Source organism: Acomys minous, assembly GCF_964271855.1.
Source record: "Acomys minous genome assembly, chromosome: 6".
NCBI classification, from domain to species: Eukaryota; Metazoa; Chordata; class Mammalia; order Rodentia; family Muridae; genus Acomys; species Acomys minous.
In genome coordinates, this window is record NC_140487.1 from 60956146 (window position 1) to 61071081 (window position 114936).

At 45.3% G+C, this 114936-nt stretch overlaps 2 protein-coding genes across 16 annotated transcripts; both read left to right on the plus strand.

Annotated features, from left to right (window-relative positions):
• Positions 1–47962: 47962 nt before the first annotated feature.
• LOC311599448 (large ribosomal subunit protein eL37-like) lies at positions 47963–48382 on the plus strand. The gene has a single exon (XM_084785360.1). It carries the CDS (start codon positions 48016–48018, stop codon positions 48307–48309), a length of 294 nt encoding a protein of 97 aa, XP_084641486.1. The 5' UTR covers positions 47963–48015; the 3' UTR covers positions 48310–48382.
• A 2868-nt stretch (positions 48383–51250) lies between these two features.
• EZH2 (enhancer of zeste 2 polycomb repressive complex 2 subunit) lies at positions 51251–114705 on the plus strand. 15 transcript variants are annotated; one of them, XM_084786128.1, is made up of 20 exons: positions 51251–51413; positions 69850–69973; positions 70827–70955; positions 87499–87615; positions 89609–89728; positions 90857–91019; positions 92714–92816; positions 93293–93471; positions 99827–99918; positions 101326–101566; positions 102453–102622; positions 103014–103108; positions 104125–104165; positions 104574–104699; positions 105661–105839; positions 110280–110375; positions 111176–111257; positions 112928–113008; positions 113172–113256; positions 114384–114705. In XM_084786128.1, the coding sequence occupies exons 2-20, from the start codon at positions 69857–69859 to the stop codon at positions 114442–114444; spliced, it is 2277 nt and encodes a 758-aa protein (XP_084642254.1). In that variant the 5' UTR covers positions 51251–51413; positions 69850–69856; the 3' UTR covers positions 114445–114705. The 15 variants fall into 15 exon arrangements, with proteins under 15 accessions (XP_084642254.1, XP_084642255.1, XP_084642249.1 ...); XM_084786129.1 differs by lacking the exon at positions 51251–51413 and adding an exon at positions 55958–56110; XM_084786123.1 differs by lacking the exon at positions 51251–51413 and adding an exon at positions 64309–64485.
• Positions 114706–114936: the final 231 nt, after the last annotated feature.

Consider the following 114936-nt stretch of genomic DNA (forward strand, 5'->3'; position numbering starts at 1 on the left):
TTGCCGCTTCCTCGCTAGCTTGGTGTGGTTGGTTGAGTGGAGGCTTGCTGACTTGGTTGGTGGGTGGAAATCATGTCCTTGCAAATAAAGAGGCCTTGGCTGATAGTCCCTGGTTATTTTCCAAGTGAGCCGGTCACCGACATACCTTCCCAGTGCTGACATGCACTGCCGTGGACCAAGGAGCCTGTTGTGTGTGGGCTGCTCTGCAGCAGCCTGACCCAGCTGTGCTCCCCTCCTCTTGGGCTTTGCTCCTTTCCTGCATGGCCTTGAGGTCTCAGAGCAGTGGGAGGCAGGCAGGGAGGTTCAAGCCCTGCAGGAGCAGCCATTTCCCACACCTTGTCTGCTCCAGGTCCTTTCCTGCATTTGGGCCATGGGTGTGTCCTCCTGTCCCCATTGTCTATGCTGCACCAGGGAGGGACACCTGGCTTCAACTTTCTCTTCCAGCATGCATTTTCTAGCTGGGAAGCTGCCACGCCCCCTGGTGTTGCTGTTGCTGCTGCTGCTGCTGCTGCTGCTGCTGCACCTGCTCCTGCTCCTGCTCCTGCTCCCTCCTGCTCCTGCTTCTCCTCTGCCACCGCCTTGCTCTACCTGCCTTTGACCCTGTCTGTCTGTCTGTCTGTCTGTCTGTCTGTCTGTCTTTCCTTGCTGCCCGAATGGGGATGCCAACACGTCCAGGGTGTCCTCAGTCAAAGTCCGTGGTCGAGCGTCAACTGAAACGAACAGAGGGGCTGTTCAGCAAAGAAAAGCATGTCGCCAGGGATGCGCGGGCTAGAATAAGGCACTCCGGGTGTGCTCCTGTGGATCCAGATTGGATCGCGGTGGTGAAGGTCCCTGCCTGACTTGGGCCTGGGGTCATGTGCCTTGTCCTGTCAGGTGGCCTTTCCCCTCTCGGGTCTTCCACGCCCAAGCCCTCACCTCCTGCCCACCTGGCCGGGGACATCTAGCGGGAAGAGGGTGCTCCAGAAGGAGCTGCAGGTGGGGGAGCGGGGAGAGTGAGTGGCGTCGTGGGGTGCTTGCTCACCTGGCATCCCCTAGCAGCCAGGAGTCCAAGGACCGGGGCGCGTCTGTCCCGACCGGCACCCCAGCACTCAGACAGCCACGCAGCCACTGTCTGAGCCACGGGTGGCCAGGGAACCTACAGGTGGGGAAAGGAGGAGTGTTTCCACTGGGTCTCCAGGCTGCTCGCCGGAAGGAGGTGAGGAGACCTGTCCTCCTGTCGGGGAGAGAGCTTGAGCTGGCGCGGAGGGCCGCTGGCGGAGAAGCCAGGAGTGCTTTGAGTTCAGAGTTTGAAGTTTTGGTCCTCCCTGGCGGGCGGTGAGGGGGGTGGGGTGGGGGGTGGGCTGGTGATGGTGATGGTGGTGGTGGGGTGGGGTGGAGAGGTGGCTCGGTCAGTGGCCAGTGAGGAAGGGGCAAGGTAGCCCGTGCCGTGCAGGCAGCGTTCTTGCTGCGGGGCGGGAGCTTCTTCTGGTGAGCATCCCCGAAAGTGGGCGGGCAAGTGGGTACGGAGGGCAGGGGGCACAGCAGGGCCGGGCCAGGAGGAGCAGGCAGTAGAGAGGAGACAGGCGATGGGCGTGTGGGCTGAGCGTCAGGCAGAGAGAGGGCTGTGGCAGGAGGCCAGGGTGAGGGCGTGGTCGTGGTGGTGGGCTTGGGGGAGGCCCCGAGGGGCGTCTGGGGTGGGTGTGGGTCTCCGGTTCAGGCAGTGTGAGTTCCCGTCCCGACCGCCAGGGGTCGGGCGCGAGGGGAGCCCGGGAAGGCAGGGAGCGGACGGAGAAGGGGTGCAGGTGTGGAGAGGGCTAGAGAAGGCGAAGGCAGCTGAGCCCTGGCAGGCTGGCAGGAAGGGCTGGAGGGAGGGCTGGGTGGAGCCTTGCAGGCAGGCGTGCCAGCGGCTGCGTGGCACGTCATCGCGGATCAGCTTCGAGTAGCGTCCGATCAGGCGGCGCTGCTGCCGGTTGTGGTGGCGCACACCGGTAGGATTTGCTGAAGGAGGCAGAGGCAGGAGGATCACGAGTTCGAGGCCAGCCTGGACTACACATTTTTTGACCGAAGCCTCTTCCAAACTCACCTCCAGCCGCTCCTTTTCTCGACAGGCTACCTCTTCTGCCTCTTCTTCCCTCCCTCCTCCACCTCCTCCTCCACCTCCACCTCCACCTCTTCCCTCTCCTCCTCCTCCTCCTCACCGTCCTCCTCCTCCTCCCACCCCATCTTTTTCTTCCCCTTCCGGCCCAAAAATCTCTCCCCACTACCCCTACCCCACCCCCACCCCCCACTCCCGCACACTGACACCTGGACACTGCACCCCAGTGCAGGCTCACTCCCACTGCTTCTCCACAACTCCCATGCCCAGCAACCTTCTCTTCCCTCCCTCCCTCACTCCTTTCCTCCTTTTCTTTCTCTCAACTTCCTGACCTCACCCTGACCGACACACTCCCACCATGCCTTGCTCTGCTGCCTTCCTCTTGCCTCCTTCCCTTTGCAAACTGCCAGACACAAGCCTGCCCATGCCTTCTCCTCTCACAGGCAGCTCTGGCCCCTTTTGCCCACATGGCCTTCTGGACAGCTCCCCTGCTGCTACTTTGACCAAAGTGACAAGAGGGAACACCCCCACCACACCACACACACACACACACACACACACACACCCCGCGCTCAACAGACCAACCTTCTCTTGAGTCTTGACTTGCATGTTGTTCCCGTGTACCCCTACCCAGCCCCGACCTGCCCTCCCCCCCCCCCCTGCCAACCCCCACCACACACTTGGTCCTCTTTAGGCGCTCCTCTGGGCTCTGGAATTTGGGCTCTTTGGGGTTTCCCGGTTAACCCTTGCTGCCTGGAGCGTCTAGTCAACAGGAGAGCACCAGCCTCAGTTTCCTTCCTCCTCCGTCCCTCCCTTCTATTTGAACACTCGCGATCCCAGTTGGTAGCAACGGGGTACATTTCTTTCACGTTGTCTCGTCAGCATGACATCTGACAAGGGTCACAGCAACCAGACACAGGTAGTTGGTAGAATGAGCGATCCTAGGCACCAGGGAACTCACTGGCCTCAGCAGAACCTGAGTCTGACTCCATCCATCGCAGTAGCAGGGATCGAGGTAGGGTGCCAACCTAGAGAAAACCTTTGCTAGCCTCTCAACGGAAAGCTCAAGACTGAGGGCTTCGAGCTGCCTCGTTGGTTGATTTGTGCTTGCTTCCTTGCCGCTTCCTCGCTAGCTTGGTGTGTTGGTTGAGTGGAGGCTTGCTGACTTGGTTGGTGGGTGAAATCATGTCCTTGCAAATAAAGAGGCCTTGGCTGATAGTCCCTGGTTATTTTCCAAGTGAGCCGGTCACCGACATACCTTCCCAGTGCTGACATGCACTGCCGTGGACCAAGGAGCCTGTTGTGTGTGGGCTGCTCTGCAGCAGCCTGACCCAGCTGTGCTCCCCTCCTCTTGGGCTTTGCTCCTTTCCTGCATGGCCTTGAGGTCTCAGAGCAGTGGGAGGCAGGCAGGGAGGTTCAAGCCCTGCAGGAGCAGCCATTTCCCACACCTTGTCTGCTCCAGGTCCTTTCCTGCATTTGGGCCATGGGTGTGTCCTCCTGTCCCCATTGTCTATGCTGCACCAGGGAGGGACACCTGGCTTCAACTTTCTCTTCCAGCATGCATTTCTAGCTGGGAAGCTGCCACGCCCCTGGTGTTGCTGTTGCTGCTGCTGCTGCTGCTGCTGCTGCTGCACCTGCTCCTGCTCCTGCTCCTGCTCCCTCCTGCTCCTGCTTCTCCTCTGCCACCGCCTTGCTCTACCTGCCCTTTGACCCTGTCTGTCTGTCTGTCTGTCTGTCTGTCTGTCTGTCTTTCCTTGCTGCCCGAATGGGGATGCCAACACGTCCAGGGTGTCCTCAGTCAAAGTCCGTGGTCGAGCGTCAACTGAAACGAACAGAGGTGCTGTTCAGCAAAGAAAAGCATGTCGCCAGGGATGCGCGGGCTAGAATAAGGCACTCCGGGTGTGCTCCTGTGGATCCAGATTGGATCGCGGTGGTGAAGGTCCCTGCCTGACTTGGCCCTGGGGTCTTGTGCCTTGTCCTGTCAGGTGGCCTTCCCCCTCTCTCGGGTCTTCCACGCCCAAGCCCTCACCTCCTGCCCACCTGGCCCTGGCCGGGGACATCTAGCGGGAAGAGGGTGCTCCAGAAGGAGCTGCAGGTGGGGGAGCGGGGGGAGAGTGAGTGGCGTCGTGGGGTGCTTGCTCACCTGGCATCCCCTAGCAGCCAGGAGTCCAAGGACCGGGGCGCGTCTGTCCCGACCGGCACCCCAGCACTCAGACAGCCACGCAGCCACTGTCTGAGCCACGGGTGGCCAGGGAACCTACAGGTGGGGAAAGGAGGAGTGTTTCCACTGGGTCTCCAGGCTGCTCGCCGGAAGGAGGTGAGGAGACCTGTCTTCCTGTCGGGGAGAGAGCTTGAGCTGGCGCGGAGGGCCGCTGGCGGAGAAGCCAGGAGTGCTTTGGGTTCAGAGTTTGAAGTTTTGGTCCTCCTGGCGGGCGGTGAGGGGGGTGGGGTGGGGGGTGGGCTGGTGATGGTGATGGTGGTGGTGGGGTGGGGTGGAGAGGTGGCTCGGTCAGTGGCCAGTGAGGAAGGGGCAAGGTAGCCCGTGCCGTGCAGGCAGCGTTCTTGCTGCGGGGCGGGAGCTTCTTCTGGTGAGCATCCCCGAAAGTGGGCGGGCAAGTGGGTACGGAGGGCAGGGGGCACAGCAGGGCCGGGCCAGGAGGAGCAGGCAGTAGAGAGGAGACAGGCGATGGGCGTGTGGGGCTGAGCGTCAGGCAGAGAGAGGGCTGTGGCAGGAGGCCAGGGTGAGGGCGTGGTCGTGGTGGTGGGCTTGGGGGAGGGCCCCGAGGGGCGTCTGGGGTGGGTGTGGGTCTCCGGTTCAGGCAGTGGTGAGTTCCCGTCCCGACCGCCAGGGGTCGGGCGCGAGGGGAGCCCGGAGAAGGCAGGGAGCGGACGGAGAAGGGGTGCAGGTGTGGAGAGGGCTAGAGAAGGCGAAGGCAGCTGAGCCCTGGCAGGCTGGCAGGAAGGGCTGGAGGGAGGGCTGGGTGGAGCCTTGCAGGCAGGCGTGCCAGCGGCTGCGTGGCACGTCATCGCGGATCAGCTTCGAGTAGCGTCCCGATCAGGCGGCGCTGCTGCCGGTTGTGGTGGCGCACACCGGTAGGATTTGCTGAAGGAGGCAGAGGCAGGAGGATCACGAGTTCGAGGCCAGCCTGGACTACACATTTTTTGACCGAAGCCTCTTCCAAACTCACCTCCAGCCGCTCCTTTTCTCGACAGGCTACCTCTTCTGCCTCTTCTTCCCTCCTCCTCCACCTCCTCCTCCACCTCCACCTCCACCTCTTCCCTCTCCTCCTCCTCCTCCTCACCGTCCTCCTCCTCCTCCCACCCCATCTTTTTCTTCCCCTTCCGCCCAAAATCTCTCCCCACTACCCCTACCCCACCCCCACCCCCCACTCCCGCACACTGACACCTGGACACTGCACCCCAGTGCAGGCTCACTCCCACTGCTTCTCCACAACTCCCATGCCCAGCAACCTTCTCTTCCCTCCCTCCCTCACTCCTTTCCTCCTTTTCTTTCTCTCAACTTCCTGACCTCACCCTGACCGACACACTCCCCACCATGCCTTGCTCTGCTGCCTTCCTCTTGCCTCCTTCCCTTTGCAAACTGCCAGACACAAGCCTGCCCATGCCTTCTCCTCTCACAGGCAGCTCTGGCCCCTTTTGCCCACATGGCCTTCTGGACAGCTCCCCTGCTGCTACTTTGACCAAAGTGACAAGAGGGAACACCCCCACACCACACACACACACACACACACACACACACACACACCCGCTCAACAGACCAACCTTCTCTTGAGTCTTGACTTGCATGTTGTTCCCGTGTACCCCTACCCAGCCCCGACCTGCCCTCCCCCCCCCCCTGCCAACCCCCCACCACACACTTGGTCCTCTTTAGGCGCTCCTCTGGGCTCTGGATTTGGGCTCTTTGGGGTTTCCCGGTTAACCCTTGCTGCCTGGAGCTTTTAGTCAACAGGAGAGCACCAGCCTCAGTTTCCTTCCTCCTCCGTCCCTCCCTTCTATTTGAACACTCTCGTTCCCAGTTGGTAGCAACGGGTACATTCTTTCACGTTGCCTCGTCAGCATGACATCTGACAAGGGTCACAGCAACCAGACACAGGTAGTTGGTAGAATGAGCGATCCTAGGCACCAGGGAACTCACTGGCCTCAGCAGAACCTGAGTCTGACTCCATCCATCGCAGTAGCAGGGATCGAGGTAGGGTGCCAACCTAGAGAAAACCTTTGCTAGCCTCTCAACGGAAAGCTCAAGACTGAGGGCTTCGAGCTGCCTCGTTGGTTGATTTGTGCTTGCTTCCTTGCCGCTTCCTCGCTAGCTTGGTGTGTTGGTTGAGTGGAGGCTTGCTGACTTGGTTGGTGGGTGGAAATCATGTCCTTGCAAATAAAGAGGCCTTGGCTGATAGTCCCTGGTTATTTTCCAAGTGAGCCGGTCACCGACATACCTTCCCAGTGCTGACATGCACTGCCGTGGACCAAGGAGCCTGTTGTGTGTGGGCTGCTCTGCAGCAGCCTGACCCAGCTGTGCTCCCCTCCTCTTGGGCTTTGCTCCTTTCCTGCATGGCCTTGAGGTCTCAGAGCAGTGGGAGGCAGGCAGGGAGGTTCAAGCCCTGCAGGAGCAGCCATTTCCCACACCTTGTCTGCTCCAGGGTCTTTCCTGCATTTGGGCCATGGGTGTGTCCTCCTGTCCCCATTGTCTATGCTGCACCAGGGAGGGACACCTGGCTTCAACTTTCTCTTCCAGCATGCATTTTCTAGCTGGGAAGCTGCCACGCCCCCTGGTGTTGCTGTTGCTGCTGCTGCTGCTGCTGCTGCTGCTGCTGCTGCTGCTGCAGCAGCTCCTGCTCCTGCTCCCTCCTGCTCCTGCTTCTCCTCTGCCACCGCCTTGCTCTACCTGCCTTTGACCCTGTCTGTCTGTCTGTCTGTCTGTCTGTCTGTCTGTCTTTCCTTGCTGCCCGAATGGGGATGCCAACACGTCCAGGGTGTCCTCAGTCAAAGTCCGTGGTCGAGCGTCAACTGAAACGAACAGAGGGGCTGTTCAGCAAAGAAAAGCATGTCGCCAGGGATGCGCGGGCTAGAATAAGGCACTCCGGGTGTGCTCCTGTGGATCCAGATTGGATCGCGGTGGTGAAGGTCCCTGCCTGACTTGGGCCTGGGGTCATGTGCCTTGTCCTGTCAGGTGGCCTTTCCCCTCTCGGGTCTTCCACGCCCAAGCCCTCACCTCCTGCCCACCTGGCCGGGGACATCTAGCGGGAAGAGGGTGCTCCAGAAGGAGCTGCAGGTGGGGAGCGGGGGAGAGTGAGTGGCGTCGTGGGGTGCTTGCTCACCTGGCATCCCCTAGCAGCCAGGAGTCCAAGGACCGGGGCGCGTCTCTCCCGACCGGCACCCCAGCACTCAGACAGCCACGCAGCCACTGTCTGAGCCACGGGGTGGCCAGGGAAACCTACAGGTGGGGGAAAGGAGGAGTGTTTCCACTGGGTCTCCAGGCTGCTCGCCGGAAGGAGGTGAGGAGACCTGTCCTCCTGTCGGGGAGAGAGCTTGAGCTGGCGCGGAGGGCCGCTGGCGGAGAAGCCAGGAGTGCTTTGAGTTCAGAGTTTGAAGTTTTGGTCCTCCTGGCGGGCGATGAGGGGGGTGGGGTGGGGGGTGGGCTGGTGATGGTGATGGTGGTGGTGGGGTGGGGTGGAGAGGTGGCTCGGTCAGTGGCCAGTGAGGAAGGGGCAAGGTAGCCCGTGCCGTGCAGGCAGCGTTCTTGCTGCGGGGCGGGAGCTTCTTCTGGTGAGCATCCCCGAAAGTGGGCGGGCAAGTGGGTACGGAGGGCAGGGGGCACAGCAGGGCCGGGCCAGGAGGAGCAGGCAGTAGAGAGGAGACAGGCGATGGGCGTGTGGGCTGAGCGTCAGGCAGAGAGAGGGCTGTGGCAGGAGGCCAGGGTGAGGGCCGTGGTCGTGGTGGTGGGCTTGGGGGAGGCCCCGAGGGGCGTCTGGGGTGGGTGTGGGTCTCCGGTTCAGGCAGTGTGAGTTCCCGTCCCGACCGCCAGGGGTCGGGCGCGAGGGAGCCCGGAGAAGGCAGGGAGCGGACGGAGAAGGGGTGCAGGTGTGGAGAGGGCTAGAGAAGGCGAAGGCAGCTGAGCCCTGGCAGGCTGGCAGGAAGGGCTGGAGGGAGGGCTGGGTGGAGCCTTGCAGGCAGGCGTGCCAGCGGCTGCGTGGCACGTCATCGCGGATCAGCTTCGAGTAGCGTCCGATCAGGCGGCGCTGCTGCCGGTTGTGGTGGCGCACACCGGTAGGATTTGCTGAAGGAGGCAGAGGCAGGAGGATCACGAGTTCGAGGCCAGCCTGGACTACACATTTTTTGACCGAAGCCTCTTCCAAACTCACCTCCAGCCGCTCCTTTTCTCGACAGGCTACCTCTTCTGCCTCTTCTTCCCTCCTCCTCCACCTCCACCTCCACCTCCTCCTCTTCCCTCTCCTCCTCCTCCTCCTCACCGTCCACCTCCACCTCCTCCTCCTCCTCCTCCCACCCCATCTTTTTCTTCCCCTTCCGGCCCAAAAATCTCTCCCCACTACCCCTACCCCACCCCCACCCCCCACTCCCGCACACTGACACCTGGACACTGCACCCCAGTGCAGGCTCACTCCCACTGCTTCTCCACAACTCCCATGCCCAGCAACCTTCTCTTCCCTCCCTCCCTCACTCCTTTCCTCCTTTTCTTTCTCTCAACTTCCTGACCTCACCCTGACCGACACACTCCCCACCATGCCTTGCTCTGCTGCCTTCCTCTTGCCTCCTTCCCTTTGCAAACTGCCAGACACAAGCCTGCCCATGCCTTCTCCTCTCACAGGCAGCTCTGGCCCCTTTTGCCCACATGGCCTTCTGGACAGCTCCCCTGCTGCTCCTTTGACCAAAGTGACAAGAGGGAACACACCCACCACACCACCACACCCCCACCTACCCCCCCGCGCCCCTCCCCCCCCCCCCCCCGCTCAACAGACCAACCTTCTCTTGAGTCTTGACTTGCATGTTGTTCCCGTGTACCCCTACCCAGCCCCGACGTGCCCTCCCCCCCCCCAACCCCCACCACACACTTGGTCCTCTTTAGGCGCTCCTCTGGGCTCTGGATTTGGGCTCTTTGGGGTTTCCCGGTTAACCCTTGCTGCCTGGAGCTTTTAGTCAACAGGAGAGCACCAGCCTCAGTTTCCTTCCTCCTCCGTCCCTCCCTTCTATTTGAACACTCTCGTTCCCAGTTGGTAGCAACGGGGTACATTTCTTTCACGTTGCCTCGTCAGCATGACATCTGACAAGGGTCACAGCAACCAGACACAGGTAGTTGGTAGAATGAGCGATCCTAGGCACCAGGGAACTCACTGGCCTCAGCAGAACCTGAGTCTGACTCCATCCATCGCAGTAGCAGGGATCGAGGTAGGGTGCCAACCTAGAGAAAACCTTTGCTAGCCTCTCAACGGAAAGCTCAAGACTGAGGGCTTCGAGCTGCCTCGTTGGTTGATTTGTGCTTGCTTCCTTGCCGCTTCCTCGATAGCTTGGTGTGTTGGTTGAGTGGAGGCTTGCTGACTTGGTTGGTGGGTGGAAATCATGTCCTTGCAAATAAAGAGGCCTTGGCTGATAGTCCCTGGTTATTTTCCAAGTGAGCCAGTCACCGACATACCTTCCCAGTGCTGACATGCACTGCCGTGGACCAAGGAGCCTGTTGTGTGTGGGCTGCTCTGCAGCAGCCTGACCCAGCTGTGCTCCCCTCCTCTTGGGCTTTGCTCCTTTCCTGCATGGCCTTGAGGTCTCAGAGCAGTGGGAGGCAGGCAGGGAGGTTCAAGCCCTGCAGGAGCAGCCATTTCCCACACCTTGTCGGCTCCAGGTCCTTTCCTGCATTTGGGCCATGGGTGTGTCCTCCTGTCCCCATTGTCTATGCTGCACCAGGGAGGGACACCTGGCTTCAACTTTCTCTTCCAGCATGCATTTTCTAGCTGGGAAGCTGCCACGCCCCCTGGTGTTGCTGTTGCTGCTGCTGCTGCTGCTGCACCTGCTGCTGCACCTGCTCCTGCTCCTGCTCCCTCCTGCTCCTGCTTCTCCTCTGCCACCGCCTTGCTCTACCTGCCTTTGACCCAGTCTGTCTGTCTGTCTGTCTGTCTGTCTGTCTGTCTTTCCTTGCTGCCCGAATGGGGATGCCAACACGTCCAGGGTGTCCTCAGTCAAAGTCCGTGGTCGAGCGTCAACTGAAACGAACAGAGGTGCTGTTCAGCAAAGAAAAGCATGTCGCCAGGGATGCGCGGGCTAGAATAAGGCACTCCGGGTGTGCTCCTGTGGATCCAGATTGGATCGCGGTGGTGAAGGTCCCTGCCTGACTTGGCCCTGGGGTCTTGTGCCTTGTCCTGTCAGGTGGCCTTCCCCCTCTCTCGGGTCTTCCACGCCCAAGCCCTCACCTCCTGCCCACCTGGCCCTGGCCGGGGACATCTAGCGGGAAGAGGGTGCTCCAGAAGGAGCTGCAGGTGGGGGAGCGGGGGAGAGTGAGTGGCGTCGTGGGGTGCTTGCTCACCTGGCATCCCCTAGCAGCCAGGAGTCCAAGGACCGGGGCGCGTCTGTCCCGACCGGCACCCCAGCACTCAGACAGCCACGCAGCCACTGTCTGAGCCACGGGTGGCCAGGGAACCTACAGGTGGGGGAAAGGAGGAGTGTTTCCACTGGGTCTCCAGGCTGCTCGCCGGAAGGAGGTGAGGAGACCTGTCTTCCTGTCGGGGAGAGAGCTTGAGCTGGCGCGGAGGGCCGCTGGCGGAGAAGCCAGGAGTGCTTTGGGTTCAGAGTTTGAAGTTTTGGTCCTCCTGGCGGGCGGTGAGGGGGGTGGGGTGGGGGGTGGGCTGGTGATGGTGATGGTGGTGGTGGGGTGGGGTGGAGAGGTGGCTCGGTCAGTGGCCAGTGAGGAAGGGGCAAGGTAGCCCGTGCCGTGCAGGCAGCGTTCTTGCTGCGGGGCGGGAGCTTCTTCTGGTGAGCATCCCCGAAAGTGGGCGGGCAAGTGGGTACGGAGGGCAGGGGGCACAGCAGGGCCGGGCCAGGAGGAGCAGGCAGTAGAGAGGAGACAGGCGATGGGCGTGTGGGCTGAGCGTCAGGCAGAGAGAGGGCTGTGGCAGGAGGCCAGGGTGAGGGCGTGGTCGTGGTGGTGGGCTTGGGGGAGGCCCCGAGGGGCGTCTGGGGTGGGTGTGGGTCTCCGGTTCAGGCAGTGTGAGTTCCCGTCCCGACCGCCAGGGGTCGGGCGCGAGGGGAGTCCGGAGAAGGCAGGGAGCGGACGGAGAAGGGGTGCAGGTGTGGAGAGGGCTAGAGAAGGCGAAGGCAGCTGAGCCCTGGCAGGCTGGCAGGAAGGGCTGGAGGGAGGGCTGGGTGGAGCCTTGCAGGCAGGCGTGCCAGCGGCTGCGTGGCACGTCATCGCGGATCAGCTTCGAGTAGCGTCCGATCAGGCGGCGCTGCTGCCGGTTGTGGTGGCGCACACCGGTAGGATTTGCTGAAGGAGGCAGAGGCAGGAGGATCACGAGTTCGAGGCCAGCCTGGACTACACATTTTTTGACCGAAGCCTCTTCCAAACTCACCTCCAGCCGCTCCTTTTCTCGACAGGCTACCTCTTCTGCCTCTTCTTCCCTCCTCCTCCACCTCCTCCTCCACCTCCTCCTCTTCCCTCTCCTCCTCCTCCTCCTCACCGTCCACCTCCACCTCCTCCTCCTCCTCCTCCCACCCCATCTTTTTCTTCCCCTTCCGGCCCAAAAATCTCTCCCCACTACCCCTACCCCACCCCCACCCCCCACCCCCGCACACTGACACCTGGACACTGCACCCCAGTGCAGGCTCACTCCCACTGCTTCTCCACAACTCCCATGCCCAGCAACCTTCTCTTCCCTCCCTCCCTCACTCCTTTCCTCCTTTTCTTTCTCTCAACTTCCTGACCTCACCCTGACCGACACACTCCCCACCATGCCTTGCTCTGCTGCCTTCCTCTTGCCTCCTTCCCTTTGCAAACTGCCAGACACAAGCCTGCCCATGCCTTCTCCTCTCACAGGCAGCTCTGGCCCCTTTTGCCCACATGGCCTTCTGGACAGCTCCCCTGCTGCTACTTTGACCAAAGTGACAAGAGGGAACACACCCACCACACCACACACACACACACACACACACACACACACACACACACACCCGCGCTCAACAGACCAACCTTCTCTTGAGTCTTGACTTGCATGTTGTTCCCGTGTACCCCTACCCAGCCCCGACCTGCCCTCCCCCCCCCCCCTGCCAACCCCCACCACACACTTGGTCCTCTTTAGGCGCTCCTCTGGGCTCTGGATTTGGGCTCTTTGGGGTTTCCCGGTTAACCCTTGCTGCCTGGAGCTTTTAGTCAACAGGAGAGCACCAGCCTCAGTTTCCTTCCTCCTCCGTCCCTCCCTTCTATTTGAACACTCTCGTTCCCAGTTGGTAGCAACGGGGTACATTTCTTTCACGTTGCCTCGTCAGCATGACATCTGACAAGGGTCACAGCAACCAGACACAGGTAGTTGGTAGAATGAGCGATCCTAGGCACCAGGGAACTCACTGGCCTCAGCAGAACCTGAGTCTGACTCCATCCATCGCAGTAGCAGGGGATCGAGGTAGGGTGCCAACCTAGAGAAAACCTTTGCTAGCCTCTCAACGGAAAGCTCAAGACTGAGGGCTTCGAGCTGCCTCGTTGGTTGATTTGTGCTTGCTTCCTTGCCGCTTCCTCGATAGCTTGGTGTGTTGGTTGAGTGGAGGCTTGCTGACTTGGTTGGTGGGTGGAAATCATGTCCTTGCAAATAAAGAGGCCTTGGCTGATAGTCCCTGGTTATTTTCCAAGTGAGCCAGTCACCGACATACCTTCCCAGTGCTGACATGCACTGCCGTGGACCAAGGAGCCTGTTGTGTGTGGGCTGCTCTGCAGCAGCCTGACCCAGCTGTGCTCCCCTCCTCTTGGGCTTTGCTCCTTTCCTGCATGGCCTTGAGGTCTCAGAGCAGTGGGAGGCAGGCAGGGAGGTTCAAGCCCTGCAGGAGCAGCCATTTCCCACACCTTGTCGGCTCCAGGTCCTTTCCTGCATTTGGGCCATGGGTGTGTCCTCCTGTCCCCATTGTCTATGCTGCACCAGGGAGGGACACCTGGCTTCAACTTTCTCTTCCAGCATGCATTTTCTAGCTGGGAAGCTGCCACGCCCCCTGGTGTTGCTGTTGCTGCTGCTGCTGCTGCTGCTGCTGCTGCTGCTGCACCTGCTCCTGCTCCTGCTCCCTCCTGCTCCTGCTTCTCCTCTGCCACCGCCTTGCTCTACCTGCCTTTGACCCTGTCTGTCTGTCTGTCTGTCTGTCTGTCTGTCTGTCTTTCCTTGCTGCCCGAATGGGGATGCCAACACGTCCAGGGTGTCCTCAGTCAAAGTCCGTGGTCGAGCGTCAACTGAAACGAACAGAGGTGCTGTTCAGCAAAGAAAAGCATGTCGCCAGGGATGCGCGGGCTAGAATAAGGCACTCCGGGTGTGCTCCTGTGGATCCAGATTGGATCGCGGTGGTGAAGGTCCCTGCCTGACTTGGCCCTGGGGTCTTGTGCCTTGTCCTGTCAGGTGGCCTTCCCCCTCTCTCGGGTCTTCCACGCCCAAGCCCTCACCTCCTGCCCACCTGGCCCTGGCCGGGGACATCTAGCGGGAAGAGGGTGCTCCAGAAGGAGCTGCAGGTGGGGGAGCGGGGGAGAGTGAGTGGCGTCGTGGGGTGCTTGCTCACCTGGCATCCCCTAGCAGCCAGGAGTCCAAGGACCGGGGCGCGTCTGTCCCGACCGGCACCCCAGCACTCAGACAGCCACGCAGCCACTGTCTGAGCCACGGGTGGCCAGGGAACCTACAGGTGGGGGAAAGGAGGAGTGTTTCCACTGGGTCTCCAGGCTGCTCGCCGGAAGGAGGTGAGGAGACCTGTCTTCCTGTCGGGGAGAGAGCTTGAGCTGGCGCGGAGGGCCGCTGGCGGAGAAGCCAGGAGTGCTTTGGGTTCAGAGTTTGAAGTTTTGGTCCTCCTGGCGGGCGGTGAGGGGGGTGGGGTGGGGGGTGGGCTGGTGATGGTGATGGTGGTGGTGGGGTGGGGTGGAGAGGTGGCTCGGTCAGTGGCCAGTGAGGAAGGGGCAAGGTAGCCCGTGCCGTGCAGGCAGCGTTCTTGCTGCGGGGCGGGAGCTTCTTCTGGTGAGCATCCCCGAAAGTGGGCGGGCAAGTGGGTACGGAGGGCAGGGGGCACAGCAGGGCCGGGCCAGGAGGAGCAGGCAGTAGAGAGGAGACAGGCGATGGGCGTGTGGGCTGAGCGTCAGGCAGAGAGAGGGCTGTGGCAGGAGGCCAGGGTGAGGGCGTGGTCGTGGTGGTGGGCTTGGGGGAGGCCCCGAGGGGCGTCTGGGGTGGGTGTGGGTCTCCGGTTCAGGCAGTGTGAGTTCCCGTCCCGACCGCCAGGGGTCGGGCGCGAGGGGAGTCCGGAGAAGGCAGGGAGCGGACGGAGAAGGGGTGCAGGTGTGGAGAGGGCTAGAGAAGGCGAAGGCAGCTGAGCCCTGGCAGGCTGGCAGGAAGGGCTGGAGGGAGGGCTGGGTGGAGCCTTGCAGGCAGGCGTGCCAGCGGCTGCGTGGCACGTCATCGCGGATCAGCTTCGAGTAGCGTCCGATCAGGCGGCGCTGCTGCCGGTTGTGGTGGCGCACACCGGTAGGATTTGCTGAAGGAGGCAGAGGCAGGAGGATCACGAGTTCGAGGCCAGCCTGGACTACACATTTTTTGACCGAAGCCTCTTCCAAACTCACCTCCAGCCGCTCCTTTTCTCGACAGGCTACCTCTTCTGCCTCTTCTTCCCTCCTCCTCCACCTCCACCTCCACCTCCTCCTCTTCCCTCTCCTCCTCCTCCTCCTCACCGTCCACCTCCACCTCCTCCTCCTCCTCCTCCCACCCCATCTTTTTCTTCCCCTTCCGGCCCAAAAATCTCTCCCCACTACCCCTACCCCACCCCCACCCCCCACTCCCGCACACTGACACCTGGACACTGCACCCCAGTGCAGGCTCACTCCCACTGCTTCTCCACAACTCCCATGCCCAGCAACCTTCTCTTCCCTCCCTCCCTCACTCCTTTCCTCCTTTTCTTTCTCTCAACTTCCTGACCTCACCCTGACCGACACACTCCCCACCATGCCTTGCTCTGCTGCCTTCCTCTTGCCTCCTTCCCTTTGCAAACTGCCAGACACAAGCCTGCCCATGCCTTCTCCTCTCACAGGTACCTCAGGTTAGAAAAATTCTCAGCAAAATCTGTCTGGCAGCCATAGGCAAGAGGATCTCTCAGTTCAAGCCCAGCCTGGACTACATTGTTAGGTCAGGTCTGCCTGGGTTACAGAGATAAACCTCATTTTTAAAAACCCTGAAAACTCCAAAGAGTATCTGCCAAAGTTCTGCTAGGATGGGTGAGTGCGGAGGTGTTTGAGGAGGCAACAGTAAATTGATAATAAAGGTGCATGAAAGGGTACAGCCATAGTGTCAAATGAAGGTCTCAGTGAAGAAAGCCCATGGATTGAATATGAGCGAAACCAAATAGGTTCAGGTGTTGACAATGCTCAACTGAAAGACTGAAGGAAAAGCTGCTAAGCACTGCTGTAGAACTTAATAAGACAGCAAATTTCTTTCCTATCTGGTTACAAAGTTAATACTGGCTGATTCTGGGTTACAGACCTTATGCTTTACCTGTGAAACATACAAATAAATATTCCCAAAATTTAGGAGTCGAATACAGGAAGATCAAAAGTTCAAGGCTGTTCATTGGCTATGTAATAAGATCAAATCCAGTTTTGGCTATTGGAGACTCTGTCTCCACACACAAACAACCACAACGAAAACACTATCTTTCCATTCACAAGCACTTATACAATTACTGAATTTTTAGCAACATACTTTTTAATACTTATTGTAGCAACCAGGCCCGACTGGGCTGCCTGCCTGTCTGGTTGTTTCATGACTTGTTTCTAGCCATTTCCTTGTCTGTGTTTATGTTGGTTAGCTAGTCATGTTAACTGCTCTGAGAATGCACCCCTCCCCTCCTTGTGACTTTCCCTCTTGTGTGCAATCACCTCTTGAGGGATTTCACCTGCAAGTTGCATTTCTGTTTTGCTGCCTTTAAAAAGGACCTTTGGACACTGAATAAAAGCTGCAGGTGCTTCTGCTGCTCCTCCTTGTGCTTTCTTAGCAGGAAGGACCTGCTGTTTTAGTGTGTGTGTGTGTGTGTGTGTGTGTGTGTGTGTGTGTGTGTCAAATCCGCAGCCCCTTACCCTTGACTCAGTACCGCGGTGGTGCGGAAGCCACACTTATTTTATGTGTTAGTGTTTTTCCCACATGACTATATGTGCACCCTTGCATCCCTGGGGCCCATGGAGGTCAGAAGTGAGCTATGGCATAGGTGCTGGAAACTGGACTCAGGTCCTCTACAAGAGCAGCCAGTACTCTTAACCTCTGAGCCATCACTAAGCCTACATTAGCTTTAAAAAAGCCATATTTAGTGCCTATTTAAATGTGAGAGTAAACTGAGAAAGCACTTGCCACTAAGCCTGATGACTTGAGTTCTATTCATATGGTGGAAACAGAGAACCAGCCCTTGCAAGTGTCCTCTGTCTATACTCCAGCAATAACACGTGTACATCTACAGAGATACACACAAGCGCACTAAATAAATAAATGTAATTTTTAAAATCTAGGGGCCATCGCGATGACTCTGTGTTGCAGCGAGGTGTTTAGCAGACAAAGGCAAGAGGATCTTTTCGAGTTGAAAGGTTAGTTTGGTCTACATAGTGAGTTCCAGGATAGCCAGCGTTACACTATGAGACCTTGTCTCAAAACAAAACAACAACAACAACCACAACAACAACAAAAGAGTAGTTGCTGGGCATGGTGGTACAGGTCTGCCATCCTAGCACTTGGGAGGCATAGGTAGGAGGCGTTCTGTGAGTTCAGCCTGGTCTACAGATTGAGTTCCAGGACAGTCAGGATTACATAGAAAAACCCTGTCTCAAAACAAAACAAAACAAAACAAAAACAAAAAACAAACAAACAAAAAGAATACGTGTTGCTTCTGCAGAAGACTATAGTTCAGTTCCACTTTGGACAGTTCACAGCTGCCTGTAAGACCAGCTCCCAGGGAAGAATTGGATGCCTTCCTCCGGCTTGTGTAGACACACCCTTCCATCTCATCCCCTCCCCTAGGACTACTACCACATACAAAAGAGGGAGAGGGAAAGCATTCTTTATTCTTTTTCTTTTCTATTCTTTTCTTTTCTTTCTTTCTTTCTTTTTTTTTTTTTCTTTTTGAGACAGAGTTTCTCTGTGTAGCCTTGGCTATACTGGAACCCTGGAACTCACAGAGATCCACCTGCCTCTGCCTCCCAAGTGCTGGGATTACAGGTGTGTGCCACCATGCCCAGCGCGAGAGAGCGTTCTTAAATGGTTAGGAATCTCATTCCTGCGGAGTTACATAAACACTGTCAATAATTTCATGTATTATCTTCAATATTTCCCCATCCATACACAATTATACAAATAGAAGTATTTTTTTAAGGAGGCAGGGGGTAAATGCTTATTCAGGGAATTTAAGGTCAGCCTAGGTTGTGTAAGGTCTGTCTTATAAATCCAAACTGGAGCAAACCAAACCAAGATGGTGCATCAGGCACATAAACTCATGCTAACAGAATGTGGGAAATGTGGCTTCTCTAAGGCTGCCTCTCTTCATAATTGCTTACCATGGAAACTCCTTGCTGTTTATCAGCGATCAATATACTCTTTAGTAAGTTGAAAGCTAATTAAAACACAATAATTATTTTTTGCATACTTTTTTTTCTCTTTTCAGACACTTTGAAGGTAAATACATGTGTGTCACTAAAAGGTTAATGTTACCAAAATACTTGTAACAAGTAGTCTCTTTTAAAAGGTTTGTATTGGTACCATAGACTAAAAGCCTTCTTGAGTGTTCCCAATTGTTATTCGCAAAAGCACAAGCTAGTCAAGTACGGGTGTGGGGGGGGACAACATTAAACAATGATAACCCACAACCTTCGGACCAACTAGGTAGTAGTGCCAGCCTCTGACTATTTATACTTCCTGTCTAGGGTGTTTTCTAAGTAAGGAGACTTTTTTAAAGGGGGGCCTATACTATAACCATTAAAAATAAAACATAAATCACCACACCAAATGAGATGAAAATGAAACAAAAGTACACTCTTAACTTTGAGAATTAGGCTAACCACCTAGCTTTTTGCATTTCATTTTTATTTACAAATGCATTGTGGGTAGAGTCTAACTAAATATGAAAGTAAACCCGGAAGACTGTGTGTGGTCATGAAGGCTGAAAGAATCCTGCTGGAAACTCTTTGCCCTGCCCCAAAATAGGTAGGGTAAAATGAAGAAACTGAGCCAAGAGCCTGCTCTGATGAAAATGGTGTGTGTGTGGCGGGGTGGGGTGGGACGGACAGGAAGGACCACTGAGAACTAGAGGTGTCCAGGCGTCTCTCTGAGAGCCTGGCCTTTGGGGGCGGGGCTTGGAATGTGGTGTGTGAGGTCGGTTCAAGCGGGCTTGGAGAGAAAGAATCAGATCAGCAGGTGTCGCCAGCAAGGCTCTGAGCTTTTTCTTAGTAACTTCACAAGCTTTCCGCGAGGTTCTGTGAGTGTAAATCCTCTTCTTGTTAAATCAGCCCCCATACTTTTCATAGCTTCTCCACACAGTGTGTAACTGAAACAGTGACTTTTCAAAAATCTAAATATTTATAACGAGAGTTAGGACAGAGGGAGAGATTACCGATACTTAAGTGTTATTCACATAAGAACTGCCAATATAACACGAAGTTATATTCCATAAGAGAAGATATTTCCCCTGAAGATGTGAGTTGAATCTTGGTGTTTTGTCAGGCATAAATTAAGCCTGAAACTAAAATGTGAAACAGAGCTCACACATAAACTTTTGAGGCTGTCAACATTATCTAAATTCTTTCTCAGGATTTTTTTTTTGGGGGGGTGGCTTAGTTTGTTTGCTTGCTTAATTGTTTTAGAATTGTGAGGCTGGGAAAGTGGTTCAGAGGTAGGGTGCTTGCTAGCATATATGAGTCCCTAGTTAACACACACACACCCTGTGGGGAAATTTTGATAGAGTTCTTCCACTGATTCAAAATAAAGCAGGTTATTGAAAGTATTTCTTAGGGTTTTCCTAGTGGGTTGATGTTCTTCCTGTGAAGGCAAAACCAGTGAATTATCAGAAACAGGCCCAGATGGTTTCCTCAGCCTCGACTGTAAATGCTTAGGGGAATTCCGGAAATGGGTCATTAGAGTTGAGTTGGGAATTTCAGGTATGTGAATGAAACTCTAAATTTAAATTAACTTTAAAAAGTTATCCTAAACCGGGCGTGGTGGTGCGTGCCTTTAACCGCAGCACTTGAGAAGCAGAGGCAGGCGGATCGCTTTGAGTTCGAGGCCAGTCTGGTCTACAAAGCAAGTCCAAGATAGTCAAGGCTAATATAGAGACCCTGCCTCGAAAAACCAAAACCAAACCAACCAACCAACCAACCAAACAAACAAACAAAAAACCAAAAAACAAAAAGAAAGAAAGAAAAGAAAAGGAAAAAAAAGAAAAGTCATCCTAAACCAGGCGGGGTGGCACACACTCAGCACTCAGGGAGGCAGAGGCAGGTGGATCTCTCTGAGTTTGAGGCCTTTCTGATCTACAAAGCGAGTCCAGGATAGCCAAGGCTATTACACAGAAACTCTCTCGAAACAACAACAGCAAAAGTTATCCTAAATAAAATGGTGGTACAGGGGCTACAGACATGATGGCTCAGTCATTGCGGTTGCTGGCTGCTCTTGCAGAGGATCAGAGTTCAATTCCCATCAGGCAGCTTATAACTACTTGTAACACCATCTCCAGAGGACCTGACACCCTCTTCTGGACCCCAAAGATGCCCATCCCCACTTTGCGCGCGCGCGCACACGCGCGCACGCACACGCACACAGAGGAAAAATAAAACCACTGGCAGTTCTTGCCAGAGAGCCAGATTCGATTCCCAGTACGACGCTCACAATTGTCTCTTCAGACAACTTCAGTTCTGGGAGATCTAACGCCCTCTTCTGGCTGCCTCAGGCTTTGCATACATATAGTACCCAGACATTAAGCAGGCAAAACACCCATACACACAAAAGGATAACAAACATTTAAAGTCTCTAAGGGGCATTGAAGACAAGATAGTATAGTTTTACAACCAAGCTTAGTTGGTTAGGGGACAAGATCGTTTTAATCAAGATAAAGAAGTTAAACTATTAGAGTTGAGATAGGATAGATATTGAATCTCATTCGGAAATGTAGACCCAATAAGACAGGAAAGACACTTACTTCAAATTGGATGAACGAAGATGGCCAATTCACTATGAATGTAACAAGTATAGAACTCATTATTCTCATGATTGTCACATGATTCTCCCTGCTGTATGTAGTTTGTTTTATAAGTGTGTAATAAAATAAAAGTAAAAAATAAAATAAAATGTATTTTTAAAGAAAAAAAGTAAATGGTGGTGCCAAAAGCGTAGGGATTTCTGAAGACTAAGCTACTCAGTGATTTTTAAAAACTTCCATATAAACTGGGCAGTGGTGGTGCACACCTTTAATCCCCACACTTGGGAGGCAGAGGCAGGTGGCTCTCTGTGAGTTTGAGGCCAGCCTGATCTACAAAGTGAGTCCAGGACAGCTAAGGCTACACAGAGAAAAAAAAGTTCCATATAATTTAGTAAAGATATTATGGATGTTGTCAAATGCTGTGTCTTAATTTCTTTTTTTTTTCAATTTCTTTAAAAAAAAGATTTGTTTTATTTATGCGTGTATGAGTGGGTGTATGAGCCTTTGGATGTAGAGGCTATAAGAGGACATCAGATCCCTCAGAACTAGAGTTCGTCTGGCTTTCTGTGGGTCCTGGGATCCAAACTCTGGCTCTCTTGAGTATAATCACAGAGCCCTCTCACCAGCCGCCAGATGGTGTATTTTAGAGATGGCTAATTAGAATTGATGACAGCTTTATAACTGTGGGGATTTTTGTCATCTAACTAAAATGAGAAGTTAAGACTAGTTATTAGTTTTTATTCACCTGATGTAATTGTTGTCTCCGAGGCTTAGTGCCTCTGGCTGCTAACCTACATCTAGGCCTGGAAGTTCCTAGCCTTCATACAATCTAATGTAGGCCTAGAATGCTTTCAAGCCTCTGGACTTATGGCTGAATAAGCTCCCCCTTTCTAGCTCTATCTAACTCTGGTTGGCTGGTTCAACTCAGCTGCTCTGGCTCAAACTCCTATCCAAGCCGACTGATTCACTCTGGCTTCTCCCCATTTCTCACTGAATTGCTCTGCTTGGCCTCAAACTAACTCTAGCAATCTATTCTAATCTTCTGGCTCCTTCTCTGCTCATTCTGTTTTCACCTGTGTCTAACTTGTTCTCTCTTCAACCTGTCTCTGTAAAAATGCTCCTGGTAAAACTGCCTCTGAATTCCACGAACTGAACTGCCATAAACTCAACTCCACTGCCCCACTTCAACCGACGTGTCTGAACAGAACTGACTAGAACTTAGACATCTGCATGCCTCTGTCTCCTGAGTGCTGGCATTAAAGATGTGTACCACTACATCTGGACCTAAGCTTTTCTTTACCTGCAACTTGCTCTGTACCAGGCTCACCTTGAACTCAGAGGTGTGCTTGCCTCTCTCTCCTGGGATTAAAGACATGTCTGTATTCCAGCCAGATCACACAGATGCAGAAGGTCTTTGGATGTGATCTCTTGCCAGAGTAGCCATGTACTGAATTAAAATTCCTCTACAATTTGCCTAATAACTGATACATTTCTCCATGTTATCTCTGTAAGTTCCAGGTCAGAATCACCACACCACAGATTCACTATTGTGTGGCCTTGAAATCTCTACCATAAAATATTAACTTTTTTTAAACATTGTGTGTATTTGTGTGTGTGTGTGTGTGTGTGTGTGTGTGTGTGTGTGTGTGCGTGTGTGTGTTTTGCCTGCATGTCACAAGTCTGGTGACTACAGAGACCATAAGGTGGCTTTTGATCTCATGAAACTGGAGTCACAGATATGTGTGAACTGCCTTATGAGTGCTGGGAATTGAACCTGGGTCTTCTGGAAGAACAATCAGTGCTCTTAACCGCTGAGCCATCTCTCCAGTTCCTTCTACATTACTTTTTCTCTTTTTCCTCCCCCTGCCCATCCCCGCCCCCATTTGTTTTATGACAGGGTTTCTCTGTGTAGTTCTGGCTGTCCTGGATTCACTTTGTAGACCAGGCTGGCCTCAAACTCTCAGAGGTCTGACTGCCTCTGTCTCACAAGTGCTGGGAGTAAAGGTGTGTGCCACCATACCAAGCCCTACATTACTTTTTAATTTAGTCTCAGGCAAGCTCTTAGGACAACAGCAGAAGGCATCTAAGTTCTTTGTTACAATATTACAGGGATGGCCTCAATAGTGTTCCCCTCCAAAGTCTCTTGAACTGGACTTCCATATTCTGCATAGTCCAAACACTACTGTCGTTCAAGCTGCTATTAGGATGGCCCTTTAAGCTCAGCTTAATGTTCCGTTAAATTGCTTTTTCTAGTCTGAAGTTCAAAAGTCTTCCACCACATCCCAAACAAACAAACAATCCATGGTCAGGTTCTTCACAATAACACCCCACTCCTGGTACCAACATCTGTATTAGTTACTACTGTTGCTGTCATAAAATACTTTACTAATGCAACCTATAGAATAGTTTATTCAGGTTGGCATTTCCAGAGTAATCATAGTCCACCACACTGGAGAAGCATGGCAGAAGGAGCAGGAAGCCAAGAGCTTACAAACAAACAAACAACAAAACAACCAAAATAAAGCAGCTGCAAAACCCAACAAACATAAAAACAATAAATAATGTAAACCAAAAAAAAATTTTTTTTTTACAGTTTTTATTTTATGTGTATGACTGCTGGCCCCTGTGTATGTCTGTGCACCACATGTGTGCCTGGTGCCTTTGGAGGCCAGAAGAAGGTGACAGGTCCCCTGGAACTGAAGTTACAGATGATTACGAGCTGCCATATGGGTGCTGGGAATTGAATCCAGATCAAGAGCAGCAAGTGCTCTTAACTGCTGAGCCATCTCTCTAGTTCATAATTTCTGCAGCTTTTGTCGTTGAGGGCAATCGTGGATCATGAGACTAAGGGGTTCCCCAACTTCCTCTTCAAGGATAACTGCTTCTGGATTTCATCTCATCCTGTATGAAAATACATTAAGAAGTTATAGGGGGCAGGATGGCATTGGGGACCTGGTATAGCTGGTTAGGAAGTAATTTTGGGCCTGGCATGGTGGCGCACGCCTTTAATCCCAGCACTCAGGAGACAGAGGCAGGTGGATTGCTGTGAGTTTGAGGCCAGCCCCATCTACAGAGGGAATCCAGGACAGCCAAGGCTACACAGAGAAACCCTGTCTTGAAAAACCAAAACCAGAGGGCTGGAGAGAAGGCTTAGAGGTTAAGAGCACTGGCTGTTCTTCCAAAGGTCCTGAGTTCAATTCCCAGCAACCACATGGTGGCTCATAACCATTTGTAATGAGATCTGGTGCCCTCTGAATACTGTATAAATAATGAATAAATAAATATTTTTTTTTTAAAAAAAGGAAAGAAAAACCAAAAAAAAAAAAAAAAAGTAATTCTGAAGGCTGGAGGAAAAAGTTGGGACCTTTGGACCTTTGGTTCTCTGCATCACTTACAGCCCTGGGACTTAATGACCAAACAAAATTTATCACATTACATATTCTAGCAGTGGCTTGCAGAAACACTCTGACGGGAGTACTGATGGCTCTGTAAGTGTATACTTTTAGAGGAACATACACAATTTGCTTTTTAGCCCAAAGCCCTTAAAGTAATTAGGCAAGAGTTCAGGGAAGTGCTAAAAGGCAGCTTCTGGTGAATCCAAGCAGCTTGAAAAAAAAAAATCAATTTTGTTCTCATCCAAGGAGGGCTTGTCTTTAGATTCTTCCTGGTTTATTAAACAGTAAAGCAAATGACCTCATCAGTACTAAAAGTAAACAAGGCGAAAATTCAGTGCAGCCTCCAAAGTCAAATCAAGTACAACAAAATTAGGAGAAAATGTTTTGGAATGTTCGAGTGAGCAATGTGACCCTGCCTTTTTGAGTTTTTGTTCGGTCTGATTGGCAGCTCTAACATATATCAGGCTGTCTGCTTCGTCTAGGGCCTCTTCTGCTTTGGCCTCTTTTGTCCCTGTCCAGCTGTCTGGCTGCCTTTCCTGGGACCCGAGAAGGACTTTCTTTCCCAAGTGTGTGCCAGGGTTCGGTTCTGTCCACACATGGAAAGGAGAGCGCATTTAAGAAAGAGAGGGGCTAAGGAAGCAAAGGCTCGGCAGAGTGTTTACACGCCTTTAATCCCTGCGTTCAGAAGGCAGAGGCAGGTGGAGCTCTGTGAGTTTACAAGCAGCCTAGTCTATTTGAGGCCAGCCTTGACAGAGAGAGACAGAGAAAGATTAGTCACACACACACACACACACACACACACACACACACACACACACAGAGAGAGAGAGAGAGAGAGAGAGAGAGAGAGAGAGAGAGAGAGAGAGAGAGAGAGAAACTAGATGTAGCTGCACAGTCTTACTGGGGATCTGAAGCAAGAGTGTCAGTTGAAATCTAGCTTGACCTACATAGAGAAACCCTGTCTCCAAAAATAAAAAAGAAAGAAAAGTACAACAAAGAAGAGGGTAGATACCATTCATAATCTCATTTTTCAGAGTCATGGTCTGTTGTTTCCTTTCTTGTGATGGAGTGTGATCCGTTGCAGGATATTTGACCCTTTTGTGAACCCCGAGATTGTGAACTGTAAAACTCTGCTTCTTGTTTGATGTAGTTGAGCCCTAAAACACACCTTTAATCCAAGAACTATCTATTTATTGCAAATAGGTGGTTAAGGTTCAGCCAGCCCTAGCACACATCTTTAATCCAAGAGCCTTCTGCACATAGGATCTAGTAAAGTTAACCCTAGATCAAGACTCAGGAGCCAGGTGCTGGGGTGAGAACCTGCTAGCTCAGAGAGGCAGAGCAAGAAACCAGCTGACAAGGGGATTGAAGAGTAGGAGGGAATTGGAGTTGAAGGGCATTTAAGACAGCATGGATAAGAAGGGGCTTTTGAGCTTTGAGCTAGCAAGCTCTTTGGCTTTTCTTTGGGGCTGTCAGCTGAGCTAGTGAACTTTTTAGTTTTTCCTCTGGGATATGAGCTGAATAGGAAGGTCAACTGGGTGCTTTCCCTGCCTCTCAGAGCTAGCAGGTTTTCACCCAAGTATCTGGCTCCTGAGTTTTTAATTAGTAATATTGAATGATTGGAACTTTTAAAATTTTGTTTTATTTTTTGAGACAGGGTTTCACTGTGTAGCTTTGGCTATCCTAGACTCACTTTGTAGACCAGGTTGGCCCTCGAACTCACAGAGATCCACCTGCCTCTGCCTCCCGAGTGCTGGGATTAAGGGCGTGTGCCACCACACTTGGCAACTGGGACTTTTTTACTTTTTTAAAACAGTAATCCTAGAGACAGGAGGAGAAAGACCACCGGTTCAAGTCATTATGGCCAAATTAATTAAAGCAAGCAATTAATAAAAGTAAGCTTTTTTATTCTCGGTCAGGTGCTGCCTCCTCCTAAGATGGGATTTGAGAGATCAGCATTGGATGTGAGAAAAACAAATGCTTTATAGCTCAGGGGTAGGGGCTTTCTAAATTGGGGGGGGGGGATAGGCGGAGTTACAGGAGCAGAACATAGGCAGAACAAGTTAGTCCCTCCTGACATGTTTGCAAGGTGGGTGAAGCAAGGTAGTCATATAGCCCTTTGAAACAAAGAAATGGTTGCCAGATGGTTATAAACAACTTTTGAAAACAAAGACATGGTTTCCCACTCCTGGAATGTGCATGACCCGGCCTGCCGGGGTTCGACTAACACTCGGGAGGAGAATTCTCCTGTATAGGGACAGAACACAAGACACGAAGAAGGAGAGCAAGTCTTTGATCAAGCTCTCAAATTTTATTTTTCAGGTAGAAGGTATTATAAGGCAGGGGGCAGGGAAGCATATTGCTATGGCAACCCAGCTGCAGGCTATCTCAAGACGTGAGGAATTCCAAGCAGGTCACAACGTTCTGCCACACCGGATATTTTGCTATCTTTATCTAATCTAACTGCTAAACTACAACAGGGTGGCTCCGTCTAAATCTTATCTTTAGTCTAACTGCCGAACCAGGACAGGGTCAGCTGGTTTCTGGTAAATGACAGACTGTTGGAGAAATAGGAGCCTAAAGGTGTAGGCTCTGACAAGATGGCTGAAACTTGGCCATATGGCCTACCGTCTCTAACACGTGCAGTACAGAACCATTTGTGGCTAAGGTTGCAGGTGGGGCATAGCCCAATCTTTGAGAAACAGAAGCTTAATCATAAACAGAAAGAGCCTAGTTTGCCTTTACTATAAGATAGTTTTTAAGCCTAAGATGGAGGCAGGCTGCTTTAGGAGAATGATTTAAACGCTATCCTTAGGAACAGTCACAGGACAATGGGAGCTTACACTATGGCAGGGAAGAACCATGGCAGGAAGACCACTCAGGAAGTTGTCATGACCAGTGTGAGACATGTACTGCTCTTCCAGAAGTCCTGGGTCCGTTCCAAGCATTCATTCCAAGTGGTTCACATCCTTATGTAGCTCCAGCTCCGGAGGGTATGCGATGCCTCTGACCTCCACAGACAAACACACAGAAATGCATAATTGAAAGTAATAAATGAAGCCACATGTGGTGGCGCTCGCCTGTAATCCCTGCATGCAGGGAGGCAGAGGCAGGCTGATCTCTATGAGTTTAAGGCCAGCCTGGTTTACAAAGAGAGTCTAGAACAGCCAAAGCTACACAGAGAAGCCCTGTCTCAAAAAGCCAAATATAACAACAACAACAATAATAATAATTTTTAAAAAGAAGGCTGGAGAGATGGCTCAGTGGGAAGAGTACTGGCTGCTCTTTCAGAGGAGCCATGTTTGATGCTCACCTCAGCACCCACATGGTGGCTCACAATCATCTGTAACTCGAGTTCCTGCAGATCTGACACCCTCTCCTGACCTCTGGAGGCCCCAAGGATGTACAGGGTGCAGACAAACATGCAAGCAAAAACACCTATACACATAAAATCTTTAAAATAAATAAATGAGAAAAAACTATGTGTGAAGCAACTGGAAATGAACAGTCAGTAAATTTTTAAAAAAGATTTATTTATTATGTATACAACGTTTTGCCTGCATGTGTGCCTGCCCACCAGAAGAGGGCATCAGATTTCCTTATAGATGGTTGTGCGCCACTATGTGGTTGCTGGTAATTAAATTCAGGACTGCTCGAAGAGTAGATAGTGCTCTTAACCTCTGAGCCATCTCTCCAATCAGTAAGTCTTTGAGTTTAGATGTGGGAGGAAGAAATGAAATGGAAAATTAGCAGTGATGTAGAGTGATGAATGACAGGAGGATACATTCATGCCGCCGCCGTTTATTGACAACCTACTATCCTGGTGGAGCTTAGGGACTAGCCAGGGGAGGCAAACTAAAAAAAATATAAAAAATAAAAAAATCATTGTCTGTTAGGTGGCTCAATGTTGCAGGGAAAATTCAAGTGTGTCTGTGTGTCTGTGTTGTGCTAAGGGGTTGAACCATAGACTTTGTGCTATTTTGTTTGTTTGTTTATGAGACAGGGTTTCTCTGTATAGCCTTGGCTGTGCTGGACCTGCTTTGTAGACCAGGCTGGCCTTGAACTTACAGCTATCCACCTGCCTCTGTCTCCCACCTTGCCCAGCAACTTTGTGCTTTAGTCTAGAGTTCTCACACAAAATTGCAGCCCTGGGAGGAAGTCTTTTACATTATTTGTTTGTAGTTTTGGTTGTGAGCCTGGCCTTTAATGGCTGAGCCACCTCTCCAGACCTATTTGTTTGCTTTAGGCAGTAACACACAGGGATTTAGAGGAGAAATTTAAAATAAGGAAATGGCCTGGCATAATGGCTCAAACCTTAGGCAAGTGGATCTCTGTGAGCTCAAGGCCAACCTGGTCTACACAGAGCGTTCCCGGACAGCCAAGACTGCATAGAGAGAGCTTAACCAAAAAACAAAACAAAAAGAACAAAAGTAATAATAAGCAGATGAAAAAATAAGTGCAGGTGGTAGTAGTGCACACCTTTAATCCCAGCACTTGGGAGGCAGAGGCAGGTGGGTCTCTGAGTTAAAAAAGACAGCCTGATCTACGGAATGAGTTTCAGGACAACCAAGGCTACACAGAGAAATCCTGCCTCAAACAACAAGTCTCCTAAATAAATAAGAAAACGGAGAGGGCACAGGAATGGTCTGATGGTCACTTTGTGGGTGGGGTCATGCCTTAAGTGTCCCACGGAGGAAGACGGTTGGGCACTAATTAGCATGACAAAGTGCTGCTCCCAATACTGCTGGTGCTGCTGGTGCTGGTGCTGCTGCTGCTGCTGCTGCTGCTTCTCCTGGTTTACAAAGCGAATCTAGAACAGTCTCAGCTTCGCAGAGACTGAGGCGGGTGAAAGTGAAGCAGAAAGGACTAGTGCTTCTGTAGAGTAGAAAAGGGTGTTCATTTCCTGGCAGCTGTAGCAAATTAGCACTAACTGTGTGGGTTAAGAGAGCACAAGTTTACGCTTTTACAGTTCTGAGGCTGTCAGTCTGAAATCAAGGTGTGGACACGCAAGTTTCTTCCAGAGGGCCTGAAGACAGATTTATTCCAGGCCTCTCTCCTGGCGTCTATCTGGTAGCAACCAACATTTTTTTGTGTCCTTCATCTTGCATGTTTTTCACCCAATCTCTGCCACCTTTCTCAAGCCACTTATGCTTGAGATGCATTGAAATGCATTTTTCTTTCTTTTAAGGGTGCTAACAGACTTAAGGTTCATTCTGATTCAAATGACTTTACCCCGGAGCCTTCCTTAAGTCTGAAAAGAGCCCTTTCCCAAATAAGGTCTCAACATTCATCCCATCTGAGGAGCTCCGAATGAGCTGGTGTGTGGAGAAAGGTGGCGTGAAGCCGACGTCTGAAAACCTCTGGTCACTCTCCAGGGTTTCACAGGCAGGTGCCATCACCACCTCACTCTCTACAGACCTGTGAGATGCATTCAAAGCAACCTCACTAGAAATCCAGCATGGTAACTTTGCACCAACACTAAGACGTTTCCTCAGAAGAGAGAGAGCTACAGTGGATGATCTACCCCGATAGAAAAATCTATTGGTCCGGTTGCTATTTTCTCTAAAATAGGCTTTATTTGAGTGAATAAATGGTTAGATGGATGAGTGTTTGATTTAAATCTAATCCGAGCTCAGTGCTATAATTCAGAAGACATCTCACTACTTGCCTCTGGAGCTGGATATGGTGGCACTTGCCTGTAATCCCGGCCCTAAAGAAGTAGAGGCAGCTGTGATTGGCCAAGAACTCATATGTAGACCAGCTGGCCTCCAACTCACAGAAAGCCAGCTGCCTCTGCCTCCCAAGAGCTGAGATTAAAGGTGTACACCGTCATTTACTGTCTCTTCTTTTTTAAAAATGTGTTTATGTGCTTGCCTGCTTATTTGTATGTGTAGCACATGAGTGCCAGGGCCCACTAAAGCTAGGAGAGGGAGACAAATCTGGAGTCACAAGCAGTTGTGAGCCGCCTTAATATGGGTGCTGGGAACCAAACCCTGGCCGTCTGCTAGAGCAGCGAATTCTCCCAACCATTGAGGCATCTTTCTGGACCCACATGATTGTTTTGTTTTGTTTTGTTTTGTTTTAAGGTTGAAATGTATTAGAACAAATGAAAGACCGGGCAAGAGGCTTTCACCAGTGGAGAGTGGGAGACCTTGGCAATAGGGTAAAGGGAAGAGCCCTTCCACTTTTTCTGCTGCGTATTCCGATATTATTCAAATCTTTTAAATGAAAATGCATTTAAAAATTACCTGTGAAGAGCCGGGCTTGGTGGCGCACGCCTTTAATCCCAGCACTTGGGAGGCAGAGGCAGGCGGATTGCTGTGAGTTCGAGGCCAGCCTGGTCTACAAAGTGAGTCCAGGACAGCCAAGGCTACACAGAGAAACCCTGTCTCAAAACAACAACAACAACAACAACAACAACAACAACAACAACAACAAATTACCAGTGAAGAGCAAAGCCAAACAAAGTTGGAGGAAGGAGAACGTTAATGCCAAAGTGACTGGCACCATCAGATCAATCCAAAGATACCTGGACCTTCTAGAAAACTTATCAGTTTGATTATCTTCTAAGGAACATGGTCAATAGACTTAATTTTTGGTTATCTTGGATGAAGTTTGTTTTTGTCTCATTTGCCATTATAAAAGGAAAATAACCTACTGCTTTCCTAAATTAGCTGATGCTAGCGCTGAGGCCATGTCAGGGGTGAGCTGGCTGACTCTCTTGCGGGCCATGGAATGTTCTGCAGGGTGTGAGCCATAGGGCTTTCAATCTGTTGTTATTCTCAGAGTGCATATGGACTTGTCCCTAGAGGGAACTACTAAATGCTCAATAACAGTTAATTATCATTGTGTCCTTCCTTAGCTTGTTTTTATACTAAGACCAAAGAGACACAATGTAGGCTCAGAGTTGGGTATGCATGCATGCTCTGTAAGCATTTAAGGGGCAGCTGTCTTCTTTCTTCCTCAAAGACAGCAACACTAATGTGATTCCTATTGGATTCAGATGACCTTATGTGAATTAAGTCCATCTGCAAAGGCCCTAAATGCATTATAAGCGCAGGGCTGGGCTTGAGGCTTTCAGTTGTTTTCAGAGGCACATCCATTCCACAGCAACAAGGCAAGTTATTCATCTCCTGCTCAGCAAGCCAGACTTAACAAGGATTGACTTCCTACCTCTTCCACTTTAAAAAAAAAAAAATGTGTAGACCTTGGTAAGTAATACTAATTTGTGTACCAGAAAAGCTCTGAGAAGGGACGGTCTGGTGGAAGGATCTGGTAACCTACTGGGGACCAGTGCTGAACAAGTGTTAGTATTTGTTAAGTGACATCCCACTGTTTGGACAAGGTTAAAGTCTGCAGATTTTGCCAGCCCACAGAATTGCTCATGCTGTGGTTAACTTCATTTGAAATTCTATAGCATGGAGATCTCAAAAAATGGGGTAACTTCACGGGACAAAGTCATATGGCTACACACTGGTAGATTTTCTCAATTCTACAGTGTGGAAACAGGCATTACTACTTGTTTTTTGCTCCCCCACTCCCCCCACCCCCCCACCCCACCCCCCACCCCCCCACCCCACCCCCCACCCCAGATAGGGTTTTTCTGTAGAGCTCTGGCTGTCCTGGACTCACTTTGTAGACCAGGCTGGCCTTGAACTCACAGCGATCCACCTGCCTCTGCTGAGATTAAAGGCATGTGCCACCATGCCCGGCTCATACTTTACAAAGAGATTCTTTTTTTATTATTCTTGCATCAATATCAGAAGCCTTCGCTAGGCATTTTGCACCTCACTGTCACTTTTCATATCTAAGGATGATAGCTGTAGGATAGAATATATAGTAGGATGCCACTTAGTCGTAGAAAATCCACACATGTGCACATAAACCTCTGACAGATTAAACACAAGACTTCCTAGCAGAACCAGGGCATAGTGAGATTAGAGGGCTTTTTTTGTTTGTTTGTTTTAACCTGTGGAGTTGCATTTCCTGTGTTATTTGAGTTTTTACAATAAGCATAAATTGCTTTTGTAATAAAAAGGATATGTTAATATTCAGAACTGAAGTTGATGACACTGACAAGAGAAACAGTATTTCAATGTACAGGAGGGCAATCTAGTGACTGAGTCATCCATCACAGATGATTCCTGCTGGCGCATGTGGGGCTGTGCCCTGTAGCATTGTTGGAGTGGGAAAAGATCTGCTACCTCTTGAAAGGCCATCACTAGTGAGAGAAGGCGTGGCTGAGGGGTGTTGGTGTAGATGAGGAAAATCTTATAGAAGATACGTGTTGCTGCGGACCGTCCCCTCCCCCACCCCCACCAAGAATGATAGGACGGGACCCCTGAAAGCTGGGAGCGGAGCTGCCATTCTTCTCCCCAGGAATCGAAGATGACAATCTAAGGGGGGAAGGAGAGTGAAGCAGGGGAGCTGGGGAGACTCCTCTGTCAGGGACAGCAAGCCTTTTGTTAGTTCATAGCCAGAGGGGACCCTGTGGATGGCATGTGTACACACCAGTACTGAAGAAGCACTCCATCGCCTCACAAAACTCTTTCTTGAGATGACTTCCCTTTCTTTCCTCATTGGTACGTGTGAGTCATGATCGTGATCTCCCCGAGGGGACCCTGAGTGATTCTGAAATTCTGAGGCCAACCGTGAGAGGCCACCTGTACTTGCGTTCTGAGTTAGTGGCAGGTGCCAGGGAGCCAGCTGCCCAGGGGCTAAGGACCAAAGAGCGTTACCAGGTAATACAGAGGCTGGAAAGTTCCCGAGCCCAAGAGAGGTGTGACTGGGGAAGGGGATGTATAAATAATGCACTGCTTGGCTGCTGGGAGCTGCCCGAGGGGAGGACTCTGCTCTAATTCAGCATGATTTCACCTCCCCTTCCTGTGTGCGTCACTCCAGCATCTTTACTGCTGCCAGCTGAAGGTCTGGACAGAGACTGACTGGCCATTGGTCACTGGTCACCTTCTGTACCTGAGGCATGGGCAGACCCCAGGTAAGTGAAGAGAACGAAAACAACTTCTCTCCTACAGACTCACAGCCAAGATGGTCAGATAAACTATAAGCAAAAAATTCCCACAGCTGGGGCCAAAAGCTATTAAAAAAAGGGGAGGGGGGGGGCTGGAGAGATGGCTCAGTGGTTAGGAGCGCTGTCTGCTCTTCCAAAGGTCCTGAGTTCAATTCCCAGCAATCACATGGTGGCTCGCCACCACCTATACTGAGATCTGGTGCCTTCTTCTGGCGTGCAAGCTCACATGAATGCAGAACACTGTATAAATAAATAAATAAATAAACAAACAAATAAATAAATCTTTTTAAAAAAAAGCTTTTATCAAGCACATGGGAACAGAGAATGAAGTTGCTACTTCTGCCTGGGAGCAAAGACATGGTCTTTAGTTTGCTGTGGGCTCCTGATACAGATACGCCAAGACGGGTACTCAGCATTCAGAGCCACAGTGGTTACTATCAGGCCCTGATCAGGTGGCAAACACATTCTCAGTTTTGTCTTTTTGCCTTTATTCATATTTTCTGGTTACTACTGTGTCAGACTGTATGGTTTTAACCATGGGCCTTAAGCGAAGTTTTCTCACAATACACTATAAAAATACTTTGTTGCCCAGTGACTGCTTTTTGCCACTACCTAACTTGTATCTTATAAATGTGTCTTTCATTTCTTGAAGTAATTCATTCACATAAATGTTTCTGCCATCATTAAAGCTTCATGATAAATATATATGTGTGTATATATATATATATATATATATATATATATATATATATATATATATTTTTTTTTTTTTAAGTTTTTTAAGACAGGGTTTCTCTGTGTAGCCTTGGCTGTCCTGGACTCGCTTTGTAGACCAGGCTGGCCTTGAACTCACAGTGATCCACCTGCCTCTGCCTCCTGACTGCTAGGATTAAAGGCGTGTATCACCACACGTGGCTACGCTAGACATATTTTGGGGACAAGTCCAGCATAAAAATCCAGGTTTTTTTTATTTGTTTTATTTTTTTGAGCCAGGGTTTCTCTGTGTAGCCTTATCTGTCCTGGACTCACTTTGTAGACCAGGCTGGCCTCAAACTCACAGAGATCCATCTGCCCATGCTTCCTGAGGGCTGGGACTAAAGGTGTGTGTCACCACATCCAGCTACAAACCCGGTTTCAAACAAAAATATCTAACCCTTATCTGTAACGTTTGAAATTTCTTCCAATATTCAAAAAAAATTATGTATGATCAACACTTGCCTCCCCAGGTACTCCTCCCTACCCCCATATTAGTCTTACTTTTTTCCTTCTTAAATCTGACTACAAACTAGGAGTGCACACCTGTAATCCCAGCTACCTAGGGACTAAAGCAGAAAAATGACAAATACAAGGCCAGCCTGGTCAGTAACTGTCTGTAACTCCTGTTCCAGGGTATCAGACTCCCTCACACATGCAGGCAAAATACCAGTGCACACAAAATAAAAAATAAATAAATTAAAATAAAAAGTAAGAAGAGGAGCTGAGCATGGTGGAGCACACCTGTAATCCCAGCACTCAGGAGGCAGAGACAGACAGATCACTGTGAGTTCAAGGCCAGCCTGGTCTACAAGGTGAGTCCAGGACAGCCAAGGCTACAGAGAGAAACCCTGTCTCAAAAAAACCAAAAATAAATAAATAAATAAATTAATTAATTAATTAATTAAAAAAGGGGGAGTGGATGCCACTTTGTGGCAATTTATTTGCCTAGTATGTTCAAGGCCTTGGGTTCAAGATCTACTTCTGAGGAAAAGAAAGAAAGAAAAAACTATCTCTTTTTTCTCTCTCTCTCATTAGATTCTTTGCAAAAGAACTCTGTGACTCAGATTTGCCTGACTAGATATTTTGGGGACTTGTAAAGTTATGCATTGGTAAAGGCTAGTCAAACAGGGTCCTTACAGTCATACAGCTACAAGTACTACTGAGAGAGTTTACCCTTTGATGGTTAGGGCAATCTTTCTATTCACTGGCTTCATTGCACAGAAGCATCAATGTGAAGAAAACGTAGGTGACGTGATCTCGCAGTCAATATTTCTGGGTCTCAGAAATGCATTAAGGTTAACCAAAAGCAGCATTTTCTTTGATTCAGAATGAAAAAAAAATTATAAATTATAGCTTTTGAATCACTATCAGTTTAATTCTTTGGGGAAAAAAAAAACCCTAGAAAAAAAGTATTCTAAAGCCATTGCATCATTTTATAGACAAATGTGGTCAGAATGCAATTGGTTTATGACAGGGCAGGCCCTTTAAGCACCCAGGACTCAGCTACCTCAGCTATAAAAAGGTGTTCTGGAGGCAGGGGTGGTGGCCCACGCCTTTAATCCCAGCACTTGGGGGAAGGAAGAGGCAAGTGGATCTCTGTGAGTTCAAGGCCAGCCTGGTCTACAAAAATGAGTCCAGGACAGCCAAGGCTACAGAGAGAAACCCTGTCTTGAAAAAAAACAGAAGGAAAAAAAAAAGGTATACTGGGATGTGTGGACATGTGAATCCTTTTCTTTCCCAAATATTCTTTAAGAGTCTAATAAATATTTCTAAACGAGTAGATGTTCTCGTCTGATTCGCCAGGAGTCACACACATAGCAACTCAAAAATCGTTATTCTAAACCTATTGTCTATGAGTTAAAAAGAGAGAGAGAGATTAATGAACAAAATACCTAAAGAAAAAAAAACTTGCGTATTAAAACCAAGCCAAACTTTTTTTTTTCAAACCAAACTTCTAAGCAGTACATTTCATTTTATTTATAAATGTATTTATTTGGCATGGTTGGTGTGTATGTGTGTGTGTATGTAGTGTGTGTGTGTGTGTGTGTGTGTGTGTGTGTGTGTACCTGCAAGTGCAAGAGTAAGAGTGCGCTCAATAGTGGCTATGTAGATAGAGGTCAGTGAATAAGTTGTGGGTGTAAGTTTTCTCCTACCATATCGTGTTGGAGGTTGGTCTGGTCTGCCCAAGTGAGCAGACTCATGTACCCCATGTACCCTGCCTAAGAGCTCATCCCTGTTTCACCAATAAAAAGCCATCACACCTCTGAGACAAGAACATTGCTGAAGGCGTGAGGAGGCCGTTCTGAGCAACATAGTAACAGACCAAGCAGGGCTACATAGTTAGACCCTGTCTCAAAACACCCCCCCCCAAACTTAACAACAATAGCAAACAAAAGCAGCAACCATTCATTGTTACCTCATTCTATGGATGGAATATGTTCTCTAGACAGCACATTGAAGTTCTAATCTCCAGTATCTATGAATGAGATTTTAGTCAGAGAGGAAGTCTTTGTGCATATAATCAGGCTAACGTGATAATCATTAAGTTAGACACTAATCCAGTGTGTCTGGTGTCCTCATAAAGAGAGATCTGAACACACACACACACACACACACACACACACACACACACAGAGAGAGATAAGAATGCCACATGAAGACATATTGAAATATGTTACAATTCTATAAGCTGAGGAACACTTGAGGTGATCGGTATCTGAGAGGACAGGAAGGGTGCTCCCGGAGAGGTGTCAGAGAGATCATGATCCTGGCAGGGCCTCGGCTTCACCCTTCTTGTCTCTAGAGCTGTGAGAGAATAAACTTTGTTTCAATCCACACAAGTCTGTGATACTGTTTTTGCTGGTTTGGGTTTATTTGGTTTGATCGGTTTTACTTTTGTTTTTGAGACAGGGTCTCAAAATTATGTAGTCCTGAATGACCTGGAATACGCTGTGTGGACCAGGCTGGTGTTGAAGTTGTAGCAATGCTCCTGCCTCCGCCTTCTGAGTGCTGGGGTTATAGACATGCAGTACCATTCTTGGCCACACTGTGGTTCTTTATTACAGCAAAATTAACCCAGTGCTCATGTTCCTGATTGTCTGGGTTTCACTGAGTTATTTTTCACTCCGAATAGCTCAGATGAAGGTGTAGTCTAAAGTCTGGACTGGATGCTGAAGACTTGCACTGTGGTAACACACAATGCTGTAGTTGGCTGGGATATCCTGTAGTTCTGCCCAGAAGGTCTGGTTTGCCAGAAATCACACACATGGTCAGCTACCGCTTTGCATGAGGATGGAATATAGCCTCTCTATGTAGGTTGCATTTCTCAAAGCTTAAAAATGCTGGAATATCCCAGACACGGTGCCACACTCCTTTTAATCCTAGCACTCAGGAGGCAGAGGCTGGTGGGTCTTTGTGAGTCCAAGGCCAGCCTGGTCTACAGAGTGAGTTCCAGAACAGCCAGAGCTGCACAGTGAGAGAAGTGTCTAAAAGAAAAAAATGACCCCAAACTTTGGAAGAATGGCTATTGACTATTATAACCAGGCAATAAGGAGAGCATGCAGAGTAGGGGCTGAGGGAAGGTCTTGGTGCAGAAAAGGGTGTGGATTGAGATCATGTCTGCAATATACAACCTAGCACAATGATTCCCTATGGATCCCTATGTTGTTGGTTCACTTTAAACCCAAATATTATCGACTTAGAGACATGGAGATATCCTGTCCTCTGACAATAACGAGGTTAAGCTGTAGAAAACACTAGTCTTCAGGACACTTAGTGATATGTTGGGATCCAGGAAAGCTACTGATGCCCCAAATTTTCTAACTGTTTTTCAACTTGATTTTATGTATATGGTTGTTTTACCTGAATGTATGTATACATATGTACCACACGAATGCCTGGTTCCTGTGGAGGCCAAAAGAGGGCATTGGATTCTTGGGACTTAAGTTATAGACTGTGAAGGCCGGGCGTGGTGGCGCACGCCTTTAATCCTAGCACTTGGGAGGCAGAGGCAGGCGGATCACTGTGAGTTCGAGGCCAGCCTGGTCTACAAAGAGAGTCCAGGACAGCCAAGACTACACAGAGAGACCCTGTCTCAAAAAACCAAAAAACCAAAAAAAAAAAAAAAAAAAAAAGTTATAGACTGTGAGCCACCATGGGGTGGTGGAAATTGAACCCAGGCCCTCTGAAAGAGCAACAAGGGTCCTTACTTGCTTAGCTGTCTCTCTAGGCCCCTGGTAATTACACACACACACACACACACACACACACACACACACACACACACAGAAGAACCAACTTTGTAAAATACATGCTCACCATGGTACACCTCCCCCATCATACAAATACATAGACAGACACACAAACAAATAAAAAAAATTTAATTTAAAAATTAGGAACTTCGAAGGCTTCAGTAGCTTTCCTGGCTCCCAACATATCACTAATTATCCTGAAGACTAATGTTTTCTACAGCCTAACCTCGTTATTATCAGAGGAAAGAATATCTCAGTATCTCTAAGTGGATAATATTTGGGTTTAAAGTGAACCACAATGTTGAACCACAATGTATGTGTTTACATCTATTCCCCCCCCTCCTCTCTCTGTCTCTGTCTCTTTCACACACACACCAATCATTTATCTATTTATGTGTCTATCCATCTATATGTCTGTTTATTGTAAACAGAGAGATAGAGAAACCAAGAATAAACCAATACTAGGGAGTCCAAGAATTCTTTTTTTTTGGAGACAGGGTTTCTCTGTGTAGCCTTGGCTGTCCTGGACTCACTTTGTAGACCAGGCTGGCCTTGAACTCACAATGATCTGCCTGCCTCTACCTCCCAAGTGCTGGGATTAAAGACGTGTGCCACCACTGCCCGGCTGTCCAAGAATTCTTTAGTTTGTTAATTTTTTTTTTCTCAGTCTCCAGTTTTCCAAGACAAAACCAAAACAGAACAGGTATGGTGCCTTCAACCCCAGCACTCAGGAGGCAGAGGCAGGTGAATCTCTGTGAGTCTGAGGCCAGCCTGGTCTGCAAAGGAGTTCAGGGACAGCCAGGACGACACAGAGAAACTCTGGCTCAAAAAACCACAAACAAAATAAAATGAAACAAAAAACCCAACAACAACAATCACCACTAAACAAAATCTCAGAAAGTTTAATACATGGCATATAACACCTGGAGGCATGAGGAGGGTGGGGGGGTGGGCGGGGTGGGGGGTGGGGGATGGGGAGTGGGGGGTGGGTACAGGAATATCTGAATGTGTATGTATATTGGAGTGAGTAAGGAGCAATAAAAATTAATTGCACTAATTCCAAAGAAATTGTTAATTAACCATGCATCCTAATTCTGTAGTTTTACCAACTTCTTAGATATTTTGAGAAGCAATCTCTTTGCTAGTCACAAAGACGTGCAATCAACTAAATCACAACAGAAAGTGAAAACATTGTGGGCTTTGTTATTGCAATTATGAAATATATGTAAATCTCAGCTCTCAAGGAGTTAGTTTGACTAATAGTACTATAATCCTCTTAAGGACCTGCATTGTTCCAGTGCTCATAACACAGTTGTGGGACATAGGACACAATATTATCGTTAGACATTTAGTGGGAGGCGGTAGGGGGGGCAAAAGTCAGATGAAGGAAAGATACTGGCTGTCTTATGCGCCTCTTATTCAGAGAGCAGCATCCATGAGGAAAGAGCGGTACCAACTGCAGGGCATGGACTGAAGATCTGGAAACCTAACCCCCGGAACAACTTCCTCACATGAATTTTACAAGGACTGAGACACAAATGCGGACAGAGCATGCGGTCCTGATTTGTATCAGGGAACTGGCATCAGGCTTACAGATGATCCTCTGTGTCAAAGGAGACAGAGAGCACCCTTAGCTAGCTAGCATCTTATTACAGTCTGGCACCATCCGCTCTGAGTGGACCGCATCAGAAGAACAGATAGGGTAGGTTGTTTAGGTAACAAGTATTTATTTAATGTCTTCTATGCACAGGGCACGGTGCAAAATCATGGAACTCAATGGAGAATAAAAGAAATAGGCTCTCAAACATCAGTGTCTCTATCTTTAAGAAAGGAACCTCCTTGCCTCCTATAATAAATGTGAGATTAAAGGGACCGATAGATGTGAAGCAAGCAGTAAACCTTTGGCATGTATCAAGCCCTGGCTGTTGGTTCCCCCACTCCCACCTTCTCCAGCCACCTTTGATTACTTTAAATCTTGCTTACTCTTTTCGGTCAGGATAGTTCCATGGACTCCCAACCTTTGACCTTTTGCTGTTATCTTATCACAGGGGTCTTAAGAAAATCTGAATTTACCCTTTTGGAACACTTTACATTGGTACTAAAGTGGTTCACTAAAGGACAAACATTATTTGGTTAGGAAATCCACTATGTGGCTCCTTTGTCCTGGAACTCACTATGCAGACCAGGCTGGCGTTGAGCTCACAGAGATCCACCCGCCGTTGTCTCTTAAGTGCTGAGGTTAAAGGCATGGGCCCATCTGGTTTTAATATATAAAAGATGGAAAAAATACGTAAAAAGATGGGTGAAAACAGAGATTTCAATTTGTAGATTTTTATCATGGTTGTGCTATTAAACCATGCTCAGGTTTGTTTGTTTGTTTGTTTGGTTTGGTTTTTCGAGACAGGGTTTCTCTGTGTAGCCTTGGCTGTCCTGGACTTGCTTTGTAGACCAGGCTGGCCTCGAACTCACATTGATCCACCTGCCTTTGCCTCCTGAGTACAGGTTTATTAATTTTATATGCATTTGAGTCTTTGAAATGGTTAGTTCATCTGCATGGGAAAAATTTAATGAACTGCCTATTTAATACTAGAGTGAAACAGCTTTTAGGTTACTGGACTGTCAGGGTTCTGATCTAAACTTGTGTAAGAAAAAAAAAAAAGGCCTTGGGATGGGCAGTGGTGGCCAAGCCTTTAATCCCAGCACTTGGGAGGTGCAGGTGGATCTCCATGAGTTTGAGGCCAGCCTGGTCTACAAAGCGAGTGAATCCAGGACAGCCAGGATTACACAGAGAAACACTGTCTCGAAAAACAAACAAACAAACAAAAAACAATAAAACAAAACAAAAAGGACTCAAAAAAAAAACTGTACAGCAAAAGAAAGAAGAAAAAGCAAATAAGCAGGGTGGTGGTGGCATAGCCAGTACTTGGGAGGCAGAGGCAAGCAATGTCTGTGAGTTCAAGGCCAGTTCTTTTTTCTTTTCTTTCTTTCTTTTTTTTTTTTTAAAAAAGACTTATTTATCTATTATTATGTATACAGTGTTTTGCCTGCATGTATGTCTGCATGCCAGAAGAGGACATCAGATCACATTATAGATGGCTGTGAGCCACCATGTGGTTGCTGGGAATTGAACTCAGGACCTCTGGAGGAGCAGACAGTGCTCTTAACCTTGGAGCCATATCTTCCCCTGCCCCGCCCCCCTTTTTAAATACAAATTTAGATCGGAATCCTGACAAATGAGTTCCAAGACAGTGAGGGCTACACAGAGAAACCCTGTCTTGAAGGGGGGGAAAAGAAAAAAAAAATAAAGGAAATAGAGGTAAAGTTACTGTGCTTTTTTACAGTGTTCAAGGGGAATTTCTTTGTTTTCTCTGAGATCCAGGCCTTTATTCATCGTGTGAAGTCCTAGAAAGGTTGGAGACACATTGGATCAGGAGCAGCTTAGGAAGTTGGACGTGAGCTGGAGGCACAGGCTGAAGGCAATGGTGAAGGGCCAAAGGGGTGCAGTCTCGGGCAGCCAACAAGCACAGGCTTTAGCCGCTGGGTCAGACGGGAGGAAACTGGATCTTACAGCCTTCCATTGAAACCTTAGCCCAACTCTCCAGCCACAGAATCCAGGCTTTGCTCACCCTGGCCCTTCTGATCTGCCAGCCAGATAGATGTTTTCTGTGCAAAGGCTTTCCCTGAACTCTTTATGGGACGGGCACTGCCTAACTGAAGGCTGCTTGCGGCTCTTCTGTCTTCTGAGTTAATTCCTCCATCTGTCCTAGGCTGCAACTCTATGGGAGATGTTTCATAATTGCTTCAAAATAATACAGGTCTTCATGAAATAAGAACCAGTGCCTAAGCCGGGCGTGGTGGAGCACGCCTTTAATCCCAGCACTCCGGAGGCAGAGGCAGGTGGATCCTTGTGTGTTTGAGGCCAGCCTGGTCTACAAAGCGAGTCCAGGACAGCCAGAGATACACCCAGAGAAACCCTGTCTCCAAAAACAAAAACAAACAAACCAACCAGTGCCAAGAGCAGAACCCAGCTGAGACCAAGTAAAGGAGATTGTTTCACCAGATAAGAATGTGATGATTTGAACCACAAACTTTGTTTGTTTGTTTGTTTGTTTGTTTGTTTTAAAGCATGAGATTGCACACAACATTGCTACACCATTCTTTCTTAATCAAAGCAGATAAAGGATTCTTTCAACTTCCTTATTACGCTTACTTATTAAGAGTTGGGGACATAGCCCTTAGTGTGTGAGAGGCTCTTAGTGTGTGTGGTGGGGTGAGGTGGTGTGTCTCACCAGCCTGGCTACATATTCCATTTAGCAGATGTAAGTTGAGACATGACCGGCAAGCCCCAATCTGTCAGAGAGCATGGACTTGACTTCAGAATTTTGCATTTTCAATAACAGGTTACACATCTGAACCTCATCATATATTAATGTTATTGGTCTTGTCTTTCCACTTCATTTGCTGGCCCACACCACCCTAATTTAAGATTATAAATTCTTGGGAAGGGCTAAAACTAGGTAGCTACTGGTGTCCACTACTTTTCAATAGATGCTAGCCGCTGTAACTCCAGTTCCAGTGGATGGAATGACCTCCTCTGAATTCCATGCATACTAGGCATGCATGTGATGCACATACATTCATGTTGGTTAAACATCCATACACACAATTAAATCTTAAAAAGCCAAAAATTATAAAACCTACAAAGTAAATTAAACAACTTCCTTTCCCCAAACTCCAACTAACTAGGAAATTTGGTTTTTAATGTTTTCACATTTAAAAAAAAAAACATGCAAACAGTAAAATCTCCATTTTTCCATGTGATCTCAGTTTAGCTCTGTTAAGGCTCTTCATCTATAGAGAGAAGGAATGAAAATTATTAATCAGCAGACACATCATACCACTAAAACTGGAAAGGCAGAATAGAGCCCATAAGCCATATGGAGGGCCAGGTTGAAGGTCTGAGCTGACTTTCGGCAGGCCTTTTGATATGGGTAGTTCTCAAGGGCTTGGTAACTCCTTGATATACTGTTGAGAATTTGGTGGTGGGGTAGGGCATGGCTACTCTTAGTTGTCAACTTCAGAGGACTTATAACCAATGGAGAGAGACACGTCTAGTTGTACCTCGGAGGAACTTCCAGACTCTCCCTACCATAGTACTCTTAATTCCTGAACCTACCCCTCAAAATGGGAAAAATCACAATTGCATTTTTCTGTTTCCTTGTTACACAGACAAGGTATTTAACATCAGTTAAGGAAATATATATAGATATTTGGCTTCCCTAGACTCATCTCTCTTTTAAAAATTATCGTTTTAAAAGTTATCATACAGAATAATGATTTTCATTATGTCATTATTTGGATCTTCTTTTGAGCATTATATGTGTGCCGGGAATTAATTATATGTGTCCTCTGGAAAAGCATTCAATGTTCTTAACCACTGAGCAATCTCTCCTACCCCAGTGCTATTTTCACATACCTAGCTGTACTGCTCTCTTTTTGAGGCAGGGTCTCACTATATAGACCACCATGCTGGCCTTGAACTCAGAGTACCTGGAATTAAAGGTACATACCCCCCACACCTGGTTTTTCATACTTTTCTTATAGAACCCTGATTTTGCTCAGATGACAGTTCCGAGTCTGATAATGGTATGTTAATTCTGAACTGAATGCTCAATTTCCCAGCCACCCTTTCAGCTGGCAGTATCTGTTTGTGTGTGTTGTGTTTTGAGTTTTCTTTCTTTCTTTTTAAAAAAGATTTATGTATATGAATGCTCTGTCTTCATGTACATCTGATAAACATGAGCACCTCTTCATGTACAGAAGAGGGCATTAGGTCCCAGTAGAGATGGTTGTGAGCTACCATGAAGTTGCTGGGAATTGAACTCAGTACCGCTGGAGGAGCAGACAGTGGTGCTCTTAACCCCTGAGCCACCACTCCAGCCCGCAGTGTTGTATTTATTGTCATGTAGGGAAACTTTTGAGGAACTTTTACTTTGTTGTTGTTGATGATGCTGTTGTTTTTGCTTTTGCTTTTTTTCAAATCAGGGCTTCTCTGTGTAGCCTGGCTGTCCTGGAACTCACAGAGATCTGCTTGCCCCTGCCTCCCTAGCGCTGGGATTAAAGATGTGCACGAACACCACCTGGCAACTTTTTTTTTTAATACCCAACAAAACGCAGGCTATTTCAGCCTCCTCCCCTTTCTTTTGTCTTGAATTCACGTAAGCTTCCTTTAACCTCAGCACCTATCTTACAACCCATGAGGTGATGTGTATGGGAATAAGAGGCCAGTATACAAATTCAAAGGAAAGAAACAGAATGAATAATCAGCAGACACATCACATCACTAAAATGGTTAAGGCAGAATAGGACCCAGAATCTATATGCTGTGGGGGACCAGTTTGGAAATCTTCTAGTCCTCAATGGTATTAAGCTGGCAACAAGTGCCAATGTGTGTTAGCCCTGAGTTTTCTGATAAAAGTGTTTCATCAGTGCAAGAGGGCCAATGAGTCAAGTAAAATGCACAGACGTTTCAAGTCTTTGCTTGTATTATAGTTACTGTGATGGTTTGAATGACAGTGGCCCCTATAGGCTCATATGTTTGAATAGTTGGTCCCTGTTGGCAGAACTGTTTGGGAAGGACTATGAGGTGTGGTCTTGTTGGAAGAGGTGTGTTTGCAGGGATGGCTTTGAGGTTTTAAAAGACTTCATCATTCCCAGTGTCTTTCATTGCCTCCTCCTGGTGGAGCAAGATGTGAGCTCTCAGTTCTTCCTGCCCCTGAAACTGTAAGCCCAAATTAAACATTTTCTTGTATAAGCTACTTTAGGTATGGTGTCTTATCACAGCAATAGAAAAGTAACTAAGACATACACTAGCATGCCACTGGCCATCCTGAGTTACATGGCCAAGTGGGGCATCCCACAGTATGAGGAAATACATTTTTTTTTGTTTGTTTTGTTTTTTGAGACAGGGTTTCTCTGTGTTAGCCTTGGCTGTCCTAGACTCACTTTGTAGACCAGGCTGGCCTTGAACTCACAGCGATCCACCCGCCTCTGCCTCCCGAGTGCTGGGATTAAAGGCGTGCGCCACCACGCCCGGCTGAGGAAATACATTTTATTGTAGGATGAGATTTTAAGATCACACTACCAAAAATAAAAGAACACAAACAAACAAAAACAAAAGATCACACTGCCGATTTGACAGGAGGGAGGAGAGATGTGAAGGCAGTGATGCGAAGGACTCAGTAGCAGGCGCAGCTTGAGACTGCTGACTCATTACCTGACCAAGCTAAAGATGAAAGGAACTGTCTGAGGTAGAAGGGGTGCTGGTTTTCTTCTGCCGTGAATAACATTCACTGTGCGCATACTTGGAGGATTCTTAGAATATCTTGGAAATGCTTTTAAAAAGACCATCGCTCAACCAGGTCGTGGTGGCACACTCCTTTAATCCCAGCACTCGGGAGGCAGAGGTAGAGGCAGATGGATCTCTATGAGTTCAAGGCCTGTTGAGCTACAAAGTGAGTTCAAGGACAGCCAGGTCCTCAAAAAGAAGCCCTGCCTCAAACCCTACTCCCACCTCTCCCCCAAAATAAAGACCATTGATCACATCTGTTGTCTTCACCTTTCAAGAGACGGCCTTCTAGTCTCTTTCTTGTGTATGTGCAAGTGGAGGAGCCAGAGGTACATATTAATGTCTCCTTCCATGGTTGCTCTTCATCTTTTTTTTTTTTTTTTTTTTTTTTTTTTAACAGAGTCTCAGAGAACCTGAAGCTTTATCCTTTTGGCTTGCCTGGATTGCCAATAACCTTCTGGGATGTTTCTCTCTAATTCCCCTCTTCCATCCCTATTGTGGTTAATCGGGAGCTACTATGTATACAAGTGTTAATTGCTTGTCCCCTGAGATCTTTACTGTCCTAAGAGCGCATTCTCAAGCACACCAAGAGATACTTTGTAACTTTGCCTCTCAAATGATCCCTGATGGGCCAATAAAGTTGCACCTGGCAGGGCAGGAGAGTGAGGTGGAACCAAGGTTCAGGGCTTTGTGTTTGTTGGGGGGAGTGGGGAGGAGAGAGGGTTGCAGAAGGAGCAGGAGGAGAAAGGTGCAGAAAGGAGTGTGTTGCCATGGGTTAGGGTAAACCAGAAGCACATGGCCCGGAAAAGCTTGCTCTGAGGATTGGTTTGGAGAAGAGAAGCAGTCAAAATGGAAAACATGTGTAAGTATTTATGGGGATTTTCGGCTGGGAAATAGACTGAACAGCCTAGGAGGTTAAGATATGTCCAGCCTGTGTTTTAAGGTTTATCAAAATTCTACACATCCCAGTACTGGGGCAACACGTACCGTGCCATGGTGCCCAGCTTTATATGTTGTTTCTGGGGAATCCAAACTCAGGTTGTCATGCTTGTGCTGCAGGAATTTTACCTATTGAGCCATGTCCTCAGCATGGAGCCTATTATTTCTGTGCAATGAAGACAGTTTGTCACTGTTCTCTCCCTTCAGTGTGCAGAGACCGTCTGCTTTAACAGTAGTAAAATGATTTGGGGGGAACAACGGGAATGGAAAGGCAGTCAAGTACTGAAGGAGGGATGGAATTCTGAATTAAAACGAAGACATAACATTTTGTGGTCATGTGTGTCTTAGGTTCCAGTGCTGTAGAAGACACTAGGATCAAGGCAGCTCTCTCTCTCTCTCTCTCTCTCTCTTTTTTTTAAAGATTTATTTATTATGTATACAACATTCTGACTGGTGTAGGAGAAGAGCTGCTGCTTGAGAGATGGGTTCTTGGCATAGCCAATAATCAAGCCACCAAACACTGTTCCAATTTCCGTGCCTGATCCAGTCACACCAACTGTGGTGGTCCCAGTGCCAATAAACTTGGCTGTTGTGTCACAATGTCCCAGGAAATAACTGGTCTGGAATTCCTGTCTGGCCCCTGGAGAGAGGAGCTGCTGCTGGGAGGCTGTTTAGATGGGGCCTCTGGTCTACTTATGAGGGAGGAAGACATGAGCCTGATTAGACCTCTGGTACAGGAGCGGATCACGACAGGAGAAACAAGCAGTGCTTGGTAGTCTGTGCCTTTCAATTTCCCAGCGTTAGCCATTGGTCTTAGTGCTCAGCTTCCCACCCACAGGTTTTTTGTTTTTTCAAGACAGGGTTTCTCTGTGTAGCCCTGGCTGTCCTGGATTCACCTTGTAGACCAGGCTGGCTCAAACTCACAGCAATTCACTTGCCTTTGCTGGGATTAAAGACATGTCCCAGCAACACACCATTTCTTGACTCTGCAGGCAGAGTCTCAGGTAACTAGGCTGTCCTTTAACTTGTTAGATAATAGAGGCTGACCTTAAATTCTAGTTTTTCTTGCTTTCATTTCCCAATGGTGGGGATTGTGAATGTGTGTCACTATACCCGGCTTCATTTTTTTACACTTATTTGGTACATATGTTCATGGGTCTATGTATGTCACAGTGCACATGTAGCCAGAGGGCAATTTGCAGGAATTTGTTTCTATTTTCTATCATGTGGTTTCTGGGGAACTCATGACTTCAGGCTTGTCTGCATGTGATCTTGCCTTGTGAGCTTCCTTGCTGGCCATACTTTATATCTTTTAAAGACAGAGTTTTCACTATATAGTCCCCATGGCTGGCCTAGATCTCTGGAACTCTCTATGAGGAACAGCTTGGTCTCCAACTCATAGAAATCCATTGCTTCTGCCTTCTGTGTCCTGGGATTAAGGACATATACCACCACTCCCAGCCAATCTATACTTCAATAAATAGTTTATTGAAGCTGGGATAGGGTACATACACATAAAGCTGGGAAGCAGAAACTAGAAAATTAGTTCAAGTACTGTTTAAGACTCGCTTCCTCTATACAGCAAATTAGAGGTATGTGCTGGGCTACACAAAACCTATCTAAAAAAATTTTTTTAAAATTGTTTGCTTTTTTTGGGCAGGGGGTGTGTTTCAAGATAATATTTCTCTGTATAACCACCATGGCTGTCCTGGAACTCCCTTTGTAGACCAGGCTGGCCTCAAACTCACAGGGATCTACCTGCCTCTGTCAATTTAAAAAACAAACAAAAAGCTCTTTGCCTGGGCGGCAGAAGCAAGATGATGAAAGGGACGTCATCCTTTGGAAATCATCCCAATAAGACACACACGTTGTGCCTTTGCTGTGGCTCTAAGGCCTACCACCTTCAGAAGTTGACCTGTGGCAAATGTGGCTGCCCTGCCAAGCGCAAGAGAAAGCATAACTGGAATGCCGAGGCTAAGAGGCGAAATACAACCGGGACCGGGCGGATGAGACACCTAAAAATTGTCTACCAAAGATTCAGACATGGATTCCATGAAGGAACAACACCTAAACCCAAGAGGGCAGCTGTTGCAGCATCCAGTTCATCTTGAAGATTTCAGTCAGTCATAAAATAAATGCTCTGGTTTCAAAAAAACAACAAACAAAAAACCCATCAAATTCACAGAGATTTGCCTGACTCTGCTCTATCTATCTATCTATCTATCTATCTATCTATCTATCTATCATCTATCTATCTATCTTGTGTTTGCATGCCACCCCACAAGTATAGAGATCAGAGAACAACTTTCAAGAGCCTGTTCTATCCATCCACCATGTATGCTCTTTTTGTTTTTGAGACAGGGTCTATGTAGTAGTGCTGGTTGTCCTGGAAATCCCTATGTGGACTAGGCTAGCCTTGACCTGGAAGGCACAGAGACCTGCCTGCCTCTGGCACCTAAGTGCTGGGATTAAAGACATGCACAACCACCCACCATGCCTGGGCTCACTGAGTAGATTCTGAGGCTTAAACTCAGGTTGTCAGGCCAGCAGCCAGCCTGATACTTCTTTTAAGATCATCCCAGGCTAATCTTTGTATAAGAATATTCAAAAGTAAACTATGAGGTCACCTTCCAGTGCAACATTCACATTTCAGTAAGTAGCTGAAAGGGAGCCATGCTTGGATGATACAGCTAGCCCAGGAAAAGATTAAAAAAGACGTCAAAGCAGGAAATGGTGGTGCTAGCATTCTGGATGCTATAGTATAGACAGAAAGGGCTGTCTGTCTGGGCTAAATGTAGCAAGTTCTTGTTTTAACATTTTTTTTGAAATCTATACATAAAAATATTCTTTCTGTAGGCAATTTCCAAGGCAAATTTGTTATTGGCATCAACGTTTCTTTCTTTCTTTCTTTTTTTTTTCAAGACAGGGTTTCTTTGTGTAGCCCTGGCTGTTCTGGAACTCTCTATGTAGACCAGGCTAGCCTTGAACTCCCAAAGACCCACTTGCTTCTACCTCCCAAGTGCTGGGATTAAAAGCAAGCACAACCACTGCATGGCTGGCATCAAAATTTTCAATTCTCAGCTGGTGAGACTTTATCAGTGTCTGTGGTTGGGACTCCTTTCGTTTCTCATATTCCTTTAATTTTTCCTGTCTTTCTATCTTGCATTACAGCCACCTAGAACACAAAACTGCTGACGTTGCCTGCAGTCTGTCATGAGGAGGCAGGAGGACCGGATAGGTTCAAGAATTGAAGGCTAACCAGGATAATGTTGTAAAAATCCCATCTTAAAAAAAGAAAAGGTTCAAGAGGCCACCTTGGTGTACAGATCAAGTTCCAGGACAGTCAAGGCTACACAGAGAAATCCTGTCTCCAAAAACCAACCAATCAACCATCCCCAAAACAAACAAACAACAAAAACCCCAAACAAACCAAAGAGCCTGGGTACACTTGTGAGGGATTTAACTTTTAATCCACATCTTTTGTGAGGAAGACACACCTCTTGTCTTCATGGCAAGTCCATTTCTTCACTAGCAGTAGAGACTGTTTCTTTGGGTTTCTTATGTATACTGAAGATCATCCAGGCTTATGGACGAACTACTAAATTCTTGGATTTTCTGTTGGTAGATAGCTGTTGTTGGACTATGGAGACACACACACACATACACACACACACACACACGAAATATACTAGAGTGGCTTACAGGCTGTGTTGAGGCTAGTCCAACAATGGCTGTTTATCAGTGGAAAACCCAAGAACCCACTAGTTGTTCATTTCACACTCCTGGATGTCTTTGGCTGAAGGAAACCCGAAGAAGTAGGCTCTATTGTATATATATATGTATATTTATATCTCTCTGTGTGTATTATTCCTTCTCTCTCTATATTCTGAATACTATATATTTATTCATTGTATCAGTGAAGAAATGCATATATATGCATATATATATGTTTATTTGACCTATTCCTCTAGAGAATCATGATTAATACAGATACATATGTCAACTTCTGTAGTGTGACAAATTCTGCTTGAACTCTTTATTATTGACTCTGTCTTCACGGGTTTCTGGGATTTTGCCATCCGGATAGATGGATCTTATTCCAAGTAAATTTGAAATACCTTTGATTCCACTACCAGATAATGAAACAGTATAAGAAGCGTATTTCTAATCTGAGAGGAGATAGATTGAATCCCAAGATGGTTTCTAACCACTGCCAAATGTTGCAATCTTCCTTACACGTCGCTGAGACAGTATGAGGTGAGCGACCAGCACGCAAAAGTTGTTAATAAACAACTGGAAACCTTGAGAAGTGCTGAGAACCCTAACTATAGCTGGGAAGTCCTTCCAGAGAAATCTGGAATCACCCTCATGTCGCTTTTTCTTACGTTGCCAGGGCATTAGGTACCAGTTTTGCTAGCCAAAGCCACCGAGGGGCCCGTACTTTCTCTGCCCTGTGATGCTCGCCACGGGGAGCGCGGCCCACCTGGCATTCCGTCCCCCGCGGGGCCCGCCACGCGTCTTCCCCTCCATGGCGCTAGCAGGAGCCCTGGACCCTGGGCCCAGGATGTGAACGGCAGAAGGCGGTTAAAACCGTTACCAATCCGAGTTTTGAACTATTTCAAACTTGGCTCCAGCGCCCGCCGGTCTCCTCCCCCTCCCAAGAACTACTCTGAGCCCATTCCCGCCAAGAGCTGGCCCGCCCTCCGCCCGGTTCCCGCCACCTCGACCTCCCCGCCTCCTGCCCAAAGGCGGCTTCGGGTCCCGCCAGCTGCCGGGTCCCCGTCGGCCTGTCCACGGCTTTCTTGAGCGGTACCCCATGTTGGCAAAAGAACAAAGACTGCAACCGGGGCGCTTCCACCCTGCAAGCGGTGTTTCTCAGAGCGAGCCCAGCCACACGCGCACGCGCTGCCACCAGCGAGCCCCGCGCTCTCCGGACTGGGGATCACTCGAAAGGCTCCCAGCCAGTCGGGCTCTCTGATTGGACGGGCGCCCTCTTGCATCCGCCAATCGGGGCGGCGCTTGATTGCGCTGGGGGGGCCAAATAAAAGCGATGGCGATTGGGCTGCTGCGTTTGGCGCTCGGTCCGGTCGCGTCCGACACCCAGTGGGACATCGAAGGCAGTGGAGTCCCGGCGGCGGCGGCGGCGGTGGCGGCGGCGGCGGCGGCGCGTGGGGGCGGCGCGCGGGAGAGGCGCGGGCTGGCTCGTGGGACGAAGGTAGCGATCGCGGTCGGCGGTCGGCGGCCGGTGGCCGGCAGTCAGGGATCTGGAACGCGCCCCGGGGCGGCGGCGGTGGCGGCCACCGCGGGACCTCCGCGCGGGTGCCCGGCTAGTCTCCGGCATCGCCCAAGCGGGGCTCACCCGGGCGCCGCTTTTGTAGGCGCGGAGGGAGGGCGAGGGGAGACCTTTCTTAGGGGGTCGTGAAGGTGCGGGTGGGTCCACGCGGTCCCAGGAGTGGAGTGTGGATCCCGGCAGCTGCGGGCGGGCGGGGGCCGGTGGTGGGGGCTTCTGTCCCGGAGCCTAATTCCGCCGGGCTGGGGCGGGGGGGCGTTCCTGCGGCCGAACCGGGCCGGCAGCTCCCAGCTTCAAGTCTCCTTTGTGTGGCGGGGCGGCGCGAGCGCCCGGGTGGGACGGGACACACACACAAGTTGGTGGGACCGAGCCGATAGTCCTCACTCAGACAAAGGACAGACTGTGTCTCGGGAGGGGAGGGGAGGGGAGAACGCGACACTCGGGGCTCCCGCCGCGCGGGTGGGGGTGTGGGGAGGCGCGACGCGAGCGCGAGTGGGCAGGGCTCGTCCCCGCCTGGCCCTGCTGGGGGGCGACCGACTAGCGCCTGGCCCTGCAGCTGCGGGACAGCGTGCGCGATTTGGGAACTCCCTTAGCTGACATTTCCCGTAGAGCCCGGAGTCTCCCACAGCCCCAGGCTGTGAGTGTCCTCGCCTGGCTTTGTGCTAAGTTCGATGGGAAGAGTGGAGCTGTGCTTCCTTCTCTCACTTCATTGTACCACCCCCCTTGCTCGCACCAGATCTATGCCGCGGGGCTACTTTTTGAAAATGGGAGAAATTGAGAAAGCACGGGCTTTCGGAAAACTTGGTGAACGCCTTGTGAGTTCCACTTTCTAAAGGATCATCATCTTAAAAAAAAAATACGGGCTGTTTTTGCTAACTTGTATGCTTCTGAGAATGGCGACAGGTGCTAGCGAAATCAACTGTCATTTACTCAGCGATTATTCCCCAAATCTCCAGGGGTTGAATGTGGAAGCGATAATAGAACTAGATGATCGAAATAAAATGCCCACGAGAAATGTGGGTTTAGACTGTAGGGTTGACAGTTTCTTATTAGTGGGTCATGTTTCCCGTGAACAATACCCGTTGGTGAGTCAGAAGAGACCTTTGTTACCTAAGAAATTCGAATGTATTCTGGTCACAATTCAAAGAAACTTCCTTTGTTACATAGGATCTGTAAAATGTAAATTCATCTTAAGTAAAATCTGTCTTTGCTGTTTAAATTACTTTACAACAACGACACAACGACTAGTTAGTTTCAAGAAAGTCGTTATAAGTTTAATTTTATGGGGTTTTAATGGAACACAAAACATTTGAAAAATATTTTAAAATACTAATGCTGTTACAGTTGAATGTAGTTTTTATTTCTGGTGATTTGTTAGTTTATTTTCTATTACATTTCACTAACGAACACCAGCAGTGAATTCATATTTCAAAATAAAATATAAAACAGTATAACTCTAAATAATTTACTCATAATTTTACTGACAAGACTGTGGAAATATTTGTTACATTTAATTTCCTGATCTCTCAACTTAGAAAAGGATTTGAATCTGGTCTTAAAAGAAAAGAATCCTGCTTTTTCTCTTTGGATGTGTATTAGGAAATGAGATATTTAAAGTCCCAGAAACACTTTAGAAAATTGCATCCTAAATTCTTATTTTGATGGGTCTTGAATATGTTTCGTAAAAACAAAAAACCCCAGAAGAACAGACTTCTGATTGCATTGTTTCACCTAAAGTACATCTGCTAACTTAACGGCTTCCTAAGAATGGAGACAAAGAAATGCAGTGTCAAATTTCTATTGCTTCTGATTTGCAAAGCATTGTATCTTGTACCTGACATTGTAGGTGCAGCTTTCGGTGTTGAGATTGTAAAGTAAGGTTTGTTATATTAAAATAAGGTTATTATATTAAAATCCTATTGATAATCTCATTCATTATGAGGTAAGCTAGTTGTATAGAATTTTGGTAGGAACTTGGGTATTTAGATTTAACAATTACAGGTTTGCCTGAACATGTGATCTGTTCTGTAGTTGACACTGGCTATTTTGTACTTGCTACATATATTTCTTAGAACCTCTTTTTGAGGAATTGGTTGAAATTTTTGCCTCGTTTTGGTAGAATTGAGAGCATGTTTAGGCAGTCTAAATATAGTGATAGGAAAGAAAGCCACTTGTTGACATTGTGTGGTTAGATGTGGTTTTTTTGGTACTGATTTTCTCTGGCATGGTTATTGAAAGGTTTTAGGCAGATTTCCCAAATCACACAGAAATTCTTTTGCTTTAGGATGTCCATAATCCTTTGAGGTTGGATGCTCAAGAAGTTTGGATTTGTTTCATCATTAGTCTTTAAATAATAAAGAAGAAAGTTAGTGTGCTTTTTAAAAACCAACAAAGAAAATTCTGCTGATACAGTGACTTATGGGCTAATTAGAAATTCTTTATAGATTAGCTTTGAAGTTTTTAATGTCAGTATAGATGGTGACTTTTTCTGTAAAATCCATAGAACTTATGGGTCGGTAAAATCTTTATGGTGGAGCATGGGTAGAAAGGAACAATGCATTATATTCAGAGGAAGGTCTATCAGATTGTATGCTTTATTTTGGAGAGGGTTTCCCAGAATTCCTAGGCACTCTTATGTTCCCACAGGATTGTGTTCATGCTTTTATTATAGTATGTGTCAAATTGTTCATTTGTTTATGCTTCGCACTGTAGAAGTGCCTTGGGACAGAGGTTCTGTCCTATTTTTGATTGTATGCCTAACACCTAGATTGGTAGTTTCCAGAGAATAGAGATTGTAATAGTCAAATGAATTAAGGAAATAGGAAAGATATGTGAAATAACTTAACAGAAACTTGGAAAGCATAGATAAAACTGTGTGCTATGAAACCCAGGTTTGATCCTAGGAACCCACAGTGTAGGAGAGAATTGACTTCCGGAAAATGCTGTCTTCCAATCTCTGTATGTTCATGCAAGGGCCTACATTTTCTCTCTCAGTAATAAAGAAATTTCCAAGCAGACAGGCTAGGTCTTTCTTCCTCCCTAGGGTCTTGCTATGTAGCTGAGATTAGTCTTGAATTTACCATGTAGACCATGCTGGCTTTAAATTTGAGGCAGTCCTACCGCACCTGGCCTTTGGATGCTGGTATTATAGACACTTCCACCATGCCTTCCTTCCTTTCTTTCTTTCTTTCTTTTTCTTTTTCTTTCTTTCTTTCTTTTTTTTTTTTTTTTTTGAGACCAGGTCTTGATTTGTAGCTGTGGCTAACGTGGAATTTGAGGTCTTCCTGTTTTAGCCTCTTGAGTGCTACATGTATAAATGTGCACTACCATGTTCTGCCTTTCCTTTTTTCTTTTTTTGAGATAAATCTTGCTGTGTTGTTCAGAATGGCCTGAAATTACTGGGTTTTTAATGATCTTCCTACCTTAGCCTCTGAGTAGCTAAGATTATAGGTATGTGTCACTGTACTTGGCTTGAAGGTGGCAGGCCTTTTAATTGAAAGATATTACAAGAAATTGAGTTATTTGTTGTAATAATTTCAGGTAGGCTTTGAAGCTCAAGCCTAAGGAAGCAGTGACAGTGTAGTTACGTCACTTATTGGGTTGTTCGCCATCATCGTTCTCTGGTCTTACAGACCCTGCTGTGCAGCTCTATAACCTTCATTCTTTCTTAATGGTAAAAGTAGAGACAAGTCTGGAAGTATCTCAAAAGTTATAGAAATTAGAGCTGGTACATTTCTTTCTATTAAAAAAAATTAGTGGGCTGTTAATATAGCTCAGTGGGCAGAACTGCTTGCCGCTGAGTCTGATGACCTGAGTTTGATTTGCCCTGGACCTCCACGGTGGAGAGAACTATTTGACTCCTTGCAAATTGTCTTTTGACCTCCAACACACACACACACACACACACACACACACACACACACACACACACTTAAGTATTTTTTTTTTTACATTGTGTGTGTGTGTGTGTGTGTGTGTGTGTGTGTGTGTGTGTGTGTGCAGGATTGGGTTTCCAGTCCCTTGGAGCTGGAGTTACAGGGATTTCCAAGTTGCCTGACTGTTTGGTGTTTGGGTACTGATCAGAATGCAGGTCCTCAGGATTGGGTTTCAAACATTCAAAACTGATAAGCCGTCTCTTCGGCCCACGAAGCTGGTAAGTTTCTAAAGTGGTCAATGAGTTCTGTACCTTGTGCATATACCTTTGTGCACAAAAGTATGGCAGAGATGAAGTGAGCAAAGGAATTTCTGCACAGTAAACTCAGGCACTGTATAATGAAGGTTTGGTCAGTGATGCCATGTATATAAACATAGTATTGTCAGGTTATTGCTTAAGAATACTGTAGCTGTCTCAGTTTTGATAAGTACACTGCAGGTATTACAAATGTGTCCCTGTCACTAAGCAATTTATTACTGCAATATTAAAGTGTCTACTATTTACCATATTTTTAAAAATTGTCGTGATGTGTTACTTTATATTTAATTCATTTATCAGCAGATGAAGAGACAAAACAGTAAAAGAAAGATATTCTGACATAAAATGAGTGAAATTCTGATACATGCTACACAACTTTGAGGACCTTGTGCTAAAGTGAAATATGCCAGAAACAACTTTTTGCTTATTTGTAAGATGTATTTATTTTTATTTGATATGTTTGCATGTATGTATGTGTACAGTGTTTCTGCCTGGAACCCACGGAGGCCAGAAGAGAGCCTTCCTCAGATCCCTTAGAATTTGAGTTACAGAGTTTCAGGAGCTGCTGTGTGGGAGTGGAAAACTCAGTGTGAGTTCCACTGTGATTGGAACTCAGACCGTCTGGAAGAGCAGTAAGCGCTCTTAACTGCTAAGGCATCTCTCCAACTCATATTTATTTACTTTTTGTAATTTTTTAAAATGAAAATATATTATTGTCCCTTTCCCCTTTCCTCCCTCTAGTTCCTTCCTCTAGTTCCTTCTTGCCCTTGGTCACTTTCATTGTTACTGTTGTGTGTGTGTATTTATTTACCTAAATATAGAAATACAACCCACTGAGTCCATTTCGTGTTACTTGCTTGTACGTGATTTCAGGGGTGATCACTTGTTATCGGTAACCAGTTAGGGTGTTCATCCTTGGGGAGCACTAATTTTCCCACTCCCAACATTCTTTAATTGCCTGTAGTTCTTTGTTTAGGGGTGGTTGCTGCAAGATTTTCCACTTCCAGGTTAGTGTGTTTATTGGTTCTGTACTTCAGGTCATGTTCAGGCCCCTGTATTGTGGAGGTGTCATGGGAGAATAAGCTTCCTTGTCACTCTAAGAGACATAATCTCAGAGAGAGTTCCTGGTCCTCTGGCTCTTACAATCTTTCTGCCCCTCTTCTGATACATTCCCTGAGCCTTAGGTGCAGCCTTAGTTGTCTTGTAGATGGGGCAGTTGGGGCTGGGCGCCACATGATCACTTGTTCTCTGTATTTTTGACGTGGCGTGGTTTTCTGTAATGTTCTCCACCTATTGCAAAGAGAAGTTTCTTTAATGGATGGTGAGATCTACACTTACCCTACTGGGCCCTGGTGCAGTATGCGCAGGAACTAGGTGGGCTGCAAGGTTCCTGGCTGTAGCTCAAGAAGGGTCTATTTACTTTTTGAGACAGGATTTCAAACTATAGATGTTGCTGGCCTGGAACTTGCTGCATCAACCAGATTGGTCTCGAACTTTGCTGCGTGATCTTAATGTTTCTGCCCTCTGAATGCTAGGCTTTATAGGCATGCACCACCACACCAGCCTCGAAACAACTTTCTAAGTGTGATTGTATTCGTAGATATGTGTAGAGGCCAGTGGTTGACATCACATGTTGTTCTCAGTTATTTTTCCATCTATCTTTTCTGAGTCTTTCACTCCCTGAAAAATTGCATTAGATGTAGCTCTCTGATTGGGCTAGGCTGGCTGGCCAGGAAGCACCAGGATCTTCCTGTCCTCTGGTACAGGGATTACAGACATTTATTGCCAAACCCAAGCTTTCTTGATTTGTTTAGTGTGGGTGCTGGGGCTCTGCATGTTGGTCCTTCTGCTTGCCTGGCAAGCACTTTGTTAACTGGCCTTTCTTTCTTTCTTTCTTTTCTTTTTTTTTTTTTTTTTTTTTTTGGTTTTTTGAGACAAGGTCTCTCTGTGTAGCCTTGGCCATCCTGGACTCACTTTGTAGACCAGGCTGGCCTCGAACTCACAGCGATCCACCTGCCTCTGCCTCCCAAGTGCTGGGATTAAAGGCATGCGCCACCATGCCCGGCTTAACTGGCCTTTCTTTACAGCTTGCTTGAATTGGCTTTTATGAGGCTGAGTATGTAGCTCAATAGGTAGAGCCCAGGATGGGATCCCTTTTGGACAGTTGTGAGCTGCCTGACATTGGTGTTGGGCTTGGGTACACTAGAATGGCAGTTCTCTTTCTTTCTTTCTTTTTTTTTTTTGAGACAGGGTTTCTCTGTGTAGCCTTGGCTATCCTGGACTCACTTTGTAGACCAGGCTGGCCTCAAACTCACAGCGATCCGCCTGCCTCTGCCTCCTGAGTGCTGGGATTAAAGGCGTGCGCCACCACGCCCGGCTGGCAGTTCTCTTTCTTAATGGCTGAATCCCCTCAACAACTTTTATAGAAAACAGAAATCAAGTAAAGGTTATCGGTGGCTGAGAAGATAGGTAAATTAGTTATTGTTTGGTGATTAGAGTTTTTGTTTAGAATTATGAAATAGTTTTCCAGATAGTTGAACAATATATTGAATATATGTAGTCAACCTTCTAGATCCAGATTCAATTTTCTTCTCCTTAAAAATACTACCAAGATTGTTTGTGCTGAACATGTAACAGACATGATTTCCAGCTGTTTTTCTCTGTGCAACACAGCATACCAGCTGCATACATAGTGGTCACATTGCATTGGGTATTATACGTTATCCAAAGATGAAGTGTACGGGGTAGGTAGGTATTGTGCCTTACGCCTCCTTGGAAAGTTACATAGGAGAATCCTTGAGTTCTTAAGAGCAGCCTGGGCAAATACTAAGGCCCTGTCTCCGAGCAGCAGCAGCGGGTCAGTGAGATGGTTCAGTAGGTAAAGATGCTCAGTGCGACAACCTGAATTTGATTCCTGGCACTCACATGATGGAAAGACCAGAAGTTGTGAGCTGCCTGACGGAGATGACAGGAACCAGACTCAGGTCCTTCCAGTTCTCTGCAGGAACAGTTCATGCTCTTAACCACTGAGCTATCTCTTTAGCCCCTGATCTGGTTCTAAAAGTAATTTTTTAATTTGACAGTTCTATATACACGTGTAGTTTATCTTGTTCATATTCACCCTCTATTACCCTCTCATATCTTCCTTCCCTCTTCTTCTGGACTCTTCCCCAAAATGTTCCCCTCTTGCTTTTGTGCCCCCTCCCCTTTAATAGCTTTCTCAGCTTGATTAGCGTTGATTGCATGGACATGGGTGTGGGATTCACTGGAGCATGGAAAATTAGCCAGTGTCTACACAACTGAGAAAAATGACTTCCCTTCTCTATCAGCCATTAATTGCCAAGAGCTCCTCAGCTTAGGATGGAGTCTCATGAGCTCTGTTTTTATTGTTGAGACAGGGTCTCATGTGGTTCAGGCTAGCTAGCCTTGAACTCCTGATTCTTTTGCCTCTTCTCCCAAGGGCTGGGATTAGAGTTATGTGCCAACATGCCCAGCTGCTTTAGTTTATGAAGAAAAAAATAATGGCAAGGGCTGGAGAGAGGAGCTAGGTAGTGGTAGAGAAAGGTGAGTTTGGGCATTTGGATGTTGGGTTTTGGTTTTAAAGTTCTGATCTCCCCTGACTTCTTGTTTGCTTAGGGCAGCATAATCCAACTTACTACTCCCTGTGTGCTACCACTTTGCTACACTCCAGCCTACAAGATGTTTTATATAAGGACTACAGAGTAAGAATATTAATGTTTTTTTAAAAAACGTAAACATTGCTACCTTCCAAGGAAAAATTATGTAAGGTAGGCTGCTGTATTCTTTGCCTACCCTAAAAGACTTCCCATATAGCTCTTTACAGGAAAACTTGTTGCCCTTATTATCACATACTGCCTTTGTAAAGCGGAGGACAGCATTCCAGCTTTTACATGTTTCTCATTAATCCTGCCCTTTGTTTTTTTATGATGGGCTCCAAGTGATGTGATCATCCTTATATATCTTTTGTCTTTAAAAAAAAACTGTGTGTAGGGCTGGAGAGATGGCTCGGCGGTTAAGAGCACAGACTGCTCTTCCAAAGGACCCGGATTCAGTTCCCAACACTCACATGGCAGCTCACAACTGTCTGTAACTTCAAGATCTACAACCCCCCCCCCCCCACAGACATACATGCAGGCAAAACACCAATGCACATACAATAAAAAGAAATACATTAAAATAACTGTATGCATTTGTGTTTGTGTCATGGTGTATTTGGAGGTCGAAGAATAACTTACAGTTAGTATTTCCCATCCACCTTTATGTGGGATTTGGTGATTGGACTCAGGCTGCCAGGCGTGTGCAGCAGGAGCCTTACTGGCTGAGTCACCTTAGCACCCTGCCCCCCCCCCCAGGTGTCTTTTGTAGGATACCTTTTATGAGGAGAGTTTCCTTTTCAGGGTGATGCACATTCCAAGCTTTAAGTATTGTTACCGTGCTTCCTAGAAAGGCATTCAGTTTTCATTAACAGTTCCACTTTGCTGAACTGTGGTTTGTGTCCAGTGCGCAGGTTTGAAAGGTGTAGTGGGAGGAGTTTTGGCAAATGCATCCACCTGCACTACCACCTCTTGCCATCACCTGTTACCTATATCTCGTCGTTACCCCTCGACTGCTGATCACATCTCTCCTGCTTAGGAATTTGCATGGGTAGAATAGAATAGAATGTGTTCTTTTTGTGACTGCTTCTTTCATCCAGCACGCTTTTGATGGGTATCTATGCTATAACTTACACTAGTTGTTTTAAAGTGCCATTCCTCTATATGAATGTTCTTTGTTTCCCCCCTTGTCTGTTGGTGGATAAATGGAAAACTGTTAGCATTTTTGTGGATCCTATATACACCTACATTTTAGTTTTTCTTGAATAACTGCCTCCAAGTTGAATTGCTGTGTAGTGTGGTAAATAGTCATAAGAGACTGCCAAACTTTCTCAAGGTGGTTGTGCCATTTGTGTTGGCAGTTTCAATTCTAGTGGAGACTGTGCAGGGGCTACTGTCTCCCCAATCTACATTGACCTTGGTAGTGGTAGCCTTTAAGTGATGGTTATCTTGGGGCTAGGTTAGAGAGATACCTCAGCAATCAAGAGTGCTGGCTGCTCTTCCAGAGGATCTGTGTTCAATTCCCAGCACCCACATGGCAGCTAAGAGCTTAGCTATCTTAACCTGTCCAGTGCCCTCTCTGGTCTCTGAAGGCATTTCACACACATAGGCACACTGCACCATAATTTTTTTTAAAAGCTGTATTTATTTATTAAGAATACAATGTTCTGCCTGCACATCAGAAGAGGGCACCAGATCTCATTATAGATGGTTGTGAGCCACCATGTGATTGCTGGGAATTGAACTCAGGACCTTTGGAAGAACAGCTAGTGCTCTTAACCTCTGAGCCATTTCTCCATTCCCCATAACTTAAAAAAAAAAAAAGATGGCTATCTAATATGTTAATTATCTTCCTATGATATTTTTGTTTTTCTGAAGTAAGATCTTATTCTGTGGCAAAGGCTGGCCTAGAACTTATTATATAGTCCAGGTGACCTTACATTTCAACCTCCTTAAGTATTTGATTTTGGTATACTAGTTTCATTCCGTAAAATACTGTCTGCTCTTTTGCAACACCTAATTTTGTCCCACAAAATTGTTTATTTTTCTTTAAGAAATGTATCATACTTGCTTCTCCTTGAGTAGTGGAGCTACCTCTGTAGGTGGTTATACTATTGCTGAGCTTAATTTTGCCATGACTGCAGATTCAAGTAAGAAACTTGTAAAGCTCACATTCGGCTTACTGTACAAAATAACCATTATTTATCTCCATCAGTAAATCAGTCATTCAGTCTGTCAAGTCTTCGTACTTGTTTATAGGAAATATAGCTCCTATGAAGATACCGACGGGATGAGAAGATTGCCATGAGATAATCAATTATCCTTTTTCTGGAATTTCAAGGTGCTTACACTTTACGTTCGTCTAAAAAGTTGTGGGGTTTCCCCCCTTTTTTATGGCATAGCTTAGCTTTGTATATGGGGGACACTAATGAAAGATTTGACAGATTTATATTGACCAGAGCCCTAAAAACTCGACCGCTCTTTTTTTCTACCAGAAAGTCAAATCATTATTTTATTTTCATTTAAAAAATTCTTTAACCCAAGTGTGGTGGCTCATGCTTGTAATCCCAGCAGTTGGGGAGACAGAGGCAGGCAGATGTCTGTGAGTTTGAGGCCATCCTGGTCTACAAAGTTAGTCTAGGACAGAGTAACCCTGTCTCAATAAAACCAAACCAACCAACCAACCAACCAAACAAACAAACAAAAAAAAAAAAAAAAAAAAAAAAAAAAGGAAGAAAGAAAAAGTTATTTAATCCATGGCTAACATTTTTTAGAAATTGAGACACATGATGCTTCACAGAAAAAAATCTAGTCCCCTTGGCCCTGTACTACAATTGCATTCCAGCTGGCTAGTATAGTCCCCTCAGTCTGGGCCTGTGCTCTCCTGTGGACCACTGGGCATCTATGCTTAGAACCTAGAGCAATGGTCACTGGGTAACACATACCCAGGAGGCCCAAAGGCCCCCAAACTCCCAAATCCTCCAGGATCAGCTATCTCTTCCCATCCCACTGGGGAGACTAGGACTCCTAAGAGTTAATCCGCCTTTATTGAGGGCCAGCCTTTCCTGAGGTTGTTTGGATTGGCTGAGGATCAGACAGTCATCTCCAGCTTCCAGTCAGACTTGAGATAACCTGTTTACCCTGTTCTGTGGAGGGCATGGTGGTGTCAGTGGAGGGGATGGTGGTGTCTTCTGGCTTTTGCTGCTGGCTGGCAAAGCTGTAGTAGTTAGGGCCTAGCGCCTAACCTCATTTCTTGGCATAGGCTGTCATCTTTTGGGTGTGTTGAAGAAGAGGATCTGGATAGCCTCAGCAAAAGGATCAAAATCATTATTTAAATAGTGCCGTTCCTCCTGAAGGGAGAGTCGGTAAGAGAGATCGAAGAAGAGAATTTTACATGGCCAATCTCTATCACATACTGAATTGTAATAACCTATTTTATTATTATTTTTTTTACGAGACCTTCTTTTAAGTATTTATTAGACTGTTGATTGAAGCCAGAAAGTCTTAGAAATCCCAGCAACTCAAAAAAGGAGGTGCGGTGGGATGGAGTGTATGTAAGGAAGCAAACTAACAATTCTACAAACTTACCTACCGTTCTACAAATTTACAGAGTGACCAAGTGAATTCATAGAAATCAAACTTATGCAAAGTGTTTCCAGTTATCTACAAAAAGTGTCAAGAAGACAAAACATTATATCTGTTTTAGTGTTTTGTTTTTTTTGTTTTGTTTTGTTTTGTTTTTGTTTTTTAATCACAACGGCTGAGAAGGACTGGAAACGAAACAAACAAAAACTAAGTGGGACAGTTGGTGTTCTTTAAGGAGTGGGAGAGTTGCTATTTACCCTCACTGAAGTCTTCTTCTAGTTTTTGATATCATAGTCTGTAGTGAAGTCTACATGTATTTTGTTTGTAGACATGTGCTCATAAACAATAGAATATTATTTGTTGAACCTTTACTGTGCCTAATGCACATGAAATCCCTAAGTGAACCTCTTTACTCATTTTTTGTGCTTTAAAAAACAAAAACAAAAAACCAGAAAAAACCAACACAGAATGGTGCTGGGGATTTGGTTTGGTGATTAGTATACACAAAACTCTGGGTTTAATGCACAGTACCACAAACAAAAAACAAAACTACATTTATGTTTTTGTATTTTATAAAAAATATTTTTAAATATTTATATAATTTTATATGCCTGTGTGGTGTAAGAGCCTGCAAGAGGCTGGACTGGAGTTGTAGGTGATTGTGAGCTGCCATGTGGGTGCTGGGAACTGAACTCTGCTCTTCTCTGTGAATGATGAGCTATCTCTCCAGCACACACACCTCCCTCACCTTCCTTCCCCCCCTTTTTTGAGCAGGGTCTTACTGTGTAACACTGGCTGGCTTGGAACTCATTTTGTAGGTTAGGTGGACTTAGACTGACTGATTTTCCTGTTTCTCTGCCTCCTGAGTGCTAGGATTACAGATAAGTTTGTTTGTTTGTTTTTCTTTCTGTTTCTTTCTTTTTAAAGATGGGGTTTCTCTGTGTAGCTCTGGCTGTTCTGGAACTCACTTTGTAGACCAGGATGGCCTTGAACTCATAGCGATCCATTGATTGGCCTCTGCTTCCAAGTGCTGGGATTAAAGGCGTGCGCCACCTGGATTGGCTATGTTTACCATTTTTTAAAAATTATGTTTAATTAGGTATATGGGCATGTCTGTGTGGGGAGTATATACATGCAAGATGGTGCCTACAGAGATCAGAGACATCATATCCCCTGAGAATTTGTGTTTAAGGCAGTTGTGAGCCACCTGACATGCCATGCTGGAATTGAACTTGGGTCCTTTGCAAGAGCAGTAAGTACTCTTGTAATGGAAGTTTTGGTTTCTTTAAAAATTCACTTATATAAACATGTTTTTGTTTTAATTCTAAATGTGGGATTTTAGTTTGAGCTTTAGTTTATTCAGCAGCTGATAGTTGCCTCGTGTGGGGCGTGGTGTTTGCCAGCTGGTAATGGCAGCATGGAGAGAGCGGTGGTTTTTGCCAGGTGCAGTTAGTTTAAGTCTGAGGACTCTGAGGTGTGTAAATAGGAGAGCTCGGAGCAAGTGTGTGTGTGTGTGGTGGCTTAGAGAGGACGGACAGAGAGAGGAAAGGGGGCAGCTTGGAGGAGGCAGGTGGAGATGCAGCTTCGGCGGGAGTATCGGAGGAAGGTGCGCGCAGACAGAGAGAAAGAGACTTCAGTCGACTCTGAACAGCCTGGAGAAGTAAAGAGGTCTCTGCCCCTCTCTCCACTAACCTTTCTCTCATACCTTGTGTTGGGGTGAAGAAGGGAGGTATACGCAGTAAAGACCCAAAATAAACAGCATTGAAAACTAGCATCTATATACTCTAAACAGTTGAGCTATCTGTCTGGCCTGTATATTTACTATATTCAAGTGTGTGGTTCAGTAGTGTTAAGTATATCCACAGTGATGTATAACAGATCTTTAGAATTTTTGTCTTTTGTCCACAACCTTTGGAAAGTACTTTTTTACTTTTTGTTTCTGTGGTTTTGACTCCTAAGTTAGTGTGAAAAGAACTGTGTTTTGAACTGAATTTCAAATCATAAGCAGGCTCAAACACACTTACTAATCAAAAATAAGAACCATTACAATCAACATGTTTTTTTGCCAGCAAGAAAAAAACATTTTTTTTTTCTCTAGCTGTAAGCAGGCTGGCCTGAAATTCACAGAGATCCTCTGTCTCTGCCTCCTGGGTGCTGAGATTAAAGGTATGCACCACCATGCCTGGAATAGAAATAAATCTCTTTTTTTCTGTAGTGTATAAAACAAAAACACAGGGTTCCATTGTATGGATTATAATGCATTAGTGACTAACTTTGAGTTGCCAACAGTTCACTGATGTCTCATTAAGTGTCTCCATTTCGCTCTTGGAGCTGTTTAACCAAGAAAGTGGTTATTTTATTTCGTTCTGCCTCTGTCTATTGCCTGAGTCTAAATCTGTTGGAGGGCTGTCCTGTGGATCTGTCCCTGTGTCTGCTGTATCAGCTGTGTACGGTTGCCTCTAATGAAGGGCTCTGCTCTGTGTATTTAGTGAAATGCACATCACATGGGGAAGGATTAGGATGCTTTAAAGACATCTTCAACAGAGTTTTACAAGAGCTTAAGCCACTGGGATCCCAACTGATCTAGATAACAAACATCATTGTTTATCAAACAGTAACCTCAAGTTGTTGCTTTCAACCTTACTGGTAGATTTTTAGGAAGTTGCTTTCAACTTGTGTTTGCCGTTCTCAGGAAATGCTACACATGCATTACTCTGGGTCAGAGACATGGAAGCAATCATAACTTAAGATTTGAGCTATACATTAGCTTAGGTTGTAAAGTTGATTACATAGGAAATCCAAGGCAAGTAAGGTTGGTTGTTACGTTGTTCTCTTAACGGCAGGTAAACAGTTTGGGTGCACAGTAGGCTAGCAGTCCTAAGTCTTAAGTGACTTCAAGATGTATTATTAACTCTGGGTGTGGGCAGAAGTTCCAGTCTTTCAGAGTGGAAAAGCGATTTTTCAGAATGTTGCATGATTTGACAAACTTTCAGACAGTATTTTCTGTATACTGCTGGCTATGGAAATGTTTTTCCTGCAAGAAGTTGTTGAGGTACTTGAAGTAGTAGCTAGTGAGTGGGAGGTCAGGTGAGTATGGTGGATGAGGTAAAACTTTGCAGCCTAATTTATTCAACTTTTAAAGTATTGGTTGTGTGATGTGCAGTCAGGTGTTACTGTGGAGGAAAATTGGGCCTATTGTGTTCCGCCAGTGCTGGCCACAAGTGTTGCAGTTTTTGGTGTTTGGCATTGACTTGGTGAACACACAACTAGGATGTAAGGATTGTTTCCAGTATTCTGAGAGCTGTAGTGGTTTGCACGGGGACCATAACTTTTTGGTAAAGTTTGGCTTTGAGCATTACTTCAGAGCTTACTGGTCCAACCATCGAGCTGGTTGTCATGGCTGTTGTGTATAATCCCTCTTTCTTTGCATATCACAGTCAGAGAAATGGTTCACTGTTGCAGAGAGTTAGAGAGCAGCTCAAAAGGATAGTCTTGACTTTTCATCAGCTCATGAGGTGCTCACTCACTGAACGTTTGCACTTTTCCAGCTTGTCTCAGATGCAGGATGGCCACTGGATAGTCCACATTGAGTTCTGTAGCAGCTTCTCACGGACTTGTAAAAAGTGCTTCAGTAATTGTTCTTACTTGGCTTTGTCAGCTTCCTATGGCCAGTCACTTCATTCCTCATCTTTGAGGCTTCATTTCTTTTGCAAAACTTGTAGGGCCTCCACTTCCTGGTATACTCTTGAGTGGTTACTAGGTTAAATGTGTGTTGGTATTTTGAACTATCTTTGTTGCTTTATGACCCATTTGAACTTGAATAAGGAAATCTCTTGAATTTGCTTCCTGTCTAACATCCTGTCAAGAAGTACAAAATAAATCCAAAATTACAAGGAGTAAGTCATAGGTAAAGGCTTAAGATAAGAAATACACATTAAAATGATGTATAACAGAACCACACTTATTTAACAGTGTGTTCCAGGAACAAAGGACAAATTTCAACAATGTAAAATTGGAAATTGCTTTTGCATCAACTTCATACTTTAGCTATTTTGTATGAATGGAGGTAGTCTCTATTTGTTCTCCGGTGATTGGCTTATTTTGCTTAGTATAATGTCCATGAGGTTCATCTGTGTGGTAGGTTGTGTCACAATTTCCTGTTTTTTGAGAACATGGTTTCATGTAGCCCGGGGCTGGCCCCGAACTCCTCCTCCTGCCACTTGCCTTACAAGTGCTGGGGATTACAGGCATCAACTGCTACTTTGCATTCACTATTAAATGAAATAGTAGTCTCTAGGACAGTGGCTCCTAACCTTTCACAAGGGCCGTGTATCAGATGTCCTGCATATCAGATACTTACATTATGATTCATAACAGTAGCAAAATTACAGTTATGAAGTAGCAATGAAATAATTTTATGGTTGGGGGTCATCACAACATAAAAGAACTGTTTTTAGAGGGTTGTAGCATTAGGAAGGTTGAGAACCACTGTTCTAGGAGGTTCTGCTGATAAACTAGTCTCTTGTTGGTGTCTTAGTTCCCTTTCTCTTGCCATGTTAAAACATTCTGATCACAAGCAACAGGGAAAGAAAGGGCTTATTTGCCCTAAATTTCTGTATCCTAGTCTATCACCAGGGGAAATCAGAGCAGAAACTCAAGACAGGAGCGTGGAGGGAGGAACTGAAGTAGAGACCGTAGAGGAATGCTGCCTAGTGGCTGCCCCTCATAGCTTGTCCAGCTTGCCTGCTTATACCTCCAGGAGGGGTATCCCCACACAGTGTGCTGAGCTCTCTCACATCAAGCATTAGTCAAGAAGATGCCCCACAGACTTGCCTACAGGCAGTCTGATGGAGGCAATAGTTTAATTAAGGTTCCTTCATTGTCACATCACCAGCAAACACTGTTCTCTCCTGAGCCATCTTGGTGGTACTTGAACTAGTGTTTTAATAAAATCAAAATTAGTGATATAGTTCAATAGTAATGTACTTTCTTAGTGAACAGGAAGCCTTGCTTAAATCAGTAGCACCATTAAGAACAGAAAATAGTTAATATGGTGTAGCTAGATCTTATGGTTCATACCTGTAATCCAGCATTTTTGAGGCTGAGGCAGGACTGCAGTCAGTTTGCGGTTATTCTGAGCTACATAGTGATCCTGTCTCAACAAACAAAACCTTAAATGAGTAAACAAATGTAGAAAATGTAAATTGGCTAGTTTGAGCTTATTGGTACTCAGTTCTTAGGTAGTTTATCATTGTACTTAAGGAAATAAAAGTTACACCATAGATATAATTTCTCCAAATTATTTATCTTTATCCATTAGGATAGTTTGAAAGATGAAATATTTCTAGAAAAAGGCATTCTATATGGGCAAGCACACTAACTTTTAAATTCAGAGAACTTAAAAAAAGTTTAGTCTGTTCTGTTATCCGTATTTCTTAGAAAACTGAATCTGAACTAAACATTCAAACCCCACATGTGAATAAGAGTGGATAAGAGTGCATAGGAAGCCAAGACAGCAGCACAGTATTTGAAGTGAGAAGTGTGATCAGGTGTGTGTGTGTGTGTGTGTGTGTGTGTGTGTGTGTGTGTAGAGTGAGTTATCCTTTGTTTGTTTTGATTTTTCAAGCCTGGGTTTCCCTGTGTAGTCCTGGATCTTACTCTGTAGACCAGGCTGACTTCAATCTCAGGGATCAGGCTGTCTCTGCCTCCCAAGTGCAGGGACTAAAGGTGTGCACTACCACCACCTGGTCCTGCTTTTTATCCTTATTATCTTACTGTACATTTTCTACTCTTGGTGCTGTGTGAATTGCACCTTTTCACTTGTACCATTTGCAGCAACAGTGGCTCTTTGATATTTGAGGGGATTGGTTGGAGTAGCCGCTTTGGTACCAAAATCCAGGGATCCTCATATAGAGTTGACATGTAACCTGTGCACATCTTCTGTATACTTGAATCTGTGTTATACCTATAATACCAGCGTAGCTGCTGGGTAAATAGTTGCTGCTCTGTTTGATGTTTTGGGGGAAATGACTGTTTTGGGAATATGTCGGTACATACTATAGAGGCCACTGTCCTACGCCTGGCCTAGTGTGAAAGTGAGGTGTTGGGTAGACGATGCTCCAATTGTAGGAAATTGGTTGGGGAGTCTGTGGAGTGGCTGGGGCCACAGCAGTGTGTGCTTACCTACCCTTCATTTATTGTGTTGAGCGAGCATAGTACTTGGTGTTTAGCAAATTCAAGTTTTGCTTTCCTCCCTATTTTCCGAAAGTGCTTTCTCTCCTGAATATTTTTGATCAGAGATTTGTTGAGCCCATAAATGTGAAACCTGTGGATATGGGGGATACGGTCAGTTGTATGTTGCTTCTGTAACAGTTTTTTAAAAATGTATTTTATTTTGTATACATGGGTGTTGTTGATTACATGTCATGTCCCGCGTACTGCTAATGTGCCTGATGCCTACAGAGGCCAGGAGATGGGGTCAGATCCCCTAGAAATGGAGTCAAAGGTGGCTGTGAGCCGCCATGTGGATGCTGGGAATTGGACCTGGGGCCTCTCGGAGAACAGGCGTTATCTTAATCACTGAACCATCTCTCTAGCTCCTATACTAGCTTTTTAATAATTTAAAACGTAAAGAATGTTTTACTTTGTTTTTTTCTCTAAAAATGTGAGCCTTGTGGGATTAAAAGCTAGCTTGTGGTATAGATACATAATTTCCTGTAATGAGATCACATTTCTCTAAAGCTGACTACTTAGAATTATAGACTGTTTATAAATAAAAATGTTTTAAGAGATGTCATTAAATAAAATCAGTCAATAATATATTCCCAGGATTTAACTACATGGAACACATGGGCTTTTTTCTACAAATATAAACAGTAAAAATGTTTTGTTGATATCAGTTTGCTTGGGATTAAAAGATCATATTCAAGCTGGTTAGTAAGTGATTTTAATATGAAATTATTGCTTTTAGCGTAATCATGGGCCAGACTGGGAAGAAATCTGAGAAGGGACCAGTTTGCTGGCGGAAGCGTGTAAAATCAGAGTACATGAGACTGAGACAGCTCAAGAGATTCAGAAGAGCTGACGAAGTAAAGGTAATTTTATCTTTTATAAAAATGCATATATAATTGATGCAACCCCCACCCCAGTTAAGTAGTTTTACTTTGAAATGGTACAAATGGTCAAAGTTATATTTACAGTAAAGTCAATGATGGTCCTTGATCTTAATTAAAGTTACATTATGACGGCTTGGTATAGTGCTGTGTGCCTCCAATCCCAGCACCTGGGAGGGAGAAGCAGAAGGCTCAGAAATTCAAGTGTGGGCTGATGAGGTGGCTCACCGGGTAAACGCGCTTGCTACTAAGCCTGATGACCTGATTTTGATCCTTGGGACTGTCATGGTTGCAGGAGAGAATCATTCCCACAAGTCTTCTGGCCTCCATAGAGGTGCTATTGCATGTAATACACAGGCACATGAGTCAGAAGTTCAAGATGCTGGGATACAGGTTAATTTGAGGTCACCATGGGATACATGGACCCTTTCTCAAAAAATGAAAAATAATGTATATCATATTCATGAATAATAACAAATATTTTAATCTAAGGATTATTCAGCCTGTTTGGAAACCAGTCTTTTCAGTATACCTTGGCTCTGCTTGTTTAGAGTCAGGGCCCAAACACAAAGGCGTTTGTTTTATGACTTTGTTTCTAAAGTCATTGTGATTTCTGAAACACAAAGTTAGAGAGGACGGAAATGCTTTTCTGTTTCCTCTCACTTACAAGGAAGTAGTGGGGACGATGCTTTTGTATTAGAGTGTGGGAAACAGTAGTTTAGTGTATGAAATCTGTGCATTTAAGGACATGGTACTGCTGATGATTTATTAGATTTTTAACCTACCTTAAAGGTGCTGCATATTGTAACAATGAACAATTTCTTGTTTTTAAAAGACTATGTTTAGTTCCAATCGTCAGAAAATTTTGGAAAGAACTGAAACCTTAAACCAAGAATGGAAGCAGCGAAGGATACAGCCTGTGCACATCATGACTTCTGTGAGCTCATTGCGCGGGACTAGGGAGGTTGGTTAACAGAGTGTTGTAACAATTATCAACACATTTGGTTTTTATTTATTGGAATGTTTATTGTTTGTTGGGAAGAAGGTGTGTACTTGAGGATATCTGCTTTGTTGCTATTTGTTTCAGTGTGTATCAGTGGCAGCCTTACCACAGGACTAGCAGTTCCTTTAACAGCTCAGTGTTTAGGATATGTCTTAGCTGTTTAGGAATATTAGACTGAAAAATAACATTGAAATCAAATCTATAAAATGCTCATCAGATGAGTATTATTTAGAGCAAGGCTTTCTAACTCACAATTGCTTTCCTCCTTGTCTCCTTAATATAAATTAGACATGTGGTTAGAAATACTTCTTTTCATATTTATGAGCCAAGAAAGCTTTTAATTATGCATTTTGTTCAGAGGCTGAGGCTTGTATGAAAATTTTTAAAAATTCAGTGTTGAGAGGTTGGTGTTTCCTACAGTTACATTTTCTGAGTGAGGTGGATCTTAATCACCATCAGACAATTTCCTATTTCCAAAGAAAGGCAAAAAAGGGAAGGGAGAAATGTTGTAATTATAATTTCAGACAGAAGTCCTATAGTAGAGTCTATGATTATCTCACCAAGCCAGGTGTGGTGGTGCATGCCTGTAATCCCAGCGTTCAGGGAGGCAGAGGCAGGCGGATCTCTGTGAGTTCGAGGCCAGCCTGGTCTAGAAATCTAGTCCAAGATAGCCATGAATATACAGAGAAACCCTGTCTTGGAAAAACAAAAACAACAACAAAAAACTCTCACCAAAACACACTGCCAGCAAGATGAGGCAGAATGGCAGCGGCCCAAGCAGAGGAGATTCTGGTTTGAGCATTTCTGTTTACATGCCTGTTTTATGTAGAATGACATGGTATAGAGTGTTAAATGGAAATAGAAGGAAAAACAAGTGATTTGGAATTAAAATACTATTATAGTAGATTATTTCTAGATGTATAAACATGGAGATCATCTGTTTCTTCTAAAGTAATTATTTCAATGAGCATTTAAAAATATAACAGTATTATAATAAACAAGCCAGAATTTGCTGTCATGAGGCTTGTAGAGGTGGCGTGACACAAGGCTTCAAAGGCTTGTGTGATAATAAAGTGGCTACATACATGACGTTAACAGTGACCTTAGTGGTGATAATGGTGATGTGGTCTTGGTGAGAATACATGATCTGGAAAGGTGTCTAGTTCTGTAGTGCTTTAGGTAACAGATCTTTAAAGTCTGACTTATCATTTTATAAATTACATGTTTTACACTGATACCTTCTCCATTGTCTTGTGCAAATCAAAGAGTAGGCATTGGAGGTAATAATAGCTTTCGTTATCATTTGAAGGGCAAAAGGAGTATTTTTCTTTCTTTGTTTTCACGAGACATGGTTTCTCTGTGTAATAGCCTTGGCTATCTTGGACTCGCTTTGTAGACCAGGCTGGCCTCGAACTCACATAGATCTGTCTGCCTCTGCTTCCCTGAGGGTTGGAATGTAAATGGACTGTGTGGGTGTGCCTGTAGAGATCAGAAGAAGGTGTTGCATTCCCTGGAGCTGGAGTTACGGATGGTTATAAGCTACCTTGTAGATGCTAGAAACTGAATTCAGGTCCTCCGCAAGAGCAGCAAGTGGTGGTAATCCCTGGACCGTCTCTTTATTCCGTTCTTTGAAAGTTTTATCTGGTGACTTTTTAAAAATTGTGAGTATTTCCTTCAGGAGTACTGTAGTTACGTGGTTCATTCTTCCTCTCGATTCTTCCCCATTCCCTCTTAATTTATGAGTTCTTTAATTCTTTCTCTTCTCTCTCTTTCACACACACACACACACACACACACAGTCTGCGAGTTCATTTAGTTGCTTGTAGATATACTAACTTTTGAATATTTTATCTCAGTAATTTTGATAAAGAATGTCTGGAAAGCGCTGGAGAGATGGCTCAGAGGTTAAGAGCACTGACTGCTCTTCCAAAGGTCCTGAGTTCAATTCCCAGCAACCATATGGTGGCTCACAACCATCTGGTGCCCTCTTCTAGCATGCGGGCATAATAAATAAAATAAATAAAAAACACAATTAATAAATATTAAAAAAAATGTCTGGAAAGAGTTCACATTTTGTCCTAATGGAATGACAACTGTAGATATTTCAGATCCAAGAGCTTTAGTTGAACTTAGAAAGTGTGAAGCATTTTATACATAGTTATATATACTTTATTGTTATTCAGAAATAATCTAAGCAGTGCTGTCTATAGAAATTCAATTCAGAATATATTCCTTTTTTTTCCTGTGAGGATTTTTATTTTTAACCATGTGTCTACGTGTGACTATGTGCATGTGAGTACAGTACCTGAGGAGGCCAGAAGAGGGCAGCAGATCCCCTGGAGCTGAAGTTTGGGGCTTGTGAGCCACCTGACATATGTCCTGGGAACTGAGCTCAGGTCTTCTGCAGGAACTATAAAGGCTCTTAATGGTTCCTAAAACCACTCAAGTGATTGGAAAGAGGAAGTTAAAAATTGCAAAGTGTAGCCAAGGTGTTTGTGTTCTTCATCCCCAAACACTGCGGTTTAGCAGCATCTCAGCCCTCAGATACATCCTAAAGTTTAATACAGTAGCATATTTCTTGTAAAGCTTGAGATTATAAGAACTCAAGTTTTTATAGCTGGTGTGGTGGTACATCTCTTTAATTCCTTCATTTAAAATATTTCTGACTTAAAGATAGTGACAATATGTTTTGCATTCATATTCTTTGGTCTTCAATTAATCTTTTAAAGAATTATCCAACATCAGGATGTCATTAAACAATACCAATGCATATATGCCTTATTGCTGTCATGTGACTGCTTATCAAAATACAGTTTCCAGGTGACTTGTTTTGTCTTAACAACTAGAAAAACTTGTGAGATTTCATTTTTTTCTTAGTTTTTGATTTTAGGCTTAGTAAAGAAATTGCTATTACTCTTGAAGTTCTTATTGTATTTCTTGTACATTTGTCAATTTCTTTCCCCACTGGAAACTATAAAGTCTTTTTTTCCTTCAGTGAATTGCTGTTTTTGAGATAGGGTCTCACTGTGTAGCTTTAGCTGGCCTGCAGTTCGCTGTTGCTGACCAGGCTGGTTTCAGACACAGACCCATCTGCCCCTGCCCTGGTTAAAGTGCATGCCACCATACTTACCCTGGACTGGTGTTTTCTACTGTGAATGTCATGCTTGGGTAATCCTTATCTGCTGGGTAAATGACATGATAAGTAATTTAATAAAATAACTGCTATGTATATTTCTAGGAAAATATGTGTTTGTAAGCATCTGAGTCTTATTAATGAAGAAAGTGAGGATTTTGGTATGCACTGAAATGTGGGGTTGTTAGCAATAGAAATAGCATTAAATGGATATAATGGTTTTTACATTCATGAAGAGTTTTAAAACTTCTGGACTAGTAATATTCCCAGTAATATTTGAGGTGATAAAATTTATTTGCTTATTGATATTTACAAGTGATTTTTTAAAAAAATAGTTCTATTAAAATAATAGAATATATAAGTGCTAACTTACCACTGTTGAAGAAAAGCTAGGTCTGGTTTACATATAAATAAGGATTTGATTGCATGGCTTATTGCCTTGTAATGCACTTTACTCAGGTTATTTGTAAAGAGGAAGTTTTAGTTACAATTTGCAAAGAAAAAAAAATTCTAGTGTAGCCAAGGTGTTAGATTTCTCATCCCCAAATCCTGCCATTTAGCAACATCTCAGCCCTCAGATACAATCTTAAATTCAGTATTGAGATGATTAGAACTCAAGGTTTTAAGGCAGGTGTGGTGTTACATGCCCTTAATCCCAGCAGGGCCTCAGCCGAGTGACTTTTTCAGTCCCTGCCCCTGCTGCTTCACTGCTCTGCGCTTAGCTATTTCTTTCTCCAAGTTTCCAGAATAGCTTGCACTGCTGAAACGAGGCAAGGAAAGACCATTTGAGAGAAGCTTTTATTGAGGCGCAGGAGGGTGTCTCCTAGCCAGCTCCCTGAGCCTGAGTATAGCCTGCTTATGTAGATGAAGAAGGTGGTTGGGTTCAGTCTCAGGTGTTTGTTTTCAGCCTCTTAGCGCCAGTAGCAGTCATGGAGGTTTGTGTAGCATACCAGTAATATGTAGCCTTGTCTGGAAGTAGACCTTCGGCTAGATGACTTGGGAAGGTGACTCCTGTCTGGCTTAGGTGAAATTGGTTGCAGTGTCACCTGGAGCCCATCCAGGCTTGTGATGGCAAAAAGCCTGGTACTATGTCAAACTGCCCTGGCTGAGGCTGCCTTCAGGAGTGCGGGCTGTCAGCTGTGTCCACGCTGTAGTTATTTCAAGTTGTGAAGGTGTGATCTAGATAGCTGGTACTGGCTTTAAGGCTATTTCTTTAGTTTTTGACTCAGTCCTTTTTGTTTAAGACCGTCAAGGCAGCAAAGGATGGTCCAACAACTGAGAATTAGGGAGTCAAATTGTCGCATTACCAGCTGCCTGCTTTTTATAGGAAACGAACAAATACTTTTTTGGCATTTTTGAAAGAATGCACTTCAGGCTTGTTTTTGTTTTACATTTTATTTATGCATTTATTTTTGTGTGCGTATGTGTGAAGGTCAGGGGACAGCTTGTGGAGTTGGGTCTCCACTGTGTACAGTCTAGAGATTGAATTTCGATTGTCAGGCTTGGTGGCAACTGCTGTTACCCGCAGAACTACTTTACAGGCTCCTGATAGTGATTTTTAAACAGACTTAATCAGTGCTTAGTACCTGCTTATGAATGCCCCAGGGGGAAATGGGCCCCTTGAATCCGTCTCACTTCTTTCCAGCTCTTTATGGGAATGCCCGTTTACCTTTATTCTCAACACAGAATATTGTTAGACTGAATGATACAAGTTACGTCACAGTTTGCCTTAACTTAGTGAGGTGGACTATTTTGCCTGCATGTATGTGCAGCATGTGCGTACCTAGTGCCTGAGGTATCCAGAGCAGGATGTGGGATTCCCTGGCACTGGAACTAGAGAGTTGTGAGGCAGCATGTGGGTGATGGGAACTGAAACCGGGTCTTCTCTAAGAGCCGTCAGTACTCTTAACCACTCTTTAAGCTCCATTTTTAAAACTAACTTCCTGCCTGCCTGCCTGCCTGCCTGCTGTGTGTGTCTGTGTGTCAGTCATATGTGCGATGCACTACTAGGAGTTTGTAAAATTCCATTTTATGTGTATGGGTGTTTTGCTTGAATATATGTTGTTTACCACTTGTGTGTTTGGTGCCCATGGAGAAGAAAGGGGTTGGAGTCCCTGGTCTGGAGTTTGGATAGTTGCAAGTTCTGGTAATTAAACCTGGGTCTGCTTAAAGAGCAGGCAGTGTTCTTAATCACTGAGCCATCTTTCCAGACCTTTTCTTTGTTTTGTAATTGTTTTTTTTTTTTAATCTGGCCTAAGTTAGAATTTTTAAAAATATAATTTGGATTTGGAAATAGTAGATTTTTTATTCTGCATCTTTCACATTGTTTCCATTTTTATGTTATTTCTGGTATATTTGGTTACACCTTAAAGTTTTTATTTTTGTGTTCCTCAAGGGCTTAGAAAGTCTTCAGGTTTATAAATTACACATCTTTTAGTTCTGTTTTTGGGTTTATATCCTAATAACCATTTAACCCATTAGGCATTTTCATGGCATAAACAGCGAGTGCAGATAGAGTGAACTTTTGTGTACCTGTTGTGTAGTTGCTTCAGCACTGTTGACTCTCAGGCAAAGGTAAAGAGCGCTTAACCATCTGTTGGCCCTGTCAGCAGAAGCTGCCCACCCTGCAGGATCTGCTGTGCCAGAACCCAAGTGTTGCCCACTCCAAGGTTGTGACATCCTTGCCTGTTCGTGTTTAGTGGAATTGCTCTCTGGTGCTCTGTTTCATTTAGCCTTTGAAACAGGTTTGCTGCCATAGCTGTGGATAGTGCGAACTCACGTAATGTTCTGTTCATGTTTTAGTTTCTTGTCTTTCAGTGGTAGTAGTGGTTAGGTTTTCTGTCCACAGCAGCATGATTGAGTCAGATACTTAGGCCTGCATGTTCACATGTACACGTGCCTTGGTGTCTTACTGTCTGTCCCCTGCCCTCCATCCTGCTTTCCTTTTCTTTGGGTGTTTTAATTTAATTTAGTTTTTCCTCACTGTGGTTTTGATCTTTGTTTTGAGACAGAGTTTCAGAGCCAAAACAGGCCTCGGACCCTTGAACTCCTTGCTCTCCTGTCTCTGTCAAGTGTTGGGATTATGGGCATGAGCCACCACACCTAGCCTTTTGAGTCTTTTGTAGTTTGTTTTAGGACTGTGCTCTGTGATCTCCAGTGTTTTAACAAAACTGGCTTTAGCAGATAGTGGACACGTTTTACCCATAGTCAAATTGTTTTGGATTTTACTGTAGGGTTAGATTTGTTGATGATGAACCCTTCATTTAGGGATGAGCTTCTGAAGGGGCTGCAAGGAAGTTTAATTCTATTAGTCAGGATTCTCTAGAGGAACAGGACTTGAAGAATGAATCTGTCTGTATAAAGGGCGCTGTCGTAATGGCTGTGGGCTGTATCCAGCTAGTCCAACAATGGCTGTCTACCAATGGAAAGTCCAGGAACCTAGCCCACAAGGCTGGATGGCCATATATTATTGGATGTTGATTCAAAGCATATAGCATCTTCTGGAGAACACCTTTCTCAGCCCTCCAGGCTGCTGCCAACTAATTGGTGCTGTAACTGCTTTCAAAAGCCACTCCATCTTCTATTGGGCCAACTGCTTCAGGATTGTGGGGAACGTGGTAAGACCAGCGGATTCCATGATCTTGGGCCCACTGTTACACTTCTGGCTGTGAAGTGAGTTCCTTGGTCAGAAGCAATACTGTACCAAGATGGTGGATGAGGTAGGTATTCTGTAAGTCCACGGATGGTAGTTTTGACAGAAGCATTACATGCAGGAAAGCCAAATTTATAACCAGAATAAGTATCTACTCCAGAAAGGACAAAGTGTTGTTCTTTTGATGGAAGAAGTGGTTCAGTGTAGTCAACCCGGCACCAGCTTGTTGGCTGGTCACCCAGGGAATGGTGCCATATCTGGGGCTCAGGGTTGGTGTCTACTGTTGGCAGATCTGGCACTCAGCAGCAGCTATAGCCAGTTCAGCCTTGGTAAGTGACAGCCCGTGTTGTTGAGCCCATGTGTAATCCTCATCTCTGCCACTTTGTTTATGTGCCCCTTGGGTGCTGACAGGGATGGCTAGGGAAAGAGGCCGACTGTCCAGAGGATGAGCCATCTTATCTACTGGTTATTGAACTCCTCTAGCTGAAGTCACCTTTTGATGAGAATTTACATGGACACCAAGTATCTTCATGTCCTTCACCCATTTGGAGAAATCTGTCCATGTTCTACCCCCCCCCCCCAAGATATCTTTCTTACTAATCTTCTAATCATGCTTTTTCTAAGTCCCTGACTGTTCAGCCAGTTCATTGGCTACAGCCCCTGAGTCAGTGAACAGTCACATGCCCGGCCATTTCTCCTGTACAAAACATACATCACCATGTGTACTGCCTGCAGTTCTGCCCACAAGGAAGATTTCCCTTCACTAGTGACTTTCAATGCTGCAACTACTGTTGCAAATAACGTATCTGTATGGCCCAGGAAGCTAATAACTGATACAATGAGACTGTAATGTATTTTAAAGCGGCAAGCTCTACACTGGGCAGAATCTAAACTACTACAAATCTACTAGTAAACTAAGCTAAACTACTCTAATCCTATGGTCTCAAAACCTACATATATCCCAGTCACTTGCCAATCTGATGCTCCTCGGGCGGCTTCTCTCCCCAACTTCAGTGGGGCCTGGAAAACATATAGAACCATCAGTAAACCATGCCATAGTCTTTTCTTCAGTCAGCCAGTCATAGGGAACATGCCATGAGGCTATACGTGCAAGCTTAGGAGCAGATGGCGTTGTAGCAGCAGTAGAAACTATAGGTATTTGGGCAACTTCTTGGATAACTTGCTTGTGCCTTCAGGACCTGCTCAGGCCTGATCATATGTATACCACTTCCATTTGATAATGTATTGCTGCTGTGCATGTCCTACTTGATGGTATGGTGGGTCAGATAATTCCCCGCTCATGATGGGCAGCTCAGGCCACATGGTAACTTGGAGGCCCATTTTCAAATGTTCAGTTTCCACTAAAGCCCTATAGTAGGCCAAGGGCTGTCTCTTAAAAGGACAGATGTCTGCAGATGATGGTAGACTCTTGCACCAAAATCCCAAAGGTGCCTTCTGTGATTCACCCATAGGAGACTGACAAAGCCTTCAAACAGCATCCCTGTTTGTCATTGATACCTCACATACCATCAGGTCTGCTAGATCTAATGCTCCAAGTGGTAGAGCAGACCGCACAGCAGCCTGGACCTGTTGAGGATCCTTTTCCTGTTCCAGACTCCACTCAAAGCTAGCAGCTTTCAGCGGGGCACCGTGGCACATGCCTTAATCTCAGCACTTGGGAGGCAGAGACAGGCTGTGAGTTTGAGGCCAGCCTGGTCTACAAAGTGAGTCCAGGACAACCAGGGCTACACAGAGAAATCCTGTCTTGAAAAACAAAACAAAATAAAAAGCTAGCAGCTTTCTGAGTCACTTAGTACACAGGCTTGACTGACACACCCAAGTGAGGGACATACTATCTCCAGAATCCAAATTGGCCCGCTAAACATTTTTCTCTCTTGGTGGTGGAAGGGGTCAGGTGCAATAACTTATCCTTTACCCTCAGAGGATTGTCTCTGCACCCTCCATACCCATACTGGGCTCCTGATAATTTCACTGAAGTAGACGGCCTTGAATTTTGGTTGGCTTTATTTCCTATCCTCTGATGCACATGTGTTACCAACACGTCCAAAGTGGTTGCTGCCTCTTGCTCACTTGGTCCAATCAGCTTAATGTGGTCAATACAGTGATCCAGTGTGATATTTTGCAAGATCCCTTTGAAGTAAGTTGTGAGTCAGAGCTAGAGAGTTTACAAATCCTTGAGGTAAAACTGTAAAGGTAGACTGCGGGCCTTGCCAACTGAAAGCAAATTGCCTCTGGTGGTCCTAATGGATAGGTACAAAGAAAAAGGCATTTGCTAGGCCAGTAGCTGCATATGATATACCAGGAAATTTGTTAAGGCACAGCATCTGTAATTGGAGTCACTACTTGATAGTCAGCTGTCAGTCTTCATGATCACCTGTCTTCTGTACTGGCCAGACCACAGAGTTAAAGTGAGATGAGGGGAACCACCACCCCTGTATCTTTCAAGTCCTTGATGGTGACATTGTTTTCTGCAGTTCTTCTAGGGATGTGATGCTGGTTTTGATTTACTGTTTTCTCTGACAGACACAGCTTTAAAAGACCCCACTTACCCTTTATCCTTTCCAGCCACAATAGCACTTACTCCACAGGTCAGGGAACTAGTGTGGGAATTTGGCCAGCTTTTAAGTATCCCATTTATACAACCTGGGACTGGGGAAATAACCAAAGGGTGAGTTTGGGGATCCAATGGACCTACTGTGAGTTGGACTTCAGTCAGGACTCCATTAACCACCTGACCTCCGTCTCTTAGAATCAGTGTCTGTTCCATTCAGAACTGTTATTTAGTTGACTCTGGAAAGTCTGATTGTTTCCTTCCCTCCAGTGTACAGTTACCCTTGTAAAAGGACATAGGCCCCTTTGGAAAGGGCTGGAGAAAGGCTAACAGGAAAACTCTTAGATATTTTATCAAGGTCTTTCCTCAGGGGAACCTGGTAGTCCCTTCATTCAACGGGTTGTGGGTCGGCAAACTGGCTCAAGTCTGGAAATTGGCTTGTGGGCCAATTCCCTTTTGCCATGGTCTACTGTAGTCTTTGTTTTTGAGCGTTTTTCTGCTTATCTACATCAAACAAAAATGCAATAGGCTTCTTAAACTATTTCATGGCTGGACACACCATGATTGATTAGCCAGTAGCAGAGGTCCATACAAGTCATACCCCCATAAAAATCACATTGCCTGTGGTCACACTGACTTTACGGTCAGGCCATTGTGGCCGTTGCTTTGTCTATACTGCGCAGTGTGATAACTACAGTCACCTTGCCTTTGGTGACTCAGTGCTGTCCAATTAAACCAACTGCATTTAATTTATTTAACTGAGCAGCAGCATCTCAGACTCTGAGGTCTAAGGAGAAGGGTGACAACAAAGCTCTTCAAATGTGCTGGTGCCTCTCACCATTTTACATCCTGTAGGACTAGTGAAGGGCAGGCTTTCCAGGCCTTCCCACTGTGGAGGATTAGGTCTTACACAGGGTACTTTTGAGACTCTGAGGAGTCAAGTTCTCAGCTTCAATGGGGTCCTCCTACAAATCTCCATCCTAGGTTTAAGTTTTTGTGTTTTTTTTTTTTTTTAACTAGTTAATTCCCTTACTTTAACACCCTCTGAGGCTAGGACTTGGTTTTTCTTTGTAATTTTGGGGGCTTTGGTTTGGTGTTCTGTAACTAGAGCTTGGTGGCTGCTGGTTCTCAGCCTTCCTAATGTTGTGGCCCTTTAATACAGCTCCTCATGTTGTTATAATCCCCAACTACAATTTATTCTGTTGCTGTGTCATAAGTGTAATTTTGCTGTTCTGCATTGTGATGTAAATATCTGAGATTCAGGGTATCTGATACTGCAACCCCACAGGGGTCACAACCCACTGGGTGAGAACCACTGCTTTAGGCTGCTGATGTGCACCTGGAGCTTGTGGTTCTGTTACTGAGCTCATTGTTGTCCTTCACTATAATCTGAGATGCTAGAAGTTGGTTAATTTGATCACGAAGCTCATTCTTTTCCTTTATCAGTTTACACAGAGATGCTGGAGCAACTGACCAACACCATCATTTTCCTTATTTTTCCATTCATAATTGGTGAATCAACATAGTCAAATGCATTTGTCCCCTTAAGTTTGTAAAATAAGTCACTTCATGGGCTTTCCGTATGCTCCTAACTTCCTGGAGAGGCTTCAGTAACTAGGTATTGGCAGAGTGGAAAGCCTAGTCCAGACAAACACTTAAATGATTCATCCGTATACTTCTGCTGCTCTGAAACTGCTTCTGGTTCTATAATCATTCAGGGTTTTCTAGAGGAACAGAACTGATAGATAGATTCATTCTATCTATGTAGAAAGGAGATTTGTTAGAATAGCTCACAGGCTGTGGTCCAGCTAGTCCAGCAATGTCAGTCTACAAATGTTGTTTAGTCCGCGGGCTGGATGTTTCACATCTGGTCTTCAGTGTATACCTGAATCCCAAGGAAGGATGCCAGTGAATTACTCAAGATCCAGGGCAATCAGGCAAGAGAAAAAGTTTTCTTCTTCCGTGTTCTTTATGTAGGCTGCTAGCAGAAGATGTAGCCCAGATAAGGAGGATCTTCAACTCAAAAGACCTGGGTTAAAGATACATAGTAACCCCTTGAAAATCAGGATTAGAAGTGGGTCTTCCTACTTAAAATGATTTAATAAAGAAAAAACAAAACAAAACTCCCTCACAGATGTGCCCAGCCATTCAGATTCTAGTTACTTCTAGATGTAGTCAAGTTGACAACCAAGAACAGCCATCACACTAATCCACCAGAAAGGCTTCATAGAATCTTACCACTCAGAAAGTCAATCTGGTCTCCTAGAGAATTCCATGCTAGCCAGGGCTACTCAGAGACCCTATCTCAACAACAACAACACTCCCTCCCCCAACACACACACACACACACACACACACACACACACACACACACCCTGAAATGCTGTGTACATTTCTGCTACGAAATATGTAAGAATTGACATAAGATGACAGTGAAATCTGAGATAAGTAGGCTTTTGTTATAAGATAGCTCCTGTATTTAATGGCTCTTTGACATACGTGTGTAGCATCAAAAATGGAAGCAATTTATAATCTGGAATAGACTGCTGTTTATTCCTTAGCTTTCATTAAGTACTTATATGAAGATGTGAGGCCCGCTTTTGTTTAAATTCTGACCCTCTTATGTGAGAGACACTTGTTTTTCTTAAGAATATCCCCTTCATATTCCTCCGTTGGCCTTAAAACTGGTGGTTGTGCTGTTGAGCTTCCTCAATACGTGATGCTTAACTCATTCTGTTTTCTTCCTTCTTCCCTCCTTTGTTTCCTTCTTTCCTTCCATCTTTCTTTCTTCTTCCTTCTTTCTTCTTTCATCCTCCTCCTCCTGCTTCACCTAAAATAGTCTTGAATTTACATTTCACGTTCTGCCCTTACCAGAAGGCTGGATAATTAAAAACTTGAATTTGGCTGATGTGGTGGTAAGTGGCTTTAATCCCAACACTCAAGGAGTGATGGCAGGAGGATAGTTCAAGGCCAGCATGGTCTGCAAAGCAAGTTCTAGGCCAGCCAGGGCCACAGTGAGATAAAATAAAATAAAATATAAATATAAATAAATAAATAAAATAAAAATAACAAAACAAATAAAAACACACCTCAAAAACTTAGAGGTGGGATGTCCTGCCTGAAATGGGGAATATTTACCTCCTAGGATAATGGTAAACTTTGGTAGTCTCTAGCATGGTGCTTGGCACATAGTAGGGTGGGTTAATTTCTTTCCCTTCCCTGCAGGCCATTCACCTGCCTCTCCCTCTACGATTTTCCATAACACAGTTTTTACTTGGAACCAGCCTTCTGCCAAGAGTCTCAGTTTGGTTGTGTACTCCTACAGCTACTATTTTTGGCTTGACTTCCTCTCCAGCCACACAGCCGCCTATTGTACCAGCTGGTTGATGTAAGTCTCCAACCTCAGAGGAACCTTGTCACTTACCAGTAAGCTGTGTTTCTCTGAAAATGTGCCATCCTTGGTAACTAGTTTTTCCTCCTTTACCATTGTCAATGAATCATCTGCAATAATGCCTTGTGTGATCCTGAAATTGGAACTAGAATTAGAAATTTAAACTGCTAAGGCAGGCCTCCTAGAGCTATAACTGCACAGGTACAAGTGCCCCGGAGACTCGTGAGGTCAACAGCTTTTGCCATGCTTCTAGTGATGAGAGTGTTAAAACCGTTGAGGGCGAAGCATGTTCAAAGTAAAGTTACTAAGTAATTGGCAGTTTTGTGTAGTTTCTCTGCAAGTCACAAGCATTTCCTGACTTGTTTTACCTGCAAATAAATGCTGCGGCATCTCACTCCTATTCTGTAAATGACAAGGGTGTGGCTGTAGCATGAGTGGCCGGGTGGGGTGGGATCCGGGGGTGCTGCGGAGCTCGAGCTGTTCTCCACAAAGGTGAGCGGGGAAGAAGCTGAACTTTCCTCTATAGAGAATCACCACAGTCTGTTGATTGCATGAACTTTTTTTTGACACCCTGCCGAGTATTGTTTTGAAGCAGACAGGTAAAAAAAAGCAGACACCTTGTGCTTCAGATCCTTTCCCCTTACAGAGTGTGCGCCATCCCTTGGTGACTCAGGCTTGAAGTGATTGGGACGAGGAGCGTGGCAGACGTATATAGACTGGAGGTGTAATTTGTGCTATAGCCCATGCTTTCCTACTGTCTGTGCTTCTGTGAGTTTTGTTTATGGTAAACCTAGCTTTTGTTTAGTATACTCAGTTTTCTGCAAAGCTCTCATTCCCCTATCTAGTGGTTGAAAAGAATACTTACTAACTTTACCCATAACCTTTGATTTATATATGCTAACACAGGTAAGTCAGAGCTGGAGAGCCAACCTGTCTCTAAGCTATCGAGACAACTTCTGTGTAGAATTAAAGCCTTAGAATTAATTTGTCACCACCAAAGCAAAAGCCAATATTTTTTTAAAAAAGATTTATTTATTTATTATGTATACAATGCACATCAGATCACATTATAGATGGTTGTGAGCCACCATGTGGTTGCTGGGAATTGAACTCATGACCTCTGGAAGAGCAGTCAGTGCTCTTAACCGCTGAGCCATCTCTCCAGCCCGCCAATATTTTTTTTAAGAAATGAAGATTGCCTTATATTTAAGATTATGGAGTAGTATGAGATGCTTTATTGATGTAATTAAAATCACTTTCACCCCTAAATTTACCTAGTTAGGTAGACGGAAAGGAAGATGTGCTAGGGATAGATAAGAGTGGTTGGCGATGCCTCTGCGACCTTCTTGGGTGTCTGTTCTGCCTAGTAGATCGCGTCAGGCTGCTATTGGGAGTCTTTCCTGTGAGCTCCTGACAGCAAGAACACAAAGAAGTTCCTGGATATTGCAGTTAGACTTAGCTTTCAATCCTGCCTTCTAACTTATTTTCTCAGTAGGAAGATGTAACTTCTGGCCCCTGGTCTTATTTGTGGGTTGTGATGCTAAATTTTTGGGTTTTTTCCAGACAGCGTTTCTCTGTGTAGCCTTGGCCTTGGACACTCTGTAGGCCAGGCTGCCCCTTGAACTTGCAGATCTTCTGCCTCTGCCTCCTGAGTGCTGGGATTAAGGGCATGCACCGCCGTCACCCAGCTGTGATACTAAAATCACATCATATGGTCATAACAAAAATGATTTATGATCATTTAAGCAATTTCTTAGCATGGTGTCTAGAACACAGTATGTGCTCAATAAATGTTCCTTCCTCTTATTATTGGGTTAGTGAATGGAGAGATGAGAATCTGTATATGAAGCCAGATAGCAGGAAGGGGAACATTAATAAGCCATCCACACCATGTTTACTTGGCTTTGAGCTTTTGGTATTATTTTTACCTTTGCCTTTTTGGAAAACAGTAGTAGATATCACTGTGTTGGTTCTTTGAAACTGACTTGACCTTCACTTCCATTAGGAAAGAGTTGTCTTTGTGTGGCATGAGCTCTCTGATGGTCAGAGTACCGAGCAGCCATGTAGAGCTGAGGGCTCTGCACATGAGCACATGTGCAGGTTCATGTGGCCTGTGTGCGAGTAATGCGACTTCATTCAGCCCTGGTCTTGTTGACTTGGAAACACCCTATATAAAACTCAGACACTAACTCTGTGTATGTGTATGTACATATTTGACTGATATGGGCGTGGTTTAACTTGTTCTATTTTTATTAGTTTTAGATCGGCAATACATACCTGAGGTATTTTTGAGACAGCCATGGAAACTTGACATTTAGGAATAGAACTCTTAAGAAAAGCTGGATTCCTCACCAGGATAGAAAGCAGTGTGGTTATTAGGGTACAGATTTTTGCTGTAATTAGAATCAAATTTGCAAACATTTTAACAGTTTTTAACCAATGCATTTGCTGATGTCACCATGATAAGAAAGCATTACGTCACCACATCTCCTGTATCACAGCAGTTTTTCTCTCTGTGATACAGGAGAAATAGTATGCTATGAATCTGATTGAGTGCCTCAGTTGTTAAGCAGTTCCCGTGAGGTTACAGTTGGGTGGTGTGTCTTGCCTTGGGCCAGCAGTTTCAGGAAGGAGAGACTGCAGGAGACACTATGGCTACAACAGTTTCCTTATTCATACCCCACACCCCATGCCTATAAGGGGTCACAGCTAGCTTTGGCTCCTGCACACATCTCAGTTTCTTCCTCTGGAGAGAAGCTGTCCCTCACTGTGTACACTAATAAATACAGTTCTATCTGTTGGAGGTCAGACTCTGTCTTTCTGCCGCCTCAGAAATCTAACTTTAAATATTACCATCATAAATGATAATGAAATGGCATTTCAAGGGACCAGAAGATGTAAGCATTATAGAGGTAAAGTGCCGTGGCAGTGTGCAGTGGGTCAGAGACTTGGTGTTTACCTTACAACTCTATCTGTGTAAGGTCTTGAGTGAACTACTTGTTCTTTCTTTACCTTAGTTTTCTCAGTGTAAAGTGGGGCTAAGAATTGTGTCTTAGAGTGTTGTAATAACCATCATGAGACATGTAGTATGTTTAATGTAGTGCCTTACCTGTGAACAGTTAGATTATGGAATTAATTAGAATATATGTTTTGCAATTGAAACTCAATCTGTTTTACTCTTAATTCATTATTTGATATTATATAAAATGACATTTTTAAAAAAGGAAAATAAAAGATAAGAAAGGTTAGTCACACACAGTGATGTCTGCCTGTAATCACAGCATTCTCAGCACCTTGTAGGCTGAGACAGGAGGATTGTGAATTAGAGGACAGCCTGATCTACAGATTGAGTTCATAACATGACTTTGTCTCAAAAAATCAAAGGAAAAGGTCAACGTAACATTGTTAACTTACGATTTAAGTACATAGTTGGCATATATACATTCTGTTCTGTGTGCTTGAGTGGCTTTTAGAGAGAAAGTATGCTGAAGATCAGATTTCTGCGCCTAAGATGAGTATGTTTTTTATTCTAACTGTTAACGGTAAGTATGAGAAAGGCTGGAAGAGTTTAAAAACTGGCAACATCTGGAGAATGTTTTTACCTTAGAGAAAAGAGGAATCTTTCTGGATATCCTGACCATTTCCATCTTAAAAATTCAAAGTTACTTAGGATTGGAGCATCTGTTCACATATGATGGCCATAGCTTAAGGTTGGTCTTTTCTTTAAGAAGAAGTTTTATTTATGTTCTATTTTAGTGTTCAGTGACCAGTGACTTGGATTTTCCAGCACAAGTCATCCCGCTAAAGACCCTGAATGCAGTCGCCTCGGTGCCTATTATGTATTCTTGGTCTCCCTTACAGCAGAATTTTATGGTAAGTAATGTAGCTTTCTCTTATTTGATAATAATGTATTTAAATAGGAAACATAGTGGGGTTTTTTTGTTGTTGTTTTGTTTTTTGTTATTTGAGACAGGGTTTCTCTGTGTAGCCTTGGCTATCCTGGACTCGCTTTGTAGACCAGGCTAGTCTCAAACTCACAGAGATCTGCCTGCCTCTACCTCCCCGAGTGCACATGGTAAATTTTTTTCTCATGGTGATAAAGATAAAATGAAAGGTTTCAAAAGTCCGTCAAAATCTTAGCACTTGGAGTGATTAAGAGTTAATAGTTAACAACCATTTCATATTCTTTTCTGCATTCTCCACAAGAAAAATAGAAATAAACACATTTAAAAGATGAACTTTATAGGTCTTATTCTTTAAAAGCACAGTCAGTGCCCTCTGACCTCGTCTTGACTCTTCCATTTTGTTAACTGAGAGCTTGTCATGAAAGTTTGTCCTCCAGTGAGTCTTAGCCAGTCTGTCCTGTTTTTCAGAGTTAAGATTCTAAGACTAAACATTTAACCAAGACCTTGATCATGGGCTTTTTACTACAGGCCTGTCGTAACTTAGTTTCTTTACACCCTTTAGAACCATCCAGTCTTGGATAGTTGCTGTCATTCTTATTCTCTTGAAATGTCTTTCTTCTATGATTTTTTGTCTTTGTTTTGTCCTTTGTGTTCTCAAATATTCTAGTCTCCCTACACTTTTTTGATTGGCTCTTCCCAGCTGTTTGTTACACTCTAATGTATGACTTGTTCATCAAAGTACTGAAATATTTTCTGTTGCTGTAGAATGTTCTTATTTTTGGCATAAAAAGACAGGCCATTTATACTTTTTCATATCATATCAGTTATTTTTGATATTGTGATAAATCACCAAGACCAAGGCAACTTATAGAGTGAAGAGTTTATTTGGGCTGTGGTTCTGGGGGATAAGAATTTTACTCGGGGCTGGAGAGATGGCTCAGCGGTTAAGAGCACTGACTGTTCTTCAGAGGACCCTGGTTAAATTCCCAGCACCCACATGGCCCCTCACAACTGTCTGTAACTCCATGATCTGATACCAACAGGCGTACATGCAGGCAAAACACCAATGCACAAATTAAAAAAGAAAAAGAAAAAAAAATCTCACTCAGATCATTATAGTATCCCTAGATTTTTTTATTGTATTGAATATCTTAATTCCTAGATCACCAAATGAAGTTAATAATTCTTTACTTTGTTGATGAGTATTTATAGTTTATTTTTTTTATAAAGATTTATTTATTATTTGTACATGCCTACATGCCCAGAAGAGGGCACCAGATCACATTATAGATGCCTATGAGGTACCATGTGGTTGCTGGGAATTGAACTCAGGACCTTTGGAAGAACAGCCAGTGCTCTTAACCTCTGAGCCATCTCTCCAGCCCCTATAGTTTATTTTGATAAGCCACATTCATCATCTATTATAGATACCTTCCATTTTAGTATCTATAATAGGAATGTCTTAAACTTGTGATCTGATGTCATTTCCACTAATTTCCTTTCCTAGAGGTTCCTAAAGGAAGGATTGCATATTAGCTTAAGTAGAGTTACAGTAGTTAAGAGTTTGCTCTGGAGGTTTGGGTGTAGACAAGTACTCATGGAAATATTTACTGTTTTTAGTTATCTTGTTGAAATTTTTGTGTGGTACTGGGAATTGAGCTTGGTCTTCAGCATATGCTGAACAGATGTACCCCACTTAATATTTGCAGTACTTCTCACATTGGAGGCTTAAAATTTATGTGTGTGTGTGTGTGTGTGTGTGTGTGTGTGTAGCATGACAGATGTGTGGAGGTCAGAGGACAACTTGTGGGAAGTTCTATCACATGAATCCCAGGTATTGAACTTTGGTTGTCAAGCTTGGTGGCAAGTGTCTTTACCTGCTGAGCCATCTCTCTGGCTCTCATAGTGAGTTTTTAAAAAAATAGTTCAACATTTAGAATACATTTTTAAAAAACTTTTAGGTAGAAGATGAAACTGTTTTACATAACATTCCTTATATGGGGGATGAAGTTCTGGATCAGGATGGCACTTTCATTGAAGAACTAATAAAAAATTATGATGGAAAAGTGCATGGAGATAGAGGTAAGCCATATGTATATTCTCCTTGGGGGAGGTGATCTTAGGGTTTATTGTTGGGAGTAGAGGCAGTGACCACAACAACTCATAAAGAGAATTGTTTAATTCTCTTGCTAAGCATTTAGATGTTTAGTCTTCGTGGCAGCATGCAAACAGGCATGGTGCTGGAGAAGGGGCCTAGAATTTTACATCTGGATGGGCTAGGCAGCAGAAAGAGAGTGAGGAACACTGGCCTGGCTTGAGCCTCCAGGACCTCAAAGCCCACCCATAAGTACACACTTCCTCCAGCAAGGCGACATCTACTCATTCCAAGAAGGCCACTCCTCCTAATGGTGCCACCCCGATGGGCCTGTCAGAGCCACATCCATTCAAACCACCACAGGGGCTTTGCTAAGCACTCAAGATACTTGGTTTCTTAAGCATAAAGTTTATTAAAGAAAACCCCAAAACATTTTTAATAATAAAATTAATGTTAGTACTTGACTATAAAGAGCTAGTCTGGACTTACAGCCATAAATTCGTAGTGTTTCTTTAGTTTTTCCATTGGAGAATCTTATTTGCCTCTTGGTATTTATCAGTAACTGGTTATGAACTGTAGCAGCAAAAACATGTAGATTTTTTTTTAGGAATAAAGTGTGTGTACTTGGTGCACTTTAAATAATAATATTAACTGGATTTAAACTTCTGTCTATGGAGCATGCGCTTCAGAAAGCCTCCCTGCTCAGAAGTGCCTTTCCTCAGGGCGGTCGTAGCTTCTGAAATTGAGTCATCAGAATCCTGGGCTCAGGCTTCTGTGTGCAGGAGGCTTTCTTGATATCTAGGAGAAGGGGTCTGTGGTCACACAGTGGAGATCAGGGTTTGAAGTGGTCAGTCGGTGACGTAGGTTGGGAGGAAGCTAACTCAAGGCACAGGTCCTGGAGGATTAGGGGATATTGGGCCCTGGAGCAGCTGGGGAAGGGCTGATTCCTATGAAAGCACCAGATACTGCAGATAAATGCTGTTTTCTTTGCTGGCCATGAAATTGATCCTGACTGTCCTCATCTGACCCTTATGTTACAGTGCTATTAGGCCTTGGCTAGTCTTCTAGATTAGAAAATGTATACATAAACTTCTGTTCTTCCTTTCCCCCTTCTGTTTCTGACATTTGGTTCTTAGAATGTGGATTTATAAACGATGAGATTTTTGTGGAGTTGGTAAATGCTCTTGGTCAATATGATGACGATGACGACGATGATGATGGAGATGATCCTGATGAAAGTGAAGAAAAGCAGAAAGATCTAGAGGACAGTCGAGATGGTATGTGTATACTAGATTTTGTATGGGTCTTACGTCATCTGAAAAAGTGTCAGCCTAGTAAGATGGCTCAGTGGGTAAAGGTGCTTTCCACTAACATGCTGAATTGAGTTTAAGCTCTGGAACCCACACTGGAAGAAAAGAACTGACTCTCCTAAGTTACCCTCTGATCTTTACATGAATGCACACTGTGGCATATAAGACATGTAAATAAATGTGAAAAACACCACATGTATGGATAGAATGCAATTTCTCCCCCCTCCTTTGTTGTTGTTGTTAAATGTTATATTTTAGTAGTATAACCAAATATATTCTCTGCAGCATTTCGTTTTCCACTATAGCTTTTTTGTTTCCTTTGCCTAGCAAAAGGACATAATCTTTTTTTTTTTGGGCTTTGCGGAACAACTATCATAATCATCTTTATAATAACATCACGTATACTATATATAAGTTGTGTGCTAACTTCATATGGACCGCTCACTCATCCTTCCAGAGCTCTACAGTGTAGGTGTTGTTACCAGATCCGGTGTGTGTGGAAGTGGCTTAGAGAGGCTTAAGGCTAAGGAACTTATTTAAGACTGCAGTATTGGAAAGGAGTAGAACCTGAACCCCAAGGTGATGCCCAGGTCTGACTGCAGTGTGTGCTGTTGCCTCTGCACTTGGGAAGGGTTCTTAGTTAACAGTCATCCCAAGGCAGAGCCCATCATGCTGTCCTCTTACTCAAGCAAGCCTACGTAAGGCAGCGTAGTAGACAGAGGGGAGAAATGCAGTTTCAGAAGGCATGCGTTCTTTATAACAGAAACATACCTTAAGGTCAACTCGGTGATTGCTAGGCTCTCCCAGCTTACGGGCAGACCTGAAAGTGCCAGTGCATTAGTGATTGGCTCTGACACAAAGCTGCTGGTTGCAAATAATCAAACCTGAGGGATCTGTCTTCCAGTGCTCTTCAAACATCTCATATTTGAGTATATTTGTCTTTCTGTATTCCACAGGCTTTCCCATTAGAAGTCAGTGGTAGAGGGTTTGGTGACATGCCTGTCGCCTCAGGGCTTGAGAGGGACGGCAGGAGAGTCAGAAATTCAAAGTCATCTTCAGCTACATAGCGAGTTCTGTTCCATCTTGGGCTATACTAGGGAGACCTTCCCTCCCCTCCCCTCCCCAAACAAAACAAAAAAACAACCCCCCCAAACCCCAGCCAGTCATAGTGGGTCATGCTTGTAAAACTAGCACTCTGGAGTCAGACACAGGAGAATAGGAAAGTGGGCTGGTGAGGGATGGGCCGCTGGGTCAGCGTGCTTGCTGAGCAAGTCTGGAGGACTTGAGTTTGATTTCTGAATTCCGCTGTAGGAGGAGAGCATTGACGCAGAAAAGTTGTTCCCTGACTTTCACATGTGCACGATTGTGTGTGCACACATCTGTCTTCACTAAGCTAGATGCACACAAGCACATATACATGTATACACTAAAAATAATAAAATAATCATCAAAGGTTTGAAGTCAGCCTGCTTACTAGTTGCCAACTAAGGCCACAAGAGACCTTGTCTCAAAGATTGCTTGCACCCCACCAACGGCCCCTGCGAGTGAACCAAAGTTGACAATTTCTAGGAAGAAATCGGCTTTGTTGAGCTACTGTGATACAGAGAAAATGAAATTGAAATGTGCTTCCATCTCTTCCCTTATCGCAATTCACTGTTTAGATAAAGAAAGTTGCCCGCCTCGGAAATTTCCTGCTGATAAAATTTTTGAAGCCATTTCCTCAATGTTTCCCGATAAGGGCACAGCAGAAGAACTAAAAGAAAAGTAAGAAAAAATAATTTTTTTTTAAAATTTGGGGTCGGTCTTGCATGTAATTCATCATTTGGTTTATTTCAAACATGATCTCTCACTCTCTTTCTCACATACACTTTTACTACGTAGTTGGAAAATATTTAGTGCATATAGACTATATATAAGTATTCATGCAGTTTATACTAGAATATTGTAGGAAACCTTTAGTGGACACTGGTAGAGATTTTTATATTTCATTCAAAACATTATAATAACCTTCTGTGGTATACCTGGGTTGTATTAATGAGCTTGAGTCTTGCTTTGCCTTGCATGATACTTGATTGGCTCTTTGTGTAGGTAAAGATCACTGTAGATTAGATATTTCTTGTTGTGTTTTAGATGGTAAACATTTTTAAAAATACAAACCCATGGAAACCTTTTAGAAACTTTATTTTCAAAACAGACTTTTCTTCCTGCTTTACTTACATTTTTTGTTTGTTTGGCGTCAGATATAAAGAACTCACCGAGCAGCAGCTCCCAGGCGCTCTGCCTCCTGAATGCACCCCAAACATAGATGGACCAAATGCTAAGTCCGTTCAGAGGGAGCAAAGCTTACACTCGTTTCATACACTGTTCTGTCGACGATGCTTTAAGTATGACTGCTTCCTACATCGTAAGTGCAATTATTGTACGTTTTCATTTTCTACTTCTGTTGTTGAAATATGTGTTAAAGCAACTTGAAAAGTGCTGTCATTTACCACAGTTAGAATGGACCGGGCAGGCTTATAGCGAAGGTTGAGAACTATGTTACATCCCAGTCCTGTTATTTGTACATTGTTTCAGGATTCATCTGGCATAGTTTATATACATTTAATTCCAATTACTGCCTCCCATTAACTTGGAGTCTTCACAAAGCTGTTTTATAATGATATTATATCGTGAAGGAGCTCAGAGCTCAGCAATATTGCTGGTATTTATGAACAAGTTCTTGCCTGGTGTTAAAATATTTTTTCCTTTTGATCCTTTGAGTAATTGCTTCATAAGTACTTATATTTTAATAGAAGCAAAGCATAAAATATTTTTAGCATCAGTATAAAAACTCCCCCCCCCCCACAATTTCTAGGAAATGAGGATCCTTAGTAGAATGTCTAAGTAACTAGAATTTGTTTTGTGTTTTTTGAGACAGCTCTCACACTCAGTGTGTAGCTGAGGCTGTCCTTGAACTGCTGACTCTTGTCATCCTTCTGATCCTCCTGCCTCAGCCTCCTGAGTGCTAGAATTACCAGAGCATACCACCATATCCTTCTAAAACTGGAATTTCCTCTAGGCTGGTATGTGGGTTTGTTGTACTAGAGATTGAACCCAGGACACAGCCTCATCCCTGCACACTCTCCCACTAAGACACGGCCTCATCCCTGCACACTCTCCCACTAAGACACGGCCTCATCCCTGCACTCTCTCCCACTAAGACACGGCCTCATCCCTGCACACTCTCCCACTAAGACACGGCCTCATCCCTGCACTCTCTCCCACTAAGACACGGCCTCATCCCTGCACACTCTCCCACTAAGACACGGCCTCATCCCTGCACTCTCTCCCACTAAGACACGGCCTCATCCCTGCACACTCTCCCACTAAGACACGGCCTCATCCCTGCACACTCTCCCACTAAGACACGGCCTCATCCCTGCACACTCTCCCACTAAGACACGGCCTCATCCCTGCACACTCTCCCACTAAGACATGGCCTCATCCCTGTACTCTCTCCCACTAAGACACAGCCTCATCCCTGCACACTCTCCCACTAAGACATGGCCTCATCCCTGCACTCTCTCCCACTAAGACACGGCCTCATCCCTGCACACTCTCCCACTAAGACATGGCCTCATCCCTGCACACTCTCCCACTAAGACACGGCCTCATCCCTGCACACTCTCCCACTAAGACATGGCCTCATCCCTGCACACTCTCCCACTAAGACATGGCCTCATCCCTGCACACTCTCCCACTAAGACACGGCCTCATCCCTGCACACTCTCCCACTAAGACATGGCCTCATCCCTGCACACTCTCCCACTAAGACACGGCCTCATCCCTGCACTCTCTCCCACTAAGACACAGCCTCATCCCTGCACTCTCTCCCACTAAGACACGGCCTCATCCCTGCACACTCTCCCACTAAGACATGGCCTCATCCCTGCACTCTCTCCCACTAAGACACGGCCTCATCCCTGCACTCTCTCCCACTAAGACACAGCCTCATCCCTGCACTCTCTCCCACTAAGACACAGCCTCATCCCTGCACACTCTCCCACTAAGACACGGCCTCATCCCTGCACACTCTCCCACTAAGACACGGCCTCATCCCTGCACTCTCTCCCACTAAGACACAGCCTCATCCCTGCACACTCTCCCACTAAGACCTAGCCTTATCCCTGCACACTCTCCCACTAAGACCTAGCCTCATCCCTGCACACTCTCCCACTAAGACACGGCCTCATCCCTGCACTCTCTCCCACTAAGACACAGCCTCATCCCTGCACTCTCTCCCACTAAGACCTAGCCTCATCCCTGCACACTCTCCCACTAAGACACGGCCTCATCCCTGCACTCTCTCCCACTAAGACACAGCCTCATCCCTGCACACTCTCCCACTAAGACCTAGCCTCATCCCTGCACACTCTCCCACTAAGACCTAGCCTCATCCCTGTACACTCTCCCACTAAGACATGGCCTCATCCCTGCACTCTCTCCCACTAAGACACGGCCTCATCCCTGCACACTCTCCCACTAAGACATGGCCTCATCCCTGCACTCTCTCCCACTAAGACACGGCCTCATCCCTGCACACTCTCCCACTAAGACATGGCCTCATCCCTGCACACTCTCCCACTAAGACACGGCCTCATCCCTGCACACTCTCCCACTAAGACATGGCCTCATCCCTGCACACTCTCCCACTAAGACATGGCCTCATCCCTGCACTCTCTCCCACTAAGACACGGCCTCATCCCTGCACTCTCTCCCACTAAGACACAGCCTCATCCCTGCACACTCTCCCACTAAGACACGGCCTCATCCCTGCACACTCTCCCACTAAGACATGGCCTCATCCCTGCACACTCTCCCACTAAGACACGGCCTCATCCCTGCACTCTCTCCCACTAAGACACAGCCTCATCCCTGCACACTCTCCCACTAAGACACGGCCTCATCCCTGCACACTCTCCCACTAAGACACGGCCTCATCCCTGCACTCTCTCCCACTAAGACACAGCCTCATCCCTGCACACTCTCCCACTAAGACCTAGCCTCATCCCTGCACACTCTCCCACTAAGACCTAGCCTCATCCCTGCACACTCTCCCACTAAGACAGATCCCTATTCCTGAATCTTTCTGAGACAGGGTTTCTTTGTGTAGTCCTGGCTGTTCTGAAACTAGCTGTAGACCAACTGGCCTCAAACTCATAGAGATCCTCCTGCCTCTGCCTCCAGAGTGCTAGGATTAAAGACATGTGTCCCCAACACCCAGCAGCATTAATTACTTTTAAGCACATACTTTGAAAATGTTTGCATTGTATTAACACTCTCTCTAGTTGATATAGAGAGCCTTTTCAGTTGTTCGTTGTGCTTATATGCATGGTCATACCTTTATGACCCATTGACTCCCTGAACTACTTTGTCTTTTGTAGACACTGTCCATACCTTTTTTTTTTTTTTTTTTTTTGAGATGAACTTTCACTATGTAGACTAGCCTGCCCTGGAACTCAGAGATCCACCTGTCTCTGCCTCTTGAGTGCTGACATTAAATGTATGTGTCAGCATACCTGGCCAGTGTGCTTCGTAGACCTACATCTTTCTCACCTACTTAAATATTTTTGCTTTACTGTTTATATTTGTTGCTCTTGGCTACTTACGTTGGGTTACGTACATACATACATACATACATACATATTGGCTAGAAAATGTTAGAGTGAGTGTGTGTGTGTGTGTGTGTGTGTGTGTGTGTGTGTGTGTATGGGGGAGGGGTGTCAGACAGAGACATTATAGCGGCTTAATGATCTTAAGTTGGCAATGCTTGAAGTAGGTTTCTAGCCTTTTAGTTGCATCTCCTTGTGTTGACTGCATTCCTCATCTGAGGTGATGCTTTGGTAGTTTCAGTAGCTTGTAAGTTGGCTTATTTTCTTTCTATCCATTGAACAGTGAAGGAATATCTTAATTTGACTTGTCAGTATTATTTTTAATAGAATTGAAGTAGTTACATTTCAAAAAATAACACTTTGGAGTCATCAACCGCCCGTGGCTCTGCACCTTCTTCAGTCTCTTGTTCTTTGCATGTTGACCACTGTGTGCTGCAAATGGAAGCGTCTGTGGCGACAGTTAGGAAGCGCACTAATTTCAGGGTGTAATGGTGTTACTAGGAATTGACTCGACACTATCCCCATTGGCAGACAATAGTATGAGGTTCCCTCCCTCCCTAGGGCCCACGACCTGTCTAGCCACAGACTGTTGGCCCAGCAGTGGTGCCAGATATAGTCATCATCTGGTGAAGTGGGGCTTCATTCCAGTCAGAAAGTGGTTGGCTACTCTCTGGTGTTCATGACACTACTGCAGCAGTGGCATGTCCTGCCAGGCTAGTCCTTATTGCGTTTTGTAGCATTCACAAGATGGTGATTCCTTTTCTCTTTCATTAGTGTCATAGCACCTTCCCGCACTGTGAATGCTAGCCAGTAGGGACGGAGCGTCCAGGTCAGTGCCAGCTCAGTGTCTTCATGTTCTGTGACTCAAGTATGTGCTGTCTTCAGCAGTGGCCTGTAATGCTTAGGAGCCTCTGGTACCTCGCTGGTCAACAACTCCAAAAGAGATCACCTATTCCTACACCTGGCTTTTGATTTGTTAGCCTGTGGTGTCTACTAGAGGCTTTGTTGACACATTAGAGAGTAACTCTGTAGTTACTCTGTGTGGCTTTTTGGGGGGTGGTGGTGGTGATAAAAAGTCTTATTTGTTATTTATCCTTCCTGCCTTATTTTCTGAAGCAAGATCTGGAGCTCACTGTTGCCTGTAGGTTGATGGGGCAGCAAGCCTCTGGGAAGCTCCCCATCCCTGCTACTCTAATGCAGGCGCATCCTGCCACACTCAGCGTTTACAGAGGTCCTCACGCCTGTGCAAGCATTCTACCTACTGAAGCAATTCCCCTAGTCCTGATGTTAGTTTTCTCGAAATGACTCGTGGAAAGTTTGTCTGAGAAAAGGTCCATAAATTCAAAGAAGGAATTAAATTTATCTTTTGGCTTTCCCCGCTCTAAGACCATAAACTCCTTCCTTTAAGCTTTTCTTTTTAACTTTTTAAAAACTTTTTTATTTTTATTTTTTTTTTTACATTTATTTGCTTTTGTGGTTGAGGGATGTACTTGTGGAGGTCAGGATGAGTTTATGAATTCAGTTCTCTTTTCTCATGTGGGTACTGGGGATTGAACTCAGGTCGTCAAGCTTGATGGCAAGCGCCTTTACTGGCACACTGAGCCACCTCACTTGCTTACTTTTCTTAAAACAAAACAAAACAAAACAAAATTTAACCCACATAGACTTGAGTATCTTCCTGTGTAGAACTTATTCTGGTATAAATATGAATCTAACTTTTCACCCTTCATTTACAAAGTTATCTAAATTTATGGAGAAGTTCAAATCATTCTCTGTCTTGAAGTAGAGTTGCTTTTATTGCTTATTATCAATGCATATTTATTTCTCAGTTTTATCTTTTGTCTGTCTGTGAGCCTTTATTTACAATGTTGGTTGAGTGACTGATTTTGCATGTGGGCATACATGTTGGCATACATGTTGGCACGTGTGTACCATGGTGTAAATGTGGAAGTCAGCTTGTTGGAGTTGGTTCTCTTTCCACCATGTGGATTTTAGGGATTGAACAAAGGCCATCAGACTTGATAAGCGCCCTTAGCTGCTGAGCCATCTTGCTGTCCCCTTTAAATATATTTTAAGAATAACTTATTCTGAGCTAAAACAAATTCAAAACACAGCAGAACATGTGGTGTTACTATCTATAATCTCAGCATTATTTAGGCAGGGGCAAGATGATTGACAGCCTAGGCTACAATACAAAACTTTGGTCAAAAGTAAACCAAAACAACAAAAACCCCAACCATTAAAAAGGCATGTTTGTGGCATCTTGGGAATTTAACTCAGTGGTTCAGCCTTTGCCTAGCTAGGCCTTGGATGGATTTCTAGTACTTCAGGGGAGAAGAAAAAGGTCTTTCCAAACAAGACTACCACCAAAAAGCCCACACAATTCTGTGAATATCACTTATTTTTAGCCAAACTAAGGTTGTTTTCATCTTCTGTAATTTTGAATAGTTAGTTTTAAGCCATTAGCCTTTTCCATTCCATGAACACACCCTAGAACTGAGTTCCAACGATGGGGATCTTCTCTAGAGTTTTTACAAGTTGAACTATTTTCTACTCCATGCTTAATAAATTGACCTTCTTCTAGAAATCAAGTAACACGTCAGAGCCTGGTGGTACACATGTATGGTGTGTATGTGATACACATCTGTAATTGTAGTACTCAGGAGGCAAGGCAGGAGGATTGCTATGAGTTCAAAGTAGCCTGGGAAAGACACCACCTTCCTATCTCACTCCTCCTGCAAAAAACCTCCTCACACAGAGGAAGTGAGGATGGCCACAATTTTTTTTTTCAAATAAAATTAGGAAGTCTGGTTTCTTTTTGCAATATTTTTTCCTTACTGAAGATACTGAAGACTCAAATAAATGTTTGTAGTCGTACTTAATGCCCATCAATCATACTTGCAGGGGGAAAATAAGAATTATGAATCATTCCAGAGTTTATTATGTTTCTACCTTTCTTGGAGGTTGGAGGAAGAGTGGAGGGTACCCTGTGATAGATGACAGAAAGTTGTATAAAGTAAACTATATATGTGAAAGATATTAATGGATTTTCCAGCAGATCTGGGGAAATGAAAAAGTAAACTTTTTGTAGCCATATTCAGATACTTTGTGTTTATTTTACAGCCTTTCATGCAACACCCAACACATATAAGCGGAAGAACACAGAAACAGCTCTGGACAACAAGCCTTGTGGACCACAGTGTTACCAGCATCTGGTGAGATTGAGTGCTTTGTTACCACGGAGGGCTCTTAAGAACTTTGGTGGAGGTGGTAAAGCCAGCGCTAAGCTGTCTGCAACCATACTTACATTGGCCATATGAGAGGCAGTGTTCTCACCCTCGTTTCTTTCATAGCTGTGTACTGCCATGTACAGTGTAGTCTATTAATCTTGTATTACTCTTTGTTTATCTGTGTTATTTCTTCAGCAACATTCATGGTCCTTAGGATCAAGGACTCTCCACAGTTTACGAAGCAAATGAGGCATAGATAGGCCACTTAGACACCAGACACTCAGTGCAGACGTTCCTAAGCCTTTCGCATGGACGTATCCCTTCTGTGACTGTCTTAGGCCACTTATAGTTTAACCTATACCGTAAATCCCACAGATTTTTTTTTTTAAAGTGATAGAGATTAGGAGTAAGAGATTAGGAAAATATGAGGCAGGAAAGTTGTTTTTTACGGGTACTATCTTATTTTTTACCATTTCCCCTCTTCGAACCAAGCCACTCCTACCTAGGAACTAAGTGGGTATATATTGCCTGTTGGATTTTGGACAGAAGATTCAATGAATGGCACCTACAGAAGGTATCCTATTTTTAAGCAATTTGGTTTTTGTAGAGTGAAGTATAAAACTGTTGGCTCCTTTCAAACTTTTCCCTTCTATTACCACTAAAAAAGTAAAAATTAAATAAAGGAATTCTTGAGCACTGTTTTATATTCTTTATAAGGCAGAACTTTATTGGCTCTTCTAAAATGTTTCTGTGGTCTCTTACAAACCATGCTCTTACCATTGTTTTATACTTTCTGAGATTGGATTGTGATACTTCAGAATGCAAAAATGTAACCCATATCTTGTTCCTAAAAGTCCTTTCATGTCTTCCTGTGGCTTTGCATCCTTCACAGGAAACACTATTGGATGTTTTAATAGTAAGACCGGGAGTGACTAAGTCATGCATGTATATGTTTTGTGTCCTTGTATTCTTTAAATAGTACCTTTAAAGAGGTGTGTATTATTTTAAGCTTTGAAATAGGAAATCTGATTTAACATACTTCAGTATGTGAGTCTTTTGATAGAGATTCTCTTTTAAATGTACTGTATGTATCTGAAGAGAAAAATACCTTTATTATTCAAAATATTTCTAACTTACTATGTTTTAATTTTACAAATTCCCAATGTAGAACTGTCTTGCCTGATTTTGCATCATTAGAGAAAATATTGAACCTATTTTTATATTTCTGAAATCTTGAAACTATCAAAAGCAGACCAAAGGTAGTTGGGTGTGTGATAACGGATCCTTGTGGTAGATTCCTGACCAGCCTGTGTTATGCAATGTTGTCTTACTCTATTCCATCAAAATAAGATTTAGAATGTTACCCTGATGCCTCCATTTTTCATTTTGCAGGAAGGAGCTAAGGAGTTTGCTGCCGCCCTTACTGCTGAGCGGATAAAGACACCACCTAAACGCCCAGGGGGCCGCAGAAGAGGAAGACTGCCAAATAACAGTAGCAGACCCAGCACCCCCACCATCAGCGTGCTGGAGTCAAAGGATACAGACAGTGACAGAGAAGCGGGCACTGAAACTGGCGGGGAGAACAATGATAAAGAGGAGGAGGAGAAAAAAGACGAGACGTCCAGCTCCTCTGGTAAGACACCTGGGGACTGGGTGTTGGACCGCTTCACAGGTTAAGGGTTTTCAGTTTGTGTAGGTGCTGCAGGTGGGGTGAGCCGTCTGCTGTGGGTGCTGGGAACCAAGCTGAGGTCCTCTGCAAGAGCAGTGTGCGCTCCTAACCACACAGCCTTCTCTTGGCCCGCCCTCCTCTCCCTTCCCTGGCCGAGACTGATTGTTTGTGCTGGCTCCCGTTACACTGCCTCTCATTCTTGTCTGGCAGGGTTACTGGAAGATCTGATCCAGTTTGATCTTTCTGTTTGTATTGTTTTCCCCTACTCTGTCTTTCTTTGACGGAACATGATGGAACTGAGATGGACTGATGAGACATCAAATGCTAGTGTGGAGTTCATACTTTATTGAATTCTAGTTCTTTCAGCTCTGAACACCATAAGTGATAACAGACCCCATTTGTATATACTTGATAAATCTGGGTTAAAGGGAGTAGAACTTGGGTTCTGTGAGAGGTGCGATAGGATCTTTCTGATATTGTTTCTAACCTTACCTTGAAATTTACTTGTTCATATTGTTTTAGTTGTGTGTTGTGCGTGCATGCGCGTGCTGTGGTGTGCATGTGAATTCCGAGAAAAAGTTCTCGGCCCATCTTGTTTGAGACAAGATCTTTTGGTTGCTTTTGCACTGCGCACACTAGCGTAGCTGGCCATGCATTTCTGGAGAGAGAGCCTCCTGTTTCTCCTTTCCTTGGAGGAGCACTGGGATAACATGCTTGTGTCACGTGTCTGACTTTTATGTGGCTGAGAGGTTTGAACTCTGGCTTTCATGCTTGCACTTTTACCCACTGAGCCATCTCCCCAATCCCTTAATTGTCATTTCTTGACTAGTGTTAACATTTGGTTTTGTAGAAGCAAATTCTCGCTGTCAAACACCAATAAAGATGAAGCCAAATATCGAACCTCCTGAGAACGTGGAGTGGAGTGGTGCTGAAGCCTCAATGTTTAGAGTCCTCATCGGCACTTACTACGATAATTTTTGTGCCATTGCTAGGCTGATTGGGACCAAAACCTGTAGACAGGTAAGAGACTTACATACAGGGATGGTATGTGTTCATTGTCCACATATAGAGAGACTTGTTTTCATTCTCTTCATCTTCTGAAAGAATTCCCTCCTTCCCTTTAAGAAAATTACGTCAGCAGTATTCTTTAGCTATTCTTCAGAATTTCCCCAGTTTAGAATTCAGTTTGGATGTGGCAGATTTAAATAGATAGAATTGGAATTTGGCCAGACTCTAGATTTCACCCCATTCCCAACCTGATGGAACAATAGTGATGTCTACTGTGTATCTTACCCCCTGTTCTATATACCTGGTAGTGTCATGGGAGAGAGAAAAACACCTCTGTATTATGCACAAGCATGCCATGGTTCCCTTAAACCACACTGTCCATATTCCGCTGTCTCTCATCTAGGTGTATGAGTTTAGAGTCAAAGAGTCCAGTATCATAGCACCTGTTCCCACTGAGGATGTGGACACTCCTCCGAGAAAGAAGAAAAGAAAACACCGGTAAGTGCTAAGGAGCCTTCAGAGATGCAGTGAGACAGGTGCTGTAGGCAGGGCTTCTCCCAAGACTAGGAGTCAGTTTTCACTTAAATGATTATAAAAAAGGCTCTAAACTGCTGTCATAGGCTTATAGAAATCTCATTTCTCCCCGATGGATGCTGGTAACTTTTTATATACGCTCACTTCAGCATATTTGGCATATAAAGTCATAAAAAATTTTGGTTTGCCACATTCATTTTGATTGAGAAAAGCATCCTGCAATACAGGCTACATAAATAGTTCTGGTAGCCAGCTGCTGTGGAGTGCTCTAATATACGTTCTGCTGTGCTCACTGCGACCTGGGTTTTCTAAGTGTGAGCCTTACATTCTGATATTTAAAGTGAGTCTCCTCCAAGTCTGTGGCTGTTTACCTCTCCTAAAGACTTGGAGTAAGTGTACAGAATGCTGTGTAGTGCCAGGAAAACCACGATTGGATCCTCCTCCCTCAACCCACTCACTTTTTTTAAAAAATGAGAAGTGTAGTTGAGTGAGTCAGGAAGCAGTTAGATTATACTCCAAATATTTTGTATCGGCTCATATTGTATGTGTTGCGTTGTTATTTAAACAATGAAAGCTTTAAAAAAAAAAAGTTTACGTGGGAACAGTGATTTAGCTTTTACTAGATGCTTCTGAGTTTTTTGGTTGAATAGTTTCTTACCATGAAGTTCACCTGGGTGGTTAACGATGCTGGACATCCTAGAAAGTATCTGTATCCATGTAATTCAGACAAAGTGTGCACAAGGCCTTCAGTCTTACGCAGGCAGTGTGGACAAGGCTTGTGGCATGGCACAGCAACCTGAGTGAGCAGGGCCCTGACACGGAGCTGACAAGCCCACAGGCTAGGTAGTATACAGCTAGTCGTGGCTTCTCAGCACTGCTACAGCACATCCCAGCCAGAGGCACGTAAATGGGACTCAGTTGGATTTGTAGCCAGTTGTTGTTGCACCTTCACACAGAAGTTTGTTTTTCTATCTTTGCAGGTTGTGGGCTGCACACTGCAGAAAGATACAACTGAAAAAGGGTCAGCATCTTCTCATCTAACGTCATTATCAGCTAAAACTTCTGTGTCCCCATTTGTTTTAGAATAGAGACTGGATTGAAGCGTTGGTTATTCTGATTGACTTGACTTCTGCTTAGCGAATTGATTTAAATGCAGTGTGTCAGTTGACCTCCAGTTATTGCTGTTTAGAAAGTGCAATGAATTGGATGAAGTGAGTCAGTGAGAAGCAGGACTTTGGAAGTGGGGCTGAAGTGTGACACCGAGTGTTTAAACGCTTGGGGGTGGGAGGTGATTTTTTTCCCACAGCAGTGTGTGCAGTATTGCAGTAAAGGCCGCTCCAGAGGTAGTGGGGGAGAATGTCTTGTTAACTGTGATGATCATTTCCCATCTCCCTGGATTCATTGGCTGCGTGCTGTTATCTTTACTCAGACGGCTCCTCTAACCATGTTTACAACTATCAACCCTGTGACCATCCACGGCAGCCTTGTGACAGTTCGTGCCCTTGTGTGATAGCACAAAATTTTTGTGAAAAGTTTTGTCAATGTAGTTCAGAGTGTAAGTATTTGTTGCTTTGGTGCAATTGCATGAGAACTGAATAGGCTTTTGGTCAGCAGCTAAAAATGGTGATTTAACTCATGATATAAGGCCTGGGAGTGCTCTCTTACTGCTTGCTTAAGGGACGCTGCTTATCCTACAAGTGTTTATTGAGCCCTTACCTCCACTGCTGAAGTCAGCCACCTGGGCAGTGTGACTGCTCACACACCAGTCAGGCAGAGTTGGAGTAATGGATTAGTCTTCTGTTTTTTCCTTGGTCATTTGAATTATTGTAAAGTGGCAGAGACTGTAAAGAGAATCTAGAAGTAGCTACCCAAGTCTTTTGTGGGCATCAGAAGTAGTGAGAGTTAAGAGGGCTTGAGTTTTCAGAATGAAAGAAGTAGTCTAAGGGCAGTAGGTTTTTATAAATCACTCAAGAAAGCTGTACACGGAGTTTGGATACCAGCGAGTGGACTACAAATGTGGTTTATTATGGTGGTTCTCAACCTTCTTCCAATACATTTCCTCATGTTGTGGTGTCCCCCTACCATAAATTTTTTTTGTTGTATTTCATAACTGTAATTTTGCTAATGTTATTAATTGTAATGTATATATTTCATGGAGATAGGTTTGCCAAAGGGGTTGTGACCCACAGGTTGAGAACCGCAGCTTATTGGAATGGTCAAGGACCATGGATACTATTTACTCCAAGACCTCCCTTCACCTAGTTAATTAACCATAGGACTTTACATTCCTATGCTATTTAACAAATATGAAACAACAAAACCCCAGCAGTGATCGTTCTCAGTCGTAACAGCTTCATGTCTGCTGTCCCCGATTCCTCATCTCTACAATGGAATAGTAAGGGAAAGGTTGCGAGGGGTCAAGTGAGTCATTTGTGTGTTCAGCAAGACATTGGCTGCATTCTATAAAGGACGATGGCTGGATATGGTGGTGATGGTGATAACATTTATCCCTGAAGGTCAAAACCGCTTTCCTGGATGCCGGTGCAAAGCACAGTGCAACACCAAGCAGTGTCCGTGCTACCTGGCTGTCCGAGAGTGTGACCCTGACCTCTGTCTCACGTGTGGAGCTGCTGACCACTGGGACAGTAAAAATGTGTCCTGCAAGAACTGTAGTATTCAGCGAGGCTCTAAGAAGGTAACTAACAGTCTTGTCTGGAAACTTTCTGTTGTTGGTTTGACAGTGTCTTGTGTAACTGCTGCTGTCCTCAAACTCACTCTGTAGCTGAGAATGAATTTGAATTTCTGATTCTCCTGCCTCTACCTCCTGGGTGCTGGATTAAAGTACGTGCTATATGCCTAATTTTATATGGTGCTGTGGATGCAACCCAGGGCTTTGTGCATGCTGGGTAAGCACTCTACCAGCAACTGAGCTCCAGCCACAGCCTCTGGAAGATGGAGATTTTAGCTGGGAACAGGAAATAAAAGTAACCCTTAAAGGTGTAGCCGATGAAAGAGAAAAGTGTCTGGATATTGCAGGTGTGCACCCCCTGCCTCCCCACTCCCCAGGTTTAAGGTCTGATCATTTGTTACCCTTAAAGACTTACTTTTGGCTGGATTTAGACTCAGGAGTAGAAGCTCTCAGTGAGGACAGCCTCCATCTCTTGGCGTTCTGTTCCTGATGTTTTTCTCTGGCTTCCTTCATTCTCTTTTCTGAAGTTTCGCATGCTCTGCAGCCTCATCTTTCCTAGTGTGCTGATGTCGTTGGATTTGTGTTGTAGGACATGTGGAGTAACAAGACAATGAATCTTGGGCACTTTGGGCCTGAGCTGCTTAGCTTCTTTGTTTAGGGGCTTTCTGACAACATATTGACAGACATCTCTGTAGAGACCTACTCTTACCTCTGTGGAGAGATTGACAAACTTTCAGATCCTGCTAGCTATTAGGACTCCAACCACTGAGACCCTATCTGTCAGTCCAAGAATATCCTTTTCTTTAAAAAACGAACAAACAAAACACCACATTGAGAATACTCATATTGGCATCCACAAACAGACTTGCACTTCTTTGTCCAGTTCTCCTTTGTCTGTAACAAGAATGCTCTGACTCAAGGACAGGTGCACACTTGGCTGTGAGCTGAGACACCTGGCTTCATAGGAAACCCATTTCTGTTGCCCTCACCACTGATCCAGACACATCCCTTCCACTGTTCACTCCGAGCATCTGCAGCTACTTCTGTGGGCATGACCTTCTCCTAGAGTGTACAGAGTTGACTGACGTTCATCGCCTGTTTCAGTGAGTTTCTGACAGCGGCTGGCTGGAGAGCAGATAATCAACTCCTGACACAGGTGACTGCCACCCAGGAGGCACCACAAAAGGAGCTAATGCTCATCCTTAAATTTCCCATGAAATAAATGCCTTATTGATGGTAAGGTAAACCTGAGGTTCTGATAAATAGCCATTAATGCTATGAGATTTGAAATAGGAATTATTTTTATTTAATAGCCGATTCCATATTTTTTGTTAGCACAAAGTTGTATCTCCTCGGTGGCAGCAGATGGTGATGTCTATCAGAATGTACAGTCCATTCTCATCGAGGTTTTCTTAGGATCCTTTTTGTACATGGTAAAAGATGAAATTTCCTCCAGCAAAGTGCTGTAGGCTTTGCTCTTGTTCTTTAATGACCTTGAAAACAGGCCAGGGTTTGTGACGCATACCTGCAGAACCAGCACCCTAGAGACTGAGTGAGGTAGGAGCATGTATGTGAACTGTGTCAGAAGATGGTCTCAGTGCGTCCACATCCTTAAAGCCTTAAAATGACCCACCCAGGAGCTATGAATTTGAAGCCTGAGACTTGCACATAGGTGATTTTAAGTGTAGCAGCCAGGGAGAAACACTAAGCAAAGGAAACCTGAATGACCTGTTAATGCTAGGAATATTCAGTATCTTTCTTTAACCGATCCTTTTAGTAACAATAGCTGGTATTACTAACTATTTAATATAAACACCGTTGGAATGCTTACTGCATTTTACAGGTAAGGAAATCCAGATTCACAAGATTCACTATCTGATGACATGGCTCAGTGGTTAAAACCCAGTCAGTACTCACATGGTGGAAGTAGAGCACCGACTCCTTAAGCTGTCCTTCCCACAGTGCAGCATGAATTAAAAAAAAAAAATCTGAGGTCTTGCTGGCCCTGCCCTCTCCACACTACCACTTCTGCCCTGTGTGTGGTGTAGGCACATCTCAAGAGCCATCACATGGTCAATAGCACCCTATTTTTTTAAAAGATATATTTTATATGTGTATGAGTGTTTTGCCTGCATGTGTGTATGTGCACCAGATGCATGTCTGATATCCACACATTTTGGAAGAGGGTATTGAATCCTCTGGAACTAGTTACAGATGGTTGTGAGTTGTATGGGAACAGAACCCAGGTCCTTTGCAGGAGTAGCTAGTGCTCCTAATCGCTGAGCCATCTCTTCAGCCTCAAGTCACCCTAAGGAACTCTCCTTGAATCCCTGCCTTAGGCAGAGCGTCCAGCTTCTCTTCGCTTCCCCGCCCCCCCTTGGGTCTTTGAACCAACATTATTTGTGGAAGATCTGATCTGGATTAGCTGTGCACAGTATTTCTTGTCGTTGGGTTTTTGGATCATTTTATTTTAGGTGGCTGTATATTCATGTAGGTCATCAGATCATAATAACGTTGTTTTCAGTTTCCTTTGGCCAAACAATCTCTTGCTGTGTCCTGGCCCCATATTTGCCATTGTAGAACAGATACACCCTCTCTTTAGTTTGTTCATAGAGTGGCAGTGATGCTCACGCAGACATGTCTTCTCTGGGACAGCTTTTAACTCTCGGAACGGAGCGCTGTGAACTTAGCTTTTGCCACTTTGGTTCACTTGCTTGTTTTGACTGTTTAACTGATTTTGTTTCTGCTCTGGAGGGTGGTTGGGAAATTCACCTGACAAGGGCATTCAGAATGGGAATAGATGCGCTTGGATGACCTGGGAACCGCTTTAAAGGTCACAAGAAAGTTCCGAGTGAAGCATGACAAAGAGCCACGGTGGCGTTGCCATGGTGCCGGGCAGTGGTGGTGCACACCTTTAATCCCAGCACTCGGGAGGCAGAGGCAGGCGGGTCTCTCTGAGTTCAAAGCCAACCTGGTCTACACAGCAAGTTCCAGGACAGCCAGAGCTATACAGAGAAACTCTATCTTGAGAGACAAACAAAAGAGAAACGTTACTGTGAGTAGCAGTGGTCATCTTGGTCTTCTGTGGGATTGATAAGTCATGATGTCCTTTCTGGTAATTTTCTGTGTCCTCATGTGGAATTGCTAGAAGACATCTGTGAAGAAAATGGCAGGGTCTTCAGAGGAGTAAATACCCATGGAGAATTAAAATGTGCTGAGGGCTTAGTGGGCGGCAGAGTGTACTTCGGGAAGTGCAGGGAAAGATCCAGAGCAGAGTTGTTGGTGTGTGCACATTAAATCTGTTTCATTGCCCAGCTGTGGTGGGACATCCATATTCAAGGGCAGCCTGGGCCGCATAGAGCATTATGTCTCCAGAACAAAAAACCAAGGTCTGGAGAGATGGCGCTGTGGGTAAAGAGCTTGTTGTACAAACCTGACGTTGGTGTGCCCAGCACCCACATTAAAAACCAGGGGGAGCCATGCACTAATGACCCCAGTGCTGGAAGCATGGCTGTGGGGCAGAGACTGCTGGGCCTGGGCCTTCACTGCCAGCCAGTCTAACTGAAATGAAACAGCTCCAGGTTCAGCAAGAAAGACCCCGTCTCCAAAGGCGCAAGGTGGAGAGCAGTAGATGTAATACCTAAAGGTGCTCACTGGCCTGCACATGGTCACACATATGCAAGCATACATGTACACACACATGTATACATTATACCTACACATACTACAGATAAATAACCAAATAAAACATGTTCCTTAGTTTTGCCACAGTGACAAAATACCTGAGAAAGGAGTTAAGATTTGGGCTGTTGGTTTCAGCACATGGTCTCTGGCTTCTGCTGCTCCTGGCTTATGCACAGGGAGGCAGAACGTCCTGGTAGGGGAGCATGTAGCTCAATCCGCAGCACACAGCAGGCAGAGGGAACCCAGGAAGGGTCAGGAACAAGATATACACTTGAAAGACATAGCACCAGTGACCACTTCTCCAGGCAGAACTCACCTAGTCTGTATCACCTCCCAAAATGCCAGCAAATTGAGTCTATCAATAGATGGATCATCAATTTAGAGCCCTCACATCAGTCATCTCTTGGTGATATTCACAAGCTGGGGCCTAAGCTTCCAACAGTGGTTGAGTGAGGTAGGTGACGGAAAAGAGAAGGGAAACAGGCCCCGGCCTCCCTTGCTGCAGTGCCCACTGATGCCAGAGGCTTGGTTTGGTTTTTGTTTGTCCTATAAGAGGGCATTTACCCTGAATTCTGTTTAGAAACATCATTTTAGGGTTCTGCAGACACATTCACCAACTTTCGTCCCTGTTAAATCTACCCAGGAGTTGGGTGATTGCCTCGCACAGTCTGCGGTTTAACCACGGCCCCCTTGACTCTGCACACGCTGGCCTAGGCCTGCCCTTGCTCCTCATTCTCGTTATGTCATTGTGCTTGTTTTCAGCACTTACTACTGGCACCATCTGATGTGGCAGGCTGGGGCATCTTTATCAAAGATCCTGTACAGAAAAATGAATTCATCTCAGAATACTGTGGAGAGGTAAGGCACACTCGTGTGTAATCCAGTTTATAGTAGCAGCTTGCATTGTTTTGGATAGATTTTATTAGACAAGTCTAAGTTAGAATGAATTTACCCTGGACTTCTTTGTATTTGAAGATGTGATTTACATAGTAACTAGCTAGATTGCTCTAGTTCTAGTCATGTTTGGCTTTTATTTACCTGGAGGCACGGGGTTCTGAAACAAGAGCTTTGCTGTGTATAATCGGTCCTACTTAATTGGTAGCTGATGGGGACCTGGAAACAGCAGCATTATTAGGTTGGCCCTTTTAGTTGTTGGGCTTGGGGAGAAAGCCAAAACACTGCTTCGGAAAGTCACAGTTTGCATTTTTTACTCAGCAGAAAGACAATATTGTTGTCACTTTCTTTAGACATTGCTTAGGACATAGAAATCTCTGATTTGGAGTTCTTAAAAATATCATTCTTTGGCCTGGTGTGATGGGTCAGTGAGTAAAGGCACCTGCTGCCAAGTTGATGGCCTGAGTTCAGTCGTCAGGCCCCGCAGGTGGAAGGAGAGCAGTGGCTCCTGTAAGCTGTCCTTTAGCCTTCACACGCAGCTGGGGCGTGAGCACGCAAGCGCCTTTCCCCGTAAGTTAAACAGATTAAATGTAGTAAAATTAAAACATTTTTACTGTTGTACATGCTAAATGAAGAAGAGAATTTGGCTACTGTGACTCTTTGATATTCTCAAGAGGGACCAAAATTCCTTTACTTGGCTCTTTCATGTTTTAAGGGGCTGGATCACTTACTCAATACAATTTCCTCCTGTGTCTTCCTTGTAGATTATTTCTCAGGATGAAGCAGACAGAAGAGGCAAAGTGTATGACAAATACATGTGCAGCTTCTTGTTCAACTTGAACAACGGTAGGTTCTGAGCTGGGAGGCAAGGCTTTCAAGTTAGAGATCAGCAAGATGTCACGAGTGAGGGCACCCATCTGCAGGGACAGCTCTGTAGTTCATGTAGAGTGGTGGCTGCGGTGGCACAGTGGGGGCAGGATACCTGGGTCACTGGGCTGCCTATGTCCCACACCTCTCGCCTCCAGACAGGAGCAGGCCAGACTGGGTTTCTGTTGATTGGTCCGGGCACTTCTTGTCTCCTGGCGGGAATGGATGGACCTAGATATCAAAGGTTCCTTTGCTCTTTCCAGCAGTTAGAGCACTTGGGTAGGCTTTTGGCTTGAGCACAGAGCCAGGTTCCCACAAGCAGACAGGGGAGACGCACTTCCCGAGAGTGCTTCTCTAAGGGTGGGCTTCAGTTAAGCCACAATGGAGTGGGTCAAAGCCCTGGGAGCCCAGCGAGTTTCAGGAGCGTACCCAGAATGATGAATCTCAGACTTGTGAATTAGGGAGTTAAAACTGGGGAATGAGGATGAATGTGTTTGACTTTGTAGGGCTGAAGGGCCCAGAATATCTCATCTGCATAAGTGATGCAGAGCCTCAGTAACGTGAGGCCTTCATCACAGGAAGGAAGACAGCACTTCGCTGTCCTATGTGTGAGAGGATGGTGCCAGGGGCAGAATTAGAGACCATTTGTTGGAGGCTAAGATCTCAGCACCGGGTGGGGTACTTCCTGGACCTTCCTGTGTTTGTTACCAGGAAAAGTCCAGCCTGTGTTTTCTATGTGATGTTCCTTACAAAATTCTGGAGTCACCAGATCAGGTGGGATGAGAGGCCTTGCTGAAGGGGAGTTGTTCTTCATATTCCAAGCGTGAGAAATTGGCTATTCGGAGAAGACCAGATCTCAACCTTAATCAGCAGAGTCCCACACAGCTCCTGGGGTTTTCTTATCACCAGGCCTAGGTTCAGGGAAGTGTCGATCACTGGTGAACAGATGGGAAGTCCTCCATCGAGCAGAGGGCTGTTGTGTGCAGGAAACCATCTAGAGTCCCAGCCACTTACAGGTGGGCCTGCCCCAGACTCGCTGTCAGGGGACATTGTGTCTCTCACTGCTGTGGCTTGTCTCACGGTCCCCAGAACTTGAAGCTAAGTAGTTACAGTATACCTTTTCAGTCAGTGCCTCTGACCCAGGAGATAGCCAGCTTTTGAAAGGATCTTGTGGCCCCAGGATGTTGGCCACATATTGAAAGAAAGCAACAGCTGCCGCAGCCTGTGTCTGTGGAGGGATCTGTGAAAACATGTGCGCTCAACACAGATTCATACAAACTTTAAGCTGGATCAAGTAGAATGAACTCTCTCTCTCTCCCTCTCCTGGACATGTTCTACAGAAATATCTTAAACGTCTATGTGTTCACTTCTTGATGCTTAGAGAAACTTTCCTGGATTAAATTTTTTCATGTTTTGCTCAGTAATATATAATTGAGAAGTCATGGGATTTGAGAGCCATATTTAGCAGCCAAGGACTCATTTTAATGCAGAAGAGCATCTTCTCCCAAATGTCATTTCATATTGAATGAAGCTGAATGTTTTATTTGCTTTTGAAGTCAAATCCTGAACTGTATTTCTAAAACCACAATAACTTTGGTCTATGACTGAAATTAATAACTGGACTATTTGTGGTTTTTTTTTCTCTTTAGATTTTGTGGTGGATGCTACTCGCAAGGGCAACAAAATTCGTTTTGCTAATCATTCAGTAAATCCAAACTGCTATGCAAAAGGTAGGCTTTTAAGTTGGAATTGCCAGTTTGATGCAAAAATTGCCTTTTTTTCAGCCAAGTGATAGCAGACTTGAGTACCTCTGAGCACTCACTAGAGCAGTCGGTAACCTCCATGGCCTGTCTTCCCTCTCATCGCTCACTGGCCCAATGCTTCTCTTTCCAGTTATGATGGTTAACGGTGATCACAGGATAGGAATCTTTGCTAAGAGAGCCATCCAGACTGGCGAAGAGCTGTTTTTTGATTACAGGTTGGTAAAAATGCACTTTTAGTGTAATCTAAAGGCTTTCCCTTCCTGTACTATGGGTTGGAGTCAGAGGCTGATGTTTGTAAGTTCTTTGCCAGAGCTGTCAGCATTAGAGGGAGCATTCTTTTAACTTGCCAGTCACTATTGTGGGCACTAGTAGAGAGCTACATGTTTTCTCAATATAGGTTCTCACGCATTTACTATACAATGCTTATTTGAAGAAAAAAAGAAAACCAAAACCCATGCAGAAAATTGCATTTAGCAGCCTGCTGTTGATAACTGACTGTGACTCCTAGGTTTTAATGCGTGCCTCACATCACATCATGCACCTGTATTCTACAGCACCTTCTCATTGGTGCATTATGTATATCTTTACTGGTAACACAATTTCATCTTCATTGTTTTAATTGTTAGCATCACCCTGTGGTCACCATGGATTTTCTGGGGAAGCTCATTAGGACCACTGACAGCATAGAGCTCCATTGGCAGAGGTCAAGCTGGCAGAGTATAGCACCTGGCTCTGTGGGATAGAAGTTACTTAAATGTGGCTGAATGTTCATCCCACCCAGAAACTTGAGTTGAAGTAGGGGTGTGCGTACCCAGTTCTAGTACTTAATGCTGCACAGCTGTAGACAAAGTGAAACCTGTGAGATTGGAATAGGGTCCTTTTGGGGAGGCCACTACAAACGGCTCTACTCATGTTTGCTTTAAGTGGACCAGGGTTAGCGGCAAAACTGTCCAGCTTCCCTGGTGGTGGACCCTCAAGAGCCTGCCTTGGCATCTACTTCATGAATCCGCAGAGCTAGTGAGGGTTGCTCTTTGGCACTAGCCATTCTTTCCAAATCATGACTTTGCTTTCTCAGTATTAGACGCAGATATTACAATGTTGAGTTCCTCTCAGAGCAGAGGGCTTCAGAGGCACAGGGAGGGCCGGGCAGGAGCTGTGGGAGTGCTTCTAGTACAGACAGCTCTCACTAGGTGACCAGGGCCAGCTGCATGCTTCCACTTGATGTAGGCAGCTGTGTAACGGTGTGGGGTGTGTCTGTGTTTTAGTGACATCATGTCTACACCAGCAGGCTTGGTTTTCCTGGTGTTTGACAGGTAGTCATTTCTTGTTCATGTTGTTTCAGGTACAGCCAGGCTGATGCTCTGAAGTACGTGGGCATTGAAAGAGAAATGGAAATCCCTTGACATCTGCTACCTCTTCCCCTCCTCTCTGAACGTCTGCCTTAGCTTCAGGAACCTTGAGTACTGTGGGCAATTTAGAAAAAGTAAATGCAGTTTGAAATTCTGAATTTGCAAAGTACTGTAACAGTAATTTATAGTAATGAGTTTTAAAATCAACTTTTTATTGCCTTCTCACCAGCTGCAAAGTGTTTTGTACCAGTGAATTTTTGCAATAATGCAGTATGGTACATTTTTCAACTTTGAATAAAGAATACTTGAACTTGTTGTTGAGTCACTTGTTGTGGAGCATCAGCAGCTGATTCTAGAAAGACTATCCAGTAGGTAGGAAAACACAACTTAGCTTCATTTTCAGTTGTCTATGAATCTTAATAACAAACATATTGACATAGTGTTTGCCCAGATACAGTGTTAGTATTGCCTGTGATCTTTAGAAGACATGAGTGAACAACACTGGCGTGGTTTCTGGGCATTCAGCAAGGAAAGTGAGTCAACAGG

Bases quoted from the DNA above. Each gene is read 5' to 3' on its own strand.
- EZH2 (XM_084786136.1), top strand. From the start codon at position 64,456: ATGCAGCTTCGGCGGGAGTATCGGAGGAAGGTGCGCGCAGACAGAGAG. The intron at 101,567-102,452 runs GTAAGACACCTG...TTGGTTTTGTAG, and splicing joins CGAGACGTCCAGCTCCTCTG to AAGCAAATTCTCGCTGTCAA. The intron at 111,258-112,927 runs GTAGGTTCTGAG...TTTTCTCTTTAG, and splicing joins CTTGTTCAACTTGAACAACG to ATTTTGTGGTGGATGCTACT.
- LOC311599448 (XM_084785360.1), top strand. From the start codon at position 48,016: ATGATGAAAGGGACGTCATCCTTTGGAAATCATCCCAATAAGACACAC.